The 124,723-nt window shown below is 40.5% G+C and overlaps 1 pseudogene; it reads left to right on the forward strand.

Annotated features, from left to right (window-relative positions):
- Window positions 1–8,915: 8,915 nt before the first annotated feature.
- LOC100617445 (tRNA:m(4)X modification enzyme TRM13 homolog) lies at window positions 8,916–103,939 on the forward strand (annotated as a pseudogene).
- Window positions 103,940–124,723: the final 20,784 nt, after the last annotated feature.

The following is a 124,723-nucleotide window of genomic DNA, read 5'->3' on the forward strand; positions in this document are numbered from 1 at the left end:
CTCTTTGTGAAGTAATGTTACTATTTATATGATTTATATGTATAAAATTAATTTAATGACCCTGGGTCAATGTGCATGCTGCTATCATTACATTAGTCATTTCAAAAAACAAACAACCATGGAGTTAAACAGTGCTCTTGCTTGATCCTAAAGGATGCTCTCTCTCTTTCTCTGGGTGTCTTCCTGTCTTTGGCTCTTTCCATCTGTCTCTCTTTTTTTGTGACTTTCTGTCTTTCTGTCTCAGTCTCTCTCCCGACAGTTTTTCGTCCCCTCTCCCAGCCTTTCACTCTTTCTTTTTCCTATTGTCTCATTTTCTCTTTCTCTCTTCTCTTTCATTCTCTCATTGTCTCTCATTGTTTCTCTTTCTCCCTCTCTTACACACACACACACACACCCCTCCATTTTTACCATCACTATTCTCCCCCATGCTGTTGTCATTTAAACTGATGGAACAATCTCTGGAAAAGTCATGTTTCAGGGCCTCTTCTCCCTCATCTCTGCCTCTCAGGATCCCTGGTTTCCTTCAAGATTCCACTCAGACAACACCTTCTGCGTGAAAGCTTTCCTGAGTCTCTCCAACTCTTAAAGCCGCCTCACCAAGAAAGCCTAGGACCATTGGTTTAGGACTGGAAGCATCTTAGATGTCATTTCACAAATGAGAAAACCGAGCCCCAGAGGGCGTCCTTCCCCCTTTATGCTAGTTATAATAATAACTAGACTTATCTAGTGCTGTAAAGTTCACCAAGTGCCCTTTCCTTCTTCCTCCTCTTGTCTTTGGGCACTTCAGACCCCAGGGGGCAGCAGGGTAGAAAGAAGGACATGGCTCTCCCCAATGGTGAAGGAAGGAATGCGCTCCAGGCAGGGAGGATGGTCAGTGCAAATGAACTGGGACCTGAGAGATGGAACATCAACTAGAAGAAGCAGCTTGTAGTATAATTTGGCTAGAATGTAGCAATAATAACATTTATGTAGCGTAGCACTTTAATGTCTACATAGTAACGGGCAAATATTAGCTCACTTTATTTTAAGACAACCCTGGGAGGTTGATGCCATTATTATCCACTTTTTTTTTTTTTTTTTTTGCAAATGAGGAAACAAAGGCAGGTCAATTAAGTAACTTGGTCAGTGTACCACAGCTAGTGTCAGAGACTGGATTTGAACTTAGGTCTTCCCGACCTCAGGTCCAATACTAAATCTATTGCTCCACCTTGTCTTAGAGTTTGCAAAGACAAGTAATAGGAGCTAAGTCTAGAAAGGTAAGTAGGAGCTACTTAATGGAGGTTCTAGAGTCAGGATGAGGACTTGGTAGTTCAATCTGAAGACAATAAGGAGACATTGTTCCTCAGGGAATTCCACTTCCTTTCTGGGCTAAAATGTCCTAATGAGTTATAGTTATAGTTACATAACTTATATATAGTTATAGCATTACTCACACTATAGCAGTAGAGTGGATAGAGAGCTGGATCTGGAGTCAGAAAGAGCTGAGTTCAAATTCATTCTTAAACATGCACTAGCTATGTGACCTTGGGCAAGTTACTTTACCTCTCTCTCTACCTCAATTTCTTCATCTGTAAATATAGAGTTGAGTGGCAGCTAGATGGTGAGGTAAATATAGCACTCAACTTTGAGTCAGGAAGATTCATCTTCATGAGTTCAAATCTGGCCTCAGACATTGGCTGTATGACCCTGGACAAGTCACTTAACCCTGTTTGCCTCAGTTTCCTGATCTGGAAAATGAGTTGGAGAAAAAAATGGTCAGCCCTTCTAGTATTTTTGAAAAAAAAATGCCAAATGATGTCACAAAGAGTTGGATATGACAGCACAGCAAAATGGGGTCAATAATAGTATCTACCTCCCAGGGTTGATACTATTATTTGTCATCTGTAAGCTTTAGAGTTCTCTATAAACACTTGCTGTCTTCATCATTGTTATTACATGGATTGAGGGCTCCAATCCTGTATTCCCTAGGTCCATGGTAACTGCCCAGGGAATATTTCAATAGGCACGACCCTATTCCCCATCAATGATGGCCCATAGTAACAATCAAATGTATAACTAATCACTTCCTTATCTCCAAAAGACATCACTAAGGAGATGTATTCTCCTACAATGGTAAAATCTTTCATTTCAATTAGAATCATATCAAAACCTAATTTATATCTAATTATATTTTGAATTTCATCAGTTCCTCATTAAGCAAAATTAAACCTGTAAAGAATTCAGATTGATTAAACCTAGCATGTTGAATAGAGTCCCAGAAAAAAAAATAGAAATTGCAATTAATTAACTAGCATGCTTTGATAGGAACCACAATCACCAATCACTGTTATGCCAGCCACTGTCTTTTCCTGAAGTTCATCACAGTGTCATAGCAGCAGGGCCAATGAAAGGAATCTACCCTGACCCAGAGGAGTTGAGGTGAATGGCTAGTAAGTATTGGGTGGATCCATGATCTCATCAGTGAAAGTATTTATGCTACCAGAGCAGATAAATGACCCAACTATGCCTTCCCATTCCATATGAAGATCCATGATTTCACCTGAGCAGGGATTAATTTTTTTATGCCAAATTCTTTGACTTTAAATTCAGAGTTCTTTCCAGTGGACTGAATGATTTCAAGACCTTTTGTGTGACCATTCATCCAAGTCATTGATGAAAACATGCTGGAACCTACCTACTCCCCACCATGCATCACTCCTTGGGTCTTTGGGCCAATCTGGGATTTTTTTTATCAATCCCCAGATTGATAAGGGTAAATGGAATATAGAAATTGATAAAGAAAACCAAATATGGGAATTAAGTGTTGGAGAAGTTGTGGGAAGGTAGAAATACTAATTGGTACTGTTAAGGGGGATGTTGGGTGACTAAGTGGATAGAGAGTCAGGCCTAGAGATGGGAGGTCCTAGGTTCAAATCTGGCCTCAGACACTTCCCAGCTGTGTGACCCTGGACAAGTCACTTGACCCCCATTGCCTAGCCCTTACCACTCTTCTGCCTTGGAACCAATACACAGTATTGATTCCAAGATGGAAGGTAAGGGTTTAAAAAACTTAATACTGTTAAATTCCATTCATTTTGGAAAAAAATTTGGAATCATGTTAAGAAAAATGAGGAAAATGTCTCCATCATATAACAGAGATATCCCACTGCTTGACATTTCCCCAAGGAGGTCAATGTTAAAAAAGAATGACTTCATGTGTAGTCATAAAGAACAAGAAATAAAGTCTATGTCCATCCTCTGGGGAATGGCTAAATGGACTGTGATACATAGATGTAATATAATATGAATATAATAAGAATAGGAAGACATGGCAAATTTGTATGAACAGATACAAAGTGAAGCAAGCAAAGCCAGGGAAACTATATATATATATATATATATATATATAATATATTTTAATTATAATATTTTATATTATTATAATATAATACTATAATTATAATTATATATTTATATATATAATTATATAATTATAAAATAAAAATAAATATATATATAAAAATAAATATAAAAAAATAAAAAATAAAATAAAAATAAAAATATAAAAATATATAATTATAATTATAATAAATTATAATATAATTTTATATATATATATATATATATATATATATATATATATATATATATATATATACCATGATGAAAATGGAAAAGATGATAGCAAAAACAAAACTGAATGCTAGGGGAAGCTAGATAGCACAGTGGATAGAGAGAGAGGTCTGGAGTCAGGAGGACCTTGGTTCAAATCTGGCCTGAGACATTTCTTAACTGTACTTGGGCACATCACTTAACCCTATTTGCCTCACTCATGTCCATGTCTTAGAGTTGTTACTTAGACAGAAAGCAAAGATTTAAAAAAACAACTGAATTCTTTCAATTGTAATGACCAGGATTGACCCCAAAGAGGAGGAATGAGAAACTCTCCTCTGCCCCTTCTCTTTTTATCTATCTATCTATCTATCTATCTATCTATCTATCTATCTATCTATCTATCTACAAATTTTTTATTTGTTTATTTATTTATTCATTCATTTATTTATCTATCTATTTATTTATTTATGTAAAGGTGGGAGACTATGGATATGGAAAACTACATATGTGTTCAAGCCTTTTTTTTTTTTAAGATTGGTTAGCTTTATTGACCTATTTCTCCCCATTTGTTATAAAGGATATCTCTGAGAAGAAAGAGGAGAGGAGGGAATATAATTGGAAATGTAGGTTAGATTAGGACAAATATACCAACACGATTTTTAAAAATGTAATTTAAGTTCCTTAATAAACACTAGGAAAAATAAAACCGAGTCATTTCTGGAATGTAATTGGATGGTCTGACTTTGGGGAGAAGGGGATATACTGTCATATATGATATTCTCAGTCAAATTAATGATAATAAAATAGCTAGAGCACAAGCATGGGAGCCATCAACTCAAAAAGCATAGAGGAAACAGCATTATGATAATAAGGCTTCCAGAAGATGGGAACAAGTCTCCCCAAAGCTGCCTCAGATTTTGTCTCAGGTCATAATATATGTATGTCTTATACCAAAACAGCTCCAAGATGTGGTTAAGAAGAAAAAGAAGCGACTTTTGCCCCCCACACACACACACACATACACACATGCACACACACACACACACACACACACACACAACATGGAAAAGCATTCCAGTGTGAAGGCCACAGCCCTTTGAATTGCCAAGAAATGGAAATGCAGAAAACATTCTGCATGGAGTAAAGGATCCTCCCTCTGGCTCCCCAGAAGTAGTCCTAGAAAATGCAGCCTTCAATGCGTTGACATGACACATCTGTCTGTCATCCCCTGGCACTTTGACCAGTGTGTTCTGTTAGGATGGAGTAACATACAAAAGGAAATGAGCCACTCTGGGGAGACGAGCCCGATTGGATGCACTGATGACTCACCCGAGATTATTCAGAGATCAATGGCAAGAGACGTGGCTTGCATTTCTGCCTGAACTTTGTCTGGAATGGCCTGGAGAGGCAAAAGTAGAGAACGTCTTAGCCCCATATCAGGGCCGCCAGCTTTGGAATATGGGCTACTTCTGAATTTAGAACAAGAGAAAGCTGCTGGCTGATGCTAAATGTTCTTAGACAACTGTTGCTGAAACTCCTGGAGGTCCTCTTTTGGCCCCTGTCTTCAGATAGGACTGTGCCCAAATCATTTCAAGGTGGCACCCAAATCCCATATCCATTAGCTAATCAGTCTTTTATTAAGTACCTACATTGGGCCACACACTATGGTAAGCTTTGGGGATATAAAGACAAAATTGATCATGGAAGTAAACAAATTTAATGCTTTAAAGACCATCTTGTTACCTCCTTAAAAAATACCAACAACTTTACCTTCTTTCTTAGTATCAATTCTAAGACAGAAGAGGAGCAAGGGCTAGGCAACTAGGGTAAAGTAACTTGTCCAGGGCCACAGTTAGGAAATATCTGAGGTCAGATTAGATATATTAAGTCCAAAACCATAATAAATTTAACACTACATGTGTCCTTGGGTAAGTCAATGTACTCCTCTGAGCCTCATTTTCCTCATCTGTAAAATGAATAAGTTGGTTTCAATCCATGCAACTCTAAATGTATAAAATGACGATCCTGCCATCCCCACCACTATCAATTATCCAACAGTCTCAAACCCATTGGTGAGCTAGAGAGATACCTACCACAAACACGTGAAGACTTCCTCTGTGAAATGGGTGAATGAAAACAGTTTGTCCCAATGGCCATGAAGGTGATTGAAGCAATTGCTGTGGAATGCCTAGAGCTTGGTCAGACATGGAAGATGCCAAAGTAATCCACTGTATCCCAAACAATCACCAGTCACCCTGACGTTTATCTTGCCACTGGACTTCAACGACTAGAAGAGAGAATGAGACCGACAATTTTGTACAAATCTACCTCACTTAAATCCAACTCACCCACAAATCAAGGCATCACCTGCAATGCCACTGGTCCTCTTCAAAAACAAAGGATGAACAAGAACATTCTCTCTATTAATCAAGGCTGATCCTTTGCAGGGCCACCTCTACAACCTCCTGAGAAGATTCCAAATTTTCATACACATTTGGATCTAAATGAGGAGTGTGTCAGAAAATGTAAGTCGGATTGTCATGTGGATAATAGTTGTCATTGACAGTTGATCATCATACATTATGGTTGTTACTGTGGTCAGTGTTTTTTTGGTTCTGCTCTCATCATTTTATATAGGTTCCCTTGAGTCCTCCCAGGGTTTTTGTGATCATCTTGTTTGTCTTCTCTTATGGTACAATAGTAATCCATTACAATCATATACCACAATTTGTTCAACCATTATGGATGTAGCTAATGTGAGAATGTTTCTCTTGGATAAGCACATTCATTATAATTTATTACATATTTAAAACAAATTATGTGTTTTATAGCATTATATTTTCTATCATATTACATATATATAAAAGGAAAAAAATTAATGGCAACTCAAAAAACCCCTTCAAAGTTGGAGAAAGGAAGAAGGAATGTAACCTGGGAAGTTTAACAAATGGGACTAGAGTTCTACAACTGTATGACCCATTAGGCAATAGCCAATATAGAACCAGGACCGCAGTAATGTATTGTGATTTGCTGGCCATTTTAGAAACCTTATCTAGAAAGAAATAAAAAATATTATTTAAAAAACTTATCTCAAGGGCATGGGGGCTGCCCCCTCCCTGTTGGCTTGGAGAGCAGTGCTGGCACCCCTTAATCCCTTTCTAGTCTAGAGGTAGCAAATTGCTTTTTTTTTATAACATTAGATTTTAGGACCAGGATGGGAAGCCCTACTTCAGAATATATAAAGGGATTTGAAGATTCAGCCTCAGACACTGACTAACTTTGTGACCCTGGGCAAGTCACTTTATCCTGTTTGCCTCAGTTACCTCATCTGAAGAGCCAGGGACCTCCTGGGCATAATATTGGAGTTTTAATTCTCCCAATTCCTGTTGGTGTTTTCTAATCTGGGTTTATGTGGTTGCCAAAGGCACTGACTTCTAGCCCTGGTGTTAGTCCAGAGTGATTTTGCCACATAAACAGTCATGTGAATGCTTAGACCTCCCTTACCTCTTTCCTGAAACTTCTTAGCCACATCTCCCCTATCCCTACTTTCTGGGATCATGTGACTTCAGGGAACTAATAAATATCTCCTCCACAGGACCAGGATGGGAAGCCCTACTTCAGAATATATAAAGGGATTTGAAGATTCAGCCTCAGATATTGACTAGCTTTGTGACCCTGGACAAGTCACTTTATCTTGTTTGCCTCAGTTACCTCATCTGAAAAATGAGTTAGAGAAGGAAATGGCAAACCACTCCAGGGTCTTTGCCAAGAACACCCCAAATGGGGTCACCAAGAGTCAGACACAACTGAAATGACTGCACAACAACAATAAATTAGTATTAATAATGCCATTTTGGCTCTCTGATTTGGCTCAAATATTATTCAAATAATATTTGAATCATCTCCTTCACAGGCTATCTGAAGAACACTGGTGACCAAAATATGAGGTCTGATTCTGAGCCTTCGTTTCCTCTGCTAGGGGTCATTTGGGTCAGTTTTCCTACGGCTTCTTACCCTACTTACCCTTCTGTCAAAAACAGAAACCTAAGAACAAGTTCTCCTGAGTCCATTTCAGAGAAACTGTAGCAGACAGTACTTGGCCTTGTGGTTCCCATCAAAGTTCATTCTACATTGGTGCTGTTCTGTGAGGAGCATCTTGATCACAACTATTAAGAAATGTGAACATTTATGCCATCTTTTGGAGTTTGGAAAGCAATTTATATTGTAAGTTAGTTAATTAGCTTAGTTAGTTAGTAAATTAGTTAATCCCTAAATATCATCAGTCCCAAATTGCAATCACTGTTCCTTTTGAGAATCACCTTCCATCCTCCTACTCCCCACAACAGCCAGATTTGCCAAAGGAATCTTCCCAGGCCACTGGAAACCCCTGCATTGTTTTGTTCTGCCCAACCCTGCCATGTCACGTTCTCAAAATCTGCAGCCGTGTAGTCCAAGCTGTACATACCAAAGAATCCTCTGTGTGATATCTTCACTGACTGATCATCCCGCCTTTGTCTGAAAGGTTTTCACAAGGTGGACTCTAATTATTAAGGGTTTTCTTCCTTATATCAAGCCTCAGTTTACCGCTCTGGGACTTCCAGATTTTGCTCCTACTACTGATCTTTGCTCCTACTCTGTGGGTCCAAAGAGAATAAGTTTAATTCTGCTGCTAGGTGACAGCCCTTCCAAGTGTCTATACAGTTAGAACTGAGACTAAGTAATGCAACCTAATCTTCAGAAGAAAAGATGGAGGTTCATGGAGGTTACAAGACTTGTCCAAGGTCACATACGTAGTATTACAGGCAGTATTTGAACCCAGGTTCTCTGAATCCAACATCACTGCTTCTACTCCCTCCTTTCTGCATTGTATTCTTTTATCCAAAATGAGAATGCCCATTTCATTTAGCCAATTCCTACATATTCTCACAGGTCCTCACCATTTTGTTAACTCTGCCAGTCTGATTATAGGTTGGCTTTATGTGATGGAGTGGGAAACACCAACCTCCCTCCACCCCTAACTGATGCCCATTGTCTCACAGACTACTAGCCTGCCAAACTACCTGGAACAGGTCCCTTCTCCCAGTTCTGCTCAATCTGCAAACTAAAGTAGGAATAGTGAAGGATAATATATCCAGTGCAGCACAAAGGTATTTACTGTAACTTTGGAGGGTCATTAGACGGTGGCTGCTCCCATATTCCTCACTTTCAATGAGAACACAGTTCTTCCAGCCAACAATGCTTGGAAAGGGCTCTGTTCTACTCCAGATTTGTATTGGTGGAGAAACCTTTCATGTCTGAACTTACACTCCTGCCTTCTGTTCATGGCATCGCCTCCTGATACTGATGGCATCTGTGAGCAGGCAATTAAGACTACCAAGCCACTGATAGCATGTGGACCCATAATATTGTTGAAACGACAACAGATGGTGGAATTGTCAGTCTCTGATGCCCCTCAAAACGATCCTTTCCTGCAAACAAAAGAGCAGCAGGGTAAGATGCCAGAAGAGGAACATTATGTGGTACCAACTTGGAGGTATGTGCCAAGCATGTGGCTCAGTACAGAGCCATTCTCACATCCAGGCCAATCTGATCCACCCAGCTGCATGGGGCTGTGCGGAGGGAGCTTTGGTGTCTGGGAGTCTGGGTTCAAATCCAAGCCCTGCCATTTAGATGTTGAGTAATGGTAGAAAGTCGGTCTCAGTTTCCTCCTTTATAAAATGAGAAGATTTGGACCAAATGGCCTCTGTGGTCTTTTCTAGATCCAGCTTAAAGATCCTGAACATAATGCTCCAGTGGCACCAGGAGAAAACAAAGAAGACCTCCAGTATGTTGGGTGGACCCTGTCTTACTCTCCCACTCCTCCACCATTGAGACCTTGAGGTGTGGAGAGGAGACACGGAAGAGAGTTAGTTACACAGGCTGGATGAGTATGGATGGACTGTGATCTTCATCTCTGGAGAGAACTCCCAAGTCATCGAGATTTGTGCATGAGTACTTGTGTGTACACACACACACACACACACACACATACACACACACACACACTCACATTTATATACAGTACGACCTCATTTTACACAACCCTTTGCAGAAGGAGAAACTCGCACCTAATTGCAAACCCCATTATTTAGTAAGTATTTCTTATACGAACATAGCCAGACTCTTTATGCCTTTTCTTCGGCATCTCAGAGCTCCCGGCATTACCACTCTTGTTCTTTGGGACCATTATTAATAACTAAACAGCATTAATGAAACAAGGAGAAGCACCGCTCCGCCACAGACATGACTTGTTACTCCAGACAAAGAGCGATGCCAGAAACAATGTAATGAGTCACACTGATGCTTCTCAGAGTGAGAATGAGCACGCATGGGCGAACTGCTGGGAGACCTGACACCACTTGGGAAAAGGGGGCAGGTTTAGCGCATGATTCAGCTATTTTACATCATGCAGCTTTCTGCCCTTCCTTTTTTTGATTGCCAATCACAGTGAGCTGAATTCACAGGTGTCGGGTTCATAGAAAACACATAAAACAAAAATATATGTATATGTGCATCCTATGTATATTGATAAAAATTACACATATATCATTGTGTGCACAGATATACACATAGGTACATATGCGTATACACACACTCACATACATCCACATATATACTCAAATACTTAACCTCTAATGTACCTGCTAGTTCTAAATCGATGATCCAATGATCTATGTTCATATGATATTATATAAACATACACATATATAAAATGAATAATTGAGTATGTTATAATTCACAATTATGCCCATTAGGAGATTATATAACACACTATTATATATACACATTATATGATAGATTGAAATTATATAATTTATGACCATACACTACATGGGTGTATAAGTATTATATATTATGACAAATAAAAGATGATACTGTCATGCTATAACATAATTTATAACATATTATACTAATAATAGGACATATTAAATTCAACTATTTATATATATACATATGTATATGTACACATATTTCTTGCTAAAGATACTAGAGTAATTTTCCTTTCCTTCTCCAGCTCATTTTACAGAGGAGTAAACTGAGGCAAACAGGGTTAAGTGACTTGCCCAGGGTCACAGAGCTAATAAATTTTTGAAGCTGGATTTGAACTCAGGTGTCCACTTGGCTTGACTTGGCACTCTGTCCACTTCACCACCTAACTGCCCAAAACAAAAATAAATGTATATTGGAATATGAATGTATATTTTATATGTAGGATGTCCCAAAAGCTTTAACAATTTAGAACAGCATTAAGTTTTGTAACATGTACTCATACCATAATGTGTGAATATGTGTGTCTATGTCTCTGTGTGTGTATGATCATAGATTTGGAGCTGGAAAGGACCTTAGAGATCATGAAGTCTAATTTCCTTAGTTTAAAAATGAGTAAATTGAGGTTAAAGAGATTTAGTGACTTGCCCAGGGTCTGAGAGTTAGTGTCTAAGGTCCGATTTTAACTTGGATCTTTTTGATTTGATGTCCAATACTTTTTCTAGTTTATCATAAAAAAATTTACAAATGAGGGACTGAATCTATTGCTCTAAATTCCTATTTCAATTTTTCCAGGTGCAGATTTTTTGGTCTGAGAAATCAGGGAGAATAAAACAGGACAATGTCTCCTGTCTCCTGGCCACTGGTGGTTACATAAAGGGAATTCAGATAGAAAAAAAAGGCGCTCTCTCTCTCTCTCTCTCTCTCTCTCTCTCTCTCTATTTCTCTCTCTCTCTCTCTCTCTCTCTCTCTCTCTCTATTTCTCTCTCTCTCTCTCTCTCTCTCTCTCTCTCTCTCTCTCTCTCTCTCTCTCACACACACACACACACACACACACACACACAAGAGTGAGGACCTTTAAATACTGTCTGGATCATTTTGTGTTACTTGCATCAAGTCCCCAAACACTGCATTCATTACTGTTTAGACTTAGAGGATAGTTCAATTGCCTGTAGTTAAAATGATAGAATCATACCATTTTAGAGGTGGAAGTGACCTAGAGTTCACCCCTAAGCGAGATCCTTCATCACTCCAAAGAGTTCAGTGTTTAAGTATCCACACAGGAAAAACCAAGTGGATGAAGGATGTCTATTGTCCAGACTATGAGGAGCAGTTAAGTGACCAGCCAATAGAGCTCTTCCAGCAGCATATAGGTCTCTGCCAGACACTGGAGCTCAATAGAAGTTGGGCTCAAAATTGAGTACAAGGCTCTATTGCCTTCAGAAAATTGAATAGTGCATTAAATGGCCTCATGGTTCTCCTGGAAACAAAGATTCATCTTTTTAAAATAAGGGTTATACTCTCTGAGAGAAGTGAGTAAGACAGGGGAAGAGGGATGTTAACAGGGAAGCAAAAATTGGGAGTGAGAGAAGCGAAGGAAGAAGGCAGAATCAACTCCTTATTCCAGCTAAAGTGGAGTCTTGCTTGAACACATAAAGATGGCTTTTTAGGAACTCCCTCCTTTCTTAGGTTGGAAACCAATGTTCATACATAAAGCAATAAACACAATAAGAAAAACATATGTATGACCATGAGGCCAGACGTCTCATGGATCACCAAAGAATCATGCTATTTTTCCTAGTAATGTTGTCAATCGTCAAGGTCCTGTGACCTTTGACTGTCACCGACTCCTGATTTCTGGTGCCGATATACTTTCAAAGAGCAAAGATTCTGTTAAGGTTCCAACGTTTGCTGGCTGATCTTGTGATTGATTCATGATACTCTAATTCCCTAATTGTCTGGACCCCAAATCTCAAGAAGATGAAGAAGCTCTGCTGCCCAGCTTGGCCCACAAGACCCTTTAAGGGAGAACTCATTGGTAAATAAAAACATAATTTTATTATTTTTACATATTTTAAAAGAAACTAATAATTAAAATTTTATTTAAAATATTTAAATATCATTATTCCATAATTTAAATTATACTAATATAAGTTTCAATTTTATTTGCTATATTTAAATATCATTATTCTGTAATTTTAAAAATAATATAAATTTCAATTTTATTTGAATATTATTATTCTATATTTTAAAATAAACTAATAGAAAAAGACCCTTCAAATAAGAAAGCTATATCATTAATCTAACTCATGGTTGCTGTTCATCTTTTTGCCTTTGTGTTAAGATAAACTACTGACAGTGTTGTTAATAATTCTTCGGGGAAAGCAATTTACTAAATGTCTCCCTAGTACCCCCAGGGGAATTTGGTTATCTCATCTAGGTGAGCACTTTTCTCCAAGACTCACTCTTATTCATCATGGCCATAATAACTCACATTGAAATCTAAGGTGTCAACAAACCTGCACAGTGGGTAAGTGCTAGGATTACTACCCCCATTTGATAGAGAAAAGCAGAGCCTCTAAGAAGGTAAAGTGACTTGCCCAGGGCCTTACAGACATCATAAAATGACACCCTGCTAGCCATCTCTCCCTGCCTCTCCCTGTGCTCCATCAAACCTTTCTGCATGTCAAGGCTATTAGGAGAAAGGGTCAGTTGGTCCCACATGTAGTTCCAATATTGCACCTTTAACTGTTGGCTTTGGGAAATAGTTTGATATATCAGAATGAACACTAGATTTGGGATCAGAGGACCTGAGTCTTGTTTTGCTCTTTGTTCTCTTTGTGATTTTGAGCAATTTATCAAATCTTTCTGGGCCTCAGTTTCCTCATCTATCAAATAAAGTAGCTGGATTGATGACTTATGAGGTTCCTTTTATATTTCAATCCATAATCTCAATTTTAAAAGAAGATACCCCTGGGAGGGGGCAATATTTTATCAATACCCATAATGTTTAGACTTGGAAGGGACTTAGGAACAGAGAGTTGGAGCTGGAAGGACCACAGAGTCCATTTAATCCAATTTAATTTACTGATGAGTAAATTCAGACTTATGGAGGTCAAGTGACTGGAATTGAATACTGGCCCACTGACTCAGGAACAGGTGGATTTTCCACTATACTATATTGCTTCTAAGAGTTCTTGGACATCTAGTCTAACTTGTTCATTTTATAGATAAAATTGGAAATGACTTCCAAAGTCACACAGTAAGTAGCAGAGTGTAAATTCTAAGCTGTGACCTCTAGTTATCAAATACAATCTTCTTTCTTCTTGATTGAGCTGCCTTCTGTTGAGTCATGAGTACCTTGGCATCATCCATTCCTCAGATTCTTTCCTTACAGCACATTTTGACTGTGGGCATTAGGAAAGATGCCATTCTGAGCACGAAGAGATGCCAAGGAGGCACAGGAGGGCAAGAAACTCTTTGGCAATTTTGCTCTCCCTCAGATGGGACTCTGCCCTTGTGTGAAATATAGACTTGTTTTTAAGCTTTCTCTCTCCCTTTCTGTATTACCCTCTTTCTATTAAAGTGTCAAGACTGTTTTGGAAACTTCACATCAATATTTAAATAGTCTGAGGACCTATGATTTCATCTAAGGAGTCTTCCCTCCAGACTTCTATAGATGGTCTTTACTTTAGAGTTTAGTAAATAACGACTTATAAAGAGGGACCACAACAAAAATCCATCTGTGAAATTCTCTGCAGCAAAATTATCCAGTGCAGCAAATTCTTCTGCTACTACGCAGAATGCATCCAGCCCAGTTGCCGTAGGCTGTGGGCCAGGAGGTAGAAATACTTCTCTGGAGTGAACTTTTGTTTCCACAGTACTCATTATAACAAGATGTGGCCTGGATCACTTTATCAGAGTCGTAATGGATATTGATTCATAGTTGTACTCATTTGAATATCAAATAGAATTCCATGTGGGGTGTATTACAGGGATCTGTTCGTTTTGTTTTATGGATTTGTTTTGCTTTGTAAAATGTAATTGTATTTTATTGTTGCTGTAATATGCACAAATTAAAGACCTCATTTGACTAAACAAGAATTGGCTTATAAATTATGGAGCATCCTCTCCCACCAAGAACCCGAGTAATTAGAACAAAATCTTAGCAAATGCTCTCCTTATAGGTTCTATTATTTGGGGGGCTGTTTGTTTCCCTACTACCTTTTAATTTGCTCAGCACCTAAACTATGGTAAGAAGTTTGGGGATTTCCAGAAAAAAAGCTTTTTGAATTTTGCTGAGGTCCATTAAATTGTTCTTCACCATGTTTCTGTATTCAAAATTTCAGAGTGAGTTGCCATGTTTGAAAACTGTTGCCTTGCTATAGAACCTTAGGTAAATCACTTTACCTCATTTTGCTCATCTGTCAAATGAAAGGTTTGGAACAGATGGTTCCAAAAGTCTTTTGCAGTCCTAGTGATTTATGACTTGCTATTTACTCCTCTGAGACCAGCCAGTTTCTCTTATGGGTAATAACTGAATACCAACCATAGTTATTTCATTTAATTAAGATGGCCTATGGTAAAGGGTTGATCCACTTAAGCAAGTATTTAGGGAAATAAATGGGTTCTTTAAGAAAAAAATGATTCTTGGGTTCTTTGAGAGGGATAGTGAGAAATACAGGGATATGGTGGATTTTGACTTTCAAATATCCACAGATTTTAAATTTAGGTTATTATGAAATTAGGAAGACAGTTGTGTAATTGATGGAGGACTAGGAGAGACAAAAGAGAGAGGCTAGATAGAGTAAGGGAAAGAGAGCTGGACTTAGAGCTGGGAAACTTGGGTCCAAATCCTTTTAGAATGTAAGTTTCTTGAGATCAGAGAATGCTAAATAGTTTTGTCTTTATACCACTAGTGCCCAACACAGTGCCTGACATGTGGTAAGCTTTATGTTAATGCTTATTGATCAATTTGTGAATCTATAGTTCATACTCACGGTGGGAATATGGTAGATCACTTTCAATAATATTCCTTTCCTGATTCCTGTGGTATTAGTGCCTAGACTCCACCCATGAGCTTTATTTATTTTTAATTTAAAAACCTCACCTCCCATCTTAGATCAATACTGTGTATTGGTTCCAAGCAGAAGAGTGGTAAGGGCTAGACAACAAGGGTTATGCTCATAGCTAGTCTGAAGCTCATAGCTAATTTGAACCTAGGGCCTTCCATCTCTAGGGCTGATTCTCTATCCACTGAGCCACCTAGCTGCCTCTTCCTGTGGTCTTTATTGATTTTGTAAATAGCTTACTTATACTTATGTATTTTGAGTTTGTCTCCTTCAATAGAATATAAGTTTCTGGAGGGCAGGGACTCTTTCATTTCTTTCTGTGTATCCCCAGTGTCTGATACACAGAAGGCACTTAATAAATATTTGTGGATTGATTGATTTGTGAAACTAAGGTTCAGTTCATCCTAAAATCTAAGAAACTAAGAACTAGAGGTGTGTGTGTATGTGTGTGTGTGTGTGTGTGTGTGTGTGTGTGCACGCATGCGCTCTACCACAAAGGGTAGGTCCTCATCTATATTAAGAATATGGCCCCTTTACTTCTTTACTAGCAGCAATGCAATGACCCAAGACAATCCTGAGGAATTTATGAGAAAGAATGTATCCACATCCAGAGGAAGAACCGTGGGAGCAGAAACACAGAAGAAAAACATATGATTGATCATGTGGTTCGATGGGGGTAGGATTGGGGATTTTGACTTTTAATGGTCACTCTATTCCAAATATTAATGACATGGAAATAGTTTTTGAACAATGATACATGTATAACTCAGTAGAATTGCTCGTCTGCTCTGGGACTGAGGAGGGAAGAGGGGAGGGAAAGAATATGAATCGTAACCATGGAAATATAGTCTAAATAAATCAATTAATAATAAACAAAAAGGATAGAGCCCTTTAAGAGTTGAATTGATATGGAGACTAGTCTTATTGGACACATATACATGACCAGGAAGATGTGGGCAGTGAAATCCTTAAGTCTGCATGTGACATTCAATTCTTCCACGATGTAAGATGACAAATGGGGACAAAGTAGAGGACAATCCCATGAGACTCTGAGTGGGCAGAAAAATGAAAGGAGCAAGTCAATGCGAGTATGCAGAAGGTAATATATTTAGTGGGAAATTGTGCCAAACACATGGAAAAGATAAAGAGCCCTAAGCTGCCAACTGCAATTCAGGAAAGGAATTGAGGTTCCCCTGTCAATACTCTCTGAAACAAGGGCCCAAAGTACAACAGCCACCTAGAAAATCAATCCTTCATTGGCCATCATCTGCAGGGTGCAGGAAACTAAGGAGAAAATACTCCCTTCCCTTCAAACAAGCTGATGGCACAGCTATCAATGCAATGCTGCCTGTAGCTCTGGGCCCCCTACCTGAGTAAAGACACGATCAAAGAGGAAGAGGGTATGGAAGAGAGCAAACACAGTGACCCAGGGAAGTATTGACCATCATCAATGGGGGCTGGGACTGTGGGTTTAGAGCCTGAGAGGTACCTTCCTACCTGTGCAGTCTTGGGCAGGGCTCCACCTCTTTGTACCTCATTGTCCTCATCTGTAAAATAAAGGGGTTGGACTAGATGATCTTAGGTCCTTCCCAGCTTCAGACCTAGGATCTTTCATCCTCTGTGATTCTTTCTAGTTCAAATCCATGATCTTGTTTTTCTGTGATCATCTAGAGTAAGGCTCTCATTTTATAGATGAGAAAGGGGAGATTCCTAAAAGGTAAGAGACTTGCCCAAGGTCACAGTTACAAAGTAGCAAAGCCAAATCAACACTCTTTACTCTTTAAATCAGACAACCAATAAGAATTTATTAAGCCTCTCCTATGTACAATGCACTGTACCAAGACAAATATGAAACAATTCCTGCATCAAGGAACTTCCAATCTAGAAAAAAAAAGAGGTAAGGGACTCTATCTCCCCCCCCACACACACACACCTTCTCTCTCTCATATTACCTCTAGGATTCATTATAAACTCCTCTAGTTGTCATTTAAAGCCCTTCTCAATCTGGTTCTGACTTATATTTCCTCCTTATACATTCTTCCATACTCTGAAGTGACCTTGATGTTCCTCCAACAGGACACTGCATGTCCATCCTGGCTCTCCCCCATGCTAAGGATTCACTCCCTTCTTGCATCTAGTTTCCTTGAAGACTCATTGTAGGTCCCTTCTCCAGATGCTAGTGTTCCTCCCTCACAAATTATCTTGAAGTATTCTTTGACATGTTCTTGTTGTCTCCTGCCCCTTTCCTTCTAGAATGGAAGTTCCTTTGAGACAAAGAGTTTTGTTTTTGTCTTTGTATCTCCAAAACCCAGCACAGAACATTACACATAGTAGGTGCCTAATAAATGCTTACTGGTTTCCTGCTTTCTCCATATTATTGTCTCTTTAAATTGATCAAATGAACCAATATTTGTAAAGCACTTAGCCTGGTGCCTGGAATGTAGTAGGTGCTTATTAAATGTTTCTTCCCTTCTTTTGCCCTCTTTCGTATTCAGAGTACTTTTTTGGGTATGTCTTCCACTCCTTCTAAACTCCTACCTACCCATCTATTCATCATAGATTTGCTAACTGTTTAGAATGCATTATCTATTAAATAGGGCTCCTGCTAGAAGACATAAAAACAAGATGAAGGTCTCTGCCTTCCAGGAGCTGACAATCTGGCTGGAGGGATGGATGACTTCAAGCCATATTAGAAACTGAGATCTGCAACCTAGAAGAACAAAATGCTTTGAGATAAAAAAGCAAGCAATCACTTAAAGTTGGGCAAATGAATGAAAAAGGTAGCATTTGAGCTTGCCTTTGAAGGATGGCTCTGAGATAGATGAAGAGAGCCCAGGAGATTATTAGAGAACATGGATCTTTGGCCAGGCTGCACCACCCTCAGTCCTGCTCCCCAGACCTAGAATGTTCTCCCTTCTCCGAGCTGTTTCAGAGATTCCCTGGCTCGTTTCATGGCTGCTCAAAGGCCACCTTGTAAAAATTATTAATTGTTTGTTTGCTACATAAAAATTCCCATGTATCTCCCTCCTTCCCCTTCCTATTCCATACCAGAGATATAAACTACATGTTTACATACTCTATATATATATCGATGCACTATATTTGTATTACATATACTATATTATTTTATACTTGTATATTACATATACTTTATTAAACTATATGTTTACATATAAAACTACGCCTTGCTTATTTACAAGAGGCCCCTCTTGATCCCTTCAGGTGTTAGTACTGTCTCTCTCCCAAAAAGGTCCCTTTGAAGTAATTTTGAAGTGGTTTTCTATTTCCTTTTCTATGTACAAGTTGTTTTCCTCCAGTAGAATATAAGCTCTTTGAGGGCAGGGACTTGTGTTATTTCTGTTTTTCTGTCTCTAACATTTAATACTGTGCCTGACACCCTGTGGTGCTTAAAGCATATTTATCGAATTGATTTGAAAAGAATCAAACTGAATTGAATTGAATCAAAAGGAATATAGTAGAATCTTACTGAAGATATTCTGAGCAGAATAATAATGAGCATAACAGTTATGTTGTGTTATGTTATGTTACATTATATTATATTATACTATACTGTATTGTATTACATTATATATTATTATATTAATTATATTATATTATATTGTGTTATATTGTTATATTGTGTTATATCATATCATATCATATTGTGTTATATTGTTATATTGTGTCATATTATATCATGTCATATCATATCATATCATAACATATCATACCATCATATATTATATTATATTATATTATATTATATTATATTATATTATATTATATTATATTATATTATATTATATTATATTATATTATATTATATTATATATCATATCACATCACATCACATCACATCACATCACATCACATCACATCACATCATATCATATCATATTATATTATATTATATTATATTATATTATATTATATTATATTATAGTATAGTATAGTATAGTATAGTATAGTATAGTATAGTATAGTATAGTATAGTATAGTATATCATATCATATCACATCACATCACATCACATCACATCACATCACATCATATTATATTATACTATACTATATTATATCATATCATATCATATCACATCACATCACATCACATCACATCACATCACATCACATCACATCACATCACATCACATCACATCACATCACATCACATCACATCACATCACATCACATCACATCACATCATATTATATTATATTATATTATATTATATTATATTATATTATATCATATCATATCACATCACATCACATCACATCATATTATATTATACTATATTATATTATATTATATTATATCATATCATATCATATCACATCACATCACATCACATCACATCATATTATACTATATTATATTATATTATATTATATTATATTATATTATATTATATTATATTATATTATATTATATTATATTATATTATATTATATTATATTATATTATATTATATTATATTATATTATATTATATTATATTATATTATATTATATTATATTATATTATATTATATTATATTATATTATATTATTACATTATATTGTAAGGACTGGGGACCTAGGACTGAGATACTTTGGCATTTGACCACTGATCCAAAAGGACCCATCGTGACTCATCTAAATCTTCTCATTTCATCCCTTCTTATCTATGGTTTTCCCATAAATCCTCCATAGAGGATAAAATAAGCATAATAATAACTAACATGACGGTGATGCTTTAAGGCTTATAAAGTGATATATATGTATATATGTTATCTCACTGGATTTTCATAGTAACCTTATAAGGCAGATGCCTATATTATCCCCATTTTTACAGATGAGGAAATAGATTGTCACCAGTTAAGTGATTTGTCCAGGATCACACAGAAAGAAAGAATTTGAAGTGTGATTTGAACTTGGGTCTTACTGACTTCAAGTCCACCATTCTATCTACTATATCTCCTTGCTGTCTGAGGGTTAAGCTGTGTATTGAAGGTCTTCCTCTGGTGTTTTTTTTCCCCTATTTGTTGGCTGTCATTGCAACACTTGGACTTCCCACCTTTTATTACCCATTCTGTTTTCATGATTACTTCCCATCCATTTCCATCATTTCCACTTCTCACATGAAAGTAGTAATTTTTACTGGCATACTACAGGCAATTTACACATAGCAAAAAGGTCTCTCTATTGATCTTTGGGGCACCTGCAATTTTCATTCTTCTTCTATCATGCTATTTTATCATTTGCACTTTTGTAGCATCATTGGCATTGTATATGATTGAAATAAAATGACACATCCCCCAAATTTGAAGGACTTCCAAGTGGAAAGCCTTAACCTTATTCTCAATCATTTCAAAGGGCAGAACACAGAAAAGTGATGGAAATTGCAAGAAAGAAAGGTTTTAGATCATTGTAGAGATGCATGTTCTTATAAACAAAGTAGTCCAAGAATGGGATGGTATTACCCTGTGAGGTGCTGAGCTCTCCATCTCTAGGATTATTCAAGAACCATCTGATAGTAATGTTTTTCAGGGAATTACTGCATTGGTGGATGGATAGTTGAGCTGGATGAGCTCTAGGATCCTGCCCATATCCTTGATATGAGCCTCATCCGATACCCTAAACCCAATGACCATTTGGAGTAACTTTGTCCCATAATGAAGCAGCATCAAAGACTCCGGGACTTCTGCAAGGTTTCCTGGTATCCAGGCATATGAGAACATAGCTAATAGATGGCTAAGCAAAGCCAGCGATTAACAAAACATGAAAGCAATAGTTCAAAGGGCTGGATATGTCAGGTAGATCATTTCTAATGAGATGCACTAGGATGAGGCCTGCTGGGAGAGAGAGAGAGAAGCAAAAATCAGCAATTTATGTAGAAGATTGTTTATACCTAACAGATCAATGAGTGAAGAGTTAGAGGTGACAGATACTAGTTAGAAAGATTTCTTCTCCCTTTGGGGGAAAGGGAGGGGTGGTGGAACTTTCCATTTTGGTCTCGAAAGAATTCTTCATGTCGTAACTGGAAGGAATCTAGTTTAGATGGACGAGGTCCCAGAACCCAGAATGTGCCCCCATGCTCCGCCAGTTTAATTTTTAAAAGCATCCAAGGCAGAAGTAAGGAAGGGATAGAAAACCTCTGCTGCAGCCAGCTGCAAACAATTACTCTTTAAAAACAAATCAGAAAAGCAGGCTAATTAATTTACAAAATGCTGGGTTTGCCAACAATGCAATAAAAATCCATCACCCTCAGCAGCCCCTGCCTTGCCATGGCTTTCCGTAAAAAAGAACATTTGCAAAGTTACCAAAATTAAATTGTAAAGAAAGGCACTGACAGGTGCATAATTCTCAAATACAAAAAGCATAGAGATTAGTGACAATTAAAGGAAAAACAAATTTATAATTTCAAATGTTACTTAATATCAGATTGTGTCAAAGTGAGCAGGTCTCATTCTATCAGATTTGCCTCCACCTTCTTAGCTGATCTCTGTGATTCAATTGAGATGTACTTTGAGCAAGTCTCTCAGTGCCTCAGTTTACCTGGGGGAAGGAAAATAGTACCCACTTCACAAGGTATAGGGAAGAAAGATTTTCAGATAAAAAGCCTGAGACGAAAGCAAACAGTTCTTCTTAACTTCCCATCTCAATCACCAATTTGTAAGCTTACTGCATCTGACGCAGAGGAATAGTAAATTACACAGCATCTCGGAGGAGGAGGCAGAGACCTCAAGAGCCACCCAGCTCAACCCATAACTGAAAGGCTTCCTTTCTACAACACATCTAACAAATGGCCATCCCTCAGCTATAATGGGGGGCTAGGCAGGATAGTGCCCTGAACTTGGAAGTCAGGAAGACCTAAAAATAAGGGGGTTGGATTCAATGACTTCCAACTTTAAATCTATGATCCTCTCCCACCCGCACCCCCAAAAGCAGCCTTTTCTATTTTGGGACAGTTGGCATTAAGAGGAAGTTTTCCAGTGTCAATTTGATTTTATCTACCACTTCCATGGCCTTTAGAACAAATTGTTCTCATCTGCCCATTCTTATATGTCCATTTGTCATTTAAAGCTCTTTACTCCATGATCCCTTCCTGACTCCAGGGAAGTCTTCATATGCCTGGAGTAAAGATTCCCATAACTCACCGATGGGTTTTAATGGCCATGAAAGAGGCTGACGTGGCCAATGAAGATGCCCAGGTCATCCACTGAACTCCTTTTGTCTTGCCCCTGGACTTCAGTGACTCTGGAAAAAAGTAAGGCTAATGACTTTGTTCAATGTTGCCTCACATAAATCCAATTCACACGTAGGTCAAGACTTTACCTTGTGATGCTACTGGTCCTACTGAAAACAAAGGACAAAAACATCTTCCACTTCTTGCCCTGGTTCTGCCCTCTGGGGGGAAAATAGAACAAATTGAATTTCTCTTTCAAATAGTTGAAGCTTAGGATGCTCCCTCCTCCACCCTCTCTGCCCCCTTATACACATGTACCATGTCTTCCCTTCTATCAGGCTAAATAACCCCAGTTTCTTCAACTGGAACTCAAGGCTCTCCATCATCCTGGTGTCCCACTTCTGGACTCTGTTCCATTGACCAACGCCACTCCTAAGCTGCTGTATCCCATAACTTAGAACATTATCCCAGATGTGATCTGACCACAGCCCAGGTCAGAGGCTACTTTTCTCTTCATTCCTGGAAGCTAGATCTCTCCTGGTACATCTCAAAGTTCAGGGAACTTTTCTGATTGTCATACCATACGTCAACCTGGTATTAAGCAATCAGTCCACCCGCATCTTGTTCAGATGCCAGACCCCACCTTGTTCTCATGAAGCGGATTTTTAGAATTCAAGTGTATAACTTAACACTGATCTTTATTATGTTTGGATCAAATATTAAAGCCTGCATTCGAGATTCAAAGCTCTTCACTTCATGATCCCATCCTGCCTTTCCCAGCCACTCTATGCTTTCCTACTCTTCATGAACATCACACTCCAGCCAAAGGGATTGCTTATTTTCTTATTTAAATTTGCTCATTTGTTTGTTACATTAAAACACCCAATTAACTCTCTCCCTCCTCACTTCCCATTAAAGAAGGCATCATTTGACAAAAACAGATATGTGTACATTAAACTATGTCTTACTTATTTCTATTTCTTAGTTCTTTCTCTGAATATAGACATACACAGGTCAACCTTCAAACAATATTTCTGGTGCTGCATATAATGTTCTCTTGGTTTTGCTCTTTTCACTCTTCAGAATATTGTATTTTTCCTAAATTAACCTTTTCATCATTTCTCATGGCATAGTGGTATTCCAACACAATCGGGTGCTACTACTTGTTTAGCCACTCCCCGATGAAAGAGGCATGCATGAAATTGATATGACAACGAAGAGAAGGACAGAATGGAGAACTGGCAGTGGTAGTACCTTATTGCCATTGGATCCAGGCAAAAGAGGAAATGATGCATTCATATTGATATGAATGATAAGGATAAACTTTTTTCTTAACTTCTAAGAAGAGAGGGGGGGTGAGGGATAAGGATTAAAAGAGTGAATCTTAGAAAAGCATATAGATAATAAAAAAGAGGGCAAGGGGATAAGGGAGGGAATGATAGAGGTTGTCTTATTATTCTTCACACAAGATCCTCTACCTCTTCCCCCTGTACTCTTGGCCTGTCTTTTCCCCATTTCTTAAATGCCCCCCTTCCCCACCACTCTGGAACCCTAGTTTCCTTCAAGATTCAAATCAAGGGTATCATTCTATACGAGGTCTTTCTTTATCCCTCCAGCTGTTAGGGGCCTTTCCCCATCAATTATTGATCAACAAACATTTATTAAGCCTTTGCTGTATCCCAAGCACTGTATCAAGTATGGAGATATCCATACAAAGAAGAGAAAAGTCTTTCTTAAACGAGCCTTATATCCTAATGAGAGAGACAACATGGAAGAGTGTATAAGAATATATAGGATCATGTCATTTCTTTTTTGCATATAGTGCGTATGTATCTATGCATGTGTGTGCCCATGTTGCCTCCTCTTAGTAGATTGTAAGCTTCTCCAGGGCAGAGATGACATGGTAAGTATTCATGAAAGATTTATTGATTGACCTGCATACTTGCCTTGGGAAAACCCAGTTTCTCTTGAATAAGCTCTGGGGGGAGGAGGGGGGATGGAATAACTTTTTGCACCCAATTTGTTTATTGATTTTTAAATGCTGTGCTCCCCCCAAGACTTCTGGTTTAGGGAAGTGGCAGTTCTCTATCCAAAGGCTGTCTATATCCCCATTCCTAATGCCCTCTCCTCTTGCCCTGCTTCTCCTCACTCAACTCCAGGTAAGGAATCTCTGATGCCCAGAGACTTCCAGGCTAGAACTCTGCAGCTTTATAAGTCTTAGAGTTCTCAGAAGTACAAAACCAAAGAGACTCCTGTTGGGGCGGGGTGGAGAAGTAGGCTGCTCTCTATTGCTTATATTCATTAAAGATTTTAATAGTAATATATAATAATATATTTAATTAAAACCATTAAGATAATATAATAAAGATGTTTATATTCATTATTTCTTTTGTTCCTCACAACAACCTATTTATATCCTCACTCTACAGATAAGGAAACTGAGACTCACTGGGATTTGCCCAGAGGCACATAGTTAGAAAGTATCTGAGATGGAATTTGAACCCAAATGTTCTCGACTCCATGTCCAGCATGCTAGTCAATGTATCTAAGTACAAAACATCTGGCTTGCTCTAATTCTTGAACTATCCTTATTTATGTGTGAAGGTATGAAATGAAGATTGACCCAGAGCTTCAAAGCAAGGCTTTCTATAGGCACTGATCAATCAATCAATAAACATTTGTTAAGCACTTACTATATACCAGGCAGCACTGCCTTAAATAATGGACATCTCTGCTTGTTTCCTTCTCTACCAGTCCTATTTTGAATACAGTCCCAATTTTGGAGGGGGAGAAATTCATGAATTCCCTAGTTTGGGAAGTGTCAAATGCAGGTTTCCCCCTTATTGTCCCTACATCCCCTCTCTCCTCCTTGATCTCTCAGCTTGGGGTTCCAATTCCCCCTTATCCCCACTACCTCCCTCCTCCAAGAATCTGTTGCCTTCTTCATTGACTGGCTTAGTCTAATTTCTCCTTTGAAACCAGGAGTCCGGGAGCCCAGAATGAATTGGACCTCAGTGGCTGCTGATGACACTTTATTTTAATATGGTCCTACCCAGCTCCCACTTTCTGGGGCAGAGATGCTGGATTTTCACCTCTGCTACACAGAGAAGCCCTTAGTCACCTCTTTACTGGAATCTGAACATCTAGATTCAGGGAAGAAAGCCTGAACCATGAAAATGAAGGTAAAGAAACAAACTCTAAAGGCTCTTTGGACAGAATGATTTGGAGCCATCCATGCTTTGGGAATTGATAAAGGTTTGCCTCCATTATAGACAGTAACACGTTAAAGTTGGCAAAACATTTCACAGACATTACCTTCTTTGATCTTCCCAACCACTCTGTGATTTAGGCACTACAGCCATTATTATACTCATTGTAAAGATGGGGAAACTGAGTCTCAGAAAGGATACACATGCTACAAAGAAAAAGATCATCTAATATAACACCCCCCCCCTAGTTTCACAGATGAGGAACCTGAGGCTTAGGGGTTAGGTGACTTGCCCAGAGTCATACAGGTCATAATAGCTCCCAAGTCAGTGTTTTTCTCACTTTGCCAAGCTGTGTCCATCAGTAACTTGATTCAAGCCATACGAGTTGGTTAGCATCTGAGACTTGGTGCTGCCCAACTCTGACCAACAGCAGTACTTCTATTTCATGCATACTGTCTGTGTGACCCTGGCAGATTACTTAACCCTTCAATTCTAAGACCACAAATTGCAAAATAGTTTGGGGTCCCCATTGTTAGGAGTTTTCTAGCCCCAAATTTGCTATCCCAATGAAATGACCAATTCGCAAATATATCAATATATTCACAGGAAAATTCTGTTTTCAGTTTTGAAAGTAAGTGCACCTACTGTGATAATCAGGGCTGACCAGTCACCTCCTCACTGTTCTAAAGAGATCCAGACCTGACTAGATCTGACAGGAAGGGGATTAGCTGATCTGAGGGTAGCTTTGGTGGAATGACAGCCACACTGGGGAGACATATCAAGCTTCTGTGATCTCTCCCACCTTAGAACTCTCCAACTACTGTGTCTATGTACCTCTCAGAGGCCATTGATTACATTCTGCCTGGGATCCTAGTTATTTGTGTACCTGTAGGGAAAAAATGACTCTATGGAGAGTCATAGAATGATATCACTGGAAAGAAATGGAACCCAGGAGGCCTTCTTCCCTTTGAAATCTTCAGCCGTGCTGACAGTGGAGCTGGAATTGAAATGCCATCTGTAGACAATTTAATTCAATTCAACTCAACCAGCATTTATTAAGCTGTGACTGAGTGCAAAGCATTGTGGGATCCTTGGGCATCAAAGGCACAGTTCAACAGAGCTGATAAACTGGCAAGTTGGAAGGGAGCTTGGAGGCTTCTGCTCCAACCTATACCCAAAGGGATTTCCACTAGAACCTCTAGGACAAGTGTCACTTTCTTCTTCAGTTCATTTTACAGATGAGGAAACCAAGGCACATAGGGTTAAGTGACTTGCCTATGGTCACCCAACCAGTAAGAGTCAGATGCCATTCAGGAAGATAAGTCTTCCTGACTTCAAGCCTGATACTCTCTCCACTGTGCCACCTAGTTACCCATCAATGCATATGTGTCTTATGGCAACTTCTACCTGTGGCTCCTGCTTTTTCCCTAAGGAGCCAAACAGGAAACGTGGAATCCTTACATGAGCTTTTCCAGATCAAGGGCCTTGTTTTTTAGCATATGAGTCCTTACTGATTATTTCACATAATCGATTTTCAAATGTTTAGAGACAGCTTGGACATTCCTGCTACTTGGAGAAGAGAAATGGGCTCAGAAATGTGTCCAGAAGGGATTTAGGGAAGTTTGAGCAAAGATGCCTGAGGAGAATGACTAGGAGAGAACAGGGTCACAAAATTCCAGGCAGAAGAGAGTAACAAGGAATAGAAGGTGATAAATAATGGCATTGGCTGCAGAAAGGTCATTTTAACCTTTGGCTCACTACTCAAGCCCAGCTACTTTTCTTTATTGAGGTAAATTTATTTTGATAATTGTTTTTCATCCAGATATGAATAATTAAATTTAGGGGGTTTGACTTGAATATAAGAATTCTAAAGTAATATTGTGGTCACCAATTAAAAATATTATAGCTCAAGTCAAAGGACTTTTAGTAGCTTTTATTTACAAAGAGGTGAAAAGAGTGAAAGTAGAGAAATGTAAGAAGAGGGTAGAGAAAATGTCTAGCCTATCACACTAAATGTTGCTCCAGTGTCTGGCTCAGCCCCAGCAGGGCTGGTTAACCCTCAGCCAGAGGACCTGATGATGTCTTTATACAAAGGTTTCACCAACTCAGCCTCCTCCAGGGGAAGGAGGCCTCTCCAGAACTAATCTCTCCAGAAGCCAGGAAGGGAAGGCCAGCTACTCACTTACCCAAGACCAAGTCCAAAGGAGAAGTTCCCGGAGCAATCCTCCAAGAGCCAAGGTCCCAAGTTAAAGCTGAGGTCACCAACCAAAGTAAAAAATTCGAGCCAAAAACTCAAGTCAAAGACCCCTTGGACAGGAAGTTCAGGAATTTTTATAGTTCTTTATCCACATCACTTCCTGTCCCTTCCTCCACTTTATAGGAACCAATTGTAGTCTTTTAAATTTGCCTAGCATTGCCCAGGGGCAGGGCAGTTGCCTCTGGGGTTGTCACCCACTTTTAGTAAGTGACTTGTGAACTCCCTTTCTTAGTGTTAAGTGGAGGTGTTTAAGCTTTTTGTTGATTAATTTAAAAATTGCTGATTGATAGAGAAAGAAAATTTGATTCACTCTTCACATATGCTTCATGTTCTTTTGGCATTGCCATATACCAATGGGTGTACATGTGATCCCTATAGCTATCTGTTCTCAGCTACCACCAAAATCACAGTATCTCAGCTTTGGGAGCTCAGAGGCCATATTTGTTATAAAAGAGATACTTTGGGGTTGGACTCAATAGCCTCTGAGGTTCCTCCAACTTCTGTGAATAAGAATCCCCTTTAGAATCAATCAAGTTGTCAATGAGCATATATTAAGAACCTACTATGTCCCAAATGCTGGGTATACAAATACAAAAGTCAAACAGTCCTGCCTTCAAGGAAACTGCATTCTACCAAGGGAAACAGTATGGATAGACTGGTGGACCAATAGACAGATGGATGGATAGACAGACAGACAGACAGACAAAATAGATAGATAGATAGATAGATAGATAGATAGATAGATAGATAGATAGATAGATAGATAGATAGATAGATAGATAGAATGGATGGATGGATGGATGGATGGATGGATGGATGGATGGATGGATGGATGGATGGATGGATAGATGGATGGATGGGTGGGTGGGTGGAAATAAAGTAAAATGAAATATTTAGAAAGGAAGGCACAGAACTGTCAATGGGGAGGGGTCAAAAATGAGTTGGTTCTAATTGTTAAGAGCTGTCCTCTAGTTAAGAAGAGAGATATGAACAAGAAATGTTGGTTTCATTGGTTTAGAGAACCCGTCGATGTAGAAACAGCCAGTATGAGGCTATCAGAGGCAAAACTGAAACCATAGTTTTCCTGGTTCTGAGGCCACTTCTCTGTCTTCTACACCAAGAAGTATTTTATCCTCTCCTTTCTACCTTATATCAAGGCAGACTTACCTCTCTGTTTCTGCCACCTATTACCCGTAGTTTGACCCCCTGGGTCCAAGCAAAATAAAACTTATCCCTCTTCCATATAATAATTCTTTGAATGAATGAAGACAGTTATGTTCTATTCCCTCCTGCCTCCCCCAACTCTATTCCACCCAGGTCCTTTAAACATCTGGAGTGATCACCATCCTGCTTGCTCTCCTCCAGATGTTCCCAAGTTTATCAGTGTTCTTCCCAAAATCTGGTGTCCATAACTGAGCACAACACTCCAAATAAGACCTAAGCCAAACAAATGAAGGTGCTGCTATCATTCTCTTTTCTTAAGAGCTCCAGGAATGGCTGCCTTTGGGAGTCATCCTTGGTCTTATAATTGGAAGACAGACGATAGATACTTTCCAACTGTCTATCACAAGATAGATTTCACCCCAAGGTAGGATTAAGTGTGAGATAAAAAATAGAACATGCTCTATGTACTTTCTACTTTGCTGAAAATGTGTTCTCCTTAGCATCTACTTGATTGCTCCAATTGTTCTTGCTCCTTAAATTACTTTGCATCTATTTATCTGTATACATAGAAATAGACCCAGCACCCCCTTTCCAGGAGAAGGTCTGCTCTTTGAGGACAGACTACTTTGGTTTTCTCTTTGTATCCTCAACGCCTGGCCCCATGCCTTACTCATATTGGAAATTAATTAATGTGTGTGAAATTGAAACAAATATTTAAAAGATTTGGCATCATTTTTTGTGCATTGTTTTCAATGGTCTGATCAGGGGCTCCCATGGCAAGAGCAAAGTGTTTTGAAAAATATTCAAAATATTCATTTTCAAATGATTATTCATTTTCATTTTTCATTCATTTCATTCATTCATTATTCATATTCATATTCAAAATATTATAGCAAGATCATTTATCATCACCACCACCATCGCCATCATCGTCATCATCTCCAGCAGCAGCAGCATTACCCAGAGAACTTTGCATTTGTCATCTCTGTTCTATAATACTCCATAAGATTCACGATTCCATTAGTGTTCCTTTCCCTTGATCGGCACAGCTTGCAGACTCTTTGTCTCCTGGGATCCTCCACATTCCACATGAACTGGTAGGGCTTAAGCAGTTTTTCACTAGGTGGCCAACTTCTTGATAATCCGTCACACTAAATTTTGCCAGAGTGTTCCTTACATGATAAGTGTTTCTGGGTCCATATTCAAAGTCTTTCTATTTCAGGAGGACTTGCCACATTTGGTTCTCTGTGGGCACAACCTTTATGAACTTGGTTCTCTTCTAGAACAACAACTAGGGTGAGGTGACCGAGGCTTTGACCAGGATATTGAAATGTACAGAGGCACACTTCAACACAACCGCGTTGCCTTCTTCTGGCCCCCTACTGCTGGGGTACATGATACTATTGTCTAGCCCAGGCTATGGGACATCAACTCCAGGGCTGAAAGAGATGATCCCTGTAGGATCTTCCCCCACACTGTGCTTTCTGCCTCCCAGCTCTACCCAAACCGTTTACCTTTTCCCTTGGTCTGGGCAGGAGTCTGGAAGTGATGGCTATACCATAAATGGATAGGACACATGGAACAGGGTCCCTCCCTCAACTCAGATTTACCTGGCTGGAGTAGTAGCCCATACAAAAATTAACCAAGTGCAATAAGTGTGGAGGGCAGCACTTGCCAACCCTGATGGGGTCATCGGATGGTAGAGAACTGTGTTTAACACACTCACTTTACAGATGAACCTCCTAAGACCCAGAGAGATCAAGTAACTTCTCCAGGATCACACAGCTACTCTGAGGTAGTCTTTGAACCCAAGTCTTCTTGATTTCAGTCCAGGCTACTTCCCAGAAGTGATCTGACCCCTCATCCAGTTCACTCCAAATTCTAGGGATAGATCTCCCAATAGTGAAAGAGTTATCCCAGTCTCTGCCCACTTTAAGCATCCATTTTGTAGTTTCTGCCTCAGTGGCTAAGATGTCTAATGATGATTCTGTACCTGTTAAATATCAGAAAGTCTTAGATGGAGCTTTTAAATAAGTGGGACTATTTTTTTAAAAGATCCCTAAAATGCTTTGCCCACACAGAACACCAGACTCAAAACAAGGGAGAGATGGAAGCTTGTTATCCCACTCCCCCGGCATCCACAGTCTAGCTGGGAATCCTTCCCCAAAGGAGGGACATTCACTCCATTCGATCTTTGACTTTTTTTTTTCCAGCTTTGTTTCATGTTGTTAGAAACTATTCCCCTCTGGGCCACAGAAAACAGAATGGCGGCCCCATTGAATACTTGAGAAAAATCACCCAAGTCACTGGTTCCCAACCAAGGCTGAAAGTTGACCTGGATTCTGATTCCAGAGGGAGGAGAGTCTCAGGGGCTCAAGCTCAGGAACTGTACCTAGGATTAATGATCCGCCGCATGTTGTTTAAACATGCATGGTCAATACATTATGCAAATGGCAGCCGGTAAAAGACATCCATACTTCCACCGCCCTGACAGCATCCCCTCATGGTTAATTCAGGCCTGAATGGGTAGCCTACAAAGTCAGCCAGTAGCTGCTAAGGCCTTCCTCTGGTTCCCAAGATGGCGAGAGGTGGAGAAGGAGCGGCCACCAGGAGGGAGTCATGGCGGCCGTTTCCTCCAGAGCCTCACTTTAAATGAAGCCTATCTCACTGGTTCTGAGACAGAGAATTTCCTTGATCTTTTGTATCTACCATCAACTCTGGGGTTTCTAGTGATGGCTCTCACCACCTTCACACCAATGAAGCATCAGGGGAGCCCTTGATAGAACCTTCAGATAACAAGCAATCTACAAGCGGCCCTATTCTATTCTACTCCTAAGTGGACAAGCATTGATTAAATGTTTCCTTCATGTGGAGCAAGGAAGGGACAGGTGAAAGGGAGATTCCTATTGTATTAAGGAGAAGGCGCTCAGTTTGGACTCAGAAGACCTGAGTTCAAATTCCAGATATGTGTGATTTACTAGTACCTTATGCTTCCTAAGCTACTCTGTAATGTCTCTGCAGTTACAGAATCTTCTAAGGTCAAATCCCACTTAATAGTAATGACAACTAAGCAGCAGGTTCAAAACCACAAAGACCTGGGTTCAGGTTCAAACTCTGAAACATACTGGTTTTGTTCTAGGCAGTTCTCTGAGACCATCGGTAATGAAACAGGTGGAAACCTGCATTGGGAGAGAAAATTTCCTCATATAAGAGTTCCCTCTGCCAATAAAATAATAGATTTAGGTCTTCATTTTTTTTTTTTGCTCTGATGTGTCCAACTCTTCATGAACCCATTTGGGGTTTTCCTGGCAAAGATCCTCAAGTGATCTGCCATTTCTTTCTCAAGCCCATTTGACAGATGAAGAAACTGAGGCAAACAGAATGAAGTGGCCTGTCCAGGATTACCCAACTAGTAATTATCTAAGGTCTAGCACTCGGGAAAATGAGTCTTTCTCAACTTCAAGTCTACTGCTCTATTCACTGTGCCACCTAGCTGCCCCCGGCCCTAATTGTTCTATTTATGTGGTACTCTAAAATATATATTCTATAGATAATTTTATTTGAATGTGGTTCAAATCAGAATTCTTTCCCTTTCTACCTGTGTTACCTTGGGTAAGTCACAACTTCTGGACTGCCTCTCCTCAGTAGATTATGAGCTCCTAAAGCACAAGAACTTTCTTTGGCCTCTTTTTGTATCCCCAGAACTTAGCACAGTGCCTGGTCCATCATAGTAGGTGTGTAATCAATGTTTATTGGCTGATTGATTAGTAAAATGAGATAATGAACCCCAAATCTCAAAGATCCCTTCTAGTCACACACCTGAAATATTATGGTAAGTATGATAGCTTTCAATACTGTTGGTGCCTGATAAATTCTTCTTGTAGTGAACCAAGTAACTAGAGAAAGTTACCATAGCCTGGAATCATAGGCTTAGAGCTGAAAGAGGTCTTAGAGGTCTACAAGTCCAACTCCCCCACCACCACTCCCTGCCATTTTACAGATAGGGAAAATGAGGCATAGGTCTACTAAGTAATGTGTCAATGATTTCTCCAGGCTAAACTACTCTTGTTAGGCATGGTTCAAATATCCTTTACCTAGTTTTTTCCCCTTCTCAGGAAACACTTCAGCTTTTCAGAGTCTTTTGTAAAAGGTCTGAGGCCAGATTTGAACCTAGGACTTCTCATCTCTAGGCCTGGCTCTCCATCCACTAAGACACTTAGCTGCCCCCAGGCCTAGAGATGAGAAGTCCTAGGTTCAAATCTGGCCTCAGACACTTCCCAGCTGTGTGACCCTGGGCAAGTCACTTGATCCCCATTGCCTAGCCCTTACCACTCTTCTGCCTTGGAGCCAATACACAGTACTGATTCTAAGACAGAAATCCAGGGTTTAAAAAAATAAAATAAAATAAAAGGTAGCCCTCAGAAGCAAACAAATGTTCTGCAGGAAGCAGGATATACAATGGGATTGTTAACTCCCTGGTTTAAGACTTTGAGTCTTTTATACTTTGCTAAAATCAAAGGGAAATCATTAAATGATAAGTAGCTCTGGTTTGAGTGACAATTATTCCTTATTTCCTTCAGGTCACAGTAATTTTCACAGAAGAGAGACTAAGAATATTGTCTTCTGACCCCTTCCTCGCTGGGGCACATTCTGAGCTCTCTAAGGACAGACCTTGGGAGAGTGGTCTGGAGCCACAATCTTAACAGTTTCTAAAAATAAATAGACAGTTCAGAAATTGGAGAAGAATGAGCTTTTCTTTTATGTCACCATGAAAAGAAAAGGCAACAAAAAAATCTCGCCTTTCTCTAGTAAAAGAAAATATTCATACCATTTTCTATCCTGGGTAAGATTAATAACTCCTAATCCCCAGATATTGGCTACTGTTGAAGTGAATTTCAAGATTTATTGACCTGAGGAGTAAATATTAACGGAGGTGAACTTGAGGTTAATAACAAACCTCAAGGGATAATACATCTTAATATTTGCTGAAATAAAAAGTCAGTCCATGTATTGCTCATACATACATTCAAAAATCTCCTTAATCCAAAAGCTCTGAAAGTCTCTCTAGTGCGACAGATAGTTTAAATATATGGCTGAGTTTCCATTTATATTAACATGCTCCTGGGAAGAGATCCTAGGGAACCTAGAAAACCCAATCATTAATCATTTCCTGCAGATTCTGCCATCAGCCAATCAAAAAGCAATCATTTATTCATATCCGAGATGTGATTGGTTGACAGCATTCCCGACCTCAATCTCATTTCTGCTGGAAATGTACTGACCCGCTCCATAATTCTCTCTGGCCCCTTAATGATCTTGTAGTTTTCCCTTGCATAAATAACAAGACTCTAAAATCAAGGTAGTAATGCCTGATAATACCCTACTTGACAGTATAAGCATGCCCATCATCAACAGCAAAATATTATATGTATTAATCACCCAGGGCTTGTTTACAAAACTTTAGGAAATGTGAAATTGATATTTGTCTGAGAAAAAGAAAGATTTGTTTCAGAAGAAATAGAATTGTAGCAACTGGCACAGTGGGGTTTAATCTCAAATATATGTTTGTGTAAAGAAGGAATGAATGGATTTTAGAGGTGGTAATGACTTCAGAGATGGAGTCTAATACCTCAGAATCACAATAGCACTGTGACAACATCAATGCCACAACTAGAAGCTTTTTGGTCATTTTTTCACTAATGCCCAGACTTTGTGACCTCATTTGGGATTTTTCTTGGCAAAAATAGTGAAGCTGTTTGCCATTTCTTTCTCTAGCACATTTTATAGATGAGGAAGCCAAAGCAAATCAGGGTTAAATGACTTGCCCAGGGTCACATAGGTAAAAAGTATCTGAGGCTAGATTTGAACTGGTAAAGATGAGTCTTCCTCCAGGCTCAGCATTTTATCCACTACACCACCTAGCTACCCTTAGAAGCCACCTAATCCCTTCCTTTGAAGGATGAAGTAATCAAGGTCCAGTGATTCTAAGAGACCTGATCATAGTTAGACAAGGGCAGAGAAGAGACTGTATGTAACAGCATCCACACAATCCAATCACCTTTATACAACACTGCACTGTTTCTTTTGCCATTGAACACATACACTACAATGCTCCAGCTGAACTATAACTATTTCCAGCCTCATCATTGACTTGTTTTGTGACTCTGGATAAGGTCATTTAATGTCTCAGTGCCTTTGTGGCCCAGCTGATAAAATAGAGATTGCAGTTCTAGATGGGCAATTTTTTAGCATATTTGCAATGAAAAATAAAGGACTTGGGAGGGGTCCATCCTCTGGATGCCTGGCACTAGATAGAGTGCCAGTCTGGAGTCAAGAAGTTTCATCTTCCCGAGTTCAAATCTGATCTTGGACCTTTATTGTTTTGTATTGTATTGGACCTCAGTTTCCTCATCTGTAAAATGAGCTGGAGAAGGAAATGGCAAACAATTCTAGTATCTTTGCCAAGGAAACCCCAAATTGGGTAACAACAGTCACACTAACCAACTGACCAAGAACAGCACAGATACCTGGGTCAAAATTCCACAGAAATGAAATGTGAGACCTTCATTTGCTGCTTGGCAACCCTTCCATCACCATACATTGAGCCTTTACTATCCCAAACAATGTCATAGTGAGATGGCAGGCCAAAAATGCAGGATGAAGTATACATTGTTAGACATGGTCAATGTATTAGCTTGTTTTACTTAGCTATAATTTTTTGTTACAAGGGAGAGCTCCATTGGAGTGAAATTTATTGGAGTGTAAAAAAAAAAGTCATTGATGATAATGATGCTCATGATATCCAGCATTTATATGAAGCTTTTAAGGTTCTAAAGTACTTTATAAATGCTATCTAATTTATCCTTCATAACAACCCTGTGTGGTAGTATTATTATTACCCCCATTTTATAGATGAAGAAACTGAGTTGGGGAGGATTAAGTGACTTGTCCAGAATCACATAGCTAATAAATATCTAAGGTAGGATTTGAACTTGGGTCTTCCTGATTCCAAGGCCAGCCTGATCGTCCCTATGCTATCTATCTTCAATAAATGCTTTTTCTAAAAACAAAAACAAAAACATGACTTCAACTCTGGTTATCACATTCTCCATCTCTCTAGTTTCTTTCTCCCTTGTCTCTTTTTGGCTCCTCACCTTCTCCTGGGCCCCTTAATGATTTCTGCTCTAATCTCTCTAAACTTTCTCTCCCATCAGCATTTCATCCATGACCACATTTTCAGTCATCATTTATTTCTCTACTAATTATTCCCAAATGTATGCCTTCAGATTTAATCTTTCTTTTGAATTTCAAACCCATACATCTAACTGCCTGCTCAACATGTCTACCTTGATGTCCCATCAGCGCCTCAAATTCAATATGTAACATCCTGCCAGTTTCCTGTCAGAAACCTTGATGTCCTATTAAACTCTTCCATCTCCCCTGTATGATCAAATTGCCCGATACTGTAGCCTATTTCCAAATCTGGCAATGTGATCAATTTGAGTCTTCCAATAAATCTCTAAATGGTCTTTCCCTCTCTAGACCCTCCCATCTTCAGTCTATGTTTAACTATAGAACAGATAATATCCCTCCTCTGCTATTAATCCATTAACAGCTCTCCAATGCCCAACAAATAAGTTCAAGTTCCTTAACCCTAGCAATTCAGGCTCTCCACAATCTAGCTTCAATCTACAGAATCAAAGAATTTGAGTACAAGGGATTTCAGCAGCATTCTTCTTGTCATTCAGTCATTCAACCATGTCCAGCTCTTCTTGATTCCATGGACCATAGCATGTCAGCCATTCTACCTCCTAGAGCCTTTCCAAGTCCATGTTCGTTGTTTCCAGGACACTGTCTATCCATCTTGGGTATCTGACATTACCAATCCTAGAATATATCTAATACGTTATCATCCAGCCTCCTATGATATATCTAGTCTGATCTTCCTGCTAGCTTTGAGCACACCCCACAGCCTACTTTGTTCCTGCTTTGCCTTTATTCCCTGTAGCTGGAATCCTACCTGTATCCTTTCTCTCTCTTATAATAGTCACCAACCTTCAAGACTCAGCTCAGATGTCATCTCCTTACTGATGGCTTTCTCCATGACAAAGACTTCCAGGAGGACTCTCAGTGCTTTGATCCAGGAGAGATTCTTGGACTTGAGGGTAGTAGAACCTGTGTGGTTGGCTCTTCTTTCAGTATGTGTGCACACACATAAATAATTCATTGATCCAGACAGCAGATAGAATTCATGGAGGCCTTGTTATCACCTGGGCAACTTTTCCCTTCCCTTGAAGAGCTCAGGACAAAGCCCCTACTCATGATGATCTTTCCCTCCTTAGAGTTTCTATGGCCATGTTAGCAAATCTATGGCACCTGTGCTTCCTTTCCCCTCTCCTTGATGCCTGAGGACATTTCTCACATCACATGCCCTCTGCCCAGTAGCCCAATGGGAGTGCTTCCTCCCTCCCCAGTCTGGGGTAAGGCAGGGGGCTCACATGGGGCGTGAGGATTACAGTTTGGACACATCTCTAAAAGGTTCACCTTTTGAATGTTTTCCATTATAGTTGTGGGTGTGACACATCTCTCTTAACCACTCCACAAAGGTAGGGAAAGTATCTTATTCATGCCCTCATTTCCCCTGTATTTAAGAGATGATATATCAAAAAATGGATCATTAAATAAAATTGAACATTGTAGCTGCTATGAAAGTTTTTGAACTATTAAATGAGTTAAAGAAATCCAATACCTAAGTGTACTCAGGAGTATTTACTGCTTTTAGATAATACTTCTCCCCCAAACTGTCCAAATCTGTACCAGTAGCTCTATTCCACAGGCTCTGACTCAAGGCTTGAGGCTTCCCTAGCCACCCATCTTCCATTATTCATCCTTTTAAGGGAGAAAAGTCTCCATCTCCCCCCCCCATCTCCTCCATCACCCTGGGGGTACCCAATGGCTCTCTTTGTCTTATTGGGTGGATTTTCAGATTCACACATCTCTGGTTTGAATGTTTCATTATTTCTCCCCCCAAATGAAGACTTATCAGCCCGTTTGCTTGGAAAAGATCCCATCTGACTGTTGAGTAAGAATTAAACCCCAGAAAGCTTCCTGGAAGGCTGGATGAAAGCTTGGGGCAGGGTGGGAGGGGGGAGGGGGGAGCAAGAAACACAAATGGACCTGCTAATGCAAGCAACTACATGAGGAATATTTGCATAACACCCAATCAATCTAGCAAGCATCTTCTATGTGACAAGCATTGTGCTAGGCAGAAAATCAGGCTGTTTACCACAAAGCTACAAAGGGGAACACAGAGTGAAAGCTGGAGATCAGGAACCTGAGGTCCAGAGAAAAAGTGATGCTCTCAAATTCTCATCCCTCGGAAATATCTGGCAACAGGATTTAAACACAGTAACTCTAAGTTCGTTATTAATTTTTACTCTGGCTTCATTGACTCTTTTTTACATATTATCCATTACTTAACACTTTTCTTTCCTTTTTAAAGGAAATTGAAATTCTTATGTTATTATCAAGATCCAATTGCTAGATTGGACTCAGAAAAGAAGGGAAGGAACCATGGATAATGGAAAGAGCATTGAATTTGGAGACAGAAACCCTTGATGACTTATTTATGTGAAGCACAGGGGGTTGAATGGAATTATGATAGAATTAGAGTCAGGGCTCATAGAATCTCAGTTCATTGCCTAGCACTCCATTTACTGTATGACCTTGGGCAAGTCACTTCTCTTCTTTAGCTGTCCCACACATGGTACTCTGTAAAATGAGGGTGTTGACCTAGATGATCTCTAAGATACCTTCCAGGCTTAGATCTATGATAATATGACTACAAAGGTGACTCCCCAACCCCTCCCACCCCCACCACACACACACACACACACACACCTTATATCATTCTAAGATTATGGATTTAGAAATAGACATTTTTCTAGTTCAACTGTACACTATTTTGTCCAATCATAGCCATAACTAGATTGGGGGGACAGGGGCACTGAATTCAAAGGACTCAAACAGCATTTGCAACCCATCATCTGTGTCTAAACAACAGAGCTTACAACCAAAATAAATAGAGAAAACATTGCTAAATACTATGAAGTACTAGGCAAAGAAAACTGAAAATCTTGGGAAAGTGGGTGATTTCCAGAAGAGAAAAGTAAATTGGGAAATGGACCAAATATTGTGTCTAGGAATGAGATTTAGATAACTGGACCATAACTGAAAAATAGGAATGATATATAAGCATGTTTTTTAACCTAGGCTTGTAATTAATCTATTAAAGGCTAGTAAAATGTTTATCTAATTAAGATGACTATAAATCAAAAAGGAAGAAGGCAGGGATTCCTCATCTTGCTTAATGTCATAGACTTTTTTGGCAGAATCTGGTGAAGCCAATGGACCCCTGAATGCTAAATTTCAATTAAAGGTTAGTGAAAATAAAGACAATTTTCTTTTACCTTCTAAGTAAACACATCCACAGATATCCAAGGCGTCTTCATCCTAAGTTAAGATCTTTTGCCACAGGTGGTAGCAGATATGATAAAAAAAAAACAAAAAAAAATCACAGCAGAAAACCCAAAATTCCCTAGAGGTAATGTCAAGAAAAGAATAAGCTATATGATCCATGCCCCTAGAAAGTAATATAAAAGCCAAAAAAAGTATAGGTAATAAGCAGAGTGAAGGACAGCTCCTAATACAAGGAAGCCTTAGTCAAGAGGAGCTCAGAATGCAAAAATAATGACCTCAAAAGCATCACTGAGACTTGGTGGGATGGGACTTATTACTGTCACATGGCTCATGAAGGACATTCTCTGCTCAAAAGGAATGAATAGCTAAGGAGAGGGTGTGAAGCAGGATTATATATTAGGAAAATATGTTCATGGGAGGAAGTGGAGGAAGTCAAGGAGGGGAGAGTAGAGTAAACATTTAGATAAAGATAGAGGGAGAAGCAGAAGTGATATTATGGTGAGGGCATATGATGTACCCCTACAGAAGAAGGAATTAGACATGGTGGGGAATGCTATCCAACTCCAGGGAAAGAATTGTTGGAGTCATTGATGCAGATCAAAGGAAACTATCTTTTCCATCAGGGTATCTAAGGTTTTATTTGGGGGGTTTGGCTTTATATGAATGTGCTCTTACAACAATGACCACTATGGAAGTATGTTTTGCATGGTAATATATGGCCCACATCAAATTACTTACCATCTCAGAGTATGGGGAGGGAAGGGAGGAAGGGAGACAGTTTTGATCATATAATTTTGAAAGACATGCTGAAAATTATCATTCCATATAATTGTAAAAATAAAATATCTTTGAATTAAAAAAGAAAGAATTGGATTAAGTTGTAGGAAAAATACACAAACCTGCTAGAGAAGCATATTATTATAGATTGGAGACTTAAGCTATTTCGTCATCTTCTAGGACTCTTTCTCTCCTCTCTCTTCCTTCTTCTCCTCCCCTCCTTAAATTCTAGCAAAGAATTTGGCAAAGTTTCTCTAAATGTGTCCTTGACAATTTTCAGATAAAGAAATCAAAACTATCAATAAGCACATGAAAGCATGTTCTACATCTCTTATAATCAGAGAGATGCAAATCAAAACAACTCTGAGGTATCACCTCACACCTAGCAGATTGACTAACATGACAGCAAAGGACAGTCATAAATGCTGGAGGGGGTGTGGCAAAGTAGGGACATTAATGCATTGCTGGTGGAGTTGTGAAGTGAGCCAACCATTCTGGAGGGCAATTTGGAACTATGTCCAAAGGGTGCTAAAAGACTGTCTGCCCTTTGATCCAGCCATAGCACTGCTGGGTTTGTACCCCAAAGAGATCATAAGTAAAAGACTTGTACAAAAATATTCGTAGCTGTGCTCTTTGTGGTGACAAAAACCTGGAAAACGAGGGGATGCCCATCAATTGGGGAATGGCTGAACAAACTGTGGTATATGTTGGGGATGGAATACTATGTGCTCAAAGGAATAATGAACTGGAGGAGTTCCATGGAGACTGGAACAACCTCCAGGAAGTGATGCAGAGCGAGAGGAGCAGAACCAGGAGAACATTGTACACAGAGACTAATACACTGTGGTATAATCGAACATAACTGACTTGGCTACTAGCAGCAATGCAATGACCTAGGACAATTCTGAGGGACTTGTGAGAAAGATGCTATCTACATCCAGAGAAAGAACTGTGGGAGCAGAAATGCAGAAGAAAATAACTGCTTTATCACATGGGTCAATGGGGATATGATTGGGGATGTGGACTCTAAGCAAATATTAATATGGAAATATGTCTTGATCAATGACACATGTAAACACCAGTAGAATTGTTCATTGGCAACAGGGCAGGGTGGGGGGAAGGAGAAGGAGGGGTGGGAAAAAACATGAATCATGTAACCAGGGGAAAATATTCTAAATTAATTAAATAAAAATTTTCAGTTCAAATAAACTAACAAATAAATAATCAATTCAATCAATCAATCAATCAATCAAGTGAATGCATCCTTGAAGACAAGACGGAGAGAAGTGAGCTAAATGATGGTACAGTTAGGTAAATTAGGAGGTTGCTGCACCCAAAGAGTAGTCACTGGTGAGCCAATATTAACTTACATAGAAGTCTCTAGAAAAATGTCTTAGATGGATTTCTTCTTGGCCCTTTGCTCTAAGCATTTTCCTCCTCCATAGCCATGTGAGGCATACATATCAAAGGAGCACCTAAAAAGAAGACAAGAAGGATAACTTATGCACTGGATTACAGTTCACATCCATAAAGATCTTGGCTCATGAGAATGACAGACCATACTGAATAAAATAAAAGTGAACGGGGACAAATGACAAGTTCTGCTCTTGGATTCAAAGATACAACCTTACAAGTACAGGATAGGAGAGTCATGGCTAGTCCACAGTTCTTGTCAAAAATAATCAAGGATTGGAGAGAGCAATAAGTGGATTGCAAGATCAAGATGACTCTAAAGGGTGCCATAGCAACTAAGAATGCTAATGCATCTTGAACTGCCTTGAAAAGTCTTTTATATAGAAAGAAAGAGCAATAATTCTGTTAGACAATTCTCTGGTCAGACCACCATATGGCATCCTGTGATAGGTTTGGGGCAATGATTTTTTTAAGCCTTTACCTTTCATCTTACAATCAATACTAAATATCAAATCCAAGGCAGAAGAGTCGTAAGGGCTAGACTTGGGGGTTAAGTGACTTGCCTAGGGTCACACATTTAGGAGGTGTCTAAGTTGAGATCTGAACCCAGGATCTCATCTCTCTAGGCTTAGCTCTCAGTCCACTGAGCCATCTAATTGTCCCCCATCCCTGAGGAATGATTTTTAAGAATGGCATAAGCCACAGGACATATAGCAAAGACCAACCCAGATGCTGAGGGGACTGAAAAGCATGTCATACAAGGATGGACTGAAGGAACGTGGGAAATTAGTTGTCCAGAAGAACAATGAGCTTCCTTAAGAAAAGCAAGCTTCGGGGGATGCTGGGTGACTAAGTGGATAGAGAGTCAGGCCTAGAGATGAGAGGTCCTAGGTTCAAATCTGGCCTCAGACACTTCCCAGCTGTGTGACCCTGGGCAAGTCACTTGACCCCCATTGCCTAGCCCTTACCACTCTTCTGCCTTGGAGCCAATACAGTGTATTGACTCCAAGATGGAAGGTAAGGGTTTTTATTTAAAAAAAAGAAAAAGAAAAAGAAAAGCAAGCTTCTCTCTCATCACTGGTGCTCTTCCAACAGATGACACTGTTGGATATGTCAGAGTTGGGCTTCTTCTCTTGTGTGACTTGGATTCAGGAGCCGCTGAATTCCCTTCCAACTCTCAACTCCAGCACATCTCTAAGCTTAGCCTATAGGAAGAGAAGGTGCCCCACAGAGATTCAGAAAACAAATTCCCCATTTTTTTCATCGAGTTCTAAGAAGCTAATGCCTGATCAAAGAGAGCAAAGCTTCCTTTGCTTCTTCTAGTTCAGAACCAAGACCCAACTAGACTCCTCAGCAAATGCCATTTGCAACCCAGGTGTCCATCCCAGTGCAAAGCAGTTTCCTTCAAATATTTGGAAGCTTCAATGTGGGCTTTCAGTGTAGAAAATGGAATCCAGGGTGCTGGCATCTACTGCAGGCTTTTCATGTCCCTTGAAATTTATAAAAATGAAAATCTTTATATCTGTTGAGCTCATTCTCACCCCCCCCCCATTAATAGTACCAGAAAGTACTCAAAATGGCTGAAATATTTATGAGTTAAACAGAGGCTCCTATTGTGCATTGTTTCAATTATGTCTCTGTGACACCATTTGAGATTTTCTTTTTTTTTAAACCCTCACCTTCCATCTTGAAGTCATTACTGTGTATTAGTTCCAAGGCAGAAGAGTGGTAAGGGCTAGGCAATGGGGTTAAGTGACTTGCCCAGGGTCACCCAGCTGGGAAGTGTCTGAGGTCAGATTTGAACCTAGGACCTCCCATCTCTAGGTCTGACTCTCAATCCACTGAGCTACCCAGCTGCCCCCCATTTGAGATTTTCTTGACAAAGATAGTGTAGTATTTTACCATGTTCTTTTCTACATAGTTTTACAGATGAGGAAACTAAGGCAAGCAGGGTCAAGTGACTTGCCCAGGGTCACACAGCAAGTAAGTGTTTGAGGCCAGATTTAAACTCAGAAAGAGGAGCACTCTATCCACTGCTCTATCTTGCTGCCCCAAACTGAGGTAGAAAAAAAATTAAGTTATGAGGCATGGCATATCTCCAGGCTACTCTAGCATCCTGCATCACATACCCTTCCCTTCCTGTTCTCTCAGCAAGCTCCTTAAGCTTTGCAGGGCTTATTTTCTCCTTTGGGGAAAGGGGGTCACAATACAGCTATTGTGCTTATGTCTTTCATAGACTTGCCACTGTTCATTTGTCTCATTTTTTTAAAGGTCCAAATCTGAAGTATTTCTACTGCCAATCTGGTCTCTTCAATATGAGTCTACCCTCCCTCCACCTGGGAGCCCTGAAATCCCTCTGTGCTTTATTCCCATCCACATGAACTTCCACTAAACTTTCTGCTATCACCATTTTCCCCAGCCCCAAATCACAAAACGGTTTCCCCCCAAAAGTGACTAGGATCTGTGAGGAAACTATTATGTAGTTATATATTAAACCAATCCTGTTATGTTCAAATTGTGTTTTTAAATGCGTAGTAAGTGAAAAAAAAAAAAACAAGTTCCTCTGAGAATGGAGACAACTAATTGCTGGTCCACTGATTAATACGGGAACCGTAGCTATTTGATGCCAAATAACTTTAGCCAAAAAGCAGTATGAATAATGGATAGAGAGTTGGCCTCAAAGTCAGGAGGACCTGAGGTTCCAGACCTGCCTTTCACACATATTGACACATATGTATAACCACTGGGTAAGTCACTTCATTCTCAGTAATCTAGATAACTCTAGAACTGTAAGTTTCAGAGAAGATGATAATCTTTATTGATCGTGAGAATTTCCTTACTTGGGAGTTCTCTGTATCAAAAAAATCACATGTTTCAGCCCTCATCACACTCCATTCACATCCCACCCCAATTTCATCCCACCACATCTTGCCTCATCCCATCCCATCCCATCCCATCCCATCCCATCCCATCCCATCCCATCCCATCCTATTCTATCCTATCCCTTTCTATTCTTTAATGGTCCTTTTCTAGCCTGTCTCTTTCCTATTGTGTCCTATACTATTCTACCCTGACCCTCCTGGTCCTCTCTTATCCCACACTATCTTAATATTAGTCACATAAAGAAGCATGTTGTAGTGTATAGATCATCTTTGGAGTCAGAAAGACCTGAATTCAAGTTCCACTTCTAATAAATATTGACCAAATGATCCTAGAGACGCCATTTAACTGTCCAGTACCTCAGGCAACTCTAAATTCTAAACTGTAGATCAGTTGCTGATCTAAACCAGGAATTTCTTGTATACACCTAAGTGTAAAATGTGTTGAGGAGCCCCAAACTGGCAGATCTCTGTAGCTACAGTGCACCTTACTGCTCTGGGGTCTGCATCAAATCCAGCACTCACCCGGTGAGCTACTGGGAGCAGAGGGGTGCCTGGCTGGCTGAGGAAGGGAGAACTAGCCCTGAGTCAGAAATGGTGCTTCCTTGCTACTCAGTAGCAGAATTGGGCCCATGACTAGCTCCTGTACTTCCAACTTAGGAGAGGTAGGGAGACTGAGCCTTAAAAACAAAATAGGTATCATAGGTCTGGACATCTTTACTCCCAGAAAGAATCTAGGCAAAATTGAGGGCCTTTGGGAAGGAGGAAGTGAATTGTGAGTCCACAAGGTGGGTGTCCCAAGAGTTCTGTCTATTGCTCCTTTGAAAGTGTTACATTTTAAGTAAGACTTTGATAAGATGGACATATAGAAGTTCACCATTTAACGAAATGAATTAAATTCATGTCATATGAGAATCAAGTAAGAAAACTGGGACCATTTAGCTTGGAGAGGGAAGACCTGTGGGGTCATCTTGACTGGCTTCAAGAATTTGACAAGCTTTCCTGTGGGTTAGGCTTGTTCTGTTTGGCCCAAAAGGGCAAAAGTAGGAGCGTAGAGTCACTCGGGAAAGGCAAGGATGGATGTAGTATGATCTGTATCTTTAGGAGAAATGTCCACACAGATGAGATCACAGATTCACTGAAGTGTTCAAGGTGAAAACAAAAGCAAGCAAACAAACAAAAAACCCCATGTTGGCAGGCTTGCATGCTTTGTCTCATTTGCTATGGCATTCTAGAACTGCAAAATTGGAAGGGTCCCCAGTGACCACCCAGTCCAAACTTTACCTGACTAAGAATCTTTTCTATGGGATAACTTAAGGAGATGTCATTTAGCTTTCCCTTCCAGGCTTCTGCTGAGAGGGGAACCTACTATCTCTCAAGGCAGCCCTTTTGGACAGCTTTGGGCTTAAGATGCTTTTCTTGCTTTGCATGAAGCCAAAAATTGTCTCTTTGAAACTTCTATCCTCTGTTCTTAGTTCTGCTCTCTGGGGTCAAGTGGAACAAATCTGATCCTTCTTCTGCATGACAACCTTTAAGATACGTGGAAAACACTCTCCTATCCCCTCTGTCCTCATTTCTTTAGTTTTCTAATAGAGAATAAACTTAAGATACTTTACCCCCTGGCTACATTCCTATGGACTCTCTCCAACTTATTGACATCCTTCCTAAAGCATGTCAGTAAGAATTGGATATCGTATTTTGGATATAATGAGAGCAGGGTAAACTGCAGTACTTCCCTCCTCATTCCCAGAAGCTATACATTTTTTCTTAACTATCATATTACACTATTGACTCCTACTGAGCTTGAAGTCTCTTAAAAGCTCTAATCCTATTAATTTCTTTCTTTATTTTTAAAGATATTTTATTTTCCCAATTATGTTTAATAACAATTTTATACATGTGTTTTCTGAAGTATTAAGATCTAAATTGTTTCCCTCCTTCCCCACTCCTGGAAATGGGAAGCAATTTGAGCTGAGTTGTACACATATTATTTCTAGGCCATTTCAAACAAAGTGCATCCCTCTCCTATTCTTGTGAAGTTGACTTTTTGAACCCAAACACAAGACTTTACATTTATGCATATTAAATTTCATCTTATTCAATTCAACCCAGTGTTCTAAGCTGGATTGCCCTTCCATTCTCCCAAGTTATTCAAGTCTAAGGATAGCTGAACTCCACTAAAGAACAACTCTCATGTCTCATCATAGCATGGAGGTGGTCTGGGCTTTTGAGGGTTATGCCAGTCTGGCACAGAACCAGAATTTCAAAAGTAAAAAGGTTTTAATATGGCCAATATTTCTATGCACCAAATGTCTTGCAGTTCTACAACTGGTGAGCAGGGTCTCTCTTTTTCTTTTTCTTTTCTTTTTTTTAAACCCTTAGCTTCTATCTTAGAATCAATACTAAATATTGGTTCCAAGGCAGAAGAGTAGTAAGGAGTTAAATGACTTGCCCAGGGTCACATAGCTAGGAAGAGTCTGAGGCCAGATTTGAACCCAGGGTCTCCCGTCTCTAGGCCTGCCTCAATCCATTGAGCCACCTAGTTGTCCCTAGTATCTTTCAAAGTCAAGTTAAGTCAAGCATTACTTAAGTTTTTATCTATTAAACACATTTATCCACCAATGTCTTGCTGTTCAACACTAGGCAAGCAGCATGTCTCAAAGTCAAGTAAAGTCAAGTATTTATAAATCAGCTATTAATCAAGCACCTATTTATACACCAAAGCCTTTTGCTTGAACACTAAGATAGTGACATATCTCAAAGCCAAGTCTGGGAAGACCAAGAAAAGCAAAAACAGCCCCTGCGCTCAAGGAACTCTAACAATCTAATAGACTCTACTAAGTCATAAAGGGGTACATGTCTGTTCATGGAAATTCATTTCACTGGAGCATTAAAATGAGACTATGTTCCATAAAGAACATTGAATGGAGTCATAGGATCTGAGTTCAAATTCTGTCTCTGATGTTTGCTCTCTATGTGAGGTCAGGCAAGTCATTTACCTTCTCTGACCTCAATATCAGTAGAATAAGAGGTTTTGACAAGGTGGCATCCAAGGTCTTTTTCAGCCCCGTATTGAGAATCCTATGAACTCAAGGCATTACTTGTGTCAACTTCCAGAACATAATCCTAAGACCTAAGCAGGTTCCATAAGGGATAGGGTCTGAGGCAAGAGAGATAAGCAGCCTTGATGGGCCATAGAGCCAGGGAAAAGGTAAGCCTCCTCTCTATAGGATGTTCTTCACAAATCCAGCCAAATGACAGTGAACATTACAGAGAATTTTTCAAAGGAAAAGACTCAATCCCCTGGAGAGAGGGTCTGGGTGATCTTGTCAGGTTTAAGCCTTGCTCCTTTGCCAAGATGTGGGAAGGATTAATGAAATAATATTTGTAAACTGCTTTGAGCTCTCTCCATGGGGGGAAAAAGAGACACTATATAAATACAATGTTCTATTTATTATGTGTCTCATAAGGCTCCTAGAAAGGGATGCTTAGTCATCTCAATAGTTGAACAACCCTCCATTACCCAAATGAACATAAATCTAACCATCCCTCGTTCTATAATTGTATTTCACCCAGTGCTGTTTGCAATGCTAGACAATGGATTCAACCTTGAAAGGGATTATTATAAAAATTATTTAACATTTATTGTGAGCAGTGGTGGGATATTAAGTACTGTGCGGAATGTAGAGAAGACACAGTGCCTGCTTGAATTCCAGGGCTAAGACAGATAACTACAGGGGGTAAAAATGAAATATTATTATTGAACATTTACTGAGCGCCGACAATGTGGGAGGCATTGTACAAAACATAGAATTAGGCGACCTAGCTAACTATCTGCCTTGGGATCCAAATGGGCAGACAAGAGAGGCCTTGTGAGAGATAAAGGGGGAGGTGACCAGGGGTGGAAGAAAGTGAGGGTACTCATTTTGATATTATATGGGTCATTTATTTTAAAAAAGCCAACCCTTCAGTCTTTGTTGTCAGCTCTGAGGTCGGTTTTCTTTAGACAACCATATCAGTATCTCAGCGGCTCTTCCTCACATCAGAAACTGGCATCTCCTAAATAAAACTAATTCCTACTATTCAATTTAAATCATTTGGGAATATTCATTGGGCAGGAAAACTTCCCATGTGGTCATTAACATCTGCCTGCAAATATATGGGGCATCTATGATCCAACTTGTTTCTACAAATAACAAAGCAAAACAAAGCCCCCATGACATTTGGGGGCTCACTCTGTCTGCTTGGTGAGTCTATGGGAAGCCAATTGTCTCTTGGCTATAATAGTTTGGACGTATGATGTCACAGGATCATTTGGGAACAGAGGAAGTTGCCAAGGGATCAGACTGAAATGGAGATGAGCTATTTTAGAAACATGAGACCTCAAGTGGAATTGTACTGCTCATTCTCCCTAGACACCAGGGGCAAAGAATATAGAAACATTTCTGGTGAAGCCAGAGATGTGTCCTATGTGAGGGCTTCATTTGTTTTCTGAACATTAATAATAGTATTCAAGAAGTGGAGGGAGAAAAGTAAAAAGAGAATGAGAGAGAAGAAGACAGACAGAGAGAGAGAGAGAGAGAGAGAGAGAGAGAGAGAGAGAGAGAGAGAGAGAGAGAGAGATGGAGGTAGAAGGAGAGAGGGAGAGGGAAAACACTAGCTGGAGACCTTCTTTGGATGTTTTGCCAGTGGTGGCTTGGACACAGTTCTCCCACCTGGCAGACTTAGATTTTCAAAATAGACCCATAAGATGAAGAAAAGACAAGTGAAATACTAAAAGCAAAAGGAGATGTTAGAGGCTTGGACCAAGGAGAATTCAAGGATGAACAAAGGTTCATTAGGTTTTAATTTATCATAGAATAGTAATTAATAAGAGATGTTTTGTGGTCTGGGAGGGGAAATCTATAGAAAAAAATGTGTACTCATGGGAAAGAACTGATAACTCCAGGAAAAGAAATCTTCAGAAAATCCCCTGTAAGGATATAAAAATTCAAATATTTCCTAGAATAGACTTTCAGAAATATAGACTTCAGGCAGAGACCAATAAGACTGGCACAAGTAAGGAAACAAGAGGAAAAATGACTCATCTTGGATTTTGCAAGTGAGAGAGCAGACACTAGTACCCCAAAGCATCAAAGGAGTGACAGATAAAAAGGACCAGGGGATGCTTAGAATTTGAGCCTAGAAGAAGGCTCAAAGGTATATATTTTCCCCCTGGTTCTGCTTAATTCACTCTCTATTAGGCCATGCAAGTCTACCCATGTTTCTCTGAGGTGACAGCTAATGGTAGGGTTTCCCGGGCTCTGCCCAGTGCTCTGTGAAAAACAGGACTAATCCAAAATAGACTAGGACTCTCCAGGGCCTATTAGCCTTGTCTTGCTCCACATTTGTCCTTGATTGACCAGAAAGACCCTCAGTTATAGTCATTGCTTTGAATTAAGGCAAAAACTCATTTCTTCAACAGAGCCAAGCCCAATCATCACAATGATTTAGCATTCATCTTTGTTTGAGGGTTCTTCTCATTCCCATTATTATAGGCATTGTGTACATTGTTCCCCTAATTGGGCTTAATTTATTTTGCTATCGGTTCATACAAATCTTCCCATGTTTCTCTGAAATCTTTGTATTTGTTGTTTCTAATGAAGTAATAGTCTATTCTAGTCAGTACTGTAATTGTTCAGTAATTGCCCACTCAATGGGCACCAATTTGTTTTGATTTGTTTTGTTTTTTAACAACAAATGAAACTATGAATATACAGGGGCGACATGTGTCTGTATACAATTCTCACTGGAAAGCTTTGTCCGGAGTGATATTTCAGCCAGACAATGACATTGAAAGAAAGGAGAGAGAGAGAGAGAGAGAGAGAGAGAGAGAGAGAGAGAGAGAGAGAGAGAGAGAGAGAGAGAGAGAGAGAGAGGGAGGGAGAGATTACTTTATTCCCTCTACATTTTCATGTGCCCCATAGCTATTTCTGGGGCTCCATTATATGATTCTTTGGGAATTTGATTCGACAGACATTTATTATGTGCAAGGCACTGTGAGAAATGGACGATTTCCCAAGAAATGAAGATGTAGAAGGGAATAAACTACTCATCTGAGCTGAAATCACATAAATAAAATCCATTTTAAACTCCTGCTATCAAAATAACTTGTAATAAGTAAACACACACACACACACACACACACACACACAGATGGCTTTTTTTTTGTTCTTGTTTTTGAAAATGCTTTCAAGGTTAATTTCCAACAATGGAATTGTTGGGTCTAGGATAATTTCTTTTTTTGCAGCTTTGACTATATATTGCCATTTTGCTTTCTATAAAGATGCTGCAAACCTGGACCTTTACTAGGAATGAATGTGTATATATGTTTCTCCACAGTGCCTAACACTGGGGAAATGGTTAAAAGAATTACGGTACATTGATGGGACTCCTATATTGCCATTAAGTTGGACAAGTGTGAAGAATACAAAGAAATCTGGAAAGGGATTGCTGAAATAATGCAAAACAAAAAAGTAGGAAAAAGAATGAAATGCAAGGAAATGTATATATTTTGAAAATTCAGTGAAAAGAAATGGGCAAGGAATGGCTGGAATACCGTATGTGTTGCAATCAACTCACTTAAGCATAAATAGTTAATATTTAGGCTTAGGTATTTATACAAGTTTAGGTGTTTGTATTGGTATTCAGTATTAAATTTTTAGCAAAATATTTAGGAAACTAGAGCTGTGATGCCGTTGGTATAAGGGTCCCACAGCCTGTATATGTCAGAGGAAGGATTGGAACCTAGATCTTCCTGATTTTGATGTCAGTTCTTTTCCCACCGTACCATACTGCTTTTCAAAATAAATTAATAAGACTTCCAAGTAATCATGGCTGCAATCTAGACGCCACATGCTTCCTCTCCCCAGCACTGAACAAAATAGACTACATCAAAGGAGCATAAAAATCACCTTTGGAGGAACAGAAGGACTCCCCAGTACTCCCCAGTACACCACGAAGGTACATGGGGTTTTAAAATTTCCACACTATAATAAGGAGGAAATGCTTGCACAGAAACGTGAACTGAGCCGCCCTTCCCCCCCCTCCTCCACCACCAAACCAGAGTGAGCTACTGAAGCACTCACTGGGACAGCGAGTAAGTGGGGAACGTCTATGTCTGGGGGGAGGCACTCCAGGGTCCTTGGGATCTGGGGACTGCCAGGAAAAAAAGTCTCAGGGCGGTTTCACTGGAGAATCCTGCACTGAGCACAGGGGGTCCTGTACTTGGGGCGGTTGTGCTGAGCATCTGGGTGGAGCTAAACACCAGGGGCAGACCACGCGCTGATTATCTGGGTGGAGCTGAACACCTGGGCAGTTTGGCCGTTATCAGGGGCCCAGCGCTCTAAGAAACCTCAGGAGGCTGGAAAGAACTAGCCTGAGGCAACCTAAATTCACAGAAAGCCCGCCCATATCACCCAGACCCTAGACCAAAAAGGAAAGGGGAATAAAACCACCAAAGGGATGGCTCACATGGCCCAAAATCAAGCCTTGAGGAAGAAAGGGAAAAAGGTGACTATTGAAAACTTTTATGGTGGAAGTACCCAAGAAAAAGAAGAGAATGAGGAGGAAATCCAAAAAAAATCAGAACATGCCTCCCAAAATGGAAACTATCAACAAGCTCTGGAAGATCTCAAACTGGAACTTATCCAAAAGATGGAAACCTGGAAAGAAAAATGGGAGAAAGAGATCAGCAGTCTGACAGATAAGACTGCTCAATTGGAAAAAGAGCTCGAAGCATCCAATAGAAGGGCAGACCAAGCTGAAAAGCAAAACCAGTCCCTAACGACCAGAATTAAGCAACTCGAAGAAAGTGAGATCATAAAGCAGCAAGAATCAATAAAGCAAACCCAAAAAATTAATGAATTAGAAGAAAACATAAAATATCTCACTGAAAAGGTCACGGATTTGGAAAAGGGAGGGAGAAGAGACAACTTCTGAATTATCGGTCTCCCAGAAAAACCAGAGATAAACAATAAACTCGATATTATTCTACAGGAGATTATAAAAGAAAATTGCCCCCACATTCTGGAGCAAAGGGGCAAAATAGAAATAGAAAGAGTTCATAGAACACCCTCTATACTAAATCCCCAAAAGACAACCCCTAGGAATGTAATTGCCAAATTCAAGAGCTTCCAAGAAAAGGAAAAAATCCTACAAGAAGCCAAGAAGAGGAGCTTCAGATATAAGGGGGCTCCCATAAGGATCACACATGACTTAGTGGCTAACACACTAAGAGACCACAAAGCATGGAACACGATATTTAGAAAGGCAAGAGAGCTGGGTCTCCAACCAAGAATCAACTACCCAGCAAAACTGACTATATACTTCCAGGGGAAAGTATGGGCATTCAACAAAATAGAAGATTTCCAAGCATTTGCTAAGAAAAGACCAGAGCTCTGTGGAAAGTTCGATATCCAAGCACAGAAAGCAAGAGAAACATGAAAAGGTAAATATGAAAGAAAGGGAAAAGGAGATAAATCTTATCTTTTTCTTTAAGTCAAACTCTCTTCTATAAGGACTACATTTACATCAAATTATATATATTAATATGTGGGAAAAATGTTTTGTGTAACTCTCAAAAATTGTATTCATCATAAGAGTAGTTAGAAGAAACATGCATAGGGAAAGATTGGGGCATTAAGAAGATTTGGGGAAAGTGGGGGCAAAGAAAGGAAAAGGGAAGGGGGGAACCATCGATAACACTAAGATTTACTTCAAGAAATAGGGGGGGGGACTTAACAGAATAATCTTTCCCATATAAAGATACACATGGGAAGAGGAGAGGAACTCTCATATGAGAAGGAGAGGAAGAGAGCGTGAAGTGGAATTACTTAAACCTTACTCTCAGTGAAATCAAATCTGAGAGGGAAGAACATCTAGATCCAGTGGGATCCTGAATTCTATCTTATCCATTAGGGCAAGAAAGAAAGGAAAATTAAGGAGGGGGAGGGGTGAGAGTGTATAAAAAGGGAGGGAAGGAGAGGGGGGAGGGGGAGGGAGCATAAAAAGGGAAGGGCTAGAAAGGGAAGCATCTCAAGGGAGAGGACTAGGGGGACTGACCTAAAGTAAATCACTGGTTCAAAAGGAGATAGCTAAAGAATAAAGGTCAGAACTAGGGAAAGATATCAAAATGCCAGTGAATCCACAAATGACAATCATAACTTTGAACGTGAATGGGATGAACTCACCCATAAAACATAGACAAATAGCAGATTGGATTAGAACCCAAAACCCTACCATTTGTTGTCTTCAAGAAACACATATGGGGTGGGTTGACACTTGCAAGGTTAGAATTAAAGGTTGGAGTAAGACCTTTTGGGCCTCAACTGATAGAAAGAAGGCAGGAGTTGCAATCATGATATCTGACAAAGCCAAAGCAAAAATAGACCTGATCAAAAGGGATAGGGAAGGTAAATATATTCTGTTAAAAGGGAGTATAGACAATGAGGAAATATCACTAATCAACATGTATGCACCAAATGGTATAGCATCCAAATTTTTAATAGAGAAACTAGGAGAATTGAAGGAGGAAATAGACAGTAAAACCATATTAGTGGGAGACTTGAACCAACCATTATCAAATTTAGATAAATCAAACCAAAAAATAAACAAGAAAGAGGTAAAAGAGGTGGATGAAATCTTAGAAAAATTAGAGTTAATAGACATATGGAGAAAAATAAATAGGGACAAAAAGGAATACACCTTCTTTTCAGCACCACATGGCACATTCACAAAAATAGATCATACACTAGGTCACAGAAACATAGCACTCAAATGCAGAAAAGCAGAAATAATAAATGCAGCCTTTTCAGATCACAAGGCAATAAAAATATTGATCGGTAAGGGTACATGGAGAGACAAATCAAAAATTAATTGGAAATTAAATAATATGATACTCCAAAATCGGATAGAGAAGAAATCATAGAAACAATTAATAATTTCATTGAGGAAAATGACAACGGCGAGACATCCTTTCAAACCTTATGGGATGCAGCCAAGGCAGTACTTAGAGGAAAATTCATATCTCTGAGTGCATATATTAACAAATTAGGGAGGACAGACATCAAGGAATTGGAAATGCAAATCAAAAAACTTGAGAACGAACAAATTAAAAACCCCCAGAAGAAAACCAAACTAGAGATCCTAAAAATTAAGGGAGAAATTAATAAAATTGAAAGTGACAGAACTATTGAGCTAATAAACAAGACTAGAAGCTGGTACTTTGAAAAAACAGACAAAATAGACAAAGTACTGGTCAATCTAATTTAAAAAAGGAAAGAAGAAAGGCAAATTAACAGCATCAAGCATGAAAAGGGGGATCTCACCTCCAATGAAGAGGAAATTAAGGCAATCATTAAAAACTACTTTGCCCAACTCTACAGCAATAAATATACCAACCTAGGTGATATGGATGAATATTTACAAAAATATAAATTGCCTAGACTAACAGAAGAAGAAATAGATTTCTTAAATAATCCCATATCAGAAAAAGAAATCCAACAGGCCATCAAAGAACTTCCTAAGAAAAAATCCCCAGGGCCTGACGGATTCACCAGTGAATTCTATCAAACATTCAAAGAACAGCTAACTCCAATACTATACAAACTATATGACATAATAAGCAAAGAGAGAGTTCTACCAAAATCCTTTTATGACACAAACACTGTACTAATTCCAAAGCTAGGCAGGTCAAAAACAGAGAAAGAAAATTATAGACCAATCTCCCTAATGAATATAGATGCAAAAATCTTAAATAGGATACTAGCAAAAAGTCTCCAGCAAGTGATCAGAAGGGGAATTCACCATGATCAGTAAGTAGGATTTATACCAGGGATGCAGGGTTGGTTCAATATTAGGAAAACCATCCACATAATTGACCATATCAACAAGCAAACCAACAAAAATCACATGATTATTTCAATAGATGCAGAAAAAGCCTTTGATAAAATACAACATCCATTCCTACTAAAAACAGTAGAAAGCATAGGAATAGAAGGGCCTTTCCTAAAAATAATAAACAGTATATATCTAAAACCATCAACTAATATCATCTGCAATGGGGATAAACTAAATCCATTCCCATTAAGATCAGGAGTGAAACAAGGATGCCCATTATCACCTCTATTATTTGACATTGTATTAGAAACACTAGCAGTAGCAATTAGAGAAAAAAAGAAATTGAAGGTATTAAAATAGGCAAGGAGGAGACCAAATTATCACTCTTTGCAGATGACATGATGGTCTACTTAAAGAATCCTAGAGATTCAACCAAAAAGCTAATCGAAATAATCAACAACTTTAGCAAAGTTGCAGGATACAAAATAAACCCACATAAGTCATCAGCATTTTTATATAATTCCAAAACAGCTCAGCAGCAAGAATTAGAAAGAGAAATCTCATTCAAAATCACCCTAGACAAAATAAAATACCTAGGAATCTATCTCCCGAGACAAACACAGGAACTATATGAACACAACTACAAAACACTTTCCACACAACTAAAACTAGACTTGAACAATTGGAAGAACATTAACTGCTCATGGGTAGGACGAACCAATATAATAAAAATGACCATCCTACCCAAACTCATCTATCTATTTAGTGCCATACCCATGGAACTTCCAAAAAAAAATTTTACTGATTTAGAAAAAACCATAACAAAGTTCATTTGGAAGAACAAAAGATCAAGGATATCCAGGGAAATAATGAAAAAAAAATACAAAGGAAAGGGGCCTTGCAGTCCCAGATCTTAGACTATATTATAAAGCAGCAGTCATCAAAACAATTTGGTACTGGCTAAGAGACAGAAAGGAGGATCAGTGGAATAGACTGGGGGCAAGCAACCTCAGCAAGACAGTATATGACAAACCCAAAGATCCCAGCTTTTGGGACAAAAATCCACTATTTCATAAAAACTGCTGGGAAAATTGGAGGACAGTGTGGGAAAGATTAGGTTTAGATCAACACCTCACACCCTACACCAAGATAAATTCAAAATGGGTGAATGACTTGAACATAAAGAAGGAAACTATAAGAAAATTAGGCGAACACAGAATAGTACACATGTCAGACCTTTGGGAAGGGAAAGACTTCAAAACCAAGCAAGACTTAGAAAGAGTTACAAAATGCAAAATAAATAATCTGGAATACATCAAATTAAAAAGGTTTTGTACAAATAAAACCAATGTAACCAAAATCAGGAGGGTAGCAATAAATTGGGAAACAATCTTCATAAAAACCTCTGACAAAGGTTTAATTACTCAAATTTATAAAGAGCTAAATCAATTGTACAAAAAATCAAGCCATTCTCCAATTGATAAATGGGCAAGGGACATGAACAGGCAGTTCTCAGCCAAAGAAATCAAAACTATTAATAAGCACATGAAGAAATGTTCTACATCTCTTATAATCAGAGAGATGCAAATCAAAACAACTCTGAGGTATCACCTCACACCTAGCAGATTGGCTAACATGACAGCTATGGAAAGTAATGAATGCTGGAGGGGATGTGGCAAAGTGGGGACACTAATTCATTGCTGGTGGAGTTGTGAATTGATCCAGCCATTCTGGAGGGCAATTTGGAACTATGCCCAAAGGGCGATAAAAGACTGTCTGCCCTTTGATCCAGCTATAGCACTGATGGGTTTGTACCCCAAAGAGATAATAAGGAAAAAGACTTGTACAAGAATATTCATAGCTGCACTCTTTGTGGTGGCCAAAAATTGGAAAACGAGGGGATGCCCATCAATTGGGGAATGACTGAACAAATTGTGGTATATGTTGGTGATGGAATACTATAGTGCTCAAAGGAATAATAAAGTGGAGGAATTCCATGGAGACTGGAACAATCTCCAGGGAGTGATGCAGAGCGAAAGGAGCAGAACCAGGAAATCATTGTACACAGAGACTGATATACTGTGGTACAATCGAAGGTGATGGACTTCTCCATTAGTGGCAATGCAATGTCCCTGAACAATCTGCAGGGATCTAAAAAAATACTATCCACAAGCAGAAGATAAACTGTGGGAGCAAAAACACCGAGGAAAAGCAACTGCTTGACTACAGGGGTGGAGGGGATATGACTGAGGAGAGACTCTAAATGAACACTCTAATGCAAATACCAACAACAGGGAAATGGGTTAGAAACAGGAACACATGTGATAACCAGTGGAATCGTGCATCGGCTATGGGAGAGGGAAAGGTGGTGGGAGGGGGGGCGGGGAGGAAAAGAAAATGATCTTTGTCTCCAGTGAATAATGTTTGGAAATGACCAAATAAAATAATGTTTAAAATTAAAAAAAAATAAACTTAAAAAAATAAATTAATAAGAACTGTGGGAGTAGAAACACAGAAGAAAAACAACTGCTTGATCACATGGGTTGATGGGGATATGATTGGGGATGAAGACTCTATATGATCACCCTAGTGCAAATATCAATAATATGGAAATAGGTGTTGATCAACCACACAAGTAAAGCCCAGCGGAACTGTGTGTTGGCTACCAGGGGGACGGGGAGGGGGAAGGGAGAAGGGAAAGAACATGAATCATGTAACCATGGAAAAATATTCTAAATTAATTAATTAAATAAAATTCTTCAACTCAAAATAAGTAAATAAATAAATGACCAATAAATAAATAAATAAGTTAGTAAAAAATTAAACAGGCAAATAAATTGCCAAGAAAAATGAACCTGACACGGTTTCCCACTTGAACCTTCTCTCTTTCCTAGTGAAAAATGACTAGCTTGAATAATCCCTCCATGTCATGTTTCCTGGAGAGCACAGTCAAACCTCCTGGATCGCTAACCATTTCAATGCAAAGAATACAGGTCAGTATACTCACCTACAAGGTGTCTCAGATCCCTGGCCTTGGGCAGGAGTAATTCCCAGGTGGTCAGGTTTCCACTCTGATATGAAATGAGACTGCATTTAAGCCCAAACAACACCAGCCAGTGGAAAGAACTCTGGACTGGGCATCAGGAGACCTGACTTCGAACCCCAGTTCAGACATAGATTGGCTGTGTGACCTTGGACCAGTCTCTGAGACTCAGTTTCCTCCTCTGCAAATGAGAGCAATAGATTGCATCTCTCCTATCCCTTTCAGCTCTAGCAATCTAGGCTTCAGAGCCTTGGGTTGCAAATCCTTTTTTGTTGGCAAAGACAGGACTTTTAGTTTGCTAGGAAATATCATTACAGATTTCTTTTCAAGGCTTTTTATAAGATAAATAGCTGCTTCTTGGGGGGTGATGGGAAAATAATGATTCAATTGAAAGCTGAAATCAGGATCCTTCTGATGGGTTAAACTTTTCTCAGAAGGATTTTAAAATGAAGGGAGAAAGTGCTTAGAAGAATAGGGTTTGGAGAGGCTGTATTAAAAAACCTTCACCACCCTGTGTTTAAGACCTATCAGTCTGTTGTTATGGAAATAAAGCCAAGGCCCCAAATGCAACATTACAATTTCACTGCAAGATTAACCAGGAAGGCTACTGAAGCTCAGGCAGCACTTTGTTTGCTGGCAAACACAAAAAGAAAGAAAATAGGTTAGAGGCAGAAATTTCAGATCTGAGCATTTGGAGCTGGAAGGCACCTCATTTTGTTGATTCTCTCATTTTATAAAGGAGGAAACTAAGTCCTGAGAAATGAAATGATTTGTCTAAGGACACACAGGTCTTCTGACTCCAAATTTAATTTCTTTCCACTGCGGTATACTGCTTACTTTGGCAGTCTGAATTTCTCAGAGGTTGGGCTCATTGGGAAGCAAACATTTATAGAGAGCCTACTATGTACCAGTGATATAATGTCTCAAGTAGAAAAAAATGGATTCTCCTGAACCACTTTTCTCTGTAGGATTTCCAAGAAACTATGTTGTATTTATGGATTTAGAAACAGAAGTGCAAGTATGCTCCTCTCGTGACCTTGGGCAAGTCATTTTTATCCTCTGAGTCTGTTTCCTCATCTGTACAATGAGAAGTTTGCATTAGATGATCTCTAAAGTCCCATCTATCCATGTATATGCTAGCAAATGTTTACTAATTGCCTCTCTAAAAATGCACAACACACTTTTTAATATAATCTGAATTATTAACATTTTCTCCACCACGCTCTCAAGTCTAGACAATCAACAGAACAATAAATCAAGCCCTGATTTGTAACATTTGCCAATTTCCAATGTGTAAATACTCACACTGAAAATTTAATGATTGACTTTGCAGAGCCAATACAAGCTGGTTCCAGCACACCCCTGGATCTAGCTCTAACATTCTGTCACAGGATGTGAGACAGGACGGGACAAGGACATCGAAGGAGCCGAGGAAATCGTCTGAAATTGGATTGAAGACCCCCGGCAAAGAAATCACTGGGCTAAGCTCCACATATATGTGTAAAATCCACTTCCATATTCCTCCACCAAAATTACTGGTAGCCATCAGTAGAACAACAAAACATGGCGCCAGAACATCCTGTCAAATTCACTCAAAGGAAATTGTCGGAAGAAATTGTTTAAGTAGTACATTGAATACAATCTGTTAGCAGCGGTCATGTTTAGTTGCTTTCATACAGAATTATATGGAAAAGCATGTTGTTATCTCAAGTAACCAGGCCAATGGGCAGCCTTCCTTTTCAGACTGGGAAACCAGAACCAACACAGCATTTATCTGTTGGGGAATCTTCACCTTAACTCTAAGACTCTAAGAGAAAATAAACAACCTCCTGAGGGCTGTTCTGATTTTCCTGAACCTTTTAGGGGCTGCAGCCAAGAGTCGTCCAGGACTCTGATTGAGGTCCTGTGGCTCTGTCACCAGTGGCATCAGGTCAGTAGATTGGAAATTCGGTGGCTCTGGTACCAGCAGGGATGGAAAGTTCACAGCAGTAAGTCTTCATTTTAAAAGGGTCAGAAATAAGCAGGAGATGCTCATGGACTGGGATAAGGCAAAACAAATTGTAGGACATAAGTGGAGTAGAACAGTACCGTGCTGCAAGAAGCAATGATTTTGGAGAAAACCAAAACATGGAAAGCTGTATATAAGCTGATGCCAAGTAAAGTAAGCAGGGCCAGAAAGAGAATCTATGCACAGACTACATTGAAAAGAATGCAAAGAACACCAAAACAATACAAACTGAATGCTGTGGATTATAACGAATAACCTTGGTCCCAAAGAAGAGGTATGAAAAGAAGCTTTCTTTTGCTTCTTTGCAGACATGGGGGACAACGCACGTGGGAGAACACGGGCAAATCAAATTTCTTTGATATGTTAGTTTTAATGAACTTTGTTTATATTTTTCCTTATTTATTATAAAGGTGGGATGTTAGGGAGGGTGGGAGGATATGTTGGGTTCTGCAGGTAATGTAAAACCAAAAGATATTCATGAATTTTTTTTTAAAGAAGGTCAAGGTAGTTTATAAGGAAGGGAAGGAAATGAGTATGAAGGTGCATTTACTAAGTGCCCTTTACTGACCTAAGCATTAAAGACTCAGGTCTTTGATCAGACTCTGAGTTGGTTGACTAACCCATTTCTTGAACTCTGACCAACCTTCTACCATGTTTGTTTCCTAATTTCTCCTTGGAGCTCACCAATACCAGCCAACTCTTTTTCTCTACAAACTTAATCTGACTTGAGTCTCCATTTCCTATTTTAGACCCAGGCATGTGATTCTGACCCCACCTTCTTTATTATCTATAGGAGCTTCAGCTGTGAACAGAATAAAATATAGTATGTTTCCCTCCAGACTAATTCCTCGTCTGAATTTCCCCAATACTGCTGTGGGGACCAATGAATCATTCATTCATGTGCCAGGCACACTCACCCAGGTTCACAACCTCAGTGTTGCTCTCAATTCCTTGCTCTCTTTCAGTCCACATAACAACCCTTTGCCAAATATTGCCATTTAAGACTATCCACCCCTTTCTCTTTTCCCACATGCCCACTTCCAGATTTCAGGCCCTCATCTTGCTCTCCTGAAGTATTGCAATAGCTTTCTCGATGCCTTAAGTTGTTGTCATATCCAACTCTTGATGGCCCCAGTTGTGGTTTTTTGGCAAAGATTCTGGAGTTGGTTTGCCATTCCCTTCCCTAGCTCACTTCATAGATGAAGAAACTGAGACAAACATGGTCTAGCTATGTGAATTGAATATAAATTGTACCCCTTATTTCTTTTGAAAACCCATTTTGATTGATATCAGCCCCACTGTTTGACTGGGCACACATGTGTACTATGGGAGGATGCTAGATGACTTGGGGCTCCTGATCCTGGAAGAGGCTGGACCCAAGTCATGACTCCTGACATCTGGAAAACTGGGTTCCAACCCAGACTGAGGTCAAATCTGTCCAACCAGATAGATGCAGGAGTAACATCACTGGCTTTATAATGGAGGAAGAGTGCCAATTTTGGGGGCATGCATCTCCAGAAAATTTTAATCATAACATTGCTGAGGGCCACACAGCTAATAAGTTTACAAGCTGACTTTGATCTCAAGAACTTGAGTTTTCTAGATTTCAAACTTAGTGCTCTGTCCACTGCTCTATCTACCAGGCTACCCCCACCTCAAGTCTCTCCCTAATTGAACCCATCCTTCACGTACTTGCCAAGGGGATTTTCCTAAAGTGGAGATCTGATCATCACTCTATACCTTCCTACCCCCACCAACCAACTAAACCACACACACACAGAGTTGATTCCTGCTTCCTTTTCCAGCTTTGTCATACATTTTCCCATTTTCAGGCTCTATGTTCCATCAGAACTGTCCTTGCTATCCCTTACATATGACATTTCATCCTTTCTCAGGGTCTTGGTTCTACCTTCTTCTAAGCCTGGCTTATACTCCCTCCTCACCTCTCCACTCTCAAATCCCAAGCTAAGTCCTGTATTAGACATGAAGGAAGTTCTTCTTATTTATTTACTTAGTTTTACTATTTTTCTGAACAGGACCTGTAATCTCACTGGCAATGGGAACTCCCAATGAGGAAATTTCCTCTACCAATGCATGCTGGCACCTGTTCTGTAACTTTAGAGTGCTGCCTAGGACTCTGAGAATTTAAGGGAGCTGTCCAGGGGCACAAGGCTCATTTCAGAGATGATATTTGAACTCAGGGATTCCTGGCTCTGCAGTCAGTTCTTTCATACACTATACCCCTCACTAAGGAGAGAAATAGGTTCTATAAGAGAATTTGATTACAGGATTCATATCAGTATCATGTGCTACATGTTAGATCACAGGGTTTGGAATCGGGGCATTTTACACAATCTGTACATTTCATCCTTATATCCTCAACACTTATCCTAGGGTCATGCATTGGACAATGTTTGACACATGTTTCTTGCATTTTGGGAGAGAGAATGAGTCAATGGGTAGAGATGAAAGAAGACAGGGAGAATTCTGCAAATAAGATATGCTCTAATTTGACTGGACTCTTCAAAGGCCTTCTTTCCTCACCCCACAGTAAACTTGGACCCCATCCTAGACGCTTCCATTGTCAGCTGATAGGTGAAGCTTTTTGCTTCCTCTTTTGAGAGTCTAAACCCCCAAACCACTTCCTATAGTCTCTTTACTGTCCCTCTTTCCATTACCCAGGAGGTGTTGTCTTCTCTCATTAGAATTTAAACTCCTTTAGAGTAAGAACTAATTTGCTTGTATTCATATCTGTAGTGTTTAGCATAATGCTCAGCATATACTAAGTGCCTATTATATATAGTAGTAGTCTCTCGGTAACTGAGGATGACGATTGTCTTTGTGCGCTTTCATCCGTGATGTAGATGAGTGTGCACAAAAACACTTGTGCGTGAAGATTTAAGTGGAAAAGTAGATGCACAGAGACAGTCCCACTCTCTCGGCATTGGAAGCCTGGGTCCAGTGGCATGAAAAGTCGTTATACCTGGAGACTTCCTCAGCTGCATTGGATGGCCATGTTGTCCTTTGTGCTCCAACAAGCCCTAAGCACTCCACAGTGCTTTGCTGTGTCGCCATCTCAGCCGTTGAACCTTCTTATTGGTTTCTTCTGTCTGTTCGGCCAAAGGAGTCTTCACATGGTGGGAGCAAAGCCCTAGTTCACCAGGGGGTCGACGACCCGATGGCTTCCTTCACAAGGTTTAGCCGGCCTGACGAAGCCGTTGCCCGGGGTGTGGCTGCTGCTGTATGCTAGCAGCTACTAGGAGCCACAAGTGAGAGCTGGGTGTCAGCTAATATATATATATATATATGTATATATATTATATACATATATATAATAGAGAGAAATAATATATAGAGAGAGGAAGATTGATAACTCTATATATCTATATCTGTCAGTCTCTATCTATCCATATATCTATCTCTCTATCCATCCATCCATATATCCATCCACCCACCCATCCATCCATCCATCCATCCATCTATCCATCTATCAATATCTATCTATCTATCTATCTATCTATCTATCTATCTATCTATCTGCCTTTTTGATGCCAGGTCTAGCATGCTATTCACTACACTGTACAAAATATTTTCTACCAATTGAATATAACCTTCTTGAAGGTAGAACCTGTTCCATTTTTCCTTTGTCCCACACAATGGTGTGGCTGTCCCACAGACCAGGAAATTCATCTGCTAACAGCAAAAGACAATGATTGAGTTTAGACTGGGCAACAAGTCAGATGCCACTTGTAACCTAGTAATGAGAAGTATTGGAGAGACAGAATCAGTATAAAGTAAAACGTACTAATAGTTAGATCTGTTCAAATAAATAGGGCTGATACTACAGGTGGTCAATTTCTCATCTCTAGAAGTTAGCAAGTGGAAGCTGGATGACCACTTGTCAGGGATGTGTGCAGAGAGTTCCCAATCAGACACAGATTGGATCAAATGCCTTCATTCAATATTTATTAAGCATCCATTAATTCCTCCATTCAAAAATCTAGTAAAAGCCTACTATGGTGGGAGAGCTAAGTGAATTAGTGGACTGAGAGCCAGACCTAGAGGTAGGAGAACCTGGGTTCAAATCTGGCATCACATATTTCCCAGTTGTGTGACCCTAGACATTTAATCTCCATTGCCTACCTCTTACCACTCTTCTGCCTTGGAACTAATACACAGTACTGATTCTAAGATGGAAGGTAGAGTTTTTTTGTGTTGTTTTTTTTTTTAAACAAAAGAAGGTCTACTTTGTGCTAGGCACTTTTGTGCTGGACACTGAGGAGGGAGAGAAGAGGCAAAGATAAAAATAGAACAGTTCCTGCCCTCAAGGTATTTATATTCTATTTGGTGGAAAATTACTTGAATGGTGTGGTATGTTGGAATCAGAAATGCCTAGAATCAATTCTCCCCGATCCTTCAAGCCCAGTACAGTATGTACCCCTCTTTTCCCCTTTATAGTCTCAGGCCATGTTGATAGTTTGAATTTCAGCCTGGCACGAGAAGGTCTCTCAGGGATGGTAACTCTTGCTCTTGAACAAAACCAACCCCTAAAATGTTATTTCTCCTAAAATCCTGTTTTCTCAGAATCAATTAATCTTAGGTTGGAGGGAAACCTGCAACTGTATCAAGAACTGAAGCTCCTGCCTCAGCTGATGTAATGGGAAGACCATTATATAAGCCAAATTAATATTTCTCTAACTGGGTTAGTGATTTTCCATGCCTATACCCACAGACGCAACAATAAGTCATCTTGGTAGTTCCAAATTAAATAATGAGGTACAGCATCCATAGAGAGGGTGAGATATGGATGCCCAGAAGGGATCAGTGGGTTCCCCATGCATCCCCTCTTTTCTGTTTTGCTCCTCACTGATTGAAGATTCAGGAGCACTGGATCTTCAGCTGAAGCCCATTATTGGTTCATAAGACTGAACATCTGGTTCTGCTGCCCTGAAGAATACCGCTGCCTAGAGGCACGGACAGCTTTTCTCTCCAGCTGTTCACCCACAAGAACTTGCTGGGAATCAGGGTTGGTGATAAAGCACAGTATCTCCTATCCCTCACCCCCAGGCAATAATTAACCTGCATCTACCTCCTGAGCTCTGGATAACTTTAGGATAGTGAGGACACACGCTTGTTCTAATCACACACACATACACACACACACACACACACACACACACAATCTGGTTCATTGTCATCCTCTGTTCTTAGAAATTCCTCCAAGCAAACAAAAGCCCACACACTTACCATAAAACTGACTTCAAGAATGCAAAATAAAAAGGAGGGGGGACTTCTGATCTTCACCCTGTGCAGAACAAAATTAAGGTTAGTCCGCCTTTCTGCAAGGCCAGTCCAAATGCCAACAATGGGCAGGAGAAATGACCTGGATCCTAGTTCTGCCCTGACCTCCCCCCTTTGGAAAAACGATTGAGTTTTACAGGTAGGGAGAGGCACTGGACCTGGGATTTCATTGGTAGAGGCAGCATTGGTGAATGAAGGTTGGAAGTAGGAAGGAAAGATCACTGATATGGCACCAAAGACGTCACCTAAGTCAGGCCCTACTTGGCACATTGCTTGGGCCTGGTTCATTTGGGCCACAATCACCCTTTATTTATAAATGGGTGGTAAATTGAGACCATGTAATTTAACCTATAGAAACCTTGCCTTGTTGGGCCCACATTTTAGGGAACCAGCTACAAAAACTACAATGGGAACAGAATGCTCTATTTCCTTCCTATGGTGCAGAAGGAGTTCTGGGCTTGAACTCAGGTGGGATTGGGTTCAAATCCCCCTTTTAACCCCTAATAGCTGAATAACCCTCCACATGTCACTTCATCTCTGCCAGACTTATTTTCCTCATCTATAAAATGGGAATAATAGTAACAACATTTACCTCACAGGGTTATTGTGAGGCTCAAATAAGATAATATGAAAGTGCTTTGAGTCTTAAAGCACCATACAAATGCTCATTACTTCAGTCTACACATAGATTCAACTATTTTTACTCTCCATTGGCAGGACACTTACATTCATACCTGGAATCTTCCCTATCAAGGCTGAAGACAGAGCACTATCCCTGCTATCATAGTCCCATGATGGCTATTTCCAACCTCATGAGCCATCATCTCAAGATTCAGGGGGCCATGGAATCAGTATGACACCTGTACTGTGTACTGATTCTTCTCTATACTGGGGTAGCATAAATGCTGGACTCTAAAGAGCCAGCCTGGTAGAGTTTGAAAGAGCATTGACTTTGTAATCAAAAGCCCTGTATTCAAATCCTGCCTCAGCTTATAGTCTGTGTGACCTTGGCCAATTCACCGTATTTCCCTGGGCCTCAATTTCCTCCTCTGAAAAATGAACAGGGTTAGATTCAATGGCTTCTGCTTCCAGCTCTAGACTTATGATCTTATAATTTTACAACTGTATAATTTCTAATTGGCTCATCCCCTACTTCTACCCCTACCTATCCATCCAAAAACATGATGCTGTTTGATGCCACTACATTGACTTAACTCCTGTGCAACTTCAGGATAATCTCACCCCATCTCTGGGGATTCATTTTATTTATCTGAAATATTCAGGGGTTGGATTTGGTCCGAGTTGCTTAACTTGAGGTTCACATATGTAAATGAATAGATTTCAAAGGATTCATTAACTTGGACTGGGGTTGGAGTAATAATGTTATTTTCACTAACATTAAGATGAAATTGGCAAAATCACTTAAAATAAGTATTCTAAGAAAAACCCACAGGTTTCATCAGATTGCAAAATGATCCATCGTACAAAAGAAGTGATGTTGTTCATGACAGTCCTTCCCAGCCCTAACAATCTATGTTCTAACATTCTGTGTTCTAAGATTCCTTCTGGTTCTGACATTCTAAGCCTCTGTTGTATGTCCTAAAAAGTCCTTCTAACTCTAAGATTCTATGATTTCTATTCAAGTCCAACCAAAGAGAACATTTGGAGGTAGAAGGGCCTCCTTAAAGCAAATAAAACATATACACTGATTTCACTGATCACCTTCCATGTGCTCTGCATGCTTTGAGTCACCAAAGAAGCATAAAACTCAGATCCTACCTTTAGGAAGTTTGCAAACTAAATTAGAAAACAGGACATAGTCCAATGAAAGGATTATGAAACAGTATGTGATGATTTGGGGTTTTTAATTGCTTCTCTCACAACTTAAGAAAATGCTTCCAATGGACCAAGAATATTAGATAGAGTTAAAAAACTGGATTGAATCTCATAGATTCTTCTTTTTAGCCAAGGGACTTTGGATAAGTCAATGACTCTTTCTGTAACTTATTGTTGTATTCAGTGAAATAAGGTGGTTAGACTAGATGGCCTCCAAAAATGCTTCAGCTCTAGATTTGATGAAATCTATGAAGCAGGCTGACTGCAATGAAAGAATTGTCATCTGAGTTCCTTAGACATGGCTCAATAAAGCCAGGTCTACCAGGAGGGTGAAGAATGAGGAAGGATTCCCCACAGGAACAGATGGAAGGCAGAAGTGGCCTGTTTGGAGCCTGTTTAGCTGATACACCCCAAGTATTTGCTCACCTCGTCCTTTTTCCTCCCCAGGGTATCTCCTGTGGCCCAATCCAAGTCAACCACAGCTGGCTGCCTGCTTAATGCAAGCACAACTTTTCAGTGGAGTCCCTCTATGTATCCCTTTTGATTTTTAACTTAAAACTACAAATCCCATAACATCAGTGTTGAGCACTTGTCAGAAAACAAATGTTCCTCTTTGATTCTCTGTACAGGAGGCGCCCCTATCACTTGGGCAACAGGGAGCAGCAGATTTCTGAGCCCAGCCTGGAAGGCTGACATGCCTTTCATCACCTGTCATCGTAATCACTGGGCTATGACCTTCCAACCCACTAGATTCTCCCCTTATTTCATGTCTCAGGGATATAAATCCCCGTGTCACCATCATTAATGCCATCTTTTTTGCTTACCTAGCCTCATTAGTAGGATCATAACTTTCTGTAATGTGTAGGACTTAATTGAGACACAATTTAAGCACAAAGCTCTGTTAAGTTTCTAGGATGTTAGTTTCTGTCCTCTGACATTTTTGCTCCCCTGGATCCTGCTGCTATTACTACTCTAGCCATTTTGGTTTCTTCTTTCTTGATTTAAAGAAGTGCCATACATCAAAAGCTGTAGTCACCTTTTTTTCTTTAGTTTTTTCTTTAGTTTTCATTGAAATCATAGGAACTACAATTTAGAAAGAATTCTAGAAACAATATATTCTAACACCCTCATTTTACATAGGATAGAGTCTTTATTCATAGAAGAAACTCTGAGGGGAGGAAACTTCCTCTTCAAATGGAGATTGGTACCTTTTCTGAAACTTGTAGTCTTATCAGGTTGCCTAGGATACCAGGCAATTTGCCCAGAATCACATAGCTTCGGCTATGAAATTTCATAGTAAATCTATTCTCCACTACCTCCACTAGCAGCGATTATAGCAATAATTTTATGAGATGGTACAGGGTACTACAGAAAGAATGGAAGATAAGAGTTGCTACTTTCACTCTCTTCCTCAAACAGAGTCAAGTGAAATACAAGAGTAATTTGCATGACTCCAGTGCTAGCTGCCAGGGTTATGATGGGAGTTGAGAAGAAGTTACTCAGTATAACCCTAATATAAAATAGTTTTTATCAGTTACCACTTGAGGAGGAAACACAATCTATTGTTGTCATTGTTGTTTTTAAAGATTACTTTGATGAGGGTTTTTCCTCTGCTGGCCATATGAGGCTGTGGCCATGACTCATAGAAGAACAGACACATCCCTGAAGTTGTTGGTTGGTTCCCAGGAAAGCTATAAACACTCCTGCATGGGAAAGAAGCTGCTTATCAGTGGCAACTCAATGAAAATTGGAAGGTGTCAGTCGTAGCTCATTAGAAAAGTAGGTAAAGTAGATTAGCAGCAGTTAAGCAGAGAATCAATGAAGGGCAGTAGCATCTCAGTAGAGAAATAAAAGATGGCAGCTTACTAGAGAAAATACCCCAGTAGACATATTAGCAGCCCTGAGGGAAACTACAGGTGGCATCTCGGAAGACATAATAATTTTCTAGCTGGGATATAACCCTAGAATTATCAGTTCTCCAGGCCATGCATCCTCTTTCCCATGAGTGGCATGAGGGTCTCAGAGATGATATACCCTTGTAGGACTAGAGTATGTGTTGGGGGTTGGGGGGGAGATAGATTTCTCTTTTTATGTAGCTTGTGTTCTGCATTATTATTTTGTCTATTAAATCATGTTTGAACTCCTCTATCATTTAAGACCATCCACAATCTGGCACCACCCCTCTGTTCCCAATGTCATTTGATATTATTCATATTTCCATAGTCTATGGTCCAGCAAAAGGATCAGTGAATTTGAAGTTAGAAGACCTGAGTTCTTAGGGGCAGCTAGGTAGCTCAGTGGATTGAGATCCAGGCCTAGAGACAGGAGGTCTTAGGTTCAAATCTGGCCTCAGACACTTCACAGTTCTGTGATCCTGGGCAAGTTACTTGACCTCCATTGCCTAGCCTTTACCACTCTTCTGACTTGATTCCAATTCCAATTAAGTATTGATTCCAAGATAGGAGGTGCGAACTTTAGATTACTCCTTGCAGCCAAAGAAATCAAAACTATTAATAAGCACATGAAAAAGTGCTCTATATCTCTTATAATCAGAGAGATGCAAATCAAAACAACTCTGAGGTATCACCTCACACCTAGCAGATTGGCTAACATGACAGCAAAGGAAAGTAATGAATGCTGGAGGGGATGTGGCAAAGTGGGGACACTAATTCATTGCTGGTGGAGTTGTGAATTGATCCAACCATTCTGGAGGGCAATTTGGAACTATGTCCAAAGGGCGACAAAAGACTGTCTGCCCTTTGATCCAGCCATAGCACTGCTGGGTCTGTACCCCAAAGAGATAATGGACAAAAAGACTTGTACAAAAATATTCATAGCTGCACTCTTTGTGGTGGCCAAAAATTGAAAAACGAGGGGATGCCCGTCAATTGGAGAATGGCTGAACAAATTGTGGTATATGTTGGTGATGGAATACTATTGTGCTCAAAGGAATAATAAAGTGGAGGAATTCCATGGAGACTGGAACAACCTCCAGGAAGTGATGCAGAGCGTAAGGAGTAGAACCAGGAAAACATTGTACTCAGAGACTGATACACTGTGGTACAATTGAACGTAATGGACTTCTCCATTAGCATCAATGCAATCCCTGAACAATCTGCAGGGATCTAAAAAACACCATCCACAAGCAGAGGATAAACTGTGGGAGTAAAAACACCAATGAAAAGCAACTGCTTGACTACAGGGTTGGAGGGGATAAGACTGAGGAGAGACTCTAAATGAACACTATAATGCAAATTCCAACAACAGGGAAATGGGTTCGAGTCAAGAACACATGTGATAACCATGGAATCATGCGTTGGCTATGGGAGAGGGAAAGGGGGGGGAGGGGAGGAAAAGAAAATGATCTTTGTTTCCAGTGAATAATGTATGGAAATGACCAAATAAAATAATGTTTAAAAATTTAAAAAAAAAGGCTCTCAAAGGAGAAAAAGTTATACAAGAGAAAATCTAGGCAATACAAAAGTAAAAGATATTAATAAAAAATGTTAAGTACAAAAAAAAAGATTACTCCACCCTACTTAGTCTATAAATTATCCTTACAGAGGTAAGAGTTTTTAAAAATAATTTAATTTAATTTTTAAAAGGAAGACCTGAGTTCAACTTCTGACTCTGTCACTTATACTTACCATCTGTATAACCATGGACACATCACTTAACCACTGTGGTTTCTGATTTTCTCATTTTCAAAAGGAGGAAGATGGGATCTCTGAGGCCCTTCGTAGTTACAAACTTGTGATCCTTCGATTTCACCTAGCTCTAAATCTATGATGTGGTAACAAGGTAGGAGAGTCTATCCTATTTGTTAATAGTTGTTTGCAGGTTGTCTCCACCCCAGATCCTGAGGTTCTAGCAAGCAGGGACTGGCCTTTTCCCTCATATCTCCAGAACTTAGCATAGTGTCTGGCATGCAGTAGATGTTTAATAAATGCTTATTGACTGACTGACCTGGGAAAGGATAAATGAGAATTTGGGAAGAGTCCTAAATGGCTAATTCTGAATGGCAGGGATTAGGAAAGAAGGAATTGGGAGGGTGGCCTATGGAGGGATGTGTTAGTGGCAGGGGAAGAAGAGTGATAACTTAGCAAAATTTAGCTAATGGAGGAACTCATTGAATTATCCATCCCCAAGACTCCAATTAAAATGTTGGTATGACAGAGGGCCAGGCCTGCGTCCTGTCTCAGCACACTTGCCTCCCCAGGTGGCTGGCCTGCCCCCGCTGGCTGATTCACAGCTCTCCATCTGCAAACTACCAGGAACAGTGTGCTCACTCTGCAACTGCTGCTGTTTAACGACTTCCAAGGACAAACAGAAAGAAAGTCATTTTTTTTCCTTCCTTGGTAAGAGACATGATTGTGATGGCTGGAGACAGGATGGAAATGAGTCCTCAGCATCTCCCCAGAAGCACCATCTCCACCTTCCCGGGGGACTTCCTTACAAATAGTTCCCTCGTGTCCAACTCTCTGAAATGTAGCATCCACAGGCAGCAGGACTCAACTGCTTTGAACTCTTCCAATAATGCTGAGGCCAGACTAATAACTGGGATACAGCAATACAGTCTTATTGGAATGGATTTTATCGGTGTGAGCAGCTCCCAGGTTAATATCTGCTCTGTCATTTAACATCTTAAAGAGCGGCTTTGGAGCCCCAAGAGGCTGAATGACTTGTCCAGGGCCCCAGAGTGATTCTGTATCAGAGACAAAATTTAAACTTAGGTCTTCTTGAATTATAATAGTGATAAGGAATAGAGAGAACAGCCTTTGAGGTTGGCCAAGTATTTTCCATATATTATTACATAACATTTTTATTATATATTATAATATATTATATTACATAACAACCCCATTAAGTAAAGACTTACAGGCATTAGTCTCATCTTTTAGATGAGGAAAATTAGACTTGGAGGTTCTGAAGTGATTTTTTTACCATAAAAGTTGTATGAATGATGATGGTGATGATGATAAAGTAACTTGTCCATGGTCTTAGAGTAGTAGTAGTAACAATAGCAGCAATAATAGTTGTAACAGTAGTAGTAGTAGTAGTAGTAATAGTAACAGTAGTAACAGCAATAGTAATAGTAGTAGTAGTAACAATAGCAGCAATAATCGTTTTAATAGTAGTAGTAGTAGTAGTAGTAGCAGTAGTAATAGTAACAGTTGTAACAGCAATAGTAATAGTAGTAATAGTAACAATAGCAGCAGCAATAGCTATAGCAATAGTGGTAGTAGTAGTAATAATAACAGTAGTAACAGCAACAACAATAGCAGTAACGATAGTAATAGTAATAACAATAGCAGCAGTAATGGTTGTAACAGTAGTAGTAGTAACAGCAACAGTAATAATAGCAATAGTAATAGTAATAACAGTAGTAATAGTAGTAGTAACAATAGCAGTAGTAATAGTTGTAACAGTAGTAGAAGTAATAGTAATAACAGTAGCAGTAATGACAGTAGTAATAGTAGTAGTAGAAGTAATAATAGTAGCAGTACTAACAGCAATAGTAATAACAGTAGTAATAGTAGTAGTAACAATAGCAGTAGTAATAGTTGTAACAGTAGTAGTAGTAATAGTAGTAACAGTAGCAGTAATGACAGTAGTAATAGTAGTAGTAAAAGTAATAATAGTAATAGTAGTGGTGGTGGTGGTGGTGGTGATGGCAGAGTCATGGACAAATCTCTTCAGAAACTCTCTGAGCCATAGCTCTAGAAGTGCTCTAGAAGTAGAAGCTAGAACATTTCTTATAATCTAATTATATAATGACATATAGCATGTCACAATATAAAACATAGCATGATATAATGGTAAGCCTTATTATAGCTGCTACTTCTAGAGCACTTGAAGTTTGGCAAAAGCTTTACACAGGTTATCACATTTAATTCCATTAATGGCAGAATTTGAACCTGCTCCTGACTCCCAGTCTGGTGCTCCATCTACTGAACCATGGTGACTCTCCTGACTCCAAGTCCAGCATTCTCTCCTCCAGAGATACTCCTCCTCAAACCATGCTTACCTTGCAGACATTACTTGTTCTGGAGCCCAATTTTGCATACACCCTCTGAAGGATCAGAATTACTCTATGGGTTTTCAGGTAGCCCCTACCTCTGCCCCTACCTCAGAATGTGAACTTGGTCATTTGTTTCCTGTGAGTCTCAGTTGCTTTCTCTGTAAACTGGGGAGGAGGTCGACAAGAAGATCCTACAGTTCTTCCCGCTACCAACACACCCACCTCTCAAAGGCAGCAGGGCATGGATTGAGAAGCAGACTGGACAGCTGCCCATCAGGCTCACTGCTCTGCTCCCGTGGGGAGAAGAGGCTTGGCCAGGACGTATTGACTCCTCTCGGGGGATCAGTGTGTTACGTCGTGTTCCAGGATGTCCTTTTTCTTCTTCCCTCCAACCTGTGATGACCTGCACTCTCGTGTGATCGTTGTTATGAAATAACGCATTTAGAACAAAATCCTCTCTTGGTGGATAGAGAGCTAAATAGTGTAAAAGAAAACAGTGGAAACGAGACTTTGAAAGGTGCCCCAAAGAAGAGACAAGAGCCATGGCTCCCTGACAACCATTCACAGAGGTGAGGGATGCCTAGTGTGAACGCTGCAAGTGATGGCAGGCTTTCCAAAGTCCTGGTCCATTCTGCCCATCACCATGTGTGCTGAGGCTGCCCTCTAAGGTGCAAGTAGGAAAGGATGTGCCACTTTGGCCCCCCAGGGCTAGGCTAGTGGGCATCGGGGGAACAGTGACTTGGGACAAGGATGAGCTCTGGGGTTTTTGGCTTCTGATGAGTTCTTGAAGGTAGCAAATAAGTCTTTGTTTTGTTTTGTTTTGTTTTGTTTTGTTTTAGCAAAGTCTGTTGCTTGATGGAATTGGAAGTGGAGGAAGGGAAGATGCTTTTGTGCATTGTAATATTGGGATTTTGTTAGGGGAAAGAACAAGAAGGAAACATAACAATCAGGTTTACTTTGGGGAAAGGGAAGAGGGAAAGGGTAAGGAAAGTGGTTACAATTAATCTGAAACCCTAATTTCTATAAACCAATCTTAACCTAACTTTCTAAGCTAAAAACCATTGTTTCCCTGACCCCAAACCTCACAAATGGAGTCCAGTCAATGGGCCAGGATCTTCAGATGAAAACTGGCCGAAGCAGGTCCAGTGGAGAAGTGAGTCCTCAGTCCTCTGTTCTTGCTGCCAGCAGCCAGTTCAAAAGGTTCCTCTCATCAGCTGGTATCACCAAACGTCCAGAAACCTGATGTAAAACCTGCAATCTCCAAGATCCTTCAGGAGAGAAGTGAGTAGTCTGGTGGGATCTTAGAATCTTTACCCAGAACTTGACACTTAGGCTCCCACCCATGTGACTCTTTGTCACATGCTCCGTCAATCTCTTGAAAGATTGCATTGCAAAGTCCTGTTTGCAAAGGACCTCTTCCTATTACAGCACGAAGTCATAGATCCAACCTGGGGTAGCCAGAGGACCTCCCTTTCTTCTCCCCACTATGGAAGGACATGTGGCTACATCAATATACATATACTCTCTTACAGACAACTCTCTAGAAACAGAGGAATAATATCATGGAACTACAGGTAGGAGGGGCTTCAAAGGACCACTAGTCCAACCTCTTCACTTTATAGAGAGAGAAACTGAGGTCCAGGTAGGTGAAAAGACTTTTCTAAGACTAAGCAGGCAATAAGCTTCAAAGGCAAGATTTGAACCGAGGTCCTCTAGCTAGAGGAACCAATGCCTTTTCCACATGATCACCCCACTTCTTTAGTTTTTCCTTAGCTCCAAGAATACATTGTACAATCATGATCTCGAATAACAAAGCTTCCAAAGAGCCTTAAATAGTATTTCATGATTTTCAATGTACCTTTAAGTGATGCTTTTCTCCCCTTTTAAGCACCTGCTCCAGTTAATAAAGGCTCCTGTTCTTTTATTATTATTATTATTATTGACAGGAATGTTTTTAGCCACTCAAAAGCTTCATGAGTCTGGCAGAAATGATTATCTCATTCAGGAAATTGTGGAGAAATGGGCTATGATTTTGGAAGGGAAAGAAAGATGGGAAATAGAAGACAAGTATCAAAAGAAAGGGAGAAGGTTGGGGGTGGGATTTAAAGGCAGCCTTCAGTGGTTCTCCAATTACATAGTCTCACTTCCCATTGGCTGACAATTGCTATAAGGTTCAAGGAAGATCAATGGAGTTGGAAGCATGGAGATCCCACAAGAGACCACAGACTTCCAACCGCTGACCACCAAGACATGTTTATGGAGGAGAAGAGTGTCACAGTAGCCAGGCTGAGGACAGAGATGAACAACTCAGAGCCATACACATATTACTCTCCCCCTTCCCCACCCTCTGCTCCCCCCTCCCAATCAGGACAGCCTGTCTGCAATCTGGGATGAGAAAGAGAAAAGAGCATAGATAGACTGCCTTGAAAAGGCCAAGAAAAGGCAGAAAACTTTCCTAGGATCGACTCTGTTAATTCTGGGATGGGGAGGGTGACAGACAAATCCAGCTTTCTATCTGAGCACTTCCATGCTTCCCACGGCTCCTTTCCATGACCATCACTCCCTGACCTCTCTGGTGTTCCCATCTCAACCTTCCCTAGCCATCCATTGTGCCCTCTGGAATGCCTGTTTTGTTAGTAACAGGCTGCCTTTCATATTAGACCTGTGCCCTCCCCTCTTAATTACCTGGCATGTGTTAAATGCATAAATAGAACTTATTCGACTCTATTTGGAACAATAACGTGTACATATATCAAAATTTATGTCTGACATATAATTACTTCTATGTGTGCATGTTGTTTTCCAAAATGGGATGTAAGTTCCTCAATGGCAGATATTGTTCTGTTGGTGTAAGCCCAGCACAAGCACAATGCATGGCATATAATAGTCGTCCCATCCAGATTTTTTAAATTGAAGTAATTTACCATTCCTCAATGGATCATGTATCTTGAAATGTCATTTCTTTCTTTTTTTCTTTTTTTTTTAAACCCTTACCTTCCATCTTGGAAAGTGGTAAGGGCTAGGCAATGGGGGTCAAGTGACTTGCCCAGGGTCACACAGCTAGGAAGTGGCTGAGGCCAGATTTAAACCCAGGACCTCCAGTCTCTAGGCCTGGCTCTCAATCCACTGAGCTATCCAGCTGTCCCCTAAAATTTCATTTCTAATCACCATCAGTGCCTTCCCTTCAAGTCAAGTCAACAAACATTTTTTATGTGCTAAGTTCTGGGGTTACAAAGAAATGGGGGGGGCTTGCCCTCAAAGCAAAGGACTGAAAGAACATGAATCATGTAACCATGGAAAAATATTCAAAATTAATTAATTAATTAAAAATTTTCAATTCAAAACAAAGGACTATGTCCAAGCCCCCCATATTTGGGATAAAGCAGAGATAATCAACAGAACAGTATGAGGATTAAGGGAAATCAGAGTAGGCTTTGTAAAGAAGGACGGATTTAAGGAAGATATTCTGCCTCTTCTTTGCCCTTATATAAAGCCAGAGAGGAAAGGAGAGAATTTGGGAAGGGGGTGGGGAGGAATTAATGGCGGAACATTCAATCTGACCATCCAAGGGTGCACTGAGTCTATTAAAAAGCGTAAGAGCAGGATAAATGGAGGCCTTCAAAATAACTAGCAGGAGAACTTTCTACACACACCTTGACCCAACTACCCTCACCAACCCACACAACTCAAAACTTCTGTGGCGGCGCCTACATTTCCATGCACTGCATAGCCAATGAGAGTCTTCTCCCTTGTCAGTGGGAATGTAATAAAACTCTTCTTACTCAGTATTTCTGCTAACCTGGAGCCAGGCAGAGCTCCTGAGGGCCTCTCAGCCATCCTAAAGAGTTTTGACTTGGTTTCTCCAAACATCTCTCTGACTGTCCAGCTGATTGGACTTCCCAGCTCAATTGCAACAAAATTTGACAGGAGGGCAGAGGACAGAGAGAAAACTCAGCTTTCACACCGCGTGAAATGGTTGCCTATGAAGGGGAGATGAGACTCTTTTCATCCCCAGAACATTCCCCACCCATCACTGTCCCTGTCCCATGGCCCTGTCAGTCACTTCAACCCTTGTTCTCTGAGCGATGACATCTGCAACCGTCTACCATGGCACCGACCAGACACCAAATTGGGCAGCAATCTGAAGGAGGAGAAAACTCTCTTGAATTCAAATGACCCATCAGTCATCACAAGGCCACAGGAGCCTCGGGTAAACTAGTTAGCCTCCAGTGCCTTGTCAGCTCCCTGAAGAATGGAAGCCATTAGGAACTGCGGGCTTCCCACCCTCAACATATTACAGTACTGCCCACGTATTTCAGACGGGAGAGGGAAGGGAAGGGAGAAATGAAGATAATAGCATTTTCTATTTAAAAATTTGCCAAGTCATTTACATTCCAATTGATCCCACATGTGAACGCTTATAGGCATGGTTATTATACCCAAATCATAGAAGAAGAAACTGAGGCTGATAGAGTTTAGGTAATTTGCCCAGGGTCAGATAATCATTAAGAGGCAGAATTTGAATCCAGTCCTAAGTCTTACACTCAATTTTCTATGCTGAAAAGACTTGGAAATTAAAGTTGGGTCCAAATGCCATCTTCTACCTTTGAAAGGTAAACCTTGTCACTCTAGGAAAATCATTTAACCGCTCGATGCTTCAGGCAACTCTCTAGGACTTAAGGACTAAGAAGAAGCTGAGTATCTTGGTAGGAGCTCTCAACACTAGGCATTCCCAGCACTAACTAAATTACCAACCCCAAAAGCAGTGGGGAGAAAAGAAGAAACAAATTTATTTTTTATGTTTTATTGTATTTTTATTTTTTTCTTAAATACTTACGTTTTAATCTGGTTCAGGCAGCACTCTGGAGTTTTGCAGGCCACTTGCTGCCCCAATTTAACACCTCTGCTCCAGAGGCGGTCTAAACAGGGCAAAATACATTTGAATTGCCTCTTTTTTAAATATATGTTTTATTTTTATTTTTTTCCAACTGCTTAATCACATGGGTTGATGGGGATAGGATTGGGGATGCAGACTCTAAGCGATCACCCTAATGCAAATATCAATAATTAGGAAATAGGTCTTGATCAATGACACATGTAAGACCCAGTGGAATGGCACATCGGCTATGGGAAGAGGGGAGAGAAAGAACATGAATCATGGAACTATAGTAAAATATTCTAAATTAACTAATTAAATAAACATTTTTTAAAAAAGAAAAAAAATTAACTCAAATAGTTAAGGCAAGAGAAAAAAAGGAAAAATACTTTTTCTTGTTTCATGCTCCTGCAGAGAAAGAATATCTCTTTGACTTTCCTGCCCCTTCTTCCTGATGCTGGGATAGTCTGTTTAAATTGCTTTGGAAATAATGAGCAGAAACCTAATCCTTACTTTTCATGGATTTATTTTCATAAATGTACACATCTGAAGGATCTCTGTCTTTGTCTCTCTCTCTCTGAATTCCCCCCTTTCTCTTATCTTTGCCTCTTACACACACATGCTCTCTCTCTCTCTCCCTCTTTCCCTCTCCCTCTCCCTTCTTTCTCTCTCCCTCCCTCCCTCCCTCCCTCCCCCATCTCTGTCTCTCTCTGTCTCTGTCTCTCTGTCTGTCTCTGTCTCTCTCTCTGTATCTCTCTGTCTCTCTGTCTCTGGCTCTTTGTCTCTCTCTTTCTCTGGCTCTGTCTCGCTGTCTCTGTCTCTTTGTCTCTCTCTCTGTCTCTCTGTCTCTCTCTGTCTCTCTGTCTCTGTCTCTTTGTCTCTGTCTCTGTCTCTTTGTCTCTGTCTCTGTCTCTCTCTCTCCCTCTGTCTCTCTCTCTCTGTCTCTCTGTCTCTGTCTTTCTCTCTGCCTCCTCCCCCTTCTTTGCCTCTCTCTGCCTCTCTCTTATCTGTGTGTCTCTCTCTGTCTCTGTCTGTCTGTCTGTCTGTCTCTCTGTCTCTGTCTTTCTCTCTGCCTCCTCCCCCTTCTTTGCCTCTCTCTGCCTCTCTCTTATCTGTGTGTCTCTCTCTGTCTCTGTCTGTCTGTCTGTCTGTCTCTGTCTCTGTCTGTCTGTCTCTGTCTCTCTGTCTCTCTCTGTCTCTCTCTGTCTCTCTCTTCTCTCTGTCTCTGTCTTTCTCTCTGCCTCCTCCCCCTTCTTTGCCTCTCTCTTATCTGTGTGTCTCTCTCTGTCTCTGTCTGTCTGTCTGTCTGCCTCTCTGTCTGTCTCTGTCTCTCTCTGTCTGTCTCTGTCTCTCTGTCTCTCTCTGTCTCTCTGTCTCTGTCTTTCTCTCTGCCTCCTCCCCCTTCTTTGCCTCTCTCTGCCTCTCTCTTATCTGTGTGTCTCTCTCTGTCTCCTGCTTTCCCTCCATCCCTCACACACACACAAGCACACCTACCGCAATTTTCTCCCGTGTCTCAGTCCTGCTCCATATTCAGGGAGAAGTTGTTTTGTCCCACAAGGGCAGAACTCATCCATAGCAGCCTCATTGCGTGTCTCTGGAGAGAGCCCATATTACCTCTCATTGCTCCTCCTGCCCATCTGTTTTGACTATGAATGTTGGAGAACAATCATAGCCTCAGTCTGCCATCGCCAGCATTTAACCAGAACATCATGGGAGGAAGCAAGCACGCACGATGTCCCATTGCCTCCCTTTTAGGGGAGGCTCATTTGCCTATTTCAGCTGGATAAACATTTTCCTGGGACACAGTGACACTGAGGACAGGAAGTGTCCATGAAGTCACAGAGTCTGTGGACAATGTGCGATTTGGAGAGGAAGAGTAGCCAATGGCCGTGGCAAGGATGAATAATTAGTCAACTTCAGGAACAGGCCTCGATCGCTAAGGATTGTTGTTAGCTAAAATAGGGCTGTTCTTATCACAAATAGGTTGTTATCGAGGGAGAAGTTTCTAAACGTCATCTGGCTAGTTGGTCAGTCAGTCAATAAAAAATATATTCGCTGCTGGCTAGGCAAATGTCAGATGGAAGCAGCCTCCCCCATAGCTCTCTTGGGTCAATGGAGCCTGAACCCCCGCTATGGAACATTCTTCAGTCCCGGTTGTAATTTTGCCAGGGACAGACATCCCAGTGTGGAAATTCCGTCCAAGCATAGAGCAACAACTCCTTTGTGATCTGTGGTCTCAAGGGGCAGCCTGGGGCCCTGAGAAGAGGACCAATTAGACCAAGTCACAAACCTACTATGCTTCTGAGGCAGGCCTTGAAACTGGGTCCTGCCGCTCCAAGGCAGCGATGTTAAAGGGCTGGAAGTTCTCAAACACCATATTCTCTAAAGAGCCCAAATTGCTAATAACCCAGAGAGTAATGGAGAAGTGAATGGCTGCCATATTGTCAATGGTATGTGGGTATGGGAAGGAGCTAAGAGCCAGGAGATGTAAGTGGAGAAACGGAGAGAGGCTGCCGCCACAGCAGGAATGAGGGGGCCACGCTGGCTTAAGAGCTTTCTGGTACTCAAGGAATATTCAGAGGCCTAGAGCAGGGGTTCTGAACTCAGGCTCTAGGAACTTGGTTGGGGAAAAAAACACATTTTGGGAAAAGTGTATTTCAATACAATTGATTTCTTTTGTAATTCTATGTATTCTGTTTGATGCATTTAAAAACATAATGCTGAGAAGGGGTCCAATGGCTACACCAGACTGCTGATGACCAAGCTTATATGGTTATGCTTATAACTATGCCACAAGGTTAAGAAAGAGACTCTGGCCTAGAAGAAGGCCGCCATTGTATTGGGTGGACCCTTTAGAGACTATGTACCAGAGAAGTCACAAAATCTTTTACTCAGTCAGTATTTATTAAATGCCTACTATGCGCTAGGCACTATGCTAGATGTTGAGATACAAATACAAAGAATGAAAACAATCCATACTCACAAGATTAGAATCACAGAATTTCAGAAGGGCCTCCCAAAGGATATCTGGCCCAACCCATACTCCAGAAAGAACACCTGGCAAATGGTCATCCGGACTTTCCCAGAAGATCCCCAAGGAAGAAGAACCCAACCTCCCCAAGGGCAACCCATTTCTCTTTCATTTCATTTCACCAGCTTCTAGATGAAAAAGACTCATCCCTCTCTGGCCTTCAAATGATTTCCTCCCTTGACCTTTAGACCTTTTGTCTCCTTCCCTTCCTTTCTTTTCTCTCTCTTCTCTCTCTCTCTCTCTCTCTCTCTCTCTCTCTCTCTCTCTCTCTCTCTCTCTCTCTCTGATTCTCTCTGTCTCTCTCTCTCCCCCTCTTATATCTCTTTCTCTCTCTGTCTATCTCTCTTTTCTCTTTCCTCTGTCTGTCTTTCTCTGCCTCTGTCTCTTTCTCTGTCTTTGTCTCCCCTGTCTCTCTCTCTCCCTCCCTCTCTCTCCATCTCTCTCTTTTTCTCTCCCTCACTCCCTCTTTGTCTCTCTCTGTCTCTCTGTCCTCTCTCTGTCTATCCCTCTGTCTATCTCTCCCTCCCTCTCTCCTTCTCTCTCCCCCTTCTACATCTCTCTCTCTCTCTCTCTCTGTCTCTCTCTTTTTCTCTCCCTCACTCCCTCTTTGTCTCTCTCTGTCTCTCTGTCCTTTCTCTGTCTATCCCTCTGTCTATCTCTCCCTCCCTCTCTCCTTCTCTCTCCCCCTTCTACATCTCTCTCTCTCTCTCTCTCTGTCTCTCTCTTTTTCTCTCCCTCACTCCCTCTTTGTCTCTCTCTGTCTCTCTGTCCTCTCTCTGTCTATCCCTCTGTCTATCTCTCCCTCCCTCTCTCCTTCTCTCTCCCCCTTCTACATCTCTCTCTCTCTCTCTCTCTGTCTCTCTCTTTTTCTCTCCCTCACTCCCTCTTTGTCTCTCTCTGTCTCTCTGTCCTTTCTCTGTCTATCCCTCTGTCTATCTCTCCCTCCCTCTCTCCTTCTCTCTCCCCCTTCTACATCTCTCTCTCTCTGTCTCTCTCTCTCCCTCCCTCTCTCTCCATCTCTCTCTTTTTCTCTCCCTCACTCCCTCTTTATCTCTCTCTGTCTCTCTGTCCTCTCTCTGTCTCTCTCTCTCTCTCTCTCGCTCTCTCTCTCTCTCTCTCTCTCTCTCTCTCTCTCTCTCTCTCTCTCCTCCCTCTTCCCTTCTCCCCTTCCCCATTTCTTCAAAGATCAATATTAGGACTGCCTTCTGCATGAAGCCTTTCCTTATTTACTTGTTCTCCACAACTACTAGGATCCTCCCCTGAAAATTATTTTGGATTTATTATATATATATATATACATATATGTATGCATGTAACACAAAACATATACACATATGCATACTCAGCTATATGTTTCTGTGCATATATAAGTATATATATGTATATATATATATATATATATATATATATATCTTCTCCAATATAATGTAAGCTCCCTGAGGGCAAGAAGTATGATTTCTGGCTTTGAATTCCCTAAGCCTTGCACATGGCACTTATGCAATATACACATAAAACATAACAAATACTTCTTATTGATTAGGGAAGTTGACCATCATTGTGTCAGTTCCAGCATCTATTTTTAGTTCTTTCCTTCAAGGATCAAGGAGAAGGAGGTTCGTCTCTCTTCCCCACAACTTCAAGATCAAGTGGGCATAACTTGTCATAGGGTGTATCCAAGTCAGATCTACTTCTAGAACCCATGTTTCCTACCTTCAGATCCAGAGGGTTTTCCACTTGGATTGGATGCTCTGACCAGAATCCTGATGGCTGATCCAAGACTTCTAGTGGCCTTTCTAGTTCCCGGTCCCACACATCTCCTTGCCTCTGCTGTAAACTCCTGGTGGGGGTGATCAGTGACAATTACAATGAGGAGGCTGAGAAAGAAAGGAGAATAAAAGAAGGCAGGACAACCCCCTGAGGGGGAAACAATAACATTTTAACTTGAAAATTGCTGAGACTGGCATCCCCAGCCTTGGAGGTTGACACAAATGATATGCAAATCCACTTGTGGTCTTCTGATTATATAAATCTGGCTGAAACCCTCAGGAGAAAACCTGGTATGGGCTGTAGCATTAGACTTTTGTATAAAGAAAATTAAATAATCTGCTTTGGGGCAGGATGCCATCAGTGGATGAGAGCATCTACGAAGATAATTATTCTGGCTTTCAATAAAACAAAAGTGCATTTACTACCTTACTATCCATTGCCTGCTTATTATGGGTCCTTCTGATATGCAAATCATATGCTTAAAAACAGTAACAACCAGAGATGGTCTCTTTCATTCAGCACTTTGAAAGTTCACAGGCTGGACCAAAAAGTTTGCCTGCGTGTGATTTCGAGAAACTCTACTCTGATGCTATATGTCCCTAAACAAGTCATTCACCTCCTTGGCATTTTAGCATTCTCATTTATAAAATAAGACTCAGACCCACTCTGAGATGCCCTTTCATCCAAGTGTCCATTAGTCTGAGAAGGTAAACCTGCCCCACCATCTTGGCCTCTCTAACACTTCCTCTGCCTGGTGGGAAAGATTCAACATGGGAATATTAGTGGAGAAATTTAAAATTCACAATGATCTCATGGCATCCTGGGAGAAAGTCAGCCAGTTTAGTAAGAAATCTCCATTAAAAAGATGATCCAAAACATGGAGGGCAAAAATGCAGATTGGCCCCTGGCGACAGATTCAGGAGGACTTCTTAGAAACAAGCTAATTCTCCTTTATCAGTCTCAGCACAGACTTCTATCCACTTTACTTAGGGTGAAAGGAATAGATAGTATTGAGTGTTTAATTTATAGAGCATGAGGGATTGAAAGTTCAGGGGAAGAAATGACCCAAGATCACTTTGGAAAAGTCCAACTATCAGAACTAAAGGCTTTTTGGATTCCCCCATAAACAACTGACCTTCTCTATTCATTCACTGTGATATGGTTGAAACTGCCAGCTAGGTGGCACTTGGATAGAACACTGGGCCTTGAAGTTAGGAAGATTCATCTTTCTAAGTTCAAATCTAGCCTCAGATGCTTACTAGTTGTGTGACCCTGGGCAAGTCACTTAACCCTGTTGGCTTCAGTTTCCTCATTTATAAAATGAGCTAGAGAAGGAAATGGCAATCCATTCCAGTATCTTTGCCAAAAATCCCAAATGTGGTCAAAAAGAGTCTGAAATCACTGAACAACAACAATAATTAAAACATAATCCAGAGGAGAAAACCAAAGTGGTAGAGGAGGGGAATGCTCTTGGAATGCATCTCTTAAATAATTTGTAGATAACACCTTTTCTGCTTTGAACTAAATATTGTGACAGAGGCTGGAACTAAAGAAAAGTGCCAGGCTGAAGAGTGTGTGGAACTGATCAACTTGACAGGGGAGGGTCCCCAGGAGTTAGGAGTCTTGTGGAGGAAACGATTCTCGCGGGGTGAGGAATTGATCTCTCAGTCAGGAGAAGCTTGAAAAAGACTTTCTCCTGAGGTTTACCCACTTTTCCTGCTTATAGCCAGAAATCCTTCCCCCTGACATTTCTAATTAAAAAGACTATTTGAAGAGGAAATCTGAAAAAGACATTTTAAATCTCTGTCCAACTTTACTTCAGCTCCTGTTGCCCTTAGTCTGAACTGTGGCCAAGGGGCCAAAGAGGGGAAAGGGTTTAGATAGAGACAGGGACCCCCTTTCCTCCACTTTCTTCTTCCATTTTTTTCCCTGTTAGTTATTCCTTTGTATTACCCATATTGAGTTGACATTAAAATAGTTATCTTTTCCCCAAGCTGTGAATCCAGTGTGAGTGAAAAGATCAAGGAGAGACCCTTTAGTCTCAAGTAGTGGAGGGGGGACAAAAGGGACAAGAGAAAATCTGGAAGAGCAGCCATAGCTAAGGAGGGAAGGCAGAAGGGGAAAACATCTTCAAACCCCCTTTCCTCTCTCTGAGCCACCTCATTACATCTGCTGTCTCCCCTGAATCCTGCTTTGAGAAGGGTGGTCTCCACTCTTTATATATACTAAAAGACTGAACCCCTTGGTTACAACTAAATAACCCCTTGAATACAAAATCAACCCCAAAATCAGTACAAAAACCCAATGAGTAAGTCTTGCCTGAACAAGACTGTCCTTCCTTCTTCAGCTTTTTGAACTAAGAGAATATGAAATGTCAAGAAAAAAGTCAAAGAACAAATAATAGAAGCAATAAACAATTTTATTAAAGAGACTATTAATAATGAAACAACATACCAAAACTTATGGGACATATCAAAAACAATAATAAAAGAAAAATATGTATCTTGAAATGCTTGTCAATAAAATCAAGATAGAGTAGCTCAAATAATTAGGTATGCAAGTTTTTTTAAAAAAAGAAAAAAAGAAAACATTAATAATCCCATTTAATACCAAATTGAAAATCTTGAAAATTAAAGATGAGATTAATAAAACTGAATAAGAAAATCATTGAATTGACAAATAAAATAAAATAAAGAGCTTATTTTATAAAAAATAGAAAAGCAATTCCTCAATATTATTTTTAAAAAGAGAGGAAAATAAAATGTGAAAATAAATTAATTAAAATTAATAACTAATAAAGATGAAATAAAAGCAATTATTCAGAGGTTGGGGGGTTTCCTAATTATATGACAATAAATTTAACAATCTAAGTTAAATGGAAGAATACTTTTTTAATTGCCTCGATTAGCACTGGAGGAACAGGCAATAAATCAGCTTCCTTGGAAAATGAATTTATAAGTGAATTCTATCAAACATTTAAAGAAAGCAAAGCATATGGATTGATTGACTTGATTTTGCCAAAAGGACAATTTTTAACTGTATCTTCAATGGTTTTTGAATGTGTTTTATGTTCCTAAAGTTTGAAGACAATGGGTAACAATAAGCCAAGCACAGAGTTCTTAAACTGGGGTCCCTGGGTAGACCAGGGGTTCTGGGATGTTTGATGGTAAAGAAAACTGACACCTTTATCTTAACTAACTTCCAAATGAAATTTATTATTTTCTTCAGTTATGAATTTTTTAAAAGATCATGATGAGAAATCAATAGACTTTGCAAGACTACACAAAGGGTCCATGGAACAACAAAAAAAAGTTGAGAACCCTTCATCTAAACTTGATGTAGCACTACTACCTAATTTTTCTACCTTTCTATTTTAGCTTGTAAAATATCTTGGGATGAGGCAATATGGGGGTAAAGGGGGAGTCTAGATCTATAGGATTTTTCTTATGGGGCAGATTAAACTCCTTTATAGATTTAGAGATGGAAAGGACCTCAGACACTATCTAGTCCAATGCCTACATTTTACAGATGGAGAAACTGAAGTTCAAGGAGGTGAAGTGACCTTGGATCCTAGCTGAAGTTGGAAGAGATCTCAGAGGCCATTTCTCCTAGTTCAACCTGCTCATTTTATAGATAAAGAAACTGAGATTCAAGAAGATGAATCACTTTATCCAGGGTCACACAGAGAGGGAATCAGATGAAAGATTCAAACTCAGGTCCTTTAACCCAAGAGCCATGTTGCTTTTCACTACTTCACATTGCCTTGTGGAGCATCTACACTAAAGAAACCATGAATCCTAGAATTAGAACAGATTTGAGTGTCTGGGTGACAGATTGAGTAACTTTACGAAATCCAAATGAAGAATACTATTTATGTACGAAAGGTTTTATCTTTAGAGTGGAGCCTCTGAAGGTTTGATAAAAGCTGTTAGAAGAAATAGGCATGAAAATGGGCTAACAATTATTCTTCAGAGGTTTAAAAATTACTATCTTTGTATGAGGATATTTCCATTATATTTTGCCCTGATCAGGATATAACTGAAACTGTTAGGCAAACAAAATATTATTTTATTAAGGAAAAAAAGAGAGGCTAAACAAATTTTTTTGCCAGCAAATGCTCATTCCAAAAGTAACCTTTGGGATTTCCAAAAATAACATTAATTCTGATCTCTCAAAAAAAAAAGCCAAACATGTAAATGCTTAAATGTTAAAAGGACTTCCTGAACACAAGTTGTTATACTGATGGACACCTCTAGTAATTCAAAGAAAACTGTGCCACTGTCAGTTCCTACTTTCTGGTGATAAGCCTTCCCAGGCTTATTTAGGTTGGTCCTTGAATGACCAGCATAGTTGGATAGTCACCAGGTCCACATGCCAAGCTTTTGTAGCTTGGTAGGAGTTATCAGATCTTACTTTCACTCCTTTGTTCATAAGACCATACATAGCACTAGCACTAGAGGGGACTTCTGAGGTCATCTAGTCCAATGTGTTCCTTTTATTGAAGAGGAAACTAAAACCCAGAGAGTCTTGACCAAGGTCACACAGGGGGAAAGTGGCAGAATTGGAATTCAAATGTAGATCCTGCAATTCTAAATTCACTGTTTATTTCCCCATACCATATTTCCCCGTGGAACTGGGAGGAATCTGGTCACCAGGGGTGCATCCTCCACTGGTCCATGTTACAACTCACGCATGTCTTTTTGTCCCATTTAACTCTTGTTCATGTCTTTCCATAAATCTGTTGAGAATCCACCAATACTTTGGAACTCTGTCTCCAGGTATTCCTTGAAAGTTCATTGAATACTTGCATAGTTCATCTTGTTATACCAAATAAGACACAATGGAAGACACTTGACAAACTTCAAAGCCTTCTATGAGTAGCAGGCATTATTATCACACAACTGATCCCTCTCTCTTTTGTTCATTCATCTCCTTGGAAATTAAGGGACAAGGGACAGCTAGATAACTTAGGGAATGGAGAGCCAGGCCTAGAGATGAAAGGTCTTGAATTCAAATTTGGCCTCAGATTCTTCTTAGCTGTGTGACACTACACAAATCATTTAACCCCAATTGCCTAAGCCTTGCCACTCTTGTCTTAGAATTGATATTAAGGCAGAAGACAAGGGTTTGAAGGAAGGAAGGGAGGGAGGGAGGGAGGGAGGGAGGGAGGAAGAAGAAAGGAGGGAGGGAGGAAAAAAGGAAGGAAGGAAGCAATGAAGCAATGAAGGAAGAAAGGGAGGGAGGGAGGAAGGAAGGAAGGAAGGGGAGGAGTGAGAGAGGAAAAAAGGGAGGAAAGAAGGAAGGAAGGAAAGGAGGGAGGGAGGGAAGGAGGAAGGAAGGGAGGGAGGAAAACAAAAAGGAAAGGAAAGGAAAAAGTTAAGGGCTATTATCTATTTGATGTCTTCTTTTTCTATCATAACAAAAATATCAGTATGTTTGTGGCTCATTTATTCAGTAGTCTCTCAACGCATTGGTTGTACCTGGGCAAAAATCTTCAGCATCCCACAAGAAATCTTTATTTAAGACCAAGAGGGGAAAAATGAGTTTTGAAAATAGGAGCAAACATTATTTCTAAGAGCTGGTACCAAAATTATGCAGAAAGAACTAATTCTAAAGAATTGAATTGCAAGAGAGCTATTTTAAAGGGCAATGATAACAGGCAATAACTTACTCAGAAGCCCACAGCCTGGGGTGAACAGTAAAGCATGACAACTGGAACTTAACTCAGACTAGCATATTAACATCATAAACCCTGGTAGAGGAAAAGAAATTGCAGGCATATTTGTGGAAATGAAATTCAGATTTTTACCTGGGCATGGAAAAAACACTAAATTGATCTCCTATGCAGTTCTGGGATCAAACACACACACACACACATACACACACACACACACAAGTCATTAAGTGCCATAAAAATGTGAGTTATTATTATTAGTATTTAAATCTACTGTTTGTATGCTATTTGTATGCTTCTGAGGATGAAGGCAGCTTGCTAGAAAGGTAGTTACAAGGGAAAAAATTGTGTGTTTCCTCCTCAACATGAGGGGGGATGGTTGTGAGTGTGTCAGGATGAAGACAAAAAATATGCCAAGAGTAGCAAATGCAGGAGGAAATAGAGCAGTTTTACAGCTTATCCATGAAATGTTTTAGAAGACATTTTTTACAGAATACTGAGCATCCATTCACAGAAAGGGAAGCCAGGAAAGAAGCAAAAGAAATTATTTAGCTCTGATCATAGAACTATGGAACCACCATCAATTTAGAATTAGAAGGACCCTAGCAGCCCCTGCCTCCAACCTCCCCATTTTCTAGCTAAGGAAACTGAGGCACAGTGTTTAATTATCTCGCCACGTGGGGGATCATCTGGGTAATTGAAATCTAGTATCCTATCCATGACCTCATACTGCCATTCAGCTCTTAGCTTCAATATTAATAATAGCTATCATTTGTACAGCACTTTTAAGCCAGGTAGATATATCACCATGACAATAATAATATCAAATGTCCCTATAGTACTTTAAGGTTGACAGAGTGCTAGACTTATGCTATCTCTTTTGAGTCTTTCAACCCTAGGAAGTAGTTGTTATTATTATTCTTATTTTACAGATTAAGTGACTTAGCCAAGGTCACACAGGTAGGATTTGAACCTAAGATCTCTGACACTAAAGCTTACTGGTGGCAAAAATGTTAGCTCATTTGATCCTCACCAGTTCTGTGAGTATGAGTTCTCTGGAGGTCATCATTCCTATTTTCTGCATGAAATCTTTTGTAATCAGTCTAAATGTTAGTGCCTTCCCTCTGTATCTCATATTTGTTCTCTTTATATTTATATTATATGTACTTACTTCCATAGTACTAATTCCTATACAGTAGGGGCTGTTCATTCTCTGTATTTGTATCCCCAAATCCTAGCCCAGTGTTTGGAACATAGCAGGCACATATTAGATGCTTATTGGTCAATCTCATTGATTTTACCAATGAGGAAAACAAGTTGGAGAGAAATGACTTTCTCAAGGTCACCAAGCTGGGAAAAGTCAGAGAGGGAATTTGAATTTCTGACCCTCTACCCACCATGACACAGCATACTACTATTATTTTTTAAATTAAATAAAACAGTACATTTTTTCCTTAAACACTAAAAGCTTTCAATATTTCGTGACGCCTGGCACCTTCTGAGAGTCCCCCTAGATACTTCTGCTCTTTTCAGATGCTCATTGAAAATATCCAAATATAGATGATTAAAAAAAACTATCAAAGATAAGGTGAAGCAGGACAAAAAGGAGGGGACCAATTTTGACAGCTCCTGAAGAAAGAAAAGGAATACTCCTGTATAATAGGGAAGAAAAGCAAGGAAGGCAAACTCAGACCCTCAGCTCAGGACTGTCATCTGGAAATTGAGTCTGGAGAAATGGAGCCCCTTTTCTTCATCAGCTCTGCTCACAGCCTCCCTGGCAGTCATCTCTCCTCATTTACTGACATCCATGTTTCCACTGCTCTTAGCACTTCAGGGCAAAGGCAGGCATAGAATTGGGAGCTGGATATTATCCTGCCCCATACATCACTCCTGTCAGCTGAGTGCTGGCAGGACAACTTTAAACTCACAATCAGGAAATCAGGTCTAAAAGAGACTCTGAGCTACAAGACCTAAGGGAGCTCAAGGGCTCATCTGGGCCAGTACTTACCTTTGGTTGGGGAGGTGTTACTGTCATTTTACTAATCAGGTACCAGAGGCCCAGAGAGACGAGATCACACAAATGGATCATAGATTGTAGCCAAATTCTATTCCCAACTCTCCAATTCCTGCATGAGGGAACTGAGGGTCAGCAGGTGATAAACATCTTGCCTAAGATCGAACTCTGCAGACTAAGGTGGGAGCCAGAACCACAGCTCTCAGTGGAACTCTTCAGGTCTAAGGCAGCAACATGAAGTGCTCTCAAATCAATTTTATAATTTATTTTTTTAATATTTAATTTTATTTAATTAATTAATTTAGAATATTTTCCCATGGTTACAAGATTCATCTTCTTTCCCTCCCCCCTCCCACCCGGTAGCTGACAGGCAATTCCTCTGGGTTTTACATGTGTCTCCATTTTATAATTTATGATGCAAAAAGAATACAAGAAATAACTAAAATAATTCAGATTACTGAAAGAGGGAATTAGCTACTATACTGGCACATAGATGGGAATCATTAACTCCTGGTACTTTCTTATTTTAAGTAATTATTTTGGCTTACTATATGCTAAGGCAGATTACTTCCCTGCTGCATGTATAATTGGCGCATCAATGTGACAAAGTTTCAAATGCACAGTTCTTAAAAATTGTTCTCCATTTCTCTGCCCCTTCAATTTCAGAGTCCTGGGAAAAGCCCCAAGTGCCTCCCCTGGTTATGGCTCTGACTCCTACTCTTGTCCCCCGGCTTCTAGGGGAGGGTTGTTTGTTTTTTACTGTTTCCTTGGAGTATTGAAGTTTTGATCCCCCAGTCTATTCTGATTGAGACTTCTAGACTGATCCTACACATACCTACTTGCGAGGAGCATGGCTCAACTCTACGAAGGATACTAGAGGCCCTCTACGATGAGTCCTTCTACTATGCCAAGACTCCTCCTTTTCATCTCAGTGGCAGCAACCATCATTCATTCAATAGTTAGAGATCTCAACTTTTACAAATCCTTATTAAACACTTACTGTGTGCAGAACTCTGTGGTTGCTGCTATGGGTAGGCGAAATGCTTAAATAAGACAATCCTTGCATTGTAGAGTTTACAACTTCCTAGGAGAATAGGAGGCATTCAGATAATGATAACAAATAATAAAAGAATTATGATAATAAGTGATAAAATGCACTGGCAGGGGTAACTGCAAAAATAGCCACATTTCTAAGTGTTACTATTATGTTGGCCCTAGTGCAGGACTCTGTATACAGTAGGCATTTAATCAATATTCATTTGCTAAAGTTGGACCTCTCTGGGCCAAATGAAGACAAGAGGGGGCTCTGTTCCATGCCCAGAGCCATAATCAGGAACACCAGCACCTACAATAAATCTGGTTTGCAGGGACTCGGGAAGGCCAGAAGAAATAGATTATGGTCCAGAAGCTGCTTCCAATCTCAGGACTTGGCTCTGAGTCTCCTCCCTGGGCAGAACGAGGGACAGAGGAGAATCCTTCCCCCACTTCCAGCCCCCAGAAATGGGGGCTCTGAACAGCTCCTTCTGGGTCCAGGAGTGGTCCAGGAGACTTCACCTTTCATCTAGTTTGAGAAAGATGGGGCTGCTCTCAATCCCCCCTTCTCTGACCTCCCACCCATTCTATGTTCTACTTAGTTTAGAGGTACAGAATGCCTCTAACAGACTCATCCTCCTCCTGTTTCTTAGCCCACTGGGAACCTAGAGCCTCAATATTCTCCCCTGGACAGAGACCAGCAAGGGTTGGCAGCACCTCTTCATTTTGGCCCCCTGGAACAAAGACCCTATTATCTCACCCTAGTTAGAGCTCTGTCCTTGCACCCTTCCCTTCTCTAGACTCCCTTGTGATTAAGAAAAGAATTTAGAAGAGATGACAAGAAAGCAGAAATGGAACCCAATTCCACAATTTATTCATTTCCTTCCTTCTCTCTCTGTCTTTGTCCCACCACCACCACCATTCATTCTCTTTTTAAATACTCAAATTCCTTCCCACTGGTGTTAACTTAATCTACTCTGAGAGAATGCCCTAAAGAAAATGAAACGTAAATCTCTCTCTTTTTTATAATATTTATAGGAATAGATTTGGGAAAGGGAAGGATATTTTTAATACATTTACAGCAACCAAGATAATTAGCTTTCAGGAGAAGCTGAACCGTTTCACAGACATAATTCTGGCAAAAAAAAAAAGAATGGAAATAAATGGGGTCAAATCCAAGATCCAGTTTTCTGGGTCCTCAGATCATAATGTCATGTGTGTAGTCACTTTCCTAAGAGCTTAAAATCTCTATGAAGCTGAAAATCTGCTGCCTTGAAAGACAGTTCAGTGTAATGGAAGGGGGTAGACTTGGAGATCTAGAACCCAAGCCCAGGTCTGACACTATTGTGTGACTGTGGACAAGTCACCTATACCTCCAGGACTCCATTTCCTCATCTGTAAAATGGGGTAAATAATAGCAACTACTATTACATGTCCTTGTGAGGACATCTGTGAAGTCCTTTGCAAATCTTAAAGCACTATATAAATACTAGCTATTATAATTATCATTTGGGCATCTGGGTGGTGCAGTGGATAGAGCACCACACTTGGAGTTGGGAAGATTCATCTTCTTGAGTTCAATTCTGGCTTCAACTACTTACTAGCTGTGTGACTGAACAAGTCACTTAACCCCATTTACCTTGGTCCTTTCTCTATAAAATAAACTGGAGGAGGAAATGGCAAACCATTCCAATGTCTCGGCCAAGAAAACCCCAAATGAGGTCATAAAGACTCAGACCCGATGGAACAACAACAACAAATAATTATAATTTTTCACTTTCATCATTTTGAATCTCAAGATCCACACTTGTATCACAGCTGCCCCATTTATTCTTGGTGTCACCATGGGTGCATTCAATGACAGAGAGATACCGATAATGGAACTAGTCTTGGAGTCAAAAGACCCAGATTTAGAACCAGCTCTACTTCTAAAATGGGAGTGGGAAAAGGCGGTTGGATGATGTGATCTCTAATATTCCATGACCTCGAAAGTCCCTTCCACCTATTTAAAATTATTAATTATTATTATATTATTGTTATATTATTATATATTATATATGTTATCATTGTTTATATATTTATTATATATTATAATATAATATATTATTATATGTAATATAATATATATTATATAATAAGAATAATAATAATTATTATAAATATTATTAATTAATTAGTACTAAAATTCCATCTTATACAATTATTTTCATTTTGGTCTTGATCTCTGATTTCATCATCATTGGGAACTTCCACTGTGGAGCATCCTTCCTTATCATGCAGATGGGTAAGTCACCTGAAATTTGTCACCTTTATTACCTAAGAAGAAGCAACAGTCATGAAGTCAATACATGTCAGAGGCAGGATTTCAAATAACATCTTCCTGACTCTAAGACATGTGTGTGTATGTGCGTGCCTATGAATGCCACAGCCTAATTTGGGATGGACTGTGAGTGAGGATCAGGGATGGAATTTAGTAAACATTTATCTGTCGCAGCCGATCACTCTCTCTGACTGGCTCATTTCTAAATCCAGTTCTAAAAAGATAAGCTAGCTAGATCTTTAGAGTTCAAAAAGGACTTTACATACATTGCGTGTTATTATTATCCCCATTTTACAGAGGAAAAAAACGAGGCAAACAGAGGTTCTAAGTGACTTGAGCAAGATCACAAACCTCATAAATGTTTGATGCAGGTTTCACACTCAAGTCTTCCTGACTCCAAGCCCAGAGCTCTATCCACTGAGCCCCCTTGTAGCTCTCCCAGGTTTTCTTCTCTTCAGATCTGCTTAGAGATGACCTAAAGTATTTGGGCATATTCAGCAAGTTTCCAGTAACTTGGAAAAAAAAAAGAAAGAAAAGAAGAGAATCTAATTCCTGAAATCACCTCTCTGAAATTACCCAGGCCCACTGTCTGACAGAAATAAAATGAATTTCGCAATTTAACGGTTCCCTCTTTATTAAAAGATGTATATCTAATCCTTTCAGAACTCCCCGGCTCCCTCTTTGGGCCCTAGCCAAGCTGTTGTAGATTTCCAAGGCTTGTTGTTCAGGAATGGGATCTTGTTTCGAGGGAGAAGAGCAGCATGGTATAAGCAGAGTAATCTTATTGGCAGCTAATAATTGCATAACCCTCTAAGGTTAGCAAAATGCCTACGGGTACAAGGTGTCCCAGAAGTCTTAATGAGGTTTTCAATTTTAAAGCCCTAAAAAATACTAATTCTTTGGGGATTCACTGCATTATCTCATGAGACCCTCAAATGCCCATTTTGTTGGTGAGGAAACTCAGGCAAACAGAGGTGAAATGACTCACCCAGGGTCACACAGCTAGTCTGAGATTAGATTTGAACTCAAATCTCCCTGACTCCAAGCCCATTATGCCTCCTAGCAATGGAAAGAACAGCCTGAGGGCCAGGGTTCAATTCCCCTTTAATCTGATCATCTTCAATACTTCATTGAAATCCACCAGCTTGGGAGGAGACCCCTGCAGAAGTGAGTGAATTCTTCAGGTCTCATCATTTTGACACTTCAAGGGATCCCCCCAGAACCGGAATTTCTTCTCAGTGTTAGAAAGTCTCAGCCTTTCACCAATGTGAACTTTTAGTCCCAGGTGGCCAGTCAGAGGATCCAGCCCCAACAGTCTTTGCTGTTAGTCACATGGAAAAGTGTGGGGTCATCCACATACCTGAAACAGGAGCCTTGAACCCTCAGAGTAGAAGAGATGTTGCTGGGATCTCCGACTGCCCTCTAATAACTGTATATCAGGGTTTATTCACCTTATATTTATGCCATATATATTATACACAAACTCTACATAGTATATAAATAATGGTCTGTAATCGGGGCAAGAAGATTATAATCGAGAAAACCATACAGAGCCACGGCATTGGGATTATAATCTGGGAAGCCACACAGTGCCATAGTACGGAGATTTCCTACCACATGGAGCTAATGGTCTCCCCCACTGGAATGTCAATACCTTGCAAGTAGAGATTGTTTATCCTTTGTGCTTCCATACTCCCTGTCTAGTAAGCTCCTCCCACATTGTAGATACTTACAAACTCTTCACTTCATTGAATGATCAACCCAGGTCAAACAGGGTTTTCTGAGCAGGAAAACAGGGTATTTCTACCAGAAATCATTCCCTGGATTAAAGAGGAAACCTCCGTCACCTCAATGCTGAGGCCAAATTGGGATGAAGCATCCTCTGGACCACCAAACCATTCCCAAGAACCACAAACGGTGATCTCCAACAGGAGGATCTCCGACCCAGAGAAGTCACAGGGTTTGCAATTGGTCTTTAAATCCATAATATAAACATGTTTACATGGACAGACAACTTCATGTGTTATCATTTTTCAATGATAAATAATAGAGAGAATTAGATTCTCTTAGTTTGTTTTTAATGTAATCAATCCCTTCTTTCCTTCCTTCCTTCCTTCCTTCCTTCCTTCCTTCCTTCCTTCCTTCCTTCCTTCCTCCCTTCCCTCCCTCCCTCCTTCCTTCCTTCCTTCCTTGGCTCTTCAACAAGGCCTGTCTGTCTGTCTGTCTGTCTGTCTCTCTCCCTCTCCCTCTCCCTCTTCCTCTCCCTCTCCCTCTCCCCCCCTCCCTCTCTCCCTCTCTCTCTCTCATTTACTGCTTCAGTGGGGCATTCCCTTCTGTGTGATTTCCGGTGAGATTCTTGGTGGTCTTAGCCTCATGGGCTCTGAAGATTCTCTACAGACTTGTCAGCATCTTCTGGCTCTTTGGATTTCCTCTTCCTAATTAGGACTTTGGATTCTGGTGAGACTTGCTTTCGAATCTGCATTCACTGTCTAGGATTTAGGGTATTAGTAGCCAGGCAATTTTTTACCTCTTTCCTTTATTTCATATCTCTTCCTTGTTGTAAATAAAAGCCGCCTATAGTCATTTTGACTGTAGAAATTAATTTTTTTTATAAATGGCAACCACAATTCAATTATTTTAATTCTTATATTTAGTCAAACCAATTCTAAATCTAACAACTATCCTGGGCAAGTCACTTAACCCCAACTGCCTAGCTTTTGGCTCTCTTCTCTTAGCATTAATATTAAGACAGAAGGCAAGGGTTTAAAAACAAAACAACAACAAAACAATGTATATAGGTAATATTAAGATTAACAAAAATTAAAATTGATAGTTTTTCTGGACTGATAGTAGTTTTTGATCATCACACATTTTCCCCCAAGCAACACATAATGAGAATAAAACCAATGAAGAAATCAAAAATTTTTTTTTATATTAGAAATACTCATTCAAAATGGCTGAGAACCACTAGGAGAACCAGTGAAATGTTGCATCTCTACCCTTACCCTTGACTTCCATCCCACCAATCTTGGGAAACTTCTCCCTCCAAGGTAACCAATGACTTCATTGCCAAGTTCAATGGCTTCTAAGTTGTCCTCATCTTCTTTGACTTTTCTATAGCATTTGGTCCTCCCAACTAACCTTATTCTACTTACCATTGACCTTGGGCAAGTCATTTCCCCTTGCAAGGCCTCAGTTTCTTCATATGAAGATGAAAGAACTGGTTGGATTCTTAGATGTCACCCAGCTCCTTCCTTGGCTTCTACAACAGTTGTTATCTCATCTCTTTATTGGTCTCTCACTGATTCCCTTTCTTCCTCATTAACCCTAAATACAGATGTCTCCAAAAGGTTCTGGCCTCAATCTCTTTTGTGTCCACAATCTTTTCTCAATTTTGACAGCCTAATTGGGCTCCCTGCCTCACCTATCTTCCCTCATCATGCATTCAAGTGATTTTTCCTAAGTGCAGATCTGGTGAAAGTACTTCTCTACTCAATCAACTCCAGTTGCAATCCGTTCACTTCTAAGATAAAATATAAACTCCTCTCTTTAGCTTTTAAAACCTGACCCCAACCTCTCTTCCAGCCTCAGGGTACATTACTCCTCCTCCTGAATTCTATTATCCAACGAAAGTAGCTTCTTCTTTGTTCTTTATTCCATCTCCCATCTCTGGGCTTTGGCCATTCTCTTCTCTCAGAAACATGCTTACTTACCTCTTAACTCTCCCATTTCTTTCAACCTTTCTTACAGCCCCGCAGATTCAAAAGCTTAGTTATTCTTAAGTCTTTTCTCTCCCATGCCCTTATTCCGTCTTTTTTAATCCACTGCCAACTTTTATTGAATCTCCATCCAAAATATTTTTTTCATTTCCATTCCCTTTTTTCCAATTCCACTATGAACACTCAAGTCCGGGCAATATTTGTGTCTTGCTTAGGGTAATATAATAGCCCCCAAATGATCCCCCTGGCTCCTATCTGTGCTCTACAGTCTGTCTTTCATACTGCTGCAAGAATAACCTTTGTCACACACAATTCTGAGTGTATGACTGACACCTTCTGGACCTCAGTTTCTCTACAAAGAAAAATATGTGGATTGGACTCTATGAACTCTAAGATCCCACCCAACTCTAGTGATTCAATGATCCTATGGCACATGAATGCTCAAACATTTTCACTGGCCACTCGATGCTTACAGATAAAATACAAACACCTTCACCAAGTACTCAAGGCCATTTACAAACTGGTTTCAACCAATACTTTCAGGCTATTTCATGATATTCCCCTTCATGAACTCTAAGGTCTGGCCAAACAGAATTGGTATCTTTGTTGACATTATTCTGCCTTCTTCTCCCTCCATGACTTTTCACATGCCAGTCCCCATCCCTAAAGTAGATTCCCTCTGCCATTTCAATCTTTTAACATCCTCCATCAAAGCCAGGCCACTTCTTCCATGAAGCCTCCCCCTACCATGCCACAGGAGGCTTGCCTTCTTCCTGGAATGTCTTCAGTCCATATTTTTTAATTCTCCTAGATATATAACCATCCTCTAAACTTTATTATTAGAGTTATCTGATTATTTTCAGCACCTCCCCTACCTTCACCCAGATTACAAGCTTCTTGAGTACAGGAACCATTATGTTATCTTTGATCTCAAGGTCCTCTGCACATAGTAGGCACTTGGTCATTTGCCAATTGAACCACAGAATAGACATAGAATTAGAGTAAATCAAATAAAGGAATATCAGGATGAAGTTATAATTAATCCCATCTTAGAGTCAAGCAATAATTTTATGTATTGGATTCCATTTATTATTACAAAAAGAAATTGTACCTCCTTACTCGATTTCCTATTAGGAAATTCACATTGACACTCCATAAAACAATTGTGTTTGAGCATGAGTTCTCTATTGGGCTTAGTTGACAGTGAGGAAATCAAATTCAACTAGATTCTTGCATCCTCATCTTTATCCCAGCCACTCTCCTCCCTGCTGGTGCTTCCAGCATCCCTCCAAACTCTACCACCAGACTCCATACCTGAGAGGTTCTGTTTCTCAGCTCTGAATTCCCTATGACCATTCATCTTCACCTTCACCCAGCCACTTGCCCCCCTGCTGCCATTCATATAGCCTTGCTTCAACCTAAGCACCCTTTCTTCCACCCCTTGCCCTGAAAATCATTAAATCATCACATGCTCTGTTTCTAGAAAGCTTTTGCCATTCCACTGCCCTGTCAATGAACTCACTACCCCAAAGTTGTGTCTCTCAGACACAACTGAGCACTGAATTATATCCTATCTTATCCTGTGCAAAAATATTAGTCACAACTCATATAGGTGTTGTAATAGACGATATTTGATGATATATTTTGATGGATATTAGATAACTAATGGATCAAGAGTAGATTTGGACTGAAAGGTACTTAGAAGCATAGTCACACTTCTTTGTCCCGAGGCACAGAGAATTTAGTTTCATCCTGTCATTTCCCCAGACCAAAAAGAAAAACCCAAACCCAAACCTCCCCCTGATCATGACTCTCTGATGTGTATTACCTCTTCCTATTTTGTGTTACGAGTAGCTAGGTGGCACAGCAGAGAGCCAGGAGTCAGAAAGACTCATCTCCCTGAGTTCAAATCCAGGCTCAGACTCTTACTAGCTTATGATCCTGAGCAAGTCACTTAACAGTTTCCCTCAATTTTTACATCTTGAAAATGAGCTGAAGAAGGAAATGACAAACCACTCCAGTACCTTTGCCCCCCAAAAATAAATAAATGGAATCACAAGGAGTCAACTGACTGAAATGACTGAACAACAATGGCAACAAATTTTCTACTATAAGCTCCTTAATGAGAGGAACCATCTAGCTTTTGTATTTGTACTATCTGTATTTAGCACAATGTTTGGCACACAGTAAACACTTAATGTCTTTTATTTATTCATTCATCTTTTATTTCAAATGAACAGTATCTAAGGATTTAAAAAAAAACAAAATGAATAAATAGCATTGATGACTCAGGTCTATCATTAGAACCTGGCACACAAAGAATCTGCCAACATTTCAATTTCTTAAGAACCGCTCTGGTCCGAAATGTAGGAGATAGGATTTCTCTAACCTACAGCCCTAATGACTTACTAAAGAACATGGCATGATATAACTTATCTCGATCCTTCTATAATTTGTCTTTTTGACTTGTTACTTCACTTGTCTCTAATGGTTGTCGAGAAATCCAGTAAAGCGGTTCTCTCAAGTTCATTGCAGGAACCATGGGCTATCAATGTCTAATATCTTTATTTAACTACTGTGATAGTATTGGAGGTTCTGTGCCCTTGATATCATCCTATTTAGCCTGTGAGCACATGGCTGCCATTCAAAGACTTAGTTCCATCAAATAATGCTTATCACTCAACACTAGTGGGTGCTTTGAGGGTAACTTCTGATCCCTGACTTTCAGGGTTCTTGACTCCTTAGCCCTCCCTAAATGTAGGTGGGTGAGCTTCATATTCCTCTCTCACTAGGGAATGGATTGGTGTTTCCATTAATATGGCCCCCATTCTCTTAGTTGCCTCCCTTAGTGTCTCCACTCCATTTTTTCTCCAACCATGACTATCCTGCCAAACCCATGTCAATCCCTCCCCTTCCACACCCAGTGGCAGATTGACCCCAACCCTAGTTTAATCTTCCTCACATCCCTACTCCCAACTTGTTCCATTGGGAAACCAACAAGAGGAATTAAGTTAGAGTTTTTCATTTATGACAAATCTTTCATTTTATACCAGGGTCCCCAACATGATACAGGAATCATGAGATTTGGAGAATTGGTGTAGACTTCAGAGACAATCTAATTTATGCATTAGAGGAAAATGAACTAGAACATACCCAACACTTTTGCTTGAATACTGGAGCCAATCACCTCTGTTAGCAACCCATAGAAGTATTGGATGGTTCTAATTGTTAGGAAGTTTTCCCAGACCTCAAGCCTAAATTTGGCTTTTTGCTACATGCATCCATTATCCTTCATCCTATCCTGGGTTGGGGGAAGGAGAGGCAAGCAGAATGAATCTAATCTTTCTTCCATGAGTCAGCCTGACAGCCCTTCAAAAACTTGAGTACAATGATCATACCTGAACCCTCAAGCACTCTCCAGAATAAAGATCTACAATCATTTAAGTTAATCTTCACAAGACATGGAGTCAAGGTCCTTCACCATTCTGATTACCATCCTCTGGATACTCCTCCCCAGGTTATCAATATCCTATCTTGACCCCCACATGATATTCCAAATGAGTTCTGAAGAGAGTAGAAGTCAATGGACAATCACCCCATGTCTTCTCATGGAAGCTGTGTCCCTCTCTGAGATCACATGAGCTTCTGGGCAGCCCCATCACACTGCTGGCCCACATTCAACTTGCAAGCCACTCAAATCCCCAGAGCTGATGTTTGTAGAGCATCAGAGCCTGGTCCAGCTGGGGTGCTGGCAGTCCAGAGATGACAGCCTCATCACAGATGCAGGACAAGGCTCCAAACAAGGCCACATGCAATTACGTTGTGGAAAGGAAGAATTGGTTCTGCCAGATATTGGCCGTGGCAGGAAGATGGTTCTGCTAGAGCATATCAGAGCTGTGGGAACAGGTAGGGAAGAAGAAAATACCAAGAGAAGAATACTCTACCCCTAGATCCAAAGCAGACCACTTTATTCAACATATTAATGCAGGATTAAAAGATGAAACAGAAATTCTTGAAGAACTGGTCCCAATTTCTTCTCTATCTGAAAAGCAATTGGAAAATTTAATTAAGAAAATCAGAAAATACAATAAAAGTGTGAATTGTACACTTACAAGACAAATAATGTTATATCCTGCATTGCATGATGTCCTAAGTGGCTCCCCAATTGGCAATTCTGCCTTCAAGTATTTGAAACAAGCTTCAATTCTAGGTACCAATGAAAGGTTAAATTTAATGGGACCAATGGTTTGTTGAATCTATGGTTGGGTGGGGGAAATTAACTCATTGAGTTGATATTACCTTATAAGAAGCAGAAAAGGGCTACTCTCTGCTAGTATAAAGGGTAACCCCAAGATTCAAGATAGATAGTAAACACACACACAAAAAATAGAAATTCCGTATTGGAAAGGCTTCCTTTTGATATTCAGCATTTGTGTTTAAGTCAAATACCTCTGTTAATAGAACTATCACCTGTAGTTGGAATTAGAAAACACTTATGTAGTGTAGTAACAGTTCTTGTGATTCAATATTTTTTTTTGCATTTTAAAATTTTTTATTTATTTATTTATCTATGGAGTCAATTTAGAACATTATTCCTTGGTTACAATAATCACATTATTTCCCTCCCTCCCCTCCGCCCGCCCTTCCCACAGTCGATGCACAATTCCACTGGGTATTACTTGTGTCCTTGATCAGAACCCATTTCCATGTTGTTGGTGTTTGCATTAGGATGCTCATTTAGAGTCTACATCCCCAGCCATATCCCCTCTACCCATGTATTCAAGCAGTTGTTTTTCTTCAGTGTTTCTACTCCCACAGTTCTTCCTCTGGATGTGGATAGTGTTCTTTCCCATAGATTCCTCCAAGTTGTTCTGGATCACTGCATTGCCACTAAAAGAGAAGTCCATTACATTCGATTGTACCACAGTGTATCAGTTTGTGTGGACAATGTTCTCCTGGTTCTCTTGCAATTCAATATTAAGTTCAAACCTATTCAACCAAATGCAAAAAAAGAAAAAAGAAAAAGAAATGAGGAACCTCTAGCCAAGCACATAAAGAAAGATTAAAAAAAAAAAGACAGAGAAAATGACACACTGGTAAATGAAGAGAGTGAAAAGAACAAGAACAGTGGATCCCTATGGCTGGCATTGTTATTGCACTGTGTTGGCAGCACAGGTGTGATTGGAGGCATTGCATGGGCAAAGAACTGTTCAAGATCCTCAGACTTGGGCAAGTGGAATTTAATTATTCCAATGGACGAGTCACCAGACCATTAGGGAATGCAGGGAACAACTTTGGAAACATCAAAAATTAATGCAAAGCAAAGAGACAATTAGAGTAAAGATAATGAAGAGCATGACTATGAGGATATAGGAAAACTGATAATAATCCCAAGGATTTATCTGAGCTTCTTACTGTTGAAGAAAGGAAAAATATGGATAATCCTATATATTACTGATTGACTGAGGCTAAATCCAATATTTATAATAGAAGGAATACAATGCTTCTTTGCAATACTATACAGACTCCCTCCTATCATTAGAAAAAGTCCTGTTAAGATGGCAGAGTACAGGCAGCAACCCAGATGAACTCTCCTAAAATTCCCCTTCAAACAACTTTAAAATAATTCCTCAAATCAAATTTTAGAGCAACAGAGGGAGCTGAATAGAAAATTCGACATTCAAATACAAAACTCAAGAGACACTTGAAAAGGTAAACATGAAAGAGAAATCATAAGAGACTCAATAAAGTTAAACTGCTTTCATTCCCATATGGGAAGATGGTACATGTAATTCCTAAGAACTTTATCATTATTAGGGCAATTAGAAGCAGCTTACAGAGACAAAGGGCATGGGTTGGAATGAACTCCAAAAAAAATGAAGGAGTGAAAAGCAAAATAGCCTTTCAAAGAGGAACAAGAGAGAGAGAGAGAGAGAGAGAGAGAGAGAGAGAGAGAGAGAGAGAGAGAGAGAAACAGAAGAAAATAAGATAGAAGGAAACACATAATAATCATAACTGTGACTGTGAAAGGGATGAGTTCACCCATAAAACAGAAATGGATAGGTGAATGGTTTAGAAACCAAAATCCAATGATATGTTTGTACAAGAGACACACTTGAAACAGAAAGACACACACAGAGTTAAAATAAAGGTCTGGAACAGAATCTAGTATTGTTTTAGCTTAAGTAAAAAAGGCAATGGTAGCAATAATGATCTCAGGCAAAACAAAAGAAAAAGTAGACTAAATCAGAGAAATAATCAGAAACTGCATTTTGTTATTAAACAAAATTTAAGGGAAGTTTTCTGATAAAAGTCTCATTTCTCAAATATATTGAGAACTGAGTCAAATGTATTAAAATAAGAGCCAGTGGGTGTGAGAGAGAGAGGTAAAGAATTTAGAATTCAAAATTTTAAAAGAATGCTAAAAATTAATATGAAACATTTTTAAATGTCCTGTTGACTTTATCCAGTCTTTAATATCAGACTCAACTATATGATAACAGAGAGAATCTGAACAATTCTACAAGATATTTTAAAAAGATCATTTGTACAAAAATGATGGGAAAATTCTCTCCCATAAAAAAGTGGGAGCACTCCAAATTCAAATTATGATTCATTATATTCATGAAACACCCTTATAAATAGCTGGCAATACAAACATGCTTGTATGTTGTAAGCTCTTCAAATTCTGATGTTTGTTTTCTAAGACTTCAGAAGTGCTGATGTTTAGATATCCTCAAAATAATCCTTTCCAGTAGGTCATCTTGATTTGTTTTATCCATCATTATTTATAGAGCCTGATAAAACAGCTGGGCATTTTTTTTTGTTTTCTGAAACACAAAAACATTCCCATATATAACCTAGAAACTTAACAGAAGTGCTTATTTGCAGAAAACTTAGAAGAATTTAATTTTCTTCCATTCCTAGCTAATTTCCATTGTATAATTTCTGAATGTTTATCTATATATGTAATGATCAAACTTTCTTTTTAAAGGATTTTTTTAGAGCCAGAGAAAATTCACAAATTCTGGGATGGGGGGGGGGGGAGTAAATCCAAGAAAGGCTACCAAGTTATGATTAGAAACTAGTGTCAGATTTAATGTCAATCAGGTTATGAGATCAATATCACTAAGATCAATTTCAAATCGGTTTTAGAAATAACCATATGCCAAATCTGAATTTATCAATAATTAACACCAGAGAATAAGAAATGTTGACTTGAAATGTAAATATTATGTTGCATTTTTACTAATAATGAGCTGCCTAGGAATTCCACAGGGCTATGTATTTGAGAACAAGATTTGCAAATAAACTTTATAAACACCTTTAACAACGTCGAATCTCCAGAGTATTTTCAGAACAATGCTTGTCTACTTATCACTCTCCCATCTTGTACTTCTGAGGTTGACTTTCTATACCCAAATGCAAGATTTTGCCTTTATCCCTCTCAAATTCTCTCTTATTAGATTCCGCCCCAGGCTTTAACCTCCTGAGATCCATTGGGATCCTGGCTCCATTATTTACTGTGTTAGCTATCTCTCCTAACTTTGTACTCTCTGCAAATTTGAAGAGTATGTCATCTTTGCTTTTATCCACAGCAGTAGGGGAAAAAACGTTAAACAGCAGAAGGCTTACCTAGCACAGATCTCTGGGATTTTCCACTGGAGACTTCCTGCCACTCTGACATTGAACCATTAGCAGGCATCCAGCCACTTGCAAACCCAACTCATTTTACCATGGTCTCACTCGTATCTCTGCATCTTCACAAGAGTAGAATGAGATGCCTTATCAGAAGCTTTGCTAAAGGCTGGGGAGACTCTACCTACAGCATTCCTCTCACCTCATCATTTAGAATCCCATCCAAAAAGGGAACTCAGGGCACTAGCTGCTCTCTCCTGAAGATGGCACAATTATGCAAACAGGATTTCAGAGGATACCTTTTCACTCTCCAGAAGCCGTACCCTCACTTCCCAAATCCTAATGTTGTTAGGTATATGTGCATTTCATTCCTATCTCCCTCCTGGTAGTTGGAACAGAACCAAGGTATCTTCTCTTCCCCTTAATCCCCCACATACTTCCTATCCCTTGCCATGGCTGTCCCAACTAAGTAGCTAGAAGGAGAAATGGCATCAGCTCCTTCCAGCAGGTTGCCATACTGTCAATCCCATGTTCCACATTCCATCTCATCTGTCTTAATTCCCAGTCTTATAACGGATTCAGTGTGAGAAAGACCTTAGTTTGAATCTCACATCAGATCTTTATAAACTGTATGACCCAAGCAAATCATTTTGACCTCTCTGGGCCTCAGTTTCCACTTCTATAAAATGAGACTGATGGACTCTGGCCTCTAAAACAGCTCAATCTCTGATCTTCTGATTCAGTCTCCTTGGTTTCCTCCAGCAATCTGCTCCTCAACCATATTTGCCCCAGATGCTCTGTGTAGGCGGGGCCATGGAGGAAGTGTTAAAGTGTTAAAGGAGGCCTTTAAAAGGGCAAGTAAAAGGGAATGACTTACAGTTAGTTGTAGATAAAATCAAAGTAAGATTAAGCCTTTCACTTTTGAAATTTGGCTAGAAGGGCACATTTGGTTGAAGTTTTAGTGAATTCTGGGGAAGGGAAGGGAAGGGAAGGGAAGGGAAGGGAAGGGAAGGGAAGGGAAGGGAAGGGAAGGGAAGGGAAGGGAAGGGAAGGGAAGGGAAGGGAAGGGAAGGGAAGGGAAGGGAAGGGAAGGGAAGGGAAGGGAAGGGAAGGGAAGGGAAGGGAAGGGAGCTATTTTTGTTGTAATTGTTCAGGTATTTCAGTCATGTCTGATTCTTCATGACCCCATTTGGGGTTTTCTTGGCAAAGATACTTTTCCAACACATTTTACAGATGAGGAAACTGAGGCAAACAGAGTTAGGTGATTTGCTTAGGCAAAGATACTGGGATGGTTTGCCATTTCCTTCTCCAGTTCACTTTACAGACAAGGAAACTGAGGGTCAAGTGACTTGACCAGAGTTACACAGCTAGTACGAGTCTGAGGCTGGATTTGAACTCAGGTTCTCTTGACTCTAGCTAGCCCCATCACTTGATCCACTACTCTTCATAGCTGCTCGTCATCTTAAGATACCTACTTAATCCCCTCATATAAATCACTTACCAAGTTCTAGAGAATTTTCTTTGAAAACATTGTTTCTATTTATGTCTTTTTCTCCATTTTCAATCTCTAGCACCTTAATCTAGCTGATCTGCACCTCATCCTTGGGTTCTGGTAACAAAAGGCTAGCTGGCCTCTCAGATACAACTTTTAATCATGTTATTACCTTGCTCAAAAGCCTTCAATGATTCCCTCTTGCTTACTAATATAAAGGCTTTTGCACATAAAGTATTTCAAGGCATTTCATTCTCTGACCTCAAAGGACTCATTTCAGTACACACACACACACACACACACACACACACACAGCATCAAAGGCAACTGAGTGGCACAACAGGTAGAATCAGGAAGACAAATTCAATTTTGCCTCGGATAGCCCTGTCTGCCTCAGTTTCCTCATTTGTAAAATGTGGATAATAATAATGCCTACCTCAAGGACTGCTATAAGGATAAAATGAGGTAACAAAACAAATATCAAGAAATTACAAACCATAATCAAATGAGAATAAAATAAGGGAAAAGCACTTTGCCCACCTGTTACCATGCTCAGTACATGTCTGTTCTCTTCACTTTCTCATCATTGTCCTGTGGTTTTATCAGGATAATTCCAGTCTTTTGCAACTGTTGCTCTACTCCCAATCCAGCCAGACCCTACCCATCTTTCAAGATCCCCCATTCAAATCCAACCTCGGTCACGAAGGCTTCTCTAATCCTCCCCAGGTCCCCTCTGATCTCTGACTGTAATACACGACTGAGTGGCACGAGTAGGTGGTGTCATGCTACACAGAGTCAAACAGACCTGATTAAGTCCAGCCTCAGACACTTCCTAGCTGTGTAACTCTGGTCAAGTCACTTGACCCTCAGTTTCCTTGTCTGTAAAGTGAACTGGAGAAGGAAATGGCAAACCATCCCAGTATCTTTGCCAAGAAAACCCCAAATGGGCTCGCCAAAAGTCAAACACAAATACTGGACAAAAATAAGCAGCCGCAACAACAAAACAGAACTGAGAACTAAATTATTTCTGGCCACTGGCCCCCATCATGGCTTACAGATGATCAAAATTCTAGAACTGGGAAGGCTCTTTGAGGCCATGGGGGTCACTGTACAAACGAGGAAAATTGAAACACAGAGAAGGTAAGGGATTTACCCAAGGTCATGCAACTAGTAAGTGTCTGAGGTGGGACTTGACCCCAGGTCTTCCTGACTCCTTGGCCTCATCTGCTATATCATGTTGCTTTTGTATGGTATTAAATTTAAGCATCTTGAGAATGAAGATTGCTCATGCTTTGTATCTTTATGACTTGTGTCCTGCAAAATACCTGATACATACTTGGTGCTTGATAATATTTATTGAATGACTCTGGATGACCCCCTAAGAGGGACTGGGGAGAGTTTGTCCTAGCCCACACCCCATTTTGCATGCTCACTTTGTGTGATGGAAACAGACAAAAGTAAAAATGGTGCAGTGTGTGAAGGAAGGGCTCTCTGTCTCTGTCTCTCTCTCTGTCTCTCTCTCTGTGTGTCTTCTCTCTTTCTCTTTCTCTGTCTCTCTGTCACTATCTTTCTCATCTGTTTCTGTCTCTCTCAGTCTCTGTCTCTCTGTCTCTTTCTGTCTCTGTCTCTGTCTCTGTCACTCACTCTCTCTCTCTCTCTCTCTCTCTCTCTCTCTCTCTCTCTATCTCTATCTCTCTCTCTCTCTCTCTCTCTCTCTCTCTCTCTCTCTCTCTCTCTCTGTTGGCACAGTGGTGGAAGACAGTCTTGAGCCTCTGGTGCCCACTGTGCTATTAAACTTTGATGGGCTTCCTGATTCAACTTATGTATTTAGCTAGGTAAAATTTTCTGTCCCTTTGGTACATTTCCCTTTTTTCTATATCTCCATTTTTATTAAAAATTACATTGTTAAGGGGGCAGCTGGGTGGCTCAGTGGATTGAGAGCGAGGCCTAGAGCCATGAGGTCCTAGGTTCAAATCTGGCCTCAACCACTTCCCAGCTGTGTGACCCTGGGCAAGTCACTTGACCCCCATTGCCTAGCCCTTACCACTCTTCTGCCTTGGAGCCAATACACAGTCTTGACTCCAAGATGGAAGGTAAGGGTTTAAAAAATTACATTGTTAAGAGCTACTAACAGACCCCTGACTTAAGAGTTAATTTTATAGACGGTGACCACGATCTTTTAAAAATTAATATTACATCTAACATTTCTACTTTCATTTAGTATAACACATACATGTTTGTATGTCAGTGTTCCTCAATATTTCTTTCTGCTGCTCCCCTAGTTGGGGCAGTTTCTTAGTTTGGGGGTGTTTGTATGGGCAGCAGATATATGTACTTTTGATCTTACATGTGATCTCCTCTTGGTATCGTCTCATGCCTCAGCTGCCTGAATCTGCCACTTCTGTAGCCCCCAGAAGCATGCCTAGAGGCAGCCCTGGACACATGGGTTCTTGGCCTTTCTGCCCTCCTGGACCCCTCTGGCTCCCAGTTTGGGAGGAGCCCTTCTAAGATCAGCACTAGTTGCCTACACGCGTAATTAACAGAAGTGCTCGATTTCAATTAGACGTTAATGAAAGGAAAGATGGACCATTTTCCTCATCTCCCTGGAATCTCTTCATGGATCGCCACCCCCAGGTTAAGAAATCACACTCTAAATGGAACATAAAGGCAGACGTGCCTTGTGGGAGGATGGCAAAGCCAAGGAAAAGCTTCAGGGAGATTTATAAAATGCTCAGGAAGAGAAGTCGGGTGCCTGGACTTCCCAGGGAACAATGGTCACATCCTAGTGTTTGTTATGAGGCAGATACTCCCCTGACTCTGTCATGTTCAATACTCCTGAAAACTCTAATCTGTGACTGAGGAGCACGTTCGATTACCAGAGGTCTATGTCAATGGGCCTCTAGGGAAGGGATGGAGCCGACAGATGCTGGTGATGAGGGGCCAGCACAGGGACTTGAGGGGAAATGAGGGCTGCTGTCCTCTACCTGGATAGCTCTAGCCTGCCTTCTCACATGCTGCCCCCTATTCATGCTACAATCCAAGCTATTCCCAGAAATGGTAGTACATTCTCCCAGTTTTCATGCAACCACTCAGGACATATACTTTTGTCTCTCATCTATCAAAGCTTTCACTTTCTTTTAGGTCCAACTCAGATTGTGCCTCCTCCATGAAGCCTTCCTTGATTCTCTCTTCCATTTCCTAATCCCCCCAGCTGAAAGTGCTCTCACCATCTTCAAGTTTTTTCGTCTGATACAAGGGAAAAAGAAATAACTCTAGAGAACCAGGATCTAAATTCTGTTTTGGATGCTTTTATTTTCTTTTGTGACCTTGGACGAATCCCTTGAACTCCCTATACCTCAGTTTCCTCATCTGTAAATGGAGCAAGGTTGGACTAGATGCTTCTAAGGCTCCTTCCCATTCTAGGGCTCTGATCCTATATCACACTTTGCCTTCTATTCTTTTTGCTTATGTAGATGTCAAATCTAACCCGAGCAGACTGTAAGCTCCTTGAGGACAAGACTGTCTTGATTTTGTATCTCTAGAGCCTAGCAAACCCTTTTCTCCACTGTGAGTTTTCGATCAATATTCTTTTAGTCCAATTTACATTAACTCTCCACAATCCAAATTTAGATGAAATAGGCAGGCTGCCATGACAAGTCACTCCAGGATTCACCCAAAAGGCTTAAGCAGGAGGCAGGGAGAGGAGATATAATAATGATGATGATGTTTTAAGTTTTATAAAGGACTTGGCTGGTTATTTCATTTGCCGCTTACAGCAGTTCAATGAGGCAAGTGATATCATTATCCCCATTTTCCAGGTAAAGTATATGAGGCAGAAGTTTTACCTTGGTCTTCTGGACTCAAAGGCTGGTGCTCTAACCCTCATGCCACCCAGCTGCTCATAGTTTCCAAGTCTGGGGACATCAGCAAGAACACAATATAAAGTGTAGTAGTTGGGACCATCAAGAAAACAATTTGTTTCCTGCAGCTTCCCTGTTCCCAACAGCATCCTTCTATGGTAGCAACCCCTTCTCCTTCCACCACTGCCTTGGTCCTTCCATAGTCTCAGATTTTTGTTGGTCAGTCATTTCAGTCTTGTTCAATCCTTTGTGACTCTATTTGGCATTTTCTTGGCAAAGATATTGGGGTGGGTTGCCATTTCCTTCTCCAGCTCATTTTACAGATGAGGAAACTGAGGCAAGCAGGGTGAAGTGACTTGCTGAAGGTCACACAATTACTAAGTATGTGTCTGAGGCCAGATTTGAATTCAGGAAGATGAGTCTTTATGACTCCAGACCACTCCAGTATCTACTACACCACCTAGCTGCCCTAGAGTCCCAGATACTCTTCCATTAAGTTTTCTGTTAAATACAGGTCAAGCAACTCCCAGATTGGGTAGTGGATTAGCTATTGAGGGTCCACTTAGCTCTCCAGCTCTCCGCCCCAGCATACTCTCTGCTGAGCTACACTCATCCTCTAGAAAGTAAAGTCCTTAACGGCAGAGGTTGCTTCCATTAATGTTAGATCATAAACCTCAAACTTGTAGAATCCTCAAAGGACATCCATTCCAATCCTCTCATTTTACAGATGGGAAAACTGAGGTCCCTGGAGTTTAAGTGTGAATTACCCAAGGTCACCTAGACAGTGTCAGAATTGAGATTTGAACCAGGGTTCTCTGACTCTAAAACCTGTGTAACCTGCATACTTCCTTTTACATTAGAGACTTCATAAATGTTGATGGAATTGAACTGAATCTGCAGCCTCAGCTGTGAGGCTGCTAATGTTCTATTCTAACCCCATTTCCTATGTGCTGGACACAGAAAAAAAAACAAAACTTAACAAATAATTGTTCATTGATTCCCCAGTTGATAGCTTCTTGCATGAAGAGGAGAAAACCTTGGCAATCTCCATGGAAGGGTGAATCTTAGGTAGCAGAACTAGGACAGAGCCTAGATGGACTGGTAAAATTAATGACGTCATTCAATGACTCAACTGAACAGGAGGAGAATGGACCAGATTGCTCCTGGGAATGAGCCCAAGGTTCTCTTTGGAACCAAAGAGGATCATTTTTAGCACCAACAGCTTTCCAGTGATGTTACATGACTGTGAGCTATGGAATATTATAGTTTCCAAAGAAATCAAAATGAAGGATCACTCATAGGGCAAAGGAGAGACACCCAACATCCACCAGTGGGCTACATCACGTTTCGAATGAGTAACTATGCACATCGAGTGGTATATTTCATCAGAAATGTACGATTAGCCAAAAAAAGCTGGCAACGTAATATATAAGCAAAATGTAAGCAATGTACAGCTTGTGCGCTCCATTAGGAGCTAGGCAATGTCAGAAGATCCCAGAAAATGCTACCAGGATGGCGGCAGATCTATGGCAGGATATGAACCAAATTGGAAGGGTTGGTTGATGTCTTCATGACTAGTGGCCATATTCCCATTGATGAAATCACATGAACCCATTGGTTTATTGAAGTATGGATCTAATCATCATTACACGGTGAAGTAAAAAAGGGGGTTGATTCTGGCATCAGAGCATGGGTTCAAATCCCGCCTCAGCTTCTTCCTACCTGAGTGACTCCAAGCAAGTCACTTTATCTCCTTGGGTCTTTTGAAATGAAGCGTTTGAACTAAACAGCTTGCATGGTCCCTTCCAGATCATGCCAGGATCCTCTGGCACCTTCTGTGTGCCCAGCCTTGTGCCTGCAGCTCCCAGATTGGTTCCTGTTGAGTGGGTGAGAAGCTCTCCACACTCTAGATGTCACTTAAGGACACTGCAAGGTCTCCATGAAATGCAGCCCTGCAGATTGCAAAGTGAAAATGAGACTGGACTGAGGAATTGGATCTCTAAGTCAGAGGTGGGTGCCAAGCCGAGAGGAAGATTATTGCAGAGACAGGGAAGTCATGAGGGTAGCCAGCACCTGACATGGCCCATTACTGGCCTGGCAAAGAAAGTATTCCCACTCTTCAACTCCGGTGACTCTCAGAGCTTAAATGACTCTAGATGAAGTGTGGAAGTGGAGGTAGGAAGGGAAGCCTCGGCTTCCCAGAGGGAAATTTCTGACACTCCAAAGTAAACCAATTTGATTAGATTTGCTATGGCTTATCATTGGCTGGCTACAGTCCCCCATTGCTATTAGAGGATCAACTTATTTGTTTTCTTTGAACAGTTTGAAAACTAGAAAAGGAGGGGAAGTAAGTAAAGAAAAGGGAACGTGTGTTTAGTGAGCACCTACTGTGTGCCAGGCACTGTGCTAAGCACTTTACAGTATTATTTCATTTGGTCCTCACAACAACCCTAAGAGGAAATGCTATTGTTATCTCCTTTTACAGTTAGGGGAACTGAGGGAGTCAGAGGTTAAATGACTTGGCCCGTGGTCACACTACTAGGAAGAGTAAGAAGTTAGAGCTCTTCTCTACTGCCTTTTCCATTCACAAGCTCACTTGCTAGATGAGGCTGAGTTCATGCAGCTCTCTTCTTCTCAGCCATGGCCCTTGCCATGCTGAACTTTCCCCAAAAGTACTTCCTGCTGGCTTTCCTCTCTCTCCCGGACCTTTCTCTCCCTCAGTGGGGCAGGACAGGAATGTGGGACCCAGATTTAAAACTAGAAGGAGCCAAGGAGAACATTTAGCCCAAACACTGATTTTTATGGATGAAGGAGCCCCAGAGGGACTTACCCAAAGTCACTCCACTAGCAAGTCATAGAAGCACAACTCAAACACAGATCCCCCAGCTTTGAATCCAGAAGTCTGGCTGGAGCTGGGAGGCTACCAGGGGGCTGACCAAAATCTTCCAGTAAGGAAAGAGTTTGAAGTCAGGATGTTCTTCCAAAGACTGTGAAGAAAGGGTAAAGGCAGAAGGGCAAAATGAATGGAGATCACTGTCCAGGAATACATGTCTTAAAGTTGAAAGGTCAGTATTTGTGATTTCTGAGACAGAAGTCAAGATCAGTAACTATGGCAGGGAGGAGGCACAGGAAGAACAATTGGCCTGGTGGCCAGAAGATGAGAGTTCAAATCCAGCCTTAGACACACACTAGCTGTGTGACCCTGAGCAAGTTACTTAACTTTTGCTTGCTTTAATTTCCTAATCTATAAAATGGATGCAAGGGAGAAAAGTGGGGGGAGGGGGGAAGAGAGAGAGAGACAGAGAGAGACAGAGAGACAGAGAGAGACAGAGAGAGAGAGAGAGAGAGAGAGAGAGAGAGAGAGAGAGGCAGAGAGAGAGAGAGAAACAGAGAGAGAGAGAGAGAGAGAGAGAGAGAGAGAGAGAGAGAGAGAGAGAGAGAGAGAGAGAGAGAGAGAGAGAGAGACCTTCAGCTTCCTCCTTCCCAGGTTAGTTGTGAATCAGATGAGATATCTTATAAAGTGCTTCATAAACTTTAAATATTTTCTGCATGCTTACCATTCTCTCTATTGGCCAAGACTGCTGATCTCAACATAAAGTAGGAAGAAGGCAGTAGCAATATCAGAAAAAGCAGCAACGCCTAAGACTTCCCATGTGGATGGGACAGTAAGGACAGATGGATCCAGTCAGAGTTCAAGGACAGGATTCCACAAATTGGAATTAACACTTGATGCCAACTTAGAAGCAGGTCACCACTGAGTTGCCCCAGAAGTCTCTGCTTCAGCCAGTTCACATTTTTATATAATTTTTTTCATCAGATCATCAGGTCTCTTTTAAAGACATAGATTTATTTATTTATTTGTTTGTTTGTTTATTTATTTATTCATTCATTCATTCCTTCATTTATTTGTTTGTTTGTTTATTTATTCTAGTCTAGTGCCTGTCTAGTGTCTACTATGTGCCAGGTGCTGGGATACCAAGAAGACAATTAAATATTTCTGACTGTTGAGAGTTCACGTTGCACCAGAGGAAACAACATGAATGCAAATAATTAAATTCACAATATAAAAGAAAGATCAGAATAATTCTCCTACTCCTTTTTCCAGCTCAATCATATGTACTGTCTTCCCACCCTTAAGCTTCCTAACGTAAGCAACTTGAGGGCAGGGGCTGTCTTACTTGATTATATTTGTAATTCTGTTACCAGGGCTTAGCATAGTGCTAGGTACATATGCACTCTTAGCTAGCTAGCTATTGAAGCAAAGAAAACTAATATGCAGGGAGGTTGGAAAGACTTGAGTTCAAATCCAACCTTGTACACTTACAAATTGTGTGACCCTGGGCAAGTCACTTAAATTTTGGACTGCCTCAGTTTCTTCAACTGTAAAATGGATATAATAAAAGCACCTATCTCACAAGGTGGTTGGGAAAATGAAATGAGATAATATTTGCAAAGTACTTAGACCAGTACCCAACACCCAGTAGGCACTTAATAAATGCTTGCTCCTTTCTCCCAGTGAATTCTTGCGCAGCATGGAGAGCTGTAGTATCCTGGACTCGAGAAGCTTTCAGCCCGCTATAGTCTCCTCTGTTTAGACCGTGCTTAGAGGATTGTACCAGTTCCAGGTTGCCCATTTGGGCACTGATAAGCTGCAAAGCATACATGGAAAGAGAACTAGGATGGTGAAGGGCCTCCGTGCCTTTGTGGAAAGATTTTGACAGAACTAGCCTGAGGAAAAGTCGGTTGGGGAAGGGAGGAGAGACAAGGAGAATCGTGCTAGCTGTCCAAGAATTTGAAGAGTTGCCAAGTGGGAGATGGATTAGTCTTGTCCTTTTCGTCCCTAGACAGCAGAATTATGTAGGAGCGAGTCACCAGTCCAAGTGGCTGAGAGGAAATTTGGGCAAGGGGTCAAAGATAAGCTTCTTAATGGGTAGAGCTGTCTAAAAGTGAAATCAGCCACCTTCTCTAATGAGTTCCCCTTTGTTGGAAGTCCTCAAGTAAAATCTGAATGACAGTTTAGCAGGTAGAGAAAGAATAAAGATCAGAGGAACACTGAACTCAAATTTCTCAGTGCTCCAAGGCTATTGAATTCAACCCCATTGACAGCTGAGGAAACTGAGGCAGAGAGATGTTAAGCGACTTTCCCAAGTTCACACAGCTAGTAAGGGTCTGAGGTGGGATTAGAACCTAAGTTTTCCTGACTCCAATCACTACACTCAGGCACTAGATGAACTAAATGACTTCTAACTCTGACACCCTGTGACTCAAACCAAAGTGTGCTGGTGGGAGACAAAGGCTATGGATCAGGAACCTAGAACCTGGGTCCAAATGGGTTATGAGGTACAGAGTCAGACCACAGTTCCCTGGCTGCAGAAATACATGCACCTCTAAGGCAGAGCATCAGTAGGCAGCCTGGCTCTGCTCTCCCCACGCCTCCTGAATTCCCCAGAGAGTTCCTACCCACTCAAATGGCCTCATTAGTTTCCATAGCAACCATGCAACCTCCTCCCTGGGGCAGGCAGCCACTGATCAGGTAGCCTCCTGGACTGTACTCCTACACCTGGAACAGTCACTGACTTCTGCATGTCCAGGCCCACCAAGGCTGCTCTAGAATCCCTGAGATCCCCACTTTATTCTCCAGAACTCCTGGAACCAGGGCTCTCTCAGTCAAGCATCCCTCTGGGCTGGTCCATGTGAGCTCCTGGAAGCCCTGGGGAAGCCCTGGGAAGCTCCTGGCTCCAGAAGGAAAGCTTCCACCCCAGCGTGCCTCTTCCGGCATGCCCGTGTTTATTACCGGAAATTGACTTTTGCCAACGCAGGTCACCACCACCAGAGCTCTGATCTCCCGGACACACCACTGGAATTAAAGAATTAAGTGAAAATGAGAGACTCCCACTCCATCTGGGCAGCCTCAAACACATTGGCATTCTCCAGTTCCACCCAGCCCCTTCCAAAGAAGCCTGACTCACACCCTTCCCTCCCTGGCCTGTTTACTAAGGAAGCCTCTCCAGAGGACAGGGTGCCTCCTCCTCGGCAGGGCTCCCTAGTGATCTGACCCGATCTTAATGAAGTAGATACAAGGGCAGAGGCCTCCAGTTCCCCTTCAAACATTCCAAAGCCAGAAACAAAGCAGGGGAGGCACAGATGAATAATTAAAGCCTTTGAATCCCAGGGAAGAACACTGTCAGAGAGGAGAGCGGGTTGACCTGTAAAATAAATGGTTTGCCTTGGCAACTTCTGGCTCATCTCGGGGGAGCAGAGGTCTCCCCCCTTCACACAGGCACATATCTATTTTATGAAATGTAACTGCAACTGCTGTGGGGTAGCTAGCTGGGAGGAGGGAGCAAATAAGGACTTTCCAAAATAGGTTTCTGCATCAGTGGGATGGAGAAGGAAACATCTGGGAAAGATGGAGCACCCCGAGGTTTTGTGAATTGGTGCTGCAAGGTAAATGGCCCCCACTTTGGCAGCTCATGTTTAATTCTAGTCAATGGAGATACACAATTATTATGGCGCCATGAGTACCCAGAGTACCTATCTGTATGATGTGGGATCATTGATGAAGCCATCCACAACTTAGAATCCAAGGAGATCTGGGTTCGAACCTTGCCTCTGGGGCTTTCAGTGTGAACATGGGCAAGTCATGAACTTCTCTAGGACTCAGTTTTCTCATCTGTAGAATAGCTCTCATAGCTCATGAGATGGTGGTAAAGCCCAATTGATGCATAAGCTTTGCATTCATTTCTTTTAACCCCTTACTGTCTGTCTTAGTATCAATTCTAAGAGAGAAGATCAGAAAGGGCTAGGCCATCGGAGTTAAGTGACGTACCCAGAGTCATAGATCTGGGAAAGGTCTGAATTCAGGACCTCCCAACTCTAGACCTGATGCTCCATCTACTAGGCTACCTGGCTGCCCCCTGTATACACTTATAACATAATTTAAATTCCAAGTTCAAATAAACAAAGCAAGCCCGAAGTCCACACACTTATGTCAAAGGAGAAATTTGAATTCAGAGCTTTCTGATTCCACAGCCAGCCCCTCTCACCATCACCCAAAAAAGAAAAAAACCCAATGGACCAAAAATGGAGCGCTGACATTCCAGATGTGACCTCTAATTTAAAAAAAGAAATTTCCTTTTAGCAAGGCTAACTCATCCCCCAAGGGCAGAAAACATGACGAGGCACTTTTTCCACTCATTGCTTAAAGCAAGAGAATCTGAAAGCCAGCTCCCAGGAGCCCATTAGTGGAATAATTAACCCACGCGGCATTTTCCACTCACAATCCTACAACACAACATGGTGAAAACTGGGGATATGGAGGACTGCGAAGACCCAGGCTGGCCTTGTTGGGTGAAAGGCTGGTGCCAAGGGAGGATGCCGTACCATGAGGAGCCCAGGAGAGCAGACCCAGCTCTGTGGCTCCCAGGGAACACCCTTGCCCATGGCCTCCCCAGCAATCTAGCCTAGGCGTTGCATTGGACCTGGTGCCAGGGCCAAACTGGACCAGCTGAGGGAGCTACTCCGCTCCAGGTAGAAACCAGGCCATGATGAATTCATCCAATAAACGTTCATGTGGCTTAATTTAAAATCCCGTCTGCAGGTGTATAATCTGAAGGCTCTGGGCTTGGAGAGGGACACGCACCGTGGCTCAAGATGGGGGAAGAAGGCAAGAGTTTGCCAGACGTGGCCCCCCTAGACTCCTGAAATCAGTGGAGCATGACTATTATGCGAATCCTCCTCAACTAACAGCCTAGGAAGGAACTTGCTAATTGTTTGTAATTATAATAAAGAATATTGTGCTTTCCCTCAAGGGCCAGGTAAAGGAGGGGATGGGGAGGAAATTGTTATGATGGCTTTAACCATCGGGAGGGGGCAGGGAAGGTACAGCATTCCAGAGGACTCCACTCATTGTTGTTCTTTATGTCCTCCTAGCCCCAACATTCTCCCCCCATTTCTCAGAATTTCAGAACATAAAAGACAAAAGAGGGTGGCTGGGTGGATTGAGAGCCAGACCTAGGGATGGGAGGTCCTGGGTTCAAATTTGACACTTCCCAGTCATGTGACCCTGGGCAAGTCACTTAACCCTCATTGCCTACCCTTTACCACTCTTCTGCCTTGGCACCAATGCATAATATTAATTCTAAGACAGAAGGTAAGGATTTTAAAAAAAAAGACAGAAGACAGAAATTGTATGAGCATCATGGAATGTCAAAGATGAATGGCTGAATGTAAAGGACCTTAGAAATCAAGGGACTTTGGAGTTGGGAGGAGTCTTCAGGGTCTTTTATTTTGGAGAGTTCTAATTTTTTCAACTTTTAACTTTTTTAATGAGCAAAAATCTATTTTCTCTCCCTCCCGCCTCCCCTTCTGGAGAAGAAAAGAAAAGATCATCCAAATCTTTCTAACAAATATGCCAAGTCAAGAAAAACCAATTTCCACATTGACAGGATCCCCCAAAATTGATATTTTATTCTGTACACTATATGGGTCACCTCTCAGTGAGGAGGAGGACAAGCTCCTTCATCATGGTTCCTCTGAAGTTGTGGTTGGTCTCTGGGTTGATTAGCATGCTTGACCATCAGTTCTAGAGAGGCAATAGATGGGGGAGGGGGGAAGGGGTGTTACATTGCCCTTAAACTAGGTCTACATGGTGTGAATTGAGAGCCAGTGAGGAAGAAAGCTGACCAATCCCATGCCTTCCCCTCCCAGTTGGCCAACATTTGAAATCTCTCCAACAGAGGGCAGACTATTCATCCCACCATTAGAGATGAATACAATCCAAGATGTCTGGGGGAAAGGACCCAAAGACAAATATCTCAAAGGCTACAATACTTTATGGAATTGCCATATGGAGAAGTGAGAAGAGCGCTGGCTTTGGACTCAGAAGGAAGACCTGAGTTCAAATTTAACCTCAGATTCTTCCTATGTTTGGCCATGGGCAAGTCAATTAGCCTCCCTGAGTCTCTGATTCCAGAGTTAGAAAAATGAGTGGGTTGGTCTAGATGGCCTCTGAGGCTCTGTCCCACTCTAGATGTAAGATCCTGTGACCCTAAAGTTTACTAAGAAGCTTTCGTCTCCACAACTCTGCTAAGTGGGTTAATACAAGGAATTATTAATCCTATTTGAAAGATGGGAAAATTGAGGTTCAGAAATCTACCTGTGGCAAAGACAGAACTCCAATTCAGGTCACCTGACTCCAAATCTACTCTTCTTTCTGCTGGTTCAGGCTCAGATATTATACTAAAGTGTAAATGGCTGATAGCCTGAGCCTTTTCGTGAAGATTTGGTGGAACTATCCAAGTAGAATAAGCTCCTTTTGAAGGTAGTGAGATCCTCAGCCCTGGAGGCTCTCAAGCAAAGGTTGTGGGACCACTGGTTGGACCAGAAGGTATCTAATATCCCTTGCCTTTCATAGGTTCTGTGATGGTGAACAACTAAGGGACACTGAAGCGTTCATTTATTCAGTAAGTGCCTACTATATGCCAGGCACAATGCTAAATAAACACTAAAGATACAAAGAGAAATAAAAGACAATCCCTGCCCTCAAGGAGCTTAAACTTTAATAGGGGATGCCTGAAAAACAGCAGAGAACATGTAAACATGAAGTCTTTCTGTCTCCTCCCTGGAGTTAGTCACAAAGAGTCTGGAAGTCTGTGTGTGTGTGTGTGTGTGTGTGTGTGTGTGTGTGTGTGTGTTTAATCAAGATTGCACCAACCCTCTTCTCCCTTCCCTCCCCTCCTCTCCATCTCCCCATCTCTCTCTCCTCTCCTCTCTCTCTCCCTCCCCCTCTCTCAACCAGCACAAAGAGAAAAGCCATTCTTCTCTCTAGCAATAAGGAAGGTCTTATGCAAAATATCCCAGGCTTGAAACCCAGGGACTAGAGGGAATGGACTTGAAAACACAGGCCAAAATTCTTGTCTCATTCACTTCTCCCTCCCTCTCCCCCCAGTGGATCCTGGGAAGAAGGAATAGAGGCTAAGAAAGATGTGGGCTGGGAAGGGGGATTTAAAAGGTCAGAGACCAACAAAAGTGTTGCAGATATCTTAGAGTCTAGGGCTTTTGGAAAGAAGGTTACAAGGGGAAGCTAGGCAATGCTCATCTCTCCTGACTGGTTCATAGCAGCCTGGAATCAGTAATGGAGCACCCTGAAAAAGGCAACATGGGTGTGTTGATAGGATACTGGATTTGAATCCAGATGATCTGGGCTTAATCCTCAGCTCTGTAACTGGGCAAACCATCTCTTTGGTCCTCAATTTCTCATCAGCAAAATAGGAATAGGGTGGAGGGGTTGATTAAATGATTTCTAATGCCCTTCAGTGTGCTAAGTACTGAGATCCTAACAGTGATGGATAACTTTTTTCTGAGTTTGACGGCCCAGCAGGCAAATTCAAGCTGTCTGTGAGCCCCTAGGACTATCAGAGGAAGAGCGCTGAGGGAGGAAGTGCTTGTTTTGGGCAAGAGAGGTGAAGCATGCAAAAAATGTCCTGCTGAGAAGAAAGAGAATGGAGCAGCTCCCCAAGTGCCGGCTCTTCACATGTGCCACATCTTCACCAACACTGTCCTAAGTCATCCCCAAACTGGTTGTATTTAACTTGACTATATCACATCCTGAATGATTGTGATGTATCAGTCCACTGATGGGTCTTCTGCAAAGAGTTGAGGAAGCTTAAGGGGAGAGAAACCTGGGGAAGAGAAGGAAAGGAAAAAGAGAGAACAGAAGAGGTAAAGAAGAGAAGGGGAAGGGGGAAGAGTTAGTCATCTAGGAGGTCAACAGCAGAGAATGGTTAGTATTGTTTTATTTGTGTTATATGCTATACCAGATCTCAAAAAATGACCTGAGATGGCTGGCAAATATATATGAATATGATTAAAAAAATTTTTTAATTATGGGCATCTTGGCAGCACAGTGGATACAGTGCCAGGCCTAGAGTCAAGAAGATTCATTTTCCTAAGTTCAAATTCAGCCTCAGCCACTAGTTATGTGACTTTAGGCAAGTCACTTAACTCTGTTTGCCCAGTTTTCTCATCCATAAAATGAGCTGGAGAAGGAAATGGTAAACCACTCCAGTATCTTTGCCAAGAAAATCCAAATAGGATCATGAAGTTTTGGACATGACTGATAAACTATTCACCACTAACAACAAAGTTTTCTTTAAGATAGAAGAAAATCCAGGGGAGATGAGTGGAGAATTGATGTATTAAACACCCAGGGTATGTTAGCTTCATAGAAAATCAGAGCTGGCAGGGACCTGAAAGACCCTCTATCCCAAGCCCTTCATTTGACAAATGAGGAGATTGAGACTCTGGGCTTGTATAAGGATGTGCCCAAGGTCACATAGCTAGCTAGTTGGGTTTGAAGCAAGGATCTATTTTCCCCAGAGCTCTGGGCTTCCTGGCAGTTATGAAAAAACCTTGCAAAATCCAAACAAACCACAGTGGGGTTGACAATGGAATTCTCATTGCCTGAGAAAAAGAATGTATAAGTTCATGTGAATCCAATACAATAAGCATTTCTAGATGACTGCAGCCAGGACCAGAAATAGCCCTTGCCCTTGAGAAGTTTGCATTCTCATTTTTATAACAAAACTCTCTGACAAAAGTTTAATTTCCCAAATATATAAGGAACTAAGTCAAATCTAGCAAAAAAAAAAAAAAAACAAGCCATTCTCCAATCCACAAATGGTCAAGGGATATGAATTGACAGTTTTCAGATAAAGGAATCAAAACTATCAATAATAACATGAAAAAAATTTTCTAAATCCCTCCTGAATAGAGAAATGCAAATCAAAACAACTCTGAGGTACCACCTCACACCTAGCAGATTGGCCAATATGACAGCAAAGGAAAGAGATAAATGTTTGAGGGGATGTGGCAAAATTGGGACACTAATACATTACTGGTGGAGTTGTAAATTGATCCAACCATTCTGGAGGGCAATTTTGAACTATGCGCAAAGGGCTTTAAATGAATGCCTGCCCTTTGATCCAGTCATAGCACTGCTGAATTTGTACCCCAAAGAGATAATAAGGGGGGAAAAACTTGTACAAGAATATTCACAGCTGCGCTCTTTGTGGTGGCAAAAAATTGGAAAATGAGGGGATGCCCTCCAATTGGGGAATGGCTGAACAAATTGTGGTATATGTTGGTGATGGAATACTATTGTGCTCAAAGGAATAATGAATTGGAGGAATTCCATGTGAACTGGAACGACCTCCAGGAATTCAAAGGAGCAGAACCAGGAGAACACTGTACACAGAGATGGATACACTGTGGCACAATCAAATGTAATAGACTTCTCTACTAAAAGCAATGCAATGACCCAGGACAATTCTGAGGGACTTAGGAGAAAGAACGCTATCCACATCCAGAGGAAGAACTGTAGCAGTAGAAACACAGAAGAAAAACATAGGACCCATCATGTAGTTTGATAAGGATATGATTAGGGTTTTGATGCTAAAGGATCACTCTACTGAAAATATGGATAATATGGAAATGGGTTTTGAACAATGATACAAGTATAACCCAGTGGAACTGCTTGTCGGCTTTGGGAGGGGGGAGGAAAAAGCAGGAGGAAGGGGGATCACGAATCATGTAACCATGGAAAAATATTCTAGATAAAAAAATTTAATTTTTTTTAAATTAAAAGATCACTCTATTGCAAATATGAATAATATGGAAATAGGTTTTGAATAATGATATATGTATAGCTCAGTGGAATTGCTTGTCAGCTCAGGGAGCGAGGATAGAAGTAGGGAGGAATCATGAATCATGTAACCATAGAAAAATATTCTAAATGAATAAATATTTTTAAAGTAAAAAAAAAAGACCTGAAATGAGAAAATTGACTGTGATGTACAAGGGTCTGACAGGAAGTGAGATAGTACTGATGGAAGTTAGATGGGAAATTAGTCTGGAAAGTCAGACTATAACCAGACTGTGAAGAGATATAAGTGCCCACCAGAGGGGTAAAGGATCGAGCTTTTTACTGGAACCAAATTCTAGTACAAATTCTAGATACAAAAAGGAAGGAATAATTACCCTTGTTATCATGGGAAAGGATAACCAGGGCCAAAGATTTCCAGGCTATTTGGGCCCCGTCTCCATTTGAGGGGCACTAGGTAGGCAGCCTAACTGGTTACTCCTTACTCTAATGCTAATCTTGTCCAGTCAACATGCATTTTTTTGAGCACTTACTATATGCCGAGCACTGTCAAAGGAGAACATTATATGACTGTGATCACCAGACATGGAGGCCCCTTGGAAGGTGAATAGTGAAGTCAGATCATGCCACAGCTCGTTCTAATGCCCACTGCCAAATGGACTCAGAACCGTTATTTACAGGTCCCCGGCTCACTGCCAGGCACAGAAGGGAGTACACAAGAAATATAGTCA

This window comes from Monodelphis domestica, chromosome 5 (genome assembly GCF_027887165.1).
Source record: "Monodelphis domestica isolate mMonDom1 chromosome 5, mMonDom1.pri, whole genome shotgun sequence".
NCBI lineage: Eukaryota > Metazoa > Chordata > Mammalia > Didelphimorphia > Didelphidae > Monodelphis > Monodelphis domestica.